The 142,247-nt window shown below is 37.4% G+C and overlaps 14 protein-coding genes across 16 annotated transcripts; 7 read left to right on the forward strand and 7 right to left on the reverse strand.

Annotated features, from left to right (window-relative positions):
• Positions 1-4,998: 4,998 nt before the first annotated feature.
• Positions 4,999-29,762, forward strand: LOC108607804 (beta-1,4-glucuronyltransferase 1). The gene is given in 8 exon segments (XM_017998847.2): positions 4,999-5,017; positions 16,514-16,573; positions 25,902-26,148; positions 26,206-26,276; positions 26,278-26,625; positions 26,684-27,112; positions 27,175-27,484; positions 27,543-29,762. Coding segments are annotated over 6 exon segments (1,596 nt in total). The 5' UTR covers positions 4,999-5,017; positions 16,514-16,573; positions 25,902-25,908; the 3' UTR covers positions 27,741-29,762.
• LOC108607805 (enolase-phosphatase E1) lies at positions 23,977-25,644 on the reverse strand. Of its 2 annotated transcripts, none has more exons than XM_017998849.2 (2): positions 25,480-25,644; positions 23,977-25,419 (listed from the first exon to the last, which is right to left on the reverse strand). In XM_017998849.2, the coding sequence occupies exon 2, from the start codon at positions 25,412-25,414 to the stop codon at positions 24,071-24,073; it is 1,344 nt and encodes a 447-aa protein (XP_017854338.1). In that variant the 5' UTR covers positions 25,415-25,419; positions 25,480-25,644; the 3' UTR covers positions 23,977-24,070. The 2 variants fall into 2 exon arrangements, with proteins under 2 accessions (XP_017854338.1, XP_017854337.1); XM_017998848.2 differs by having other exon boundaries at positions 23,977-25,423.
• Positions 29,763-31,035: 1,273 nt separating the features above from the next.
• On the forward strand, positions 31,036-35,751 carry LOC108596747 (protein obstructor-E). Of its 2 annotated transcripts, XM_017982824.1 has the most exons (3): positions 31,036-31,285; positions 34,862-34,975; positions 35,033-35,751. In XM_017982824.1, the coding sequence occupies exons 1-3, from the start codon at positions 31,231-31,233 to the stop codon at positions 35,608-35,610; spliced, it is 747 nt and encodes a 248-aa protein (XP_017838313.1). In that variant the 5' UTR covers positions 31,036-31,230; the 3' UTR covers positions 35,611-35,751. The 2 variants fall into 2 exon arrangements, with proteins under 2 accessions (XP_017838313.1, XP_017838320.1); XM_017982831.2 differs by lacking the exons at positions 34,862-34,975; positions 35,033-35,751 and adding an exon at positions 33,931-34,790 and having other exon boundaries at positions 31,051-31,285.
• A 6,237-nt stretch (positions 35,752-41,988) lies between these two features.
• On the reverse strand, positions 41,989-83,251 carry LOC108607942 (neuroguidin). The gene is made up of 4 exons (XM_017999059.2): positions 83,077-83,251; positions 42,547-43,205; positions 42,292-42,479; positions 41,989-42,229 (listed from the first exon to the last, which is right to left on the reverse strand). Exons 1-4 carry the CDS (start codon positions 83,083-83,085, stop codon positions 42,087-42,089), a joined length of 999 nt encoding a protein of 332 aa, XP_017854548.1. The 5' UTR covers positions 83,086-83,251; the 3' UTR covers positions 41,989-42,086.
• Positions 57,990-59,389, reverse strand: LOC108607940 (phospholipase B1, membrane-associated). The gene has a single exon (XM_017999057.2). The coding sequence runs from the start codon at positions 59,382-59,384 to the stop codon at positions 58,017-58,019; it is 1,368 nt and encodes a 455-aa protein (XP_017854546.1). The 5' UTR covers positions 59,385-59,389; the 3' UTR covers positions 57,990-58,016.
• Positions 66,400-73,620, forward strand: LOC108607939 (ABC transporter G family member 20). The gene is made up of 10 exons (XM_017999056.2): positions 66,400-66,605; positions 70,036-70,162; positions 70,225-70,647; positions 71,034-71,127; positions 71,185-71,531; positions 71,595-72,010; positions 72,069-72,255; positions 72,492-72,757; positions 72,818-72,904; positions 72,964-73,620. Exons 2-10 carry the CDS (start codon positions 70,059-70,061, stop codon positions 73,173-73,175), a joined length of 2,136 nt encoding a protein of 711 aa, XP_017854545.2. The 5' UTR covers positions 66,400-66,605; positions 70,036-70,058; the 3' UTR covers positions 73,176-73,620.
• Positions 79,544-81,137, forward strand: LOC108607941. Its single transcript, XM_017999058.2, has one exon. It carries the CDS (start codon positions 79,589-79,591, stop codon positions 80,900-80,902), a length of 1,314 nt encoding a protein of 437 aa, XP_017854547.1. The 5' UTR covers positions 79,544-79,588; the 3' UTR covers positions 80,903-81,137.
• Positions 83,252-83,720: 469 nt separating the features above from the next.
• Positions 83,721-86,477, forward strand: LOC108597564 (septin-interacting protein 1). Its single transcript, XM_017984177.2, is given in 7 exon segments — positions 83,721-83,877; positions 83,930-85,524; positions 85,526-85,561; positions 85,563-85,604; positions 85,606-85,632; positions 85,634-86,221; positions 86,280-86,477. Coding segments are annotated over 7 exon segments (2,529 nt in total). The 5' UTR covers positions 83,721-83,768; the 3' UTR covers positions 86,412-86,477.
• A 784-nt stretch (positions 86,478-87,261) lies between these two features.
• LOC108603487 (beta-1,4-glucuronyltransferase 1) lies at positions 87,262-89,429 on the forward strand. Its single transcript, XM_017992065.2, has 3 exons — positions 87,262-87,844; positions 88,421-89,171; positions 89,232-89,429. The coding sequence occupies exons 1-3, from the start codon at positions 87,444-87,446 to the stop codon at positions 89,427-89,429; spliced, it is 1,350 nt and encodes a 449-aa protein (XP_017847554.2). The 5' UTR covers positions 87,262-87,443.
• A 330-nt stretch (positions 89,430-89,759) lies between these two features.
• LOC108603159 (beta-1,4-glucuronyltransferase 1) lies at positions 89,760-91,333 on the reverse strand. Its single transcript, XM_017991719.2, has 3 exons — positions 91,019-91,333; positions 90,525-90,968; positions 89,760-90,283 (listed from the first exon to the last, which is right to left on the reverse strand). Exons 1-3 carry the CDS (start codon positions 91,291-91,293, stop codon positions 89,767-89,769), a joined length of 1,236 nt encoding a protein of 411 aa, XP_017847208.1. The 5' UTR covers positions 91,294-91,333; the 3' UTR covers positions 89,760-89,766.
• A 142-nt stretch (positions 91,334-91,475) lies between these two features.
• On the reverse strand, positions 91,476-92,425 carry LOC108598935. The gene is made up of 5 exons (XM_033294929.1): positions 92,351-92,425; positions 92,160-92,301; positions 92,021-92,106; positions 91,801-91,954; positions 91,476-91,738 (listed from the first exon to the last, which is right to left on the reverse strand). The coding sequence occupies exons 1-5, from the start codon at positions 92,423-92,425 to the stop codon at positions 91,476-91,478; spliced, it is 720 nt and encodes a 239-aa protein (XP_033150820.1).
• A 313-nt stretch (positions 92,426-92,738) lies between these two features.
• LOC108605911 lies at positions 92,739-94,447 on the forward strand. Its single transcript, XM_033294930.1, has 5 exons — positions 92,739-92,813; positions 92,879-93,017; positions 93,079-93,164; positions 93,848-93,941; positions 93,996-94,447. Exons 1-5 carry the CDS (start codon positions 92,739-92,741, stop codon positions 94,445-94,447), a joined length of 846 nt encoding a protein of 281 aa, XP_033150821.1.
• A 2,399-nt stretch (positions 94,448-96,846) lies between these two features.
• On the reverse strand, positions 96,847-106,501 carry LOC108599430 (cyclin-dependent kinase-like 1). The gene is given in 5 exon segments (XM_017986149.2): positions 96,847-97,160; positions 97,233-97,664; positions 97,666-98,103; positions 99,077-99,263; positions 106,422-106,501. Coding segments are annotated over 5 exon segments (1,263 nt in total). The 5' UTR covers positions 106,490-106,501; the 3' UTR covers positions 96,847-97,022.
• Positions 106,502-124,023: 17,522 nt separating this feature from the next.
• On the reverse strand, positions 124,024-126,477 carry LOC108601692 (maker441). Its single transcript, XM_017989606.2, has 3 exons — positions 125,765-126,477; positions 125,407-125,713; positions 124,024-124,685 (listed from the first exon to the last, which is right to left on the reverse strand). The coding sequence occupies exons 1-3, from the start codon at positions 126,469-126,471 to the stop codon at positions 124,467-124,469; spliced, it is 1,233 nt and encodes a 410-aa protein (XP_017845095.2). The 5' UTR covers positions 126,472-126,477; the 3' UTR covers positions 124,024-124,466.
• Positions 126,478-142,247: the final 15,770 nt, after the last annotated feature.

Here is a 142,247-nt window from a genome sequence, read left to right on the forward strand (position 1 = left end):
GGCATAAAAAATCTTATTATTCAGCGTTATTGCTCTTGACCCAACAGGCTTTGGCCATATCCTAAACAAATGACTTTGTTTGCCTTGTGCCAAGCCAAGAGCACGCCCCACTATAGAAGTCAAGTGGTAGCCTAAGCAACGCCAAGCAGTCGCTTATGTGGCACAAAGGACTTTAAGCTTAGACAGCGCAAGAGATGCCTCTCTAAGTCGGTCACAAGCTAAGGAAAAACACACGCTCATGAATGAATGAAATTGCTGCACAATTTAAAAGAGACGAAGACGAAGAAAAAAACTTCCGCATCGAGCAACAATAACAAGAGCAACTAAAATAATGTGCCCCCCTTGAGGCAACTACCAAAGCGCACAGGTTGTCATGGTATGTGGCACACACACACACACACACACACACACACGAACAAACAGACATATATATTGTATATATTGCATTGCAGCTTTTGTTGCTGCTTGTTGTGCCTTACTTGACTTTTGGTTTACGTAAAATGTTCGGCAGGATGAGTTTAGTATGCGCTTTATTTATATTGACAGGCACGGAAATTTTATAAATTTTCTGCTAAACGGAAGCTTCACAGACATGAAAAGCTAGACATTGAGAAAAATACTTGACTTGTAAATAAATAAATTGCTACAGAATTTGAAATCCAATCATAGTTGAAGGCAAGCAAATAAATATAAAAGGCTTTCCATAGAAATCTGCAGGGATTTTTATTATGAAACGCAATTCGCAGAAATCTTTTTATTGTTAGGCAAATTAATTAACGCCAGCAAAGTGTTTCTAGCATAATTAAAATATTTCTTAGAATTGTATACCTTGCCCATAAATGGGAAATTCTATGGCAAGCTCAGCAAATAAAATAGAATCTTTTAAGCTTAGCAGCTGCACTTGCTGTGGCTTGAGCTATTTGTTACTAATTGTTAGATCTTTAAAAATAAGCTTGCATTTTTGCAAATTTAATTATTTAGTGCATTGCAAAACTATGCGCACTTTCTCTCTCTATCTCTCTGGCTTTTAAATTCTTTGTTTTATTATATATGCTTGGCATCGCCTTGGGCTACTTTGCTGCAAACAGTTTGCACATGCTGCAAATATTTTTGTCTGTGTGCCTTTTGCTTCTTCTTGGGATAACTAACAACACAGCGGAGAGCTCGAGCCAGTGTGTCCTGTGGGCATCATTTATGCAGACTTCCAAGCTCTTAACGCAGCTGCAGCTGCTGCTGTTGCTTCTGCTTTGCTTTGCTCTTCTTCAGTGCCTTACGCTTCTTTTGGCGCATTAATTTTTGAATAGTGCAAATGCAGCTTAAATGTGCGCACTCTCTCAAGTTTTGCCTTAGTGCAAATTCTAAGATTCTTTGCTTTCTATTTTTTTTCTATAGCATAACGACAGGCGCCGCAGACTAAGTTACTTGACAATTGTTGACGCCGCTGCTTTTTTTATATATATATTTATATAGCTATCAAGCATGCAAAGTCAATAACAGTAAGTGAGTTTTGCTTTAGCTTATCTTATCAGCTGTTCGAACTTGCAGCTTATGTTGCAAAAAATAAGCAAAAAGACTTTGCATTTAAAGCTTATGTTTTATGTATTTTAAATTTATATGAATTTTAAAGCATATGCATTATTGATTTGCATAATATGCAGTTTAATATGCATTTAGCTATGTTAAATTGAAATTGATATATCAAATAAATATTTGTTTTGCTTTTAATTTAAACAGTTTTGCTCTAACCACATTGAAATAAAATATATAGTTACTTCTTTTTTATTTATAATGTTCAAAAGCAGGTATTGTAGTAATTAATTTCAGCGCTTTTAAGCTTTGATTTGTAGCTGTAGTTGCCTTTTATTATTTATTCTTTTGTTTATACAAATTTATTAACCTTTTGTTTTGCTTTTGCTTTGCAGCAATCAACAGACTCTAAAGGTAAGTCAATTGTATACTTTTTTCTTAGTAGTAGGCCATTCAAATATTTAATTTGCAGCGCTAATTAGCCAACGCACTATTTAATTTTTCGCAATTTTAACTTCAAAGGCATAATTGCCATGAAGCTTAAGTGCACTCACTACCAGCTTCGAGTCAAATGAAATACAAAAGCGAATGACTCATTTAGTGCTGACAATGCGAGAGGCGCTTTGATTTATGAGACGTCGCTACTGTGCGTGCGAAACATGTGGGGGGGTTAAGCTGAGTGGCCTGGGGTGGCAACAACAGTTTCGACAGGCAACATGTGGTCCTATCCCTTGTGTCAACGCTCTCTCAACAAAAAGGCAAGTCAAGCGCTTTGCCCGCTAATCAAACATGCATACAAACTTATTTACATATAACTTTGTCTGTGCGTTTGGTTTGTATTAAGTTGCTGGCAACATTGTTGCTGTCGTAATCTCGTCCAGCGCTTGATGTCCTCGTTAATCAACGCTTCAAAAACTGCGCTTGCACTTTATGTTCATACACTTTGTTTAGCTGCCAAGCGTATTGTCATTTTCATTAGCCTTAATTAGCGTGCCGCTGACATTCGTCAGCAGCAGCAGCAGCAGCAGCAAATGAATGTCGCACTGCACATAAATGCAGCTGACCAGCAGCAGTTTGTGTTTATTGCCCCAACAGCCTAACCCGCTCACACACACAGATACACACACTCGCACACACAGGCGCACACACTTGTCGTTAAAATGAGAGTGACATTTTGTGGCACACGTTTTCTTTGGCTAGCTGCAACGCTGACCAGCAGCCTGTGGCATTAACATTACCACAACTGCCACCCCAACCCCTCTCAGTCGCCGCTCTACCCACTCAGTCAGCCGCTTGACAACATGCAACTGCAAATGAGAGCTGCCGCTGCTGGTGTCAATGGCAAATGAGTTTGCAGTGCAAAATTGCAGTTGTCGTTGAGTGAAAGATACATAAGCGAAATGATTTACATTTAAGCAGACTTATTCATGCGCTATAATATTATTTTTATTTTAATGCTAATTTTTAAAGCTATGTATATATAAAAATAAGTAAATTTGCTGCTTAATTTAGGTTAAAAAACTTACAAATTCCAGCTTAGAACTGAGTTAACATTTATTTCAGCTTTTCGGCTTGTTTTGTTTTACTTTAATTTATTGATTTAGTGTTAACATAAATTACTTTATTGCTGTACTAACTGCTAATGCAAGCTATTAACTAAATTCAAGCTTTGCACGTAGAACTAAAAGTTTCCCTTTTTATTTGCTTTAATAATTTTATTTATTGCTGATATTTTTAAATTTTGGATTAGCTTAACTAGCTTTAGATCTTAGGCTAATAATTTGCTAAATTTCTCTGCTTGTTTTATACAACTTTTTATAATTTTATATATTTATTTAATGTCAAATCTTTTAGCAGCATTTGTTAAACCAACTTTTATATGTAATGCAATGCAATTCAAGTCATATTGTATTTATGTTATGTTTTTTAGTTAGCGTATTTATAAAGTCGTCTTGGCCTAACTGTTTACAGTTTGTAAAGTGTGCATAGTCCAGAGCTTGGTTGCGCTCAAGCACTTTGATATGCAAATCCAAATATGAAGTATTGCATGTCCGCACTACAACTGTTTGCGCTCTCTCCACTCTCCGCTCTCCACTCTACACTCTCCCGCTCTCTTTTGCACGCACGCATTTAAAGCGTAAGCTGCGCTTTAAGTTTTATGCGCATTAGTTGCATTACGCTTTTTGCTCTATTTGGCTGCCAATGACAGTGAGTGCAAAAAGTATGTCGACCTCTGTGTTTGCTGCCCACATGCAGCAACTAACTAACTAGTTTTCGATTCACTTGACTTTGAGCTCAATAAGTACTAATTACTTAGTACCACTGTAGCTACAGTGGTCTGCATATTGCGCAAAACTTTCACGTAGCTCATTTGTTAATGCAAAAATAAAACTTAACGTTTTTTTTGTCTGCTTGCATTCTGTCATCAAACATAAAATCTGTTGTTGTTTTTGCTGCTTCGTTCGTCTGTCACGTTTTCAGTTTGTTTTGTTTTATTTGCTTTGCTGGGCTTCCTACATTGACTGCGGTTATCGCTCCCACTCTCTCTCTATAAATATAACACGCTCGCTCGCTCGCTCGCTCTCTTTCTCACTCTCTCTCTCTCTCGCTCTCTCGCTCTGTGTGTGTGTAAACTTTTTGTTTGTCGTCCGCTTGTCAATAAAGTTCTTGACACCTTTACTTCATTTTGCTCAGATTTCTCGCTTGAACATGACTTTAGCTTTGCTTTCTTTTCAGCAGAACAGAGAATTTTTCATTTCGTTTTTGCTTTAGCATACGATATGTAAATTTTTTGATTGCCTGCAAATTTTATACACTAACCTTAGGGCATAGCAAACTTAAGTTTTTGTTTTTTCGCTTTGGCAGCGCATTGGCGATTCGTTGGTTTTTCTTTATTAAGTATACGTCATGCTGACAGCAGCCGAAAATTAAGGCTCTGCTATGTAGGCGTGAATCGTGGAGCTAACGCCCACATTTTTGCATAATATCCAGTCATTTCAAGTAGCAGCGCGCCGACCGCAATCGCCAAGATCTCTTCAGCTATTGTTTGGAACATGCGTGATAATTAAATTCATGGGCTGCTATTCTACTTAACTGACTTTTGACGTTGTTGGGGTGGCGGCTTTTATGATTATTTTTTAACGTGAAATTATTTGCCCGTAGATGTTATTATAAAGATAATGTGTGTACAAAGATGGCAGCAAGGTGGCTGCCATAGCCTTGAAAGATTAAAAGTTTCGCGACTAAGGTGAAGAGGCCAACAACCAGCCAAGCGGCAAAGCAATTAAACATTTATCAGCGATAATAATAATAATAGCAGCAAGTAAAGCAAAAGAGTTGAATCAAATCTAATCGAAAAAAAAAAACAATTATACAAAAATATGTACGAATATTAAGTTGGCATTTTGTTGGTCTAGGCATTTGGCAATTAGTTGCTAAAAATATTGACAATCGTCATGGTCTGTGCTGTCAGCAAAGCTGAAGTTTAACTGTGAGTTGTATAACAAATGTATAAATATTAAATAATGCTGTAACAACAGTTATACTGGGAAATTTAAATGCTAAGCTTTAAGCATGTGAAATTTGAAGCTGTTATAAAAATTTTAAATATTTATGCAGCAGGCCTATAAATAGAAACTTGTAGAACCTGTTGCATTAATTTAAGCTACTGTGATAACAGCTGCAACTAATCAACTTATCTTAAATAGAAATAGAAACGTGAGAGTTTTTTAGCTTTCACTTTGTTTGGTTCTGTGAGCTTAAGCAATACTTTGAATATATAGTTGTGATAATTGTATAAAAATGTTCGAAATATTTGTTTCTTGCTTAGCTGCAATAATTTAATTTAAAATAAGTGCATGTAACAAATTTAAAAATATTCTAATAGAAGGAATAAATGCTTAATATTAATAACTTGACTAAAAATTGCAACTCTTATATTAATTTCTTATTTAAATAGAAGAAGTAATTCTTTCAGTTATAGTTGCTCAACTTCTAATCATAGACATAAAAGAAAATATTAATTTGCATATCAATTCAGCTTATATCATTTTTGATAGCATTTAGTTCTTGCTGCTTTTTTTATGCAAATAAATGTTGAGCTAAAAGTAAAAGTATTTAGTTTGTCTATTGTCAAATTTCTGAACATTGAATAAATAATTAAAACAAATGTTCATTTAAATCAAATTCTTAGCTGCTGACACAAATTATAGAACATAGTAAAAGTAAAAGTATTCAAACTACAATAATGAACTCTCGCAAAACGAATTAAATAATTTAGCAAGCATTTTTGCATAGCTATAGCCTAAGTTTGTTATTGTTAAGGCATTTGCTATTCAATTTGAACAACATAAAATTCAATTTACTGTTGCTAAACTATTTGCCGCATGCCTGCAAATCGAAGACGATGCGGCTCGAAGGGCAAGCAGCTGTTGAATTGTTTGCTCTAGTAGCTACGCATAGACACTTTGGCCATGTTCATGCCTCATGACGTGCAGTTATTTGCAAAGCAAAAACTAAGGCAAATAACTGTCTAAAAATAAAGCACTGACAATATGAAAAGTCAAATGCAAAATGCAAAACGTATGTGCAGTAAATTAAATTGTTATTGTACATTAACTTTGACAGACAAATTTAAAGCGTAGAAAATGTGAATTTTGTTTATTTTGCTTGGCAGCTAATTATAGTAAATTTTTAGTTTTCATGCCAGGCCAAGCAGCAGCTAAATTGGCCAAGAACGCCCTAGCAGGCGGTACTCTCTACGCTTTTGGCCAAGCACATAAACTCGTTTCGTCGTAGACTTAAGTTGTATGTATAAACTTCAGTTGTAGCTCGTTTTTTATTGTTGTTGCTCTTGCTCTTTTGTGGGCCAACAAGCGGCGGCGGCGGCGGCGGCGGCGCCATTAATGACAGCCGCCACGCAGATTGACCCGCCAGTTGGTGCTGGGTCGCTCCCTCCAGCTCATTCAACGTGTACTTAAGGCTCTCACTACTACTATTTTTATATACTAGCCATGGCTAGCAGGCCTAATGAGCGTCCATTTGGAGCGCCATACATTTTATAAATACTTTGTGCCTATCTTTGGGTAATCGATAGTTCTTGCAACGCCTGTCACGCGCTAGAATTTTGCAGCACAGAGTGCATTTAATCTATCATCTAGCATCTAGAATTCGCTATTTTTTGTTTTCGTATCACAAGCAGCAGCAGCAGCAGCAGTAGTTGCTACATTTTTATTCTTCTTTGCCTCTAAGTGGCTTTTTGCGTGTCTCTTGGCCACAGTGCGCGCCTATCTGAACGATCTTTCATATCTCAGTAGTGTGTCTCTCTCTCTCTCTCTCTCTTGCTCTTTCTCATATGTGCCACTTGTGTCTTGTTGCTGTTGCTGCTATGTGACCCAAACTGCCTTTTTGCTGTTTGGCACACTTGACTCCTTCAGCTCCAAGCTAACATATTAACTCAAAGAGTTTATACATCACCCATTAGTTGTTTAGTTCTCATAAAATTCACTAATAAACATTTTATGCTGAAATTTATGTTTTGCAAATTCAACATAAAAATAAAACAACATATTAACTCAAAGGTTTTATACATTTTGCAAATTAAGTTGTTTAGTTAGTAGCATAAAATGTTACAATTATGTCAAAGCTTAAATAAACATTTTAAGCAATATAAAAATATAAAAAAAGTAATTTGAAGTTATTCTTAAAATTTATAAAAATATAAATACTATATTCTACTATATAATAAAGAAAAAAAGTTAATTAAAATTTATTTAAAAATCATAGTATTTTTATAGACTTATGCTTAAAAATTATAGTATTTTTATAGGACTATGCTTAAATTTAAATTTATTTAAAAATTATAGTATTTTTTATAGAACTTAGCTTAAAATAAATTACAATTCTTAGTTATTAATTTACTTATATACAAAAATAGAAAACTTAAATGAAAAATATATAGCTTTCAAAATAATTAATAATTAATTACAAATTTTAGAATTTATTCTTACAATTGAAATTTGGAACTACGCTAAAATTGTAATATTCTTATTCATATTTTGAATCTAAAACTTCTTTGCAAAGTTTTGCTTATTTATTTTCAAAGCGTATTTCTTAGTCGCCCCAATGCGCAACTTCAACAATTTTGTCTGCATATAATAGTCGTAAAAAATACTTTGCTCACTCTCTGTCGCTGTCTCGCTCTCTCTCAGAATTCCGTTACTCTGTGACAATTTCTGAATGCCTTTTTCTTTTCTCATTAAACTTTATACTCTTGTCACTTTAAGCCCATTTTGGTGCGCTTATCTTAACTTCAGCATGTTTCCTCCAAAGAACTGAGACAGACAAACGAACACACGTGGGTTAAGCCCTGAGAAGAGATTCGACTACGCAGTGCTCCTCAGCATTTGAGTGCGCCATGTGTTTAACATGATTTTGATGTCTCTTTGGCTCTTTGCATTTGCCTGCGCCTCAATAAATCAAATTGCTGATATGAGAAATAATGTTGGAAATTGTGCTTAAGTACTTCTGGGAAATGCTTTTGCCAGCAGGTGTTACAAATCGCAAGAGCTTTTGGTCTTTAAAGTGTGCGCTAAGTAGAAGATTAAGCAACTGACAGAGCAACGCGCAACTAATAGAAATTTAATGAAATTAAATTAAAGGAATGCTGGTAGCTTAGAACTTAATTGCAGTCTGCACTGCAAGCCAAAAGATTTATTTGACAGCTTTGTAAACTGTTTCCGCGTTTGTTGGCTGCCAATTGAATTGCTTGTAAATATTTGATTAGCTACGCCCATAACATTTAACAACTTTGCAATTAAGCATTAAACCCCAAAAGCATAAATCTCTGACGTAGCGAACTTCAATGTAAACCTAACTATTTATGGCGCTAACATTGCGGCCCGCAAATCGAACGTTGTTGTACTTGAAACAGCAACAGCAACAGCAACAGCAACAACAAACTGAACAACAACAACTTTTACAACAACCTTGGCTTTGCTTTTTGTCTGTGGTTATGGCTATAACTTCAGGCTCTCTTTTGACATTGCGTGCTGCGCATGCGCACATTGCGTTGTGTGTATTTTTTTTTTATTTTTTATAATTTTTCTTCATTTATTTTGTTCAGTGTCGGCGGCGGCGGCAGCGTCTGCGCCAACGGCTACTAATGTTGCCTACTTCAATTTGCCATATTTATTTTTTTTTTGCCTTTTGCGTGTACTTGTATATTGATAGCACTGACTGACTGACTGCATGACTGACTCAAAAATTGACCAACTGCTTGCCTTTGAGGCAGCTGCGCTTCTTTTTATTTGAGCTTAGTCAATAATGACAGTGGCTAACAAAAATAAGCGTAGACTAGACACAATAATTGAACAAATAATAAAACATAATAATTTATAAAAATATTATATAATAAGCAAAGCTTGAAATTAGCTTTATATATATTTAAAAATATTTTGAAATTACTATAACATTTAATTATTATTGTTTGTTTTATATTTCAATGTTTAAAATTATTTAAAATATTTTTGAATTACTGCAACAATTTTTATTTATAGCTTAACTAGCTAAATAAAAAAGCTAAATATATTGCATATAATGTAAGAACTGTTAAAATATTTTATAATATTATTTATTTATATACACTCTATACAGTTTTAAAACATTTAGTTTTGCTTATTAGCTGCTTAAGCTTTTAATTTTTACTTAAACATATTTTTAGCTTAACTTATATTTTTCGTCTGCTTTAAACTAAATTTACAGCGTATTGTGACTTCGACATTTATTATTTATGCGTGTTAATGTTTTTTTTTTTTTTTGGTAGCTTCTTCTTTCATGAAATTTATGACTTGTGCGCTCATTAGTTTTTGGGCAAATGCTTAATTTAAGTTAGTGAGCCTTGAAGGTTGCTTGGGTTAATGACAGGCCTGCCTAACTGACTTGACTGACTGACTGACTGACTGACTGAAGGAAGCCTCTGGGACGACCTTGTCATGCATGTGCTACCTTAATTGTTAATACACAATGAGAATTTTGTTTAGCAATTTGTTTTGTTGTATGCAAATCAGTCAGCCACAATTTGCTCGGCATGATGCAATTGAAAAATCATTTAAAGATATTAAGTTTGTGATGAGTAATTTGTTTATTGTCAGCCAGACAACACAATTGAGCCCAAGTGCTTGGCTTGATTGCATTCGATGCTTATAACCAGTTTGTTGGCTAATTTATGCTGCGCTGCCTTTTAATGCGGCGCGAGCATAAAACTAATTAAAAAGCCTTGACGACTGATTGTTTTAAAAATAAAAATCAGCAAAGGAAAAAACTTTGTCATTAAAAATTGATAAATTATGCCTTTGCTATATGTTGTTGTTATGGCGGCCTTTATAAGTTAAATGCAATTTGCGTTAATTAATTACTATTTATGTTGGCTATAGAAAACTCATTACAGCTTCAGAGCTTTAAAGATTTATGCGTCACTGTTTTTTAATTTCGTTAAAGTGGCGTATGAAGTGTAAGTTAACTTTAGCTGATGACGGGGCTTTTAACTGGTTTCTCTGTAGATAAAAATTAACCAGAGTTCCGAAGAATTTGCGCTGGTGACTACTTCATATTAAAATAAATATTTTTATGCAAGCTTGGACATTAGTAAATTCCTTTAATAATTTGCTCAAATTTGTGCGTCTTGGCTAAATATTCAATAAATAGAATTTTGCATTAGTTTTTATGTATCAAAAGTACGATATGAAAATATAAACTGAATAGAATTTGAATTCTTATTTATTAAGTGCGATTAATTACAAACCTACTGAGCTTAAAAATATTAAAATAAATATTAAATAAAGTATTAAAAATAGTAAATATTTTACAAATAAGGTAGAGTTTATGATGTTTTAGTTAAATATATAAAAAATAGAATTTCGATTGGATTTTCTTTATATAATAAAAGTACAAACCTGCTGAGCTTGAATTTAAATATTTAGTGTAAGCTAGTAAAATTCTTAAAAATGTTGTAAAATTGTTTATTATTAAATATAAACTAAACTAAGAATTTGAACTCTTGTTTATATATTTAAAGTACGATTAATAAAACAAAACTGCTGAGCTTAAATTTAAATATTTTGTGCACTATGAAAAATTAAAAATTCTGTAGAATTTTGTGCTGCTTTAATTTAAAAGATTAACGCATTATTTATTTATTAACAAATACTTTACAATTGCTCAAATATAAACTGAAATTAAATATGCAAGGACAAATAATAGCAACAGCTTTGAGTCTCTGCCTCTCTTGTTCACCTTCAAGTGTCAGCTTTAATTGTTATAACAATATAAATTCCAAAATATGTTTGTAGATTGTAAGCAAAGGGGTTACAACTTCAGTCCCTTCATTGCTGCTCAACTGTAAATGCTAATTTCTATAAAATGTTGCAAGCATAGACCAGCAGCTCGCTTATCAGCTTTTAGTGCTGCACCCCTGGCAGCAAACAATGGGCAGGCAAAACTGATAAACAGTGGCAACAATTGTTTGCAGACAGAGACGAACTTCGCTTGCATGTGCACTGGACTGTGGAAATGAAAGTAGCTAGATGGCTTGTGAAGTTGAGAAGTCTGCGGTTTATCATTGAATTTAATGTCAGAGCGTGACGCGCGCATCGAAATTATGTTTCTCAGCAAATTTCAAAGTATTTTCTTTTACTTGGGCGCGTATTACGTTTCCTGTTATTGTGTTGAATTTATTTGCAACAAGTTAATTGTTGTAGCTTACTTATGTAATGCGCCTAAAACAGGCAACGGGCCAATTGTCTGGCTCGCTCTCTCGCTCGCTGTTGCTTCAAGGTAAAGCCGCTGTGGCCAACTTCTCCTTGACTACAGTCTGATGCACACGCGGATTAGATGACAGATTAGTTAAATGCGCATGAAATGAGCAGCAGTCGCAGCCGCCGCCTGTGCTTCCTACTTGGCTTTATGGCCATAAAGAGAGCCTGAGGCGTTGCCATAATGTCTTCATTTAATAATCAGGCGTAGCAATTACAAGTTGGCGGCTTAAATGCTTTTTAAACTGCCATTTAAAAGGCGTTTGCAATTAACAGTTGCAAGCAGCTGATTAACGCTCAAGCAAGTGCAAGGTCAACTCAAACTAGAGGTCAGCAGCAGCAGCTGCAAACAAAGGCGAGCGCAGCAGCTGCAACTTGCCTGAGAAAATTTACTTGCCCATATTATAATTTTTAATTGGAAAAGAAAGTCGCTTTGTCTGCTTTTAGTAGACTCGTTAGTGCATGGCAGCTACGCATTTTATTATTAGACGCTTGCATTAATTAGTTGACTCAGTTCTTAGTTTTAAATTATGCGCATTATGCTAACTGAGCTCAGTACTCAGTTTTACTTTTGAGCGACACCTCTGCTAATGTTTTCTAACCAACAAAACCACAAACAACTTGTGTTAGAGATAGACAGAAATTTTGTCTGAAATTAGTTTTCAACTTATTTTATTAATGCAAAATTCCTGCATGATAGTCACACAATTTTGTGGTTGCAACTCAACTTAGTTGATGACGCTTTTTAAATTGCTACACAGCAAAAAAAATATGTGCAGAAAATGATGAGAGTACAACAAATAAATGTATACGCATCTATAGAAAAATTAATAATAAATATTAATAGAATTATTAAATGCAATCGAAGTAGCAGCTATAATATTTTAATATTAAAGTTGCTAAAGGCAACAGAGTTAAAAAAAATTAATGAACATATACAAAACATGTTCCAAAAAATGTATAATGAAATGCATGCTTAATATTAATTATAGTATTTTAATATTAAAACAAAATGCATATGACTAAATTTAAAATAGCTTAAAATAGTAAATAATTATTGCAATTGTCTGCCTAATGCTAAATGCCTAAAATAAATTAATACGGTTTTATATTAAAAGGCTTAAAATAAGCATAAAGAATGTTATTGCTTAATTTGAATATTAAGAAAAATATTGAACTGTTGCTAACTTCACATAATTTTAAGCTGCCCAAGTCAATTTCACTTATTGAAATGCAATCAACTTTTTGCTGCGTGTAAGTTAAATAAATGGCGCTGTAGAAATTCGTAATGGCTTTCCCGAGTATTTATTATAATGACTAAATCCATTATTGGTCAACATATATATAAACTACACCCACGCCTGGCCAGCAAGTTAATCGGCTGGTCAGACCTTTGGGTCAGGCAGCGCCCAAGTCCAAGTCCAAGTCCAAGTCGGCAAACGCAGCTTTTCTCTCTCTCTCTGGCAGTCATGGGAAATGTAGGAAATGTTACCTAGAGCCAACTACCGCAATAATTTTTGTAACTGATCAAGGTAGCAATTTGCTGCGCTGTTTCTAGCACGTACTAATCGTATTCTTGCCTTGTTTGTTGCAACTTGCAACGTGGAAGTGGCAACTAGAACTTTTCTTTTGTAACACAAAACGTGTTGCATTTGATGAGGCTCACGCATGAATTGACCGTTGGTATGCTGATTATTGGCAGCTCGCAGTTAATATGAACAGCAGATCAGATTTTAGTTGGACTATAAATAGATAAAGCAGTTTGAATTTGCTGTGGCATGCAAAGGAAATTCAATACTTTGATATGAAAAGAAAAAGAACATTTTTGAAAAGAAATTTTTATAGTAAAGAGTTGCCCAATAAGCATTAAATTTGTGGTTTTATTTATAATCGAGTAACAAGTTAGTGAGCAAATGATTTGAAGCATATGTAGCAGAAATTAAAGTAAGTTCTAGCAGCTAAATATAAAGCATTGTAATAATTTTGTTGCGCTTGAGCTAAGCTTTAGGACTTCAATAAGGCTGCACTATTTAACATTTTCATTTTAAATTCATTGAAACATTTAGAGCACAAATTTGTTCGTTTCAATCAAATAATCTAACAATAGCATTAACTGTCTTATGCATTGATAAATATAGAAACCAAATGCTGTCTTTAAAAGAAAATTGCGCATATTAAAGACTTGATTGTACTTAAATCAATTGAGCTGCTGTATTCAGCATAATATTTCAAATTGTAACTAGGCAATGGTAATTGAAAACTTTTCAAAGCAAACTAAATACGCCATGGGAATAGCAGAGCCTACAGAGTCATATAGATCTCTTCAGTCTTTGCATCTCTCTTTATTTTAAGTTCAGGCATAATCAATCTTAGCTACAAAGAAATATCTCTTTAGTCTCTTAGATCTCCCTAGATTTTTTCTATCTGCTTTTTCTGCATCTCTCTTTATTGTAAGTTCAGACATATCCAATTCAATTTACAAAGAAATAACTCTTCCCTAGATTTTCTATATTTGCTGCTTTTTTCTTCTATTAAGTCGGGACACATTTAATTGACTCAATATAGCAATAGACTCAGCTCACTCTCCTCCAACTGCTTCAACCCTTTAATAAACTGTCGCTGCATAAAGCGCACATTGTAGTACTCAAAGCTTATTCGGCTTACAGCTGAATATTATTTACATGCCATTGCCCACAAATATGTTGCTAGAGAGACATTTAAACAAATATTTAGATGCGTTTACATGGAAATCTTGCGGGGCACACACTATTCCACTTCATTGGTTTGTTTTTGTGGGGCAATTCTATATCTGCTGGAATCCTTGCTGATAGGATTAATAAGCGCCGAGCACATATGCTGCCAATGTTAGAGCACAAAAATAGAAATAACATAAAAAAAAAAAAGAAAAACGAATGTTAAAATACATAAAGCCGCAGCGTTTGCTTTTTGCATGCCGCATGCGGCGGCGTCGTGTGGGTGGCTTCATCGTAAAGCAGAGAAGGATGAACAATGTGCACACACACACGCACACACACACACACACAGTGGAAAATGTTCGACAAATATTGTACAATACTTGTGTTCACAAGTGTATTTGGCTTAGCATTTATTTTGGCACTCGTATTTATTTTGTTGTTTTTCCATTGATACAGATTCTCGCTCTCTCTCTCTCTCTTTCTATTATTGTTTGCTTTGCTTAGTGGTTTTTCTTTTTAAACAGTTGAAATGAATGCTATGCAATTTTAAAGTTGATTAAATATTTAATATTTTAATAATAAATTTAAAGCATGAAATGCAAGCAAAAAGTGCAAATGTTCAAGCTTTTTTCATTATTCATAATTAATGTTGAATATTTAAAACTAAAGTTGTTTAAAGCAGCGTGTGTATTATTTAGATTGAAATAAAAGTGCAACTACTCATTTAATATTATTTATTTATTTAATATCGAAATACTGCAAATTATTACAATAAATTAGTTGCAACTAACTAAGCTAAATATTTAAAATAAAATGCGAATTGCCACTAATGAAATCCAATTCAATCAAATCTGTTGTTAGCTACAAATTTTACGCTAATGTCTAAACATTTAAGCTGCCAAATGCTATTAAAAATGTTCATTTGATTTTATTAACAACATTCGGCTAATCGGGCAACCAAAACGCCTATTGAGTTGCCACAACTGCTGCTTGCCACGAAATATTCATAAGCTTTTCATTTATGCAGCGCAACTTGAAAGTAATTTAAGCTTCAATGTAAACTAGACAACGGCAATGGCAACTGTAAAATGCTGTGGCCAGAACCAACAAGTGATATTAAATGTGGCCGTTAAATGAAATGGGCCAAGTTTCATCTCCTGTTTCACAATTCACAGGCAAACAGCTGGCAAATATTTGTGGGCTTCATGTCTGTTGCAGGAAGCGGAAAAAAAAAAAACAAGAACTGAAAGCAACGAAATTTTGCGCGCATTTTGCACGTGTTGTGGCCATTTTGCCTTTTTGCATGAATAAATGAAATATTGCTGTGCTTGTGTGTGTGTGTGTGAGTGTGTAGTTGTGTTTTTGAGTGCCTGGGCTACGGTTAACTTTTAGCACTTGTCTTGTTGCCTGGCTGGCAGTCAACCCACTTTGTTAACGTCTTTTGGCCTGAGCTCTAGCTGACGACGCTTCAGCTTTTTGAGCCCATCATCAACATTGTGTTCTGGTAAACGCACTCAATTTATCTCTCATATTATATTCACATTGCGTGCGCTGCGTGTTTCGCTTCAAATTGTTTCGTGCACTTTAACAAAGTGTAAGCATAAAATGTAAGCCAACTTTTGTTTAATGTGCCGCGTGTAAGGTTCACATATATATAAATATATATTTGAGTTTGAGTTGTGTGTGCAACAAACAAATCTGTTGAGTGTGCTTAACTGTTGTTAAATATAGATTTATATTTTATTTTTAGCGCGCCATTAAAAGTAGAACATGAAGCAAGTGTAATTATTTATTTATTATTGTAGCTGTAACACAAAAAAAAACTTTTAGACATCTTAAGCAGTCAATTTTAGCTAAAAAGTATTTTGAAAAGGTAAAAGTATCAATAAAAGAATAAAATTAATTAAAAATGTGTAAACAAGCTGCAAAAATTCACTTATTCCCAAATGAATTAAAATATATTTATATAGGCTAGCAGCATAAATTTATATAAATAAAATTAATTAAAAAAAGGAACAAATTAATTTATATAAATAAAATTAATAAAAAAAAAGGAACAAGTGCGGTTCTAAAATTAAATTATCCTTAGCTTAAAACAGGGTACACTTTTATAGAAAACCTTTTTTAAGTGGAATTAGAGAAAAATATGCGGGTACGTGCCTAAAAAAATGAAATTTAATTGCTTATGTATTTTTATAACATAATATAAAAATCAATAAAAGAAATTTGTATATGAAAGTATTTTTAAAAAAATTGAAGCTCTATAGCTGAGAGATGAGATTCTAATAAAAATCTTTTAATTTGCATTTTTAATATATTTTAAAATATGCATAAATCAATGGCGTATTAAAAGGAAAAAAGCAAACAAATTTATAATTGCAAGTTTAAGTTTATATAAAGCAATTGCTAGCTGTAATTTATTTAGTCAACACTTTTATTATAAATTTAACTAACAAACTCTTTAACGTTTTTTCTTTACAGGTACGTAGCTTGACCTTGACCGAAAGCTGCTGCTGCTATTGGTAATTGCTTACTTAACATGTAAGTCGCAACATACACGCGCGACACTTTTCATTAGAGCCAGCAATGTTAGAAAGCATTGTTAGATAGACACACACACAGACACACATACACATACACAAGTGTGTGCTTGCATATTTGCATTCGCGTTTCGATTGCGTCATTTGACAAAAGGGGAGACAAAATGCTAACCAATCAATTAATGGCCAAATCACATAATGCATGTAAACGATAATGAAAATGACATTTGCAAGCGAAGAGCAACACGCAAAACAATAACAATAAAGAAACAACAACAATAAAGAGAAAAAAACAGCGATGCAGATACAATTTCCACAAGAGACAACAGCAGCAACAACAAAAAAGAAACTTAATTAATGAAATTAAGCTTGCAAATTGTATGAGCGCGCGCGCGTATGTGTGTGTGTTCGTATGTGTGTGTGTTTTATTTATATATAAAATGTCGACTATATAGTCGACGCTATCATCTGTGGGATGTTGCGTGCTTTTGTCACAAAGATAATCGATTAAATTCGCACCTGCTTTGCCACCCCCATTGAACACTGCTGAACTCATTAGGGCGCGCACAGTGTGGGGCGTGGCAAACAGCTGCTAGTGTCGCGCCCTCAACTCATTAATGTCGCGCTAGTTGCTACCCGAAAAAATGCTCAACTAAATTCGCTTTAGTTTTTAGTTTTATCTGGCGCTTATTCATCATTTTGCTTTTGCTTTTTTGCTGCCTGCGCTTGCAAAATTTATTGGCTTACAGTTTGCGTGTTACAGTAAAAAATATGAAATAAAATTAAAGCCTGTCTGCACACATGTGTGTGTGTGTGTGTGTGTGCTGGGATCTGCAAAAACTGGAAGCAAGCCAGACATGGCTCGATATGGCGTGTTTGTTTGCTTTTCGTTTTTATTTTTTGTGGTTCTTTCTTTTTGCTGCCAATGCACCCCAAGCCCCCAAGTGGAATATCAAGAATTGGTTTTGGCCAAGTCAAGTCGAGAGTCGCCTCTAATGCCGCAACGCTCCAAATGTGTGCGCTATGCCTCTATGAGGTCAAAAACAATCGATTTTCATTTCATTTTCTTTTGTTGCTCTCTTTTGCTTTTAGTACATTTGTGTTTATTTTTTTTTTTTTTGGCTCACGTGCTGCCACTAAAAATATTTATGAAACCATTGTGCATGCTTTATAAATATACAACGCGGCGTATGAGTAATGTTGCTCGACTTTGTCTTTTAAGCAAGCGCTGCTAATTAGTTGGCGCACACACACATTTTTTATAAGCTAGTGCTCAAATATTTATGACATTTTTTTAAACAATTTTCAAATGCAAAACTTGTTGTTGTTTATTTATGTGGCCAACACATAGCTGCATATTTATTTGTAATAAACTGAAGTGACGTCAAGCACTTCTTCAAAAGGCAAACTCTGTGGCTCAATTAGTGACTATATTAGAATAAAATGTGTATATGACTTGCATATATATTTAGTTTAGCTTTGAACTAAATGGACAGACTTAATTTGATATTTCCGTGACCCATGGTAATTATATTTGTTTGGACATAACAATTGTTATTGTTATTTTTTTCCTGTGTGTGTTACATGCCTAAGTATAAATAATTGCCAGACAATGAAAAGTTGCTGCGCACTGCGCATTTGTGTAAATATTTATTTATATATTTAATGACTATAATAATAATAAATAATAAAACATTAAACTATACTAATTGGCAGAAAAGCAGTGTTAAAATTAATAGATTATTTATCTTTCATTTATTCATAATAAAAGTATTTAAATTTCCAAGTTTGTATTTGCTTTTATGCTTTTATTTACTTAAATTACACAGACTGTAATAAATATTATTAAACTTTAATGCTTGGCAAACAAATGCATTAAAATAAATTGCTGCCATTTATTTGTTTCGATAATTGCTATTCAATGCTTAAAGGTCAAGCTTAAGCTATTTAAGCTAATAAAACATATTTCTTAAAATTGATTGCACTAGCAATTATTGCTCTATATAGAAACTAATTAGTTGCTAGCTGCTCAAATTAAGCGTGTTCTTGGCCATAGTTCAATACTTAAAGTTCAACCTTAGGCTATGCTATGCTTGTGTTTCGACTTTTGTTTTACCAAGTTGCGTGTTTGATTGCTGTGTGGCCCAAATTGCTACGAATTACATGCACAACATAGTTTTAGTTAGTTGGTCAGCAGTCTCGAGTCCAGTCCAGTCCACTCCAGCTGCATTATTTATAGACCAAAGACAATTCTATTGTTGCTTAGCTCTGAGTATGTCACGTACAATTAGAGTTCTCTTTATTGCTGTTTGTATTAAATATTTATGTTGTGCCAGCTCCCAGCTAATTTAGAATTTTAGAGTTTATTAGGCTGTGGCCTCAAAACCAAAAACTTGTTTCCTACTCAAAGAAATTGGGTTTTAATTTTCATGCTTAATTTTATGTCTTAGTTAATGGCTAAGCGATTTTCTACTGCTGCTGCTGAATGTTGCAGGTAAAATGTGCCTGAGCTTTGGGCCAAGTGCCGTTGTTAACCGCGTTTTAAGCAAATGGCAACCTGTGCTGTGCTGTGGCTGTGGCTGTGGCTGACTGAGAATCCACATCGAAATAAATAAAAGTTTTATGATGCGGCATAAATCTAGGGTTCGCCGACATGTCAGACCACCGTCGAGACAACAACGCCCCATTCTGTGGCAACAACCGGAGAGCGAGAGAGTCACACCCAGTTGGCCATTAAACAGTTGTAATTCATGTCGCTCTGCCATTTCCGCTCTGCCAGCCAAATGACTTCATATAAATTCAATATTTTATGAGTGCGCTCTCAGCATACAGTCAGTCATGTATATACAGGCACTAGTATATGTTTTGTGTTATTGTTTTGCAAAATAAAACAAATATTGTGCATTCATCAATTACTGCGCGTTCTTTGCTTTGCTCCAAATGTGTCGTTAATGTTGCCACAAGGTGTGCACCCAGCCCTATTAGCCACGCCAAGTCACATCATTAGGGCTCACACACACACACACACACACACATACGCGTGCAATTTGTGTCAATGTTGATATTTATTAATGTGCAATTATTGATAATTATCTGTTTGTCTAGCTATTTATTATGCTCTGCTCGTTAACTTGTTTGCCCATGTCCAATGTCCAATGTTTGTGCGTTTTTGATGTAAAAGTGTTTGCCATAAAAATAGTCAACACTCTCTGCCTTTGTTGTGGCCAGTTGTTGTTTAGCTCCAAGCCAAGTCGATTAAGATGCAGAGCATGCGGCGCAAAATTAATATGCATCAAAATTTGGGCTAAAAGAAAGTAACTTTGATTATGTTGTAATGCGCTAAAGATATGCAGAAAGGCCGCATGCGGAAATAGTCACGTGATTTACATATATTACGAAATTCGCATATACGATATTCGTCATAACGATATTGAGACTTACCATGAATTGCTGCTTACATTCTTATTTAAAATATTTGTAATAAAGTTGGCCTAGCATTAATTTTATTATTTGAATTGGAGTACATCATTTTTTATATTTCCATATACATATATTTGTATATATTTATAAGTCATTAGTATGATTAATTATTTATTTCTTTAGCTTAAAACTAAATTAACTTTATTTGTTTTTAGCTGCTTAGACAGAGAATTAGTTTAAGCATTTAATGTTGAATACAGCAGAGCAGCTCATGCTTTAATTTAGTTAGCTGCATATTTATTTATAAGCTTTTTTTATTTTTCTACTATCAGCGCTTTTAGTTTTATAAATTTGCTTAGACACATTGCTGATGTTGCAATTGTTTAATTGTTTGCGTTGCGCTCTACTATAAATCCCGCTGCCCCTCCCACCACTTTTCGCTAAGCTTATTGGCAAGCTGCTCAACTGCATTTCCATCTATTTATAGCTTTGCAAACTGCTGCACAAGTAATGCGTATTAAGAAGTTGCCAGTTGTTGCTTACATTTTAATTTAACATGTAAAGTTGGACTGTCCGCCCCATGGATTTATTTCTAAACACAAATTGCGGCAGCACCAGCAGCAGCAGCAACTTTGCCACAGTCGCTTGGCCTCTGGCTGGCAGCGTCAGTGTCGCCGTCACCAGCTGGCAGCGGCGGCTTCATCTGTGCCTCACATAGGCGGCACCACCGCCACCGCTGCATTGCCCAGTCAGCTGGCAATAGTTTCGTGGCTGACTGGCTCAGTCCCCTCGCTTTGGTTTTGGTTTCGGGGTGCAGCTCTTCTCAGCTCAGCTTCAAAGTCATTTAGCATTGTGCAAACAATTTGCTGCGTTTCATGTTACGACTTTTCCTACCATAACAACCAGTGCAGTGTACATGGATGATGATGATAATGATGATGATGACGATGGCGACGTCGACAGGCGGCTTGGCCAAGCAGCAGAAAAAAAGAAAAAAAAATATTCATCGAAGAAATGCCAAACTGCAATTGACTTGCATGACCATAAAAATTAAGTTATATACACCAAAGCAGCGATGCGCCTTGGGTAGCACAGAGAGAGGGGGGACAGAGCCAAGAGCTGGAGCTGGCAGTTCTCAGACCGGGCCGGCCGTTGCCGCTTTGGCCTGGCTAAAGCGCAAAAATAAAGTCGAGTGAAATTGCTGCTGTAATATATTTTAATAGCGTGGCCAGCACGCTGCTGGCCGGAAAAACTCTAGCGGATCGAGTTGAAGTTGAAGCGAAGCTCGCTTTGTGTTTGTTTGCTGGTTGGTCAAGCCGCAGCGCTGACTTGGTAACAAACCAAATGAGCCAGCCAGCCAGTCAGCCAGTTAACCAGACCTTTTGGCCAGCGCAAAATTTCGCCGCTTACTTCGAGTTGTTGTTGTTGCTGCCTTATTATGTCTAATTAGATTGCGCTGGTATATTGTAGCTCTTGTGGCTGCTGGAATGTTTTATTGCTACTTTTGGCTTGGCCAATTTTTTTAGTTTTTTTTTTGGGTTAAAGTTTCTTGTGCTTGAGCGAAAATTGTTACTCTGCATGGGGTTAAGCTAAGGTGGCCCAATGAGTTAATCCACAGCTTGAGCTTGCTAAGCTGCACAATGTGTTTTTGATTTAAATTTAAAAATAAGCTAACGACAAGAATTGTTTTGCCCATCAATCTTTAGCTATGTAAATTGTTTTTTAAGCAGCAAGTGCTGCTGTTTTTTTTTTAAATTTCTTAATGCCCTCAAGCAAGCAATTAACCCGTTTCGATGTAGACATTCTTTTATTTTTAAGCCATTAGCTGTCTTAATAAATATTCATAATTCAATTGGCAACTCAAGCTGGCCAAGCCCATACAAATAAATATAAGCAGCACATATAGCAATTTTCTAAATTGAATACTCATAAAATCTGTCACGTTTTGCTCCAAATTTGATCAAAAACACTTTTGTACTTTGCATGAGGCTCAGACCAAGTTTGTAGCTACAGCCATTGAACTCTCTTTATTGTTAGCGAGAAAGAAGAGAGCGCAAAACTGAAGACTTGTTGCTTAGATTTTTATCATTGCCTCAAGCCAAAGCTGAAGCTTGACGAGATGGCAACAGCGCTGATTTCTGTTTAGTTTCCTGTGCGTGCGGCAGTCATTGGTGCAGATTACCAGCGGCTAGCCGCGGGCTATGCAAATTTATCAGACTCCCATACACATGCTGCTGGCCCAGAAACACACAAAAACCGGTGGCACCACCAACTTCAGTCTACAGACTCGAAGCTTGGCTCTAAGATGAACGCGCGCCCACTTGCGCGGTCGGCGCAGGTGATCATTAGTGAGCCCTTATCGCAGACGCAAGGAGACTCAAGCACATTGAAGTGTGATGATCGACATTATTCGCAACAGACAAGCTACGAACCACTACACACGAGTACTTGCACTCCAGTCAAAGAGATCAACGTGACAGAACAGTGTGACCCAGATCATCCCGCACCCGAAGGGAACGAGAGCGCACCTGATGCGACAGGGAGCGTCGCGTAGAACTAAACTACATCACTCACACCTCAGACTAATGGTTGTGCTACAATCTATATCCAGATCCGTCAATGAAATAATGAGCCCGTACTATGATCGTGAAGAAGGCTCACTGACGTAATAATATTCTAAGAAATGTTATAAGTTAGAGAGAATTATAGAGATGAACTGTGGGCGCGAATACATTTGAGTGGAACAAATCCTGTTTATCAGCAAATATAATTACTGTATTTCTAACTCAACAATTCGGGTTGTGCCATAGGTCTCATTCTTTTGTTAATGAGACTCTAAGTGGCTCGCTACATAATTAATCTTTGGGCATCTAATTTAGATATTGTTAAAATATCATTTTTATGCTTGCAGCTTGCGATTGCTTAAGTTGTATGATCCACGCCCGAAGCACGCAAAATGGATAACGGCCATATCAGAGAGGCAGCCTATCTGGCGAATACAGTTTGGTGTGACCCCTTATACCAATAGTAGGCCTGGAGTGATTGCGTGCTATTATTTAAACTACAGATCCCAACATTGTCTGTAATTCGAGGCCCCTGGATGAGGACTTATGACATAGCAAATAACTATCTCGGTGCGCCGTAAAGTAAATATATAAACATATCAGTCTAATTAAGTAATTCTAAGATATTCTGCTGTTTCTTAGCTGCGAGGCGGCGCGACTCAGCAGACAGACACAGCGAGTAAGATAGAACACAAACACTTTAGACGCGCCGAACTCTAACGCGAGCGCAATTGAATAGTGGACCGGCAGAACTGGCCAATTTGTTATTCTTTAAAGTAAAATTCTCTCGACTCTTCATCGCGCGCAGCACAGGTGTATCAGAGTGGCACGCACAAAAACACACCCAGATTATGCGCATCTTAGAATATCCAACCATATCAGCATGTGCGGGAGACTCAGAGCTCTCCAACGCGCTGCTGGCAGAACTCTATATCTCTTATCTGCGCATACTTAGCGACGGTTATTTTGATATCACGCCTGACCGTATGATGCCATGCTATGAGAGCCCCGTACAAAGTGTCGCACCAGAAAGGTTGGCCGATCTATTGCACAGACTAGTAACAAATGCAAAACTCGTTCTTTATAGCTTATTTGACTGCATATTTGGGGGATTGTTCACATGTGAGAGAGATTTCCGTTGAAACTAACTGGGAAGTGCGCAATTGATAAACGGACAGTTGATAAGCAAAACAACAACAGGCGGACGGACGGGCGGGCGTCTATGTAAATAGCGCAGTACGCCAAACGCAAAAGCAAACCCACGCTAGTTAGTATAAGAACACTCGAGGTTGGAATTTTATGGCAGTTGAGCGACGCCTACGCGACGGTTTTGGTTGCTGCTGCTGCTGATAATGGAGCCGATAAAAAGGCAAGATTTGCTCGCAAACTAAACGTACAATAGTTTCTAAAAACAAAAATACAATTCTGTTTATTAATGAAGTGAAGTGCTTTGCTTAATCGTTAACTATAAATATAAATTTTGTGTATCTTTAACGCATCAATCAATAATCGCATCACTTTTTGGTAAAGAAACTCATAATGTTGCCTTGTTTGGTTTTGGCCGCTTCCTTTGCTGCCGGTGGCGATTTCTTTTTTGTTGCAGCTACAGTTGCTTTTGCTGTTGCTGTTGCAGTTGGTGAAGTCTTCTTCTTAGCTGGCTGCGTATTTTGCTTTTTCGACTTGATTGTTATAACGAAACCATCTTCATCCAGATATGTTTCATTTGTAGCTGACTGCTCTACCTCCATTGCTTCCAGCGGTTTCTCTTGCTGTTTGCTTTGCTCTTGCTCGTTTGTTTTCTTAGGCGGCTGCTCCTCATCATCCGAGTCCTCGATGCGACGTCGCTTACTTCTGCTAGTTTTGGCACTCGCCTCATCTGACTCATCGCCAGAGTCAATTACATTGCGACGCAGCTTGTCCATCTTCTCTTCCTCATCAGAGGAGTTATCGCTGTCCGCAAGGAAAAGCTGCACAGAAGTGTTTTTAGCAGCAGGCGATTCCTTTTTGACGTGGCTGAAGCTGCTGCTGCTGTTGCTACCCTTGAATGATTTTTTAGTGTTGCTAGCAAGCAATTCCTTTTTGTCGCTGCTGCTGCTCTCGGGTGATTTCTTAGTGTTGCTAGCCAGCGATTCCTTTTTGACGCTGGTGCTGCTGCTGCTCTCGGGTGATTTCTTAGTATTGTTAGCTGCTGGTTGCTTCTTGAAAAAGTTTTCCATGCTGCTGGGCTTAGCTGCCGCTGGCTTAGTTTCTTTCGCTGGTTCCTTTTTAGCCGCTGCAGCAGCGCCAAAGAAGTTGCTAATGCTGCCTTTTTTTGCGGCTTTGCCTTTGCCTGACTGCTCTGGCGGTGAAGCTTTTTTCTGCGCCTCGGCTGCAGGCTTTGGTGCTTCCACTTTGCTGCTGCTGTTGGGCTTAACGTCCTCTGCCTTAACTTCAGCTGGTTTATGCACACCATTGCTGACACCATTAGGCTTGGCACTAGCACGCTGCTCTACCCTTGCCAGTTTCACCTCCAGTTGCTTCATGGGCTTGAATATTGGCGCCGCACTCTTGGAACCGCCCGCCACTTCAACCGAGTACAGCTGCGATTCAGCATTTTGCAACTTGCCCAGCCATTCCTTAAGCTTCTCCTCGCCTTGCACAATTGTATACAATTCGGCATTGCTGTCGGCTTGCTTGCCATGCACAACAAAGCGCTTCTCATATTTGGTGGCACTTGCACTTTCCTGCTGCTTAATATGCGCCTCGAGCACTTCGTGCGCTTCTTTGTAAGTTAATTTGTAAGTTTCCAGCAGATCGGTGACCAGCACACGTCGATCAAAATCAATTAGGCAATCATCAAGAGCTGCTTGCAGCGACATTCTGGCTAGCTGCCAAAGTAAATATTTAATAACAAATAAATATTAAAACAAAGTAAATACAATACCGGAAAGTTTTGCACGCTGTTAGCAAAAAAAGGCGGCAAAATACTTGTCAGCGCGTGAAAACAACGTGGCACACTAGTATTTAACAACAATTTACTGTTCAAGCTTCTTTTTATGCATATTATTAATGCCTTTTTGATGTTTTTCTTTATTTTAATTTATAAGCAAGTGTGTGTTGTCTTATTCGCGGTCTTTTTAGTTTATTATGCCAATGCTGCTAACTTAACTTATTTGTGGCTAGATTTAGTATTTTTAAAGCCATAATTTAATTGGTGTTGTGTAAAACGGTAACTCGCTGTTGCTGTTATTTAACAGTATGTACATAACAGCTGTTGGGACCGTATGTTATTTAAGCGATCTGGCAGCACTGCAACTGCATAAGCGCCAATATTAAACATATGTGTTTACTTTTTTCTTATTGCAGCTACAACATGCGTTTTGAGCCGCTGGGTCAGAAAATGTTTTCACGCCGCAATTGGCTGCTGCGTTGCAGTATACTCATCAATGTGGCCGTGCTACTATACATCGGCAGTCATGTGATGATTGGCGGTGGCAATAATTTCACCAGCGGCGGTGGCTTTCTGCTGCAAGAGCAACAGCCAGCGGCTTCGGCGTTACAGGCTTCATCTATGCAACCACAACAGCAGCAGCCCACGCCCAAGAATCTGAATGTAAGTAGCATCTAAAGCAAGTCTTGATTGTTTAATATATCATACTTTCCTAAACAGGAGGCGGCTTATGTGGAGGAAAAACTTTTGCCCAGAGTGCATCCTGAGCCTGTGGCGCCGCCAGTACCTGTGGTGCAATGACAGCGGCGGCATGCCAGAGCCTGGCCAAGTAGTGGGCAACATAGGAGCTGCTGGTACTAGCACTGGCAGCAGCAGTAGCGGCACCGCTGAGGTAAACAATACACAAGCCGATGGCTACATAGTCACTGGCGACGAAAAGGAGCTGGAGGAGCGACTGCGCTCGCTGCTCAACTGCTACGAGCGTGACTACGATCAGCAGACGCTGCAACGTGGCGACTTCTGGGTGCTGCAGAACTATGTGAGAGCCGATCATGGCGAGCTCAAGTGCCATGAGTCCATAACGTACACAACGCATGCGGATTACACTTTTCTGGACAATCTAGTGCCGCTGCTGGAACGGTAAGTAGCTGCAGTTGCGTGATTTGCACAAGTCTTTATTGTTAACTCAATTCTACAGCTGGAATGCGCCCATTAGCATAGCCATGCATGCACCTGGTACAGATTTCCAACCTACGCTGGACTCCATTAAATATCTAAGGGACTGCGTGCCAGGCAATCAACTGGTGCGCGCCTTTGCCACCTTTCACGTTTACTTTGGCACCAAGCACATACCCAAGTCGGTGCCCAAGGCACATGATGCGCTCAAAACGGGCTACAACTGCTCACTGCCAGCGCCCTACTTCAACATAAGCTCCGGCCATTTGTACAAGGCGCAAAAGAAGCTGCTGTATCCAGTTAATGTAGGACGCAACATAGCACGCGATGCAGCGCTAACACATTTTATACTCGCCTCGGATATAGAGCTGTATCCGAATCCAGGACTAGTGAAGAAGTTTCTGGAGATGATAGCGCGCAATGAGCCGTACCTTCGACGCAGTGCGCCCAGGTTGGCTTACATAACATTAAAAGCTTATGCAGTTTACTAAGAAATTTATTTTGGCTTTGCAGAGTCTTTCCACTTAGCATATTTGAGGTGGACGAGAACTCACCCGTGCCGCACGACAAAACGGAGCTGCAGGAATTTCTGCGCACAGGCAAAGCCATACCCTTCCATAAGCGCGTGTGCGCCAGTTGTCATGGCGTGCCCAAGTCCAAGGAATGGATGGCAGCCAATGAAACAGACGAGCTGAGCGTCTTTCACATAGGCAAGCGCACTGGTTACTATGTGCACTGGGAGCCCATCTACATAGGCACACATGCCGATCCGCACTACGACGAGCGGCTGAGCTGGGAGGGCAAAAGCGACAAGATGACGCAGGTAAGTGCAGCATGCAATAGCAACGCTCAAATTTATAATAAACTATGCTCTGCTTTAGGGCTACTCGCTGTGTGTGCTGGACTACGAGTTCCATATACTGGACAATGCTTTTCTGGTGCACAAGCCGGGCATAAAAGTGCTGAAGAAGGACAATCGGCGTGCCATGCTGGCGGGCAAAACGAATCAGCTGATACGCAAAATAATCTATCCGGAATTGAAGATCATGTACGGCATGCGCAAAGGCTGTGCGATATAGTAACTAATGCTGCAGCGCAGTTGAGCATTGAGCATGCTATTGAAAAGACTACAAAAGGAGCGAATGAAGCAGCAGCAGCAGCAAGCGGCGGCAGCAGCAGCAGCAGCAAGAAGAAAATCAAAACACTAAAACTAATTGCTATAGAGCGAACAGAATGATTGTTAGTTAATTACTTAGCTTATGGCATTAGCTGTGCGTCTGTCTGTGTGACTGAGTTTTTGTATGCGTGCGTGTGTTTGTTAGTATTAGTTAGGTTTAGTTGTATGTGTGTAGCGCAATTGTATGATTGTTTTTTCTACTCGATATGCTTAAGAGCAGCCTTAGGAGCACGGCTTAAGTACGTTAAACGTAGTTAGTTGTTGTCATTTTTATATAAATCCTCAAATATACAAAAAAGAAAAGCCTAAAGTTTAAAGTTAGTTAGTTAGTTAGCCAGAAGCTGCCATATACAGCTGTAAAATGGGCAAACAGTTCCCATTTATAGGCTTATAGAATTCTTCTGCAGTCCATGTTTCAATTCGTTTTCTCTACATAGTCATTATGATTTATGCATAATTTAACTAAACACAACATCCATATCATATTTATATATTACTTAGTACTACTACTTGAATACTCGTATTGTTTTCCAATATTCCACCAGACACAAGCAACACTTTGTATACCAAGGCGCCAACACAGTCGTCTAACCATTTTATGTGCGCAGCTAGCCCAGCCTAGAACTTGAGACAGTGTTTGGCCCAAAGCCAGACCAAATTGTAGCTTCCCTACAGGCATCACCACCCATTGCTACCGATTTCTGGTTTAGCGCGCGAAAACTAAACTTAATACATAGACTTGAAACTAAACTTAGCAAGCTGAAAGAGTTGACATATGCATAGAGTATAGAGTTTTAGTGCAGTTAAGGCAATTGAAGCAGAAAAGTGAAAAAAGAAAAACAATTAATTGAGAAATGCATAAATGCAAAACCGTGATATTTGTACTAGTAAAGGCGTTGATGTGTTTATCAAGAGCATTAATTAAAACACACAAATTAAAAATGAAACAAATCATATGCATTCAAACAAAAGTTTTGTATATGGTTTTGTATATTTTCTATTAAGAGTTGTTTATTAAGTCGAACCTTAGTGCACATATAAATGTTGTAAACATAACGAGAAATCAAGACAAGCCCAACTGCCTGTCGATTTTGTTGTTTAGGCCTAAACTATGGTTAATGGAAAAGCATTTTAGTGGCGCTACACAAAGGCCAAAGTGCAAAAGCTAGAATTTGTTGACGTTGACAAGTAGAAAAGTAACAAAAAATATTCATCAGCCTCTAACTAGTATGTTGTTGCTAAATTAGAGTTTAATTAAATACAATATTGATGCAAGAAAATGGGGAACAACATACAATTATAAATTGCTGTTTTTGTGAGCTATTAGTATGTCTTAGTCTATATAGCATACCAATCTACTTATAATGTTTAAACTTAAGTCCAAGCAAGCTAAATACATAACGGAATTTCTCTTGATTTTAATGCGCTCAACAACAAAAACAACAACAACAACAATTGCAATTAGCCAAACAACTACTAAACTAAATGAAAAAACAAAAAGAATTGTTAAACATACAAAACATAAACTGTATGAATAAAGTATTAAAGTGCCTTAGAATGAAAACATAAACAAAAAAAAAAAAACACAATGTAAAGAGATTTCAGTTACTGCAACAGCAAATTGTTTGTCAGCCTATTTTTTATAAACAGAACAAAATCAAAAACACGTATTATATATGGCATTATGTTTAGGCCAATTTCAAGAGCATTATTTTTGTACATAAAACAAACAAGAGCAACAACATATTTATCAATTATATACATTATGTATTGCAAATTGTATTAATTATGAACTACATTTGTTTAGTTAGCAATTGATCGAAGTCATATCCTATTGATTGAGTCTTCTGATTAGCTAGCCTGCCAATTTGACTACTGTATTTACTTACTATGATTTACTTCCTATGCTTAATTGTAAACTACACAAAACATACTTACACATACTTATACATACATATATATATATTTTTGTTTAGGCCATACATTATACATACGATTCATCTATTGTATAATCTAAGCCCTGCTTGTGTTTCAATTTAACTTAATTTATATTGATATCATTTCGAGCGTCTGTGGTGGCGCAACAATTGCTGAGCAAGGACTATTAGCTGAAATAACTAAGGAAATTCACAAAACTGATTCAGAGATGTAAATCTAATTATTATGCATAAGAATTGTAAAAAATAAAGAAAAGCTATTTCAAAATGAAATTTCGTTTGTTTTTCAATGACTAATATAAACTAATGATGATTAGTAATTGATGATGCTACTAAATAGTAACTGAAGTTTAATAGTTATGATACACAGTTTATTTTAAAAATGAACTAATTCTTTAGTTAGTTTAATTTGATTATTGCACCTTAAGCTTTGTGCTATTTATCTCACATTTTTTAGTATATCTAATAACGGCGAATTAAACAATGCAGTTTTGTTCTTTGATTAAAAACAAGCTCAAAACATTTATTCGATCTGACGTAACTTTGTATCAAAAGACTTCCAGTTCTTTGAAATATGTGCATAACATTTAGTCAATTCTATATTTATAGATATACACTTGTATTAACTGATAAAATTGTTTTTTTTTTAACACGCTATCAAATTTTTCTCGAAACTTAAAGCAGACAACCAGTCTGCAGAATAAATCCGCTTCAGCTAGATATTTACGTGAAGATCATAAATAAATTAAAGATTCAGTTTGAAAATTGAATTTGTTATAGACAATGGTGTGGCCTCGCACTTGGCACTGCCTTAGGCCTTAGGCTGAGGTGCAGCCAGCCAACTGTCCTTGACTTTAAACGCTTCAGCTTTTGGCTTAGGGCTTACTGGTTTTTCGGCTTTAAATGAAAAATAAAAGTGCTAAAAATGCAAATGCTGGCATTTCAGCATTTAGTTAACATAAATTAGACAAAACAAATGAAATCTATACTAAAGCAGTTGCTAGCTAAAGCTAAACGCGTTGACTCATCTGCTGAGGCTGAGACTGAGGCTGAGCTTTGTGGCTTTAGAAGCGGCCGGTTGCCGTTGCCGTTGCCGTTGCCGTGCTTTGCTTATTTATTAACATGTTTACTTTTTATTGCAACAGCCACCACCAAAGCGAGCGGCGTCGTTATTGTTGCTGTTGCTGTCGCAGACGCACACGTAACTAAAGCAGCAGAAGATCAGCAACATACGCTATAGCTTTGGCTCATCAGCTTTTGGTGGCCGCCGCCGCCGCAGCCGCTGTCGTCGAGTTGACGTCGTCGTTTGCCATTTTACCAGTTAAGATCTGCGTTTTGTATCTATCGCAAAACAGTTGGAATTGTTCGCTTGTCGGCTGAACAACGCGCTCTCTTTGAAACGAAATTCTAGTGCGCAAGGACTATACCTACAAAAGGATAACAAATCAATATACAATGGCTAAGATCATATTTAGTGCTATAGTGTGCATCGCCATGTTTGGCTCTTTAGGTTAGTACAAACAAAAGACTTGGACAGCAAACTTGTTGTTGCTCAAATAAAACAAGTGCATGTATTTAATAAATTTGGTGCCTGGGTACAGTTAAACTTTAAGTGTTTATTCATTCATCTATTGTTAATGTGCTTATGATCGAAAATTCGAGTGCCAAAAAGTTTATTAAATTTATATATGCATAGACTTTTGAAATGTCAAGTGTTTATTGTTTTTAAAGCAGGTTAAACTAGAAATAATGCGAATTATATAATGGGCAAATAAAAAACTTGCTTTGTATAAAGTTTGCAAAAATATTTAAGCGTTGTTAATTAAGCTAATCATTGCTTTTTTTTTATATGTGTGCAGTTTACTTTCAAATGTTTTGTAGCAACAAATATTTATATAAAACTGAAAGCTCCCACGCTCTTGCAAACATTGCAACTAATTTGTAGGCGCCACAATTAAAAATTTCAAACAACGCCTAGCTGCTGTCTTAGCCCCCAAAGAAATCCCACACGGCACTCACATATTTCTTTAGCTGGCCAATTACATGACGTTAATGCAGCTGAACGCGCTGTGTCATTGTTGGCAATTAGGCAACGCTCAGAGCTCAGAGCAGCAGCAGCAGCAGCATAAATTCGGTTGCAGTTGGTTGCTCAACAATACCAGGAAATCGCATTAAAAATCTCACTTAAACTTAAATGAATTTCCGCCAATCCAACTGCACTTAATAGCTTAAAATGCTGCGCATCTCTTATAAGTATTTCAAGGTCAGTGCGCAGCTCTTTCAAAATAAATTCACACGCCGCGTGGTAAAAAATATTAGTAAGCTAAATCAATATTACATAACCGAAGCGAAGCGCTACCAACCGCGCGTCCATTGTGGTCCAACGAAACTTGTTTGCCAGCCTCAGAGCTCAGAGCAGCGACTTAAGCTCGCTCGTTGTCAATCTCAATCTCAATAACAACGCAGTCGCCGCCGCAGCTGCTTGCTGTGACCTTTGAGTGCTTTTGCATTCAGTTGCTGCTTCTTTTTTTTTGTGTCGTGGTTATTTGTTTTCGTTTCTTATTGGTTTGGCTGCTTCAAATCAATTTAAAGCAATGATGCTGTCCATTTGTGGTGCATCGAAATGAAGGGAATTGTGTGTTATACTAGCTGTGAATTGCGTTGCGTGGGAAGCTGTTGGGCATATTATTCATTAATAAGTCGCCTTTGATTAGAATTTGTACTACAACTTTCATTGTAGCAGACTGTAGCTCAACATATAACCAAATTGAACAGTAGCACGGACTTTTGTTGTTCTATTTTATGCTCGTCATAATGCTAAAGACACCTTTCGTTTTAATTTAATTTGAATATATACTTACCTTACTTACCTTATGTATCCGCCCTACTTTCCTTCGCCATATTATTCAGTTTTATAATATCGTTTGGTCTTAGCCAATTCAAATTGAGCTTTTATATTTAAAATGAATTCAGTACTTTTTTAATTGCAGTTCTTTTCAGTTTTATTATTATTTTGCTGCATAGAGCTCAATACAATATTGCATATCTTGCTCAATTCTTATCCGATTGTTCAATGCTTTACTGTTTTATGCCAAAAATAAAGTTTTTTTTATAAAGCCAAAAAGAAAGTTGCATCATTAAATTTAGGATTAAATTTGTCGATTTTTGGCAAAAATTTAAAGGGGTTACATCACGTTTTTTGCCAAAATAATTCTAAATTCCAAATTTAAATGCAGTTTCATTCTCATGCATTTTATCAGTATAATATAAAGATGCAAGAAACTTTAAACTTGGTCGCCATTTCGCTGAGTTACAACTTATCAAAGTTTGGTATTTGACAGAAATTTGTCCTGTTTGTTTAGTCTTTTGTTCATAACTTCGCCAAATAATTTTTTAAAGCAAACATGTTATGCCTATTTGAATTATGTTTACCACGCTTACATTAAATGGTATATAACAGCTTAATCAAATTTGTTTAGACGAGCTATAGCCTCTCAAAGGCGGTAATTCAACAAAAAGTAATTTTTTTATTGGCATAACTTTGCCAAATAATTTTTTTCATTGATCAAACACAACAGCAAATGTTTATGAAGATTCTTGCGAGTAAATAAAGCCTTAACACTTTTAGTTACGATTTTTTTTCGCTGAGTTGCAGCTGCTCAAAGCCTGAAACTGGCATAAACTAAAGAAGTATAAATGTTGTGTTTATATTTTTAAATACTTTAACTTCAGTTAGCTATATAAATTAAGCAGTAAATATATTTCGTGTAACAAAACATTCAAAAAACCCCCAAGCAAGCCCACGCGAGTTCAACAAACGGGGAGTGTGCCTAATTATGAAAATGTTGACGCGTCTTGCACGCAAACTCATTAAATAAATTTCAAGCGTCACAATAATTTAAAACTATGAAGCGCTGTAGCGTCTGTAACGCTAATGGAGGCGACGGTCACGCGTCTGGGGCTTTTTGCTTATTGTTTACTAAATGTATTTGTGTTGTTCAAGTTGTTCAAGTTGCTCAAGTTGTTCATTTGTTGTTTGAGGCGTGCGCGCGCAGTGTGAGGTTCGCATCATAAATCATTAGAGGTAAGCGCGTACCGTTTCCCAAAGCCCGATCCTATTAACACCCAAAACCAATTGTGCTAACTCTATTGCAGCTTCTGCCGCTGGCGGAGCCTGCCGTGAAGCGAACGGCACAGCGCCCGTGTCCGGCTCGTGCGATGCGTACATTCAGTGCCGCGATGGCGTAGCCGAGGAGATGCTCTGCCCGGACGGTCTGCTGTACAATGAGAAGTCGACGGGCTATCCTTGCGGCTATCCCATCGATGTGGAGTGCACAGAGCCCTCGGCTCGTCTGCAGTCGGCGCAGCCCACGGACGAGTGCCCACATCAGTTCGGCTACTATCGGATGGGCGATGCCAGCCACTGCGGACAGTTCATGAACTGCGCCGCCGGACGCGGCTTTGTGTTTGATTGTCCCGTCGGCTTGGCCTGGAATCCAGCAACCTACAAGTGCGACTGGCCCGATCAGGTCGAAGGCTGCGATGCTGAAGCTTTCCTGGGCTTCCGTTGCCCAGCACCAGCTCAACGTTCCGAGCTGCTCGGCGAGCAGGAGCAGGACTACACCTTCCATGCCTCGCCAGACAATTGCCAGCTGTACTTCATTTGCATTGAGGGACGCCCACGTCGCATTGGCTGCGGCGAGGATCAGGCCTTCAACCAGGAGACCAAGCAGTGCGACGATATCGAGAATGTGCCCAACTGCAGTGCGGACATAATCGAGAAGGGCGCTCAGATCAAGGCCGCGCGCCTGAATGCCGCCAAGGAGCGTCGCGTTAAGAACTAAGCCTCATTATCCAACATTTGGCCAATTGCGTTGTAGAAGTTGCAGATTTTTGTAAAGAATTGCTCGAGTTATCTAGTCTGTAGTTAAAAATGGGCGTGGCGCCATACAATTGTTGCAATGCCGTTACAATAAAATCTTTTGCTAAACTCAAAACAAGTTCGTTGTGCAAGTCTTTCGTTTAAGCTAAGCTAAGTGCGTCCATAATTTGCATTCATTAAAATTGTAATCATTTATGCTTGCAGCTCTGGCTTCACCTGATTGTCCCGTGCCCAATGGACGCTTCGCAGCTGGCGATCAGTGTGATGCCTACACAGAGTGCCTGGAGGGCGTGGCAACGCCCAAGCTTTGCCCAGATGGTAAGACAGCAATAACAACAGTTTGAAATTAAATTAAATATGCTTTTATTTTCTAAGGTCTGCTGTTCCATCAGCGCACCAAGGCCACAGGTGAGTGCACCTATGCGCCCTACTCCACTTGCAAGGAGCGCGCGCGTCTGCAGCCCGCCAACGGCACTGACGAGTGCCCACGCCAGTTTGGCTTCTATCCCAACGGCGATGCCGCCAAGTGCGGCGTCTATCGCAACTGCGCTCATGGCGTGGCCAGCATTACCAAGTGCCCAGAAGGTTTGGCCTTCAACGAGGAGACCTACCAGTGCGATTGGCCCGATCTAGTCGCCAGCTGCAATGCTGAAGCTTATTTGGGCTTCAATTGCCCCGCCCCCGAGCTGGTCGATGGCATTTCGCCCGAGGTTGATGTCAGCCCCGAGGGTGAGCTGCGCTACTATCGCCATCCACAGACCTGCAAGAAATACTTTGTCTGCGTCAATGGCCATCCACGTCTCTATAACTGCGGCAAGTATCTGGCCTTCAATGCCCAGAGCAAGCTCTGCGACTTTTACAACAAGGTGCCCGAGTGCTATGCCCTGCTCAAGGAGAAGCAAAAGCTGAAGGCTGAGCGCACTCTGCCCGTGCTGGGCCAAGCCTTGCTGTAATCCTGGGCCAGCCGTCTAGGCCAGCAGCCTGTTGGAGGCTTATAGCAGACGCTGCCAGAGATATATAACTATGTATAGTATGTGTAAATTATCAATTATTGTTTGCCTGCTTTCATTTAAATAAATATTTCCTACTACAAATAAAGTACAACAAAAAATCAAACGCAATAGTCTTTCATTTAAAAAGAACTAAGTTCAGGTTGAAGTGGCTTCGTTCGTTGGCTGATGTAGCTAAGGAAAGCATGCTGCATGAACAGGTTGAGTAGGGTAAGTATTGTCTCTTTGACAGGCAGTTGGAGTTACATCAATAGCAAAACGTAGTTACATCAATACCCAAAGTTTGAGTATTTCAAGCTTTGAGAACCTAGCTACTCAGCTAAAAAAAATCCGATTGAACTGCCTAATACCAGCTTGTGTTGGTATTGTAAATACAATTCAAATATGTGCAAGCATTTATGCTGTACAAAATTATTTCGCCAATTTATAAGCAAAATACTAAACAAACAACGCGACTTTTTGAGAAATTTCCAACTTTGATAGGCTGTAACTCAGCGAAATCGAGACCAATTTTAAAGTTTCTTGCATCTTTATATTCATAAAATGCATGAGAATGAAACTGCATTTAAATTTGGAATTTTCGATATTTTGGCAAAAAACGTGATGTAACCCCTTTAAATTTTTGTCAAAAATGATGCCCGTCTTCATTTCGTATCACTTTCTAACTTTGCGAGGCTATATCTCCAGCAAAAAAAAATCGGATTGAAGAGAGCTTTAGCCTAATTCACTCAAGAGATTGTAAATAAACATATGCTGTTAACTTTGATCAATAAAAAAATTGTTTTGACAAAATTATGGCAATAAAACCAACACAGCAGACCTACTATTTGTTTAATTTCAAGCTTTGAGAAGCTATAACTCTTCCAAAAAAAATCCGATTGAACTGTTTTACACAATTTTATGTTGGTATTGAATACAAAATTAAAATAAAAGTACACTTGTACAATATAAAAATTATTTGGCAAAAATAGTGAACAAACATGCCAAATTTCTGTGGACTATCAAGCTTTGATAAGCTGTAACTCAGCGAAATTGCTTCCGATTTTAGTATTTCATGCCTAAAATTCAAAAATAATTGATTTAATTTGTGATTTTTTAGCATCTAAACAAGCATGCAGCAGTAACGTATTAAGAATCGAACGAATTTTTGACCAGATTGTAAAAACAAATGCTGCAGAGCTCTGTATTGTTTTATTCAATTTTAACTTACAAATGATGTTTTATTTCAGCTTTGAGCTCTACTCTCGAACAACGGAATCATAAATAAAAGCAATTACAATTTAAAAAGAACTAAGTTAAACTTGCGGCTTCGGCGAAGGTAAGTGTGATGGATGCAACAGGTAAGGTAAGTAATGCTTGTTATTGTTGTTCGTATTTATCCAGACAGTCCTAGTCATGAAGATCTATAAAGAGCGTGCATTCTAACAAAAGCGGAAGATGGAGCGCATACGCAATCAACAATAAATAATCCTTTCTTCTCTCTACAAATAATGAACACATATTTATTTTGTTTTTGCTTAGTATTTTATTGAAATAAATATATGTATATACAATACAATATACAATGTATAAATTATATATATATTATATAAATTAACTAAAATAATAGTAATTATTTGGCAGTGAACAAAGTGCTTAATTATATAAAAGTAATATCAATTGTATTATAGTACAAAAATTAACGTAAAGGTAAAATAAATACAGATAAGTAAAGTTAAAGTTGCTTCAGGATCCGTTCGAAGCAGCAAAGATAATCATTGTTGTCGACTGATGTGAAGCGGTGACTTCCGTTGCAGTAAGCACTTCCATTAGTGGAGAGAAGCTGGAGAGGCGCCGCAGCTATTGTCCATGACGTTGTCCTCATGCAGCGCAAGCTGTAAATAAAATACAATAATTGTAACATGTTTTTTGATAAGAATAAAGATGTAGATGCAGATGAATGACTTACATTCTTCTAGATATAGGGTATGGCATGGATGTCATTTGCTTGACTAGCTCTAAGCCTGCATATTGTGTGCTGCCTGCATTCATATGCTTAACTAGCCTATGTATATGATATATCAGCACGTTATCACAGAATGTATATAAGAGAAACGCCGCCTCCCATTAATGGAACACAAGAGTTCATTCAATAACAAAAGTTGTTACAAATCAATTACAAAGCTTGGCGTTCTTCAAACTTTGACGAGGCTCCTTATTCAGCGAAAAAATTCCATGAACTGACTTATACCATTAATTTTAGGGCATGGATAACACAAATAAAATAGGTGTCAAAGATAACTGGCTAACAATATATTTGCGAAGTTATGAGCAAATAGTACAACAAACAAGACAAACTTTTTGTGAAAAATCCATTTTGATAAGCCGTACTCAGGCGAAATGTCGTCCGATTTCGGAGCTTTATGCCTTGTTAGGACTCGTGAGATGCATAAGAATAGAACTGCATTCAAACTTGAGTCTACGATTTTCGATATTTTGGGCAAAAAAACGTGATGTAAGCCCTGTAAATTTTTGCCAAAATGATGCCGTCTTCATTTCTTATCATTTTCTAACTTTGAGAGGCTATAATCTCAGCAAAAAAATCGCTCAGAGTGTTCTCCAAAGCTTAATTTACTCATGAGGATACAATAAACATATGTGTTGTTTCGATAGATAAAAATTGTTTATGACATAGTTATGGCCACAAAACCAATGCTGAAGAGTAACTTTTTTTTTTAATTTTACTTTTGCAGACTATAACTCGGCTGAAAAAGGTCCGATCCAATGCTTTGTACATCAAAAATGTTGGCAAGTGGAAGCACCAATCAAAAATGGAGTTGTCAGAGTGATAATATAAAATTATTTGGTCATATTATGAAGCAAAATGTAAACAAACAAGCAATTTTTGTGAAAAATCGCATTTTGATAAGCCGTAATTAGCGAAATGTCGTCCGATTTCGGAGCTTTATGCCTTGTTAGACTCGTGAGATGCATAAGAATAAACTGCATTCAAATTTGGAAAATCTAAGATTTTCGATATTTTGGAAAAACTTGATGTAACCCCTGTAAATTTTTGCCAAAAATGATGCGGTCTTCATTTCTTATCACTTTCTAACTTTGAAGAGGCTAATATCTAGCAAAAAAAAATCGCACAGACAGTGTTTCAAGCTTAATTTACCAATGAGATATTGTGGCATTTTTCTTTTATAGCTCAGAAAAATAAAATTGTTTATGACATAGTTATGGCAACAAAACCAATGCTGAAGAGTAACTTTTTGTTTAATTTCAAACTTTGCAGAGCTATAACTCGGCTAAAAAAAATCCGATCCAAATGCTTTGTACGTCAAAATGTTGGCGTGGAAAGCACAATTAAAATGAGTATACAAGTGTATGATACAAAAATTATTTGGCGAAGTTATGAACAAAATAGTGAACAAACAAGAAAAATTTTTGTGAAATATCAATTTTTCTGAGGCTGTAATTTAGCGAAATGGCCTTCGATTTCAGAGTTTCATTCCTTGTTGCACTCGTACGCTGTATCTTAACAAAACTGCATTAAAATGTAGAAGTTGTAAGATTTTCGATATTTTGGGATTGACTATCAAATACCAATGCAATTCTCATATGATCAATGCTTTGATAATAAAAGTCCCATAGACTTTGTAGTTTTTAGAGTTTAAATTTTTATTTGTTATTATATAATCCATCTTTTCATTTTTAGTTTAATAGTTAATTTATATTAGCTGCTTATTGTTATAATTATTATTTACTGATAGATTAGTTTGCGAATTATTATTAACTTTACATGCACACCAATCTTTTACCACACATTTTTGTTTTCAAACTCGACCTCAACTTGAAGCTTGAACTTTGTTTAAAACAATTTCCGTGTAGTGAAACTAAAGTTTACAAGTTGATGTATTTTCTGTGTTTTAAATAAATATTAAGCTCGAATTTTGTTGCTCAGTAAACCAATTGAAATTGTTTTCCACTTGAATTGCTTAAACTAAACGATCGTCTGATCTTTACTTTTCATTTTTGGCTATAAAAATTAAATTACATTTAAAATTCTGTTTGTTGAGCTTTCGTTTTGAACTATTTTGTTTGCATGCGTGTGTTGTTGTGTTGGTTTTCAATTGTTTAATTATAACAAATAATGCATATTTTACGTTTAAGTATTTTGTTTAGTGGCATTTAGTTAGTAGTAGGTTTTATATTTTATGGTTTTACAAATTTTCTTTTGTTTTGTGTTTTTGTTTCATTTTGTTTGTGGTGCTTGGCTAAGGCGACTTTTGTTTGGTTGATTCACTTTGTTTTGTTTACATTGTTTGCAATATACTCTTTCAACATTCTCCTGTAACTTTTGTATAGTTTTACTTCTCTTTACTGCTCTCCCTCTCTCCCTTGCTATCTGTTCCATCTGAGTTTCGACACACAATTTAATCAAAAATAATAATTTACTTTCGTTTTGGCTTTGAGAAAGGAGACTTTTGAAAATGATAATTGTAATTAAATTAATTGAGAAATCATAAGCTTGCTTTTAATTGTTACAATTTGTGCTAGAAATTCGGCTATTAAAATTATTTAAGATTCACATACGTTTTCGTTTTCTTTGCTTTGAGAAAAGTTTTACAATTTGTTTTCGTACTCCATGCGTTGCTTTATTTTAGTTTCTTTATTCTCTCGTCGTCGTCGTTTTTTTCGTTAAATATATTTTTGTTTTCAATTAACATATTCAGTCTTTCAGCTTTTCAACGTAAATAAATTAATTAAATTAATTTATTTAATTGCATTACAAAAACAAAAGTGTTCAATGTTTAATTGTTGCTCTGCCTGTAAATAATTTCGTGTTCTATTGCATTTATGTGGTAATTTTTGTTTCATCTGTTATCATCTGTCTGCCTTACTTGAGCTTACTCATTTTAAAGTTTATAGCCAAAAAACATTTGTTTGCTTGCCACCGCCACCAACATCGAGTGTGTGTGGTGCAAGTGCAAAATTTTGAAAAATTCTCAATGATTTTTATCGTAGTCAAAAGTTGGTTGTGAAAGCCAAAAGTTTGCTTGCTTGTTTAATGTACTTAACTTAATGCTAGTTCTCTTTTGTTTTTATTTTTTTCAATATATTCTTGTATTTTTTTTTTTTTTGGTTTTTTGTTTTTACATTTAATAGTAATAATATTATATTATATTTTCCTCCATTCCATATGCGCTGCTCATAAACTGCTAAGTTTTTGTTTTAATCGTTTCTCTAAATTTAAAATTTTTACTTTCACTTGGACGTACGCTAAATTTGCATCGTTTTGGTTTAGTCAAAATGGTTGCTTAAATTTAGTTTTTAATTTATATGTTGTATTGTATAGTAAATATATAAAATTTTGTGTCTAAATTCAGTTGTTTTTAGGAGTTTTTTCGCTTCAGTATTTGTTTTTAAGTTACAAACTTAAGTTACGGCCTGAAACAGAATAACTTTTAGTTTTTGTTTTTCTTTTTATACGTTTTTGTTTTGGTTTTTATCCCTTAACTTTTGGGTGGGGCTTATGTTTATCATATGCTATATAATGTTTTGACTATGCCAACATAAAAATTTGTTGTCAAATGCGATTTTTTCTTTGTTTGTTTGTGTGTGTGTGTTTAATTTTCTTAGTGTATAACCGGTCTCTGTTTGTTTTGTTTACTTTTTGTTAAGGCAACTGCTTGATTTTGTATTTCACTTTGTTTAGATTTGTACAGTTTTCTACAATTTTCGATTTTGTATTTCTGCATTTTGGTTTGTTTTTGGAATTTTGTTGCTCGAGTTTAGTTGAACAAATTAAAAGCATATCATAAGCAGCCTAAAGAGTTTTTCTTTTTATATTTTCATTCGCTTTAAACGCCAAAAGTTAATTTTTGAATTTGATTTTTGTACTCCTAAAAACAACGAAATGTATTTATATTTTTGTATTTTTGCTGTGCCTTAAATGTTACGTTTTAAATGGAATTTTGTTTATTCATACACTAGACATCATAATTTTTCGTTCTTAATAAAGTTCATTTTGGTAGTATATAATTTTGAATTTCGTTTTTAGTTTTTAGATTTTAATTTATGCATTTGCTCAAAATAATTAAGGTGCTTAATTTTGTGGCCTAAATTTTATGCAGTTTACAATGCGCAACTTTCACTTACTTCATAGCTCAACGCTCATCATCAAAACATAACAAAATGTGTAAATAAAACAAAACGTTAGTTAAAGCATAAAAAACTTTAATACAAATTAAAGAGTTGAGTGTGTAAACAAAACTGAATTAAAGCTAAATGCAATAAAAAAAACTTAATATTAAATGGTAAACACAATGATTGAAATTTGAAAAAAACAATTGGAAGTTAATTGAAAAATCAAAGTAGAAAATGTTGGCCACTAAATGGAATCAGCTGCTGCTGCTGCTGGTGCTGCTTGGGCATTAATGGAACTTTCGCTTTTTGCCGCCACGTTTCTTGCCCTTGCCGCCGCGTGTTTTGGCCAACTTGCGTTTTTTGCTAGCGCCATCGCCACGCAGCGCCGATTCGCGGCTAATCTCGCCTAGAATTTCATCACCAAGAGTGCCTGGCAAATAAAAATAAAAATTAATTAAATATGCTAATCAAATGTGTGCGCGCAAGGCGTACCCAATGTAGTGAGCTTGCGTTGACGATGCTTCTCCGCTTTGGTTACGGGCAGACGCATCAAGTAGGTCTCCTCGTATTCCTGTTTCTCTTTTGCCGTTTGCGACAGCAGCTGCTGAGCACGCGAGCCCGACGACAGCTCAGTGGGCACATCCAAATACTCTTCCTTCAAGTCCTGCAGCATGGATGTACTACAAAATAAAAAGCAAAGCAGCATAAAAACCAAAGCTCAAGTCAAGTGCATTTTGTGGGGCTTACGTTATGGCGCGCTTCTTGGCACGCTCCATGGCCTTCTTCTCCTTGTCTGCATCACGCTCATCGCCATCATAGTAAACTGGCTTAATGCGTGGCGGCACATAGACGCCTGTGTTGCCAGCTGTAGCTGCTTTGCGTGGCTTTTTCGCAGCGCCAGCAGCTTCATCCTCATCCTCATCATCATCGTGTTCATCGCTATCATCGTCATCTTGCTCTGCATGCTCTGCGCCTGCAGCGCTTAGCATATCCTCCGGATTGGGCTTATACAAAATGGGATCTGTGCTGCTGGAGACGCCAGTGGTGGCCGTCTTAACAAGCTTATCGATCTGATAGCGCAGCTTGTAGTCTATGGGCCGTATCTTCTCCAGCACAGTGCGTATTTCAATCAAGCGCTCAATCGACGGATCACCCTCAATGGTTTCGCCCGAGCATTTGCGCAGCACCACATACGTCAGATTAATAAGATAATCGAGCAGCATGTGATACTTCACTTCGAGAAAGCTTAGCCCATACTCTGTGGTCAGCTCGCCGCGCTTCACGCGCTGCAGCATGCCCTCAACCAAATCCGTCACCTGCTTCACATTGCTGTTCATCTCGCCCAGCAGCTGTATGGCCTGCGGTATATCCTGCTGACCCTGCACCTCGCAATCATAGTCCAGCGCCTGCAAGACGAAAGCAAAGCATTAATTTATATTTTATTACATTTGTAGCTTAAGTTCTAAGTTCATGTCTAATACTTTTGCCTACCAGCACCATTTGTTGCAACAGTTTGTGGTCAACTGCAGCGCACAATTCATTATTTGTTTAAAATTCATATGCCAGCGTCGACTTTGTATATAAATTTATGTACAGCTGCAACTAATTATGCTCGGGTCTGCAATAATCACAAATGTTTATACACAATATACAGTTTGTTAGCCAATCAGCGTCAAAAGCTGGCGCCAGCTCTCGCTCGCACATTATTTTTAAAAAGCTGATTTTATTTTTCGTGCTAGAGGAAATTAAATTTGTTACGCAAATATGCGAATAAGTTGTTTAGTATATGAAATGACACACACACACACACACACACAGAGCCTGCTCGCTATATTCTATATCCCCTATGTGTGTCTGTCTGTCTGTCTGCCTGTCCATTTTGTGTGTGTTTGCGACACCGCACAACTCATTTGCATATTTTATTGGTTGCCATTTAATTATTTGCATTTTACAGCATTTTTGGCCACGGCCTGTGTGTGTGTGCCACTCCCCCCCCCGCGCGCCCGCTCTGCTACGCTGACTGCCTTTTGACCGCCGCAGCTTATGCTGCATTTATTTTCAATTAATATTTATAATGTCGTGTGGGCGTGGCCTCTGCGCCTGCCTGCATCGCATATTTTAGAGATTAATTGCAAAATGTTTGCATTATATATTGTATTTTTTTTTATTTGGCTTGTTTGGTTTTGTTGCTGCGGTGACAGCTGCAAATTTTAGCCAATTTTTGTTACAATGCAATTTACAAAATAATCATTTTGATAACCATGCTTGTGGTTAGTTAACTCGCTCGATTTTATGCCCAACAATTTGCATTTTCATTATTTTATTTTTTAATTGCATTGCAGCGACAAACAGACAAATGCGCTTAACTCATGGCTAAATTAAGTGCGGGGGAGGGGGATGGATTTCTATTGTCTATGAAAATGTTAGTTGCGCATATAAAAACAAAGTTGATTTTCAAAAATTCAAATTCAAATTGTATGTGCGCTTTAATTAGAAATTATAAGCCTAATACAGCCTAATACTTTAGCTAAGCCATAGCCAACTTTAATGTTCAGATGTGGATTCCATAGTTCAAGTAGCTTAAAGAACTTAGAAATAATATTAGGTAAAGCATATGCAAATTTGAAGAGAGCCACAATTATAAATGAAAACTATTCTTTAGAAAATTTGTATTTAGATATACTTTAGTTATAATATAATACAATAGAATGTATGTGAATATGTTAGCAGTTATTTGTTATTTAAATATAATTATACATTTTTATATAGCCAAGGAAATAGCTAGCTATGAGCCGATCTGCTGCTTAAACATCTTTTATTTGCCTTAGATAATAAATGTTGAAGTAAAAATTCTTGGCAATTATAATAACAACAAAGGCCTTTGCTAAAGCTCAAACATATTAATAAGCAATCAATATATTAATATGTTATAAAAATGTCTTAAAGTCACATGCGGACTGTTAGTGTTAAGTAAATAATTTGCTTTACTCTTATGCTTAGCTTATACTTTAGCTACTGTTATTAAACTCTTGATCGCTTTGCAGTAACTTTAATGCTCTTTGGCTAAGCTACATGACATTTTGGCAGCACAAAAGTCAAACGCATATTATTTTTATATGTGCTATATGCGCATTATAAAGCCATGCGCAAAATCAAGTTGGATCCTAAATGTTATTGTCGCGTTATAAGCTCTCGCTCTGCCATGTGCGTTTCACAATTAAGCCGCTGACACGCACTCGAACTAGAGAGAGAGTGAGACAGTTGCGTTGAATAAAATCCGCCAGGCAACAGCAATAAACAGCAGTAACAACAATAACATCAATAGCTGGTCGCTTATATACATATGCATGTAACAAACATATGATGGCAACTAGCCCAAAGCAAACCGCAGCCCCCCAACAACACATCAGGCGTAACTAACGAGAACCTATTATAATGCTGCAAGAGCAACAGCAACAGCAACATAAACAACAACAACAACAACAACAGCGCGCGCACTAATATAAAGCTGCCAATGGCAATTACAACAAGCCAAAACACTCGAACGCAAGCCCAAACAGCGCCACCCACTTGGCCACAGTCTATTAGCTTTTGTGCCAAATGATTTAAAATTCGTTGCACTTTTTGTTTAATTTGCAAATGCAACGAGACTGGCAACAACAGCAACAGCAACAACAACAACAACAAATATGCATGTTGAAATATTTTGTTGTTGCTTATCGCATTGCCTGTTGTCGCGTTTGCATTTGCATTAACCGTTATTTTCGGCAAATGCATTTTATGTGTGCGGCAGCGTTCGCTTCATACTCCTGACCCTACCCCCAAATAAGTAGGCAACGAAATTCGAATTCAATTCAATATGCAACTGCTTTATGTATGCATGTGTGTGTGTGTGTGTTTGTGTCTGTCTATTGCTGTCTCGCTTTTCAACTATTTTTAGCTTGCGCTTGGTTCAAGTTTGCTATAAATTTTCATTATAATCCTTTAATTTATTAATTTAATTTATTTTGCATACTCTACTCAATTTTCAAACGCACACACGGCACATCACTTAGTCATGAGTGCTCATAATTTATGCAACGAACAAAATTCGAAATGCATTTCATTTTCAGAGCCAGAGACAGCGCCAGGTTATGAAAATTTCCATCCCAGCCCGTTGCACTTTTACCCCCCCATACAAACAATTTCAGCGAATTTTAATGACAACATTTGCTGCTCCCCCTCCCCTCCTCGTCTGTGGCTTGCATTTGCATTTTCAGCAAATTTGCGCAGTTGCAATTATCATCAACATGCATTTCTACAATTATATGAAAATGTTCGCTGTTATTTTTTTTTTGTGATTTTGGTTGATTTTTGTTTTTTCGGGAATTAACAACATAAATAAATACGCGCGCTGCGTTGTGATAATTGCACATGCATTGTATTGTTTATTTATAGGCCTATACATGTGTGTGTGTGCGTGTGTGTGTGTTATGTGCACAACTTGTTCAGAGGTGGCAACAGCCATTGGTATTGGCCAATGAGAGAACTGCTCACCTTAAGCGCCGAAATTGTTATTGCAGTATATAGCAACAATTATGTTTTTATTGTTGCTAACATTATTTGTATAAATAATAAAGCAATTTACATTTTGTATTAACATAATTAAAGCAATATGCATAAATTAGCAATCAATGGCTAAATAAATGTAAAAATTGTGAAGAATAAAATAAACTTTTGGCATTAATTAAAACAAAATTTAGACAATTTTACTTAGCATTTTAAGAGTGTAAAGTAAAGTAAGTGTCTAAATAAATAAATAAATAAGTGTACAAGATTTATAAAAAATATATATAATATATATATATATATATAATGTTGTATTTCCATTTTATTTAACTACAAGTTTTGGGCTTCTATAAATTTCGCGGCTGATCAACAACATATGTATATACGCTATAGCTTTCTTTTTGTCACTGAGCTGTCTAAAGCGACTTTCACTTGTCTGCTAACAGATCAAAGTAAAAGTTAACAGTGCACTGTCGCTCAGGCTGCGACTTCAAACTGGCAGCACGGGCAAAGCCCCAAGAGGCAGCACTTGTTTCAATTATAAAACTGCAAATTGAGCGCCAAAGCGGACAGCAACCCGAACTATGAGTGGGGTGTGGCTGGGGGTGGGGATTGGGCGTTGGTTTTGCGCGTCGGCCATTAGAAATCGATTGACATAACTCAAAAATTGTGCAAATTAACGTAAAACCAGCGAGGCAACGTCAATATGGGCGTGGCAAACGCAGAGGCTGCAATGATGATGATGATGGGTTAGCAGTTAGCTGTGGGTGGTGGGTGGTGGCTGTTGGGTGGTGGCTGTTGAGTGGTAAATAACCAAACTCTGGTCTACACTAACACATGTAACTATGCAAGCGCCGTTATGTGTTTGTGTCTGTGTAGTTGGAGCTGCAAGTGTTGGTTGGGCGCAATGTTTGGCGGCCGCAGCGCTGCACGGCTGATGAAGAAATACGCGACTGTTAACCGCAGCATGCAGCAGCTACGAAAAACGGCCCGCACTCGCCCAGCCTTAACTCCAACTCCAGCTTGACTCGGAAATTTATGCAGCGTTGCGTGTAACATCTCCTCGTTGTTGTTGCTCTTGTTGCTGTTTGGCTTGTTATAGCCGCATAGCCAATAACCGAAATATTGATTAGTGTTTATAGGCAGAGGCGCAGGCCAGCAGCACAGCAACATCATGGGCACTAACCGTATATAATGAAGCCACAGCTCTAAAGCTGCCAGAGTTGTAACTCTAGCTTAAAAAGCTCCAAGTTTTTTGTATTAGAAACTTTAAGTTGTTATTCGAGTAAGCACAAATGTTGCGCCTAAGCGTAGGCAACAATAAAATTTACAGAGACTTAATTGAAATCGAGAGTGGGAACTAATAAGTATTTTAAAAGAAACTCATTTATATATTCTGTAAACAAAAAAAATTACAAATTATTTATTTTAACATAAACTTAAGGTTAAATGTTTCTGTAAAAACAATTTATTGACCAAAGCATGAAAACTGACTTGAGAACTTTTTTAAAACAAATAAATTACTTTAGTGGCTGCAAAAATGAATGCCAAAGCATAAAATTAAGCTGCGTTAATAGAAATACTTTTTATATTAAATCCTTTTCTTTATCCCACAGCCTGCTATGCCCCATTTTGTTGCGCATTTGCAGCGAATTAGCTTTGCGGAACTTGTCACAGACGCCGCCCCTAATTATAAATTCACATTTGCCTGAGCTGGCGGCTAACGAAAATATTGTTGACATTTGGCGCTGTTTATGTCATTTTATTTGTTGGCCTGGTGCAAGTGTGGGAGTGGGGTGGGTGGCTTAGGGTTTTGCTGTTAGGTGCGCGCATTGAACGGAAATGAAACTTTTGTGGTCGCGCAATATGCAAATGCAACAAACATTTTACTGTCTATATAGACATATGCATATGCTATATACTTTTATCTGTATATATACTATATGTACTTATATAATTGCATATTTCATGCAACATTGCATTGCAGCTAGAGAGAGAGAGAGAGAGAGAGCGCGCCCGAGCGCTTCAATTGGCATTTTTGGCAATTTTCAATTTGGTGCTGCACTGTGTACAATTATTTATTTAAATAATTGGCTTGCCCATAGCAAACAAAAAAACACAAATAATTATAAAATACACGCAGACAAAAGAGCATGCGATATATAAATGCTGCATAGGCAAGCGAGTGCAGCTGGGCGGGCTGGGGGGCTGTGGGCGTGGAAACTGCGCAGTTTTGTTTTTAAATGAATAACGTATGCCCCGCATGCATAGAGCGAGATTAGAGCCGCTGTTCTATACAAATGGCAGCTAAAAATAAAAAAATAAATATAATCTCCGCTTGTATTTGACGTCGACGTGGAGCGAGCAGCTTACAATTGTTTGATGTACATTTTATATATAGCGAGAAAAAATGCGAAAAAATACTTTAAAAGAACTTAAACGTATTTGCTGCAGTTGTTAAATATTTTGTTATATACTCATGTTAGCAACAATTGAAATAAAATGCGCAATGAGTTGAGATTAAAGTTTAGAGATTATAGTAATTTATTATTTCATTGGTTAATTTTTTTACATTTAATTTATCAAGCAATTTCGATTAGTTTTATACAAAACAAATGCAACATTTATAAATGAAAGCACAAAAAGCCACAAATAATTTTTATATAATTTTATAGCCTTTGGTTTAACTTTAATTATTTGAATATCATTTAATTTGCCATGTTTGTAATTCAAATTAAAATTCCACACTGAACTTAATTTATAGCTAAAAATCATTTACTCAACGTAGCGCGTACCGCTTTAAAAGAAATGTATCCCCAGTCTAAACTTAAGCTTTATAATTGAAACACATGCTGCAACACACTGTTGAATAAACAAGTAAACAAAGGCGACATGTGTGGCGACAACAACAGAAAACAGAAAACGGGAAAAAAAACGCAGCACAAGACGCAAACGTTGAGTTGACAGCTGCTCAAAGTCCTGAGCACACACACGCGCCGCCTCGAATTGGTGTCTCAGACAAAGGTTTGAGTTCAGCGTTGCGCATACGCGGCGTTGCCAACGGCGCAAACAAATTTTCAATTTTTTTTCGCACGTTTTTTTTTGCGCAATTTCATTTTCATTTTAGTCGCTTCAAAGCAACTCACAACAACAACAACAAAGTGTCAAAGCAACGCACATATTTGTAGGCGTCAATGGGCGTTTGCTTTTGTAAAAGCAATTTTCATTAACAAAAGGGGCGCGGTCAAGTGTGCTGTAACCTGCGAGGGGTTGAAGGACATGTGAATACAAATGAAAAGCGCAAGCAGTCAACAGATAAAAAAACTGGCGGCTATTAAATGGATTTGTCCAACGTACTTAGCCAGCGGCTGTTTTTTTTTTTAAGTAATAAATCGAATTAAATAAGTGCGCAAATTGTTAATGGATTTTTTTTTAGAAAGTAAGTTGATTAACTTGATTAAATGTGAAATTATTGGCTAAATATATTTTAAACTAATTGTTAAGGCGTTGACAAAAAATAAAGCAAGTAGCTTAACTATTTATATATTGCTTAAATATATTTAATGGAATTTTTGGATAGAAAAAAAGGAAGTTGAACTTGATTAAATGCGAAATAATTGGCTAAATAAATTTTAAACTAATTGTTGTGTTAAAGTGGATTACTATATATAAAAATAAAAGCATAGCTACATTATTTATATTTTAATAGCGAAATAAAGATTAATTATATTATATAGTCTAAGCTTTTTCATTGAGAATTATTATTTTGTATTCAAATAAATATTTCAAGTTTTGCATAGTTAGTTTCAATTGTAAATAGAAGACAAATTGCATACAAATAATTTTCTTATTTGCATAAGCTTTTAATTTAAATAAATATAAATGCATAGAATTTTAGCTGCTGCATTTTTTTCTAGCGTACGCTCTGCTCTTTGCATATGTCACAGTTTGCTAATATTTAAAAATGCAAACAAACAGACAAACGAAACGAAACGTATAGTAAAAAATCAAATACACAAGCCAAAAGAAAAAAAACTGAACAGCATTTACTATATAGCGAGCAAGCGAGAACGCCAATGCGCTGGCTGGAAAAAAAGGAACGCAGTTGCTATGAAATATTGCCAATCAGAAATGAAACCGAAAATAAATCGATTGTTTCAACAAACGCACAACAGCAGCAACGAAATATAAAACACACATGCAGTTAAAAAAAAAAAAGAGCAAAGGGACAGAGTTGCAGGCAAAATAACAGCAAGCGAGGCTAACGAGGACATGGAGCATTGCTGGCTGCGATGTGGAGTGAAAGAGCAAGCTGCTGAACAGAGGGGGGGGCGGGGGGAATGGGTTTGGGCAACGATTCGGCTCAGTTCGCCAAAAATGTTGCGTTACGCGAAAAATAGCAAACGATGCGGGTTCAGCGGGAAAATGGGGGGCAGCATAATCGAAGGGGGCTGGGAGGCTGAGCCTGGCTCGTTGCACGTTGAGTGATTGCAACGTCTGTGTGGCACATACATGTGTGGGTGCAAATTGAAACAGCATGCAGCGGAGCAGAGCAGAGCGAGCTGCCTGGCCGAGAGTTTGGGGCTCCGAGTTTTGTGTTCGGCCTCAGCGTGTCGCACTGTCGCCCCTGGACAGGCTCGCGGGCAATACAAGGCGCGCTGAATCGTTGCCAGGGGCACGAATGAGCGACAGAGAGAGTGTGTGTGTGAGCGAGAGCGAACAACACACACGTTGCATTTGCATGTGCGGGGCATAATTGGACAGCGTCCAGTCCCAGTCCAGTCCCAGTTCAGTGTGTGAGTCTCTCTGACTCTGCCGACTCGCTGTCTCTCTGTTGCTGTTGCTGGGCAGCAGCAGCTTCAGCTTCAGCTCTGAATGGCAGCTACAATTCCTTCTGCTTTTTAATTTTTGTTGTTGCCTTTTTTTGCACTGCGCCCAGGCCTATGCATATTGATGACGCTGGGCTATGATGATGCTGCTCCGTTCTCTTTCTGCTCTTTGGCTCAGCAGTTGAGCCTGTGCCTCAGTCAAAGGTGCTATGCGAATTTCGCATAAAATACTCTACTTGGCTTTAAAAATGGAACTGGGACACAGACAATGGAGCTTGGCAGCCGGACAAGCAAAATTTATTAGAAATCAATAGCAGCAGCATTATGAAGAGCAAACAAGAGAGAGTGACATGACAATAAATAAACAAATAATCAAACTATTAAATCAAACAAGTCCAAGGACGCAAGTTGAAAAGTTTGTCAAGTTTCACTTAAGTTGAGCTGCGCTTTAATTGCATAGAAAATAAGTCTATGGCCTTAATAAGCTCAACAGCTTTTGCTTTATTAACAGCGTTTGTTTTATGATTACGCATACGCTATGTTGGTTAAATGAACTCTAAATTTTGTGCACATATTAAGCATGTAATAGTCTCAGCTACAATATTAAACTTTATGTCAATTATTTATCGATTTGGCTAAGATTCAAAAGAGCTCCAAGTTGCTTTTGCCTAGTCTTGGCTTGTTTTGAAAATCTTTATACTACTATATACTAAAATCTAACAAACAATAGCAATAATTATTTGCATATGCCACAATTTAGAGCAAATATTTATATTGCAACCCCCACTTGCCTGTATTCTATTATTTAAATTTCACACAATTGCATTTGCTTGCATTTTTTTATATTTTTTTTATAGCTACTCATATTTCATAATCCCAATGAAGTGCTTGTCATATTCAGTGCCAATCACACATATATATATATATATATAGATGTAGTTAACCCGCACCCAAGTTGCGATTGTATCCAACCCCCAGCTCAAACTGTCTAAATGTCTGCTATATATTGCATATATATATAATGGCTGGCCAACCCGCAGTTTTCAGTTATAGCCTGCGTATGTTTGTTGCAAATAACAAAAAATATTATTTATAAAAAATATACACAGCGCGAGAGCAAACAAATATACAATTGTGTATTGCAATAAATGCTGAAAGGAAACTCCCCGCAATAACAACAAATGGCTATAGGTATAAAAACAACAACAACAACAATAGCTACACATAAATTTACGTGCCAATAAAATAAACAAGCTTTGGAGTGGAGTTTTTGGTGACTCGCCAGTTGAAATGCCAAACAAAACAGCGAGCCCCATACCCCATACACATAGCTGTGGTGAGAGTAGCGCCAGTAGCTAGTGCAAAGGTAGCTGGGTGGTAGACAGACACACACACACATGCACACATACGAAAGCACTTCATGCATGCATAAATCGCGCGAATTTTTCACGTTAGCCGCGTTGATTGTATGGTAAAAATAACGGTGTATATATGGATGGTGGCTGTTTGTTATTTCAACGCGGGTGGAGCATGTCTATGTATGTGTGTGTGTGTGGGTGTAACCACTCGCTTAGCATGTGAAGCAGTCTGGTTAGAAAACACACAGACATTGTCACAGCTAAAAAACACAAAATGCGACGCGCATTTTATATAAATTTTAAATACAATTTGCTATTGAGTGGGCAGCAACAAAGAGAAAGAGAGAGAGAGACACCCCCACTTAGACATTTAGATAAACATTGAAGTTTGTTGAGTAATTGGAAATTGTATTTGCTACTTTAATTTCTATTTAGCAAACCAATAAAAAATTATTTCATAGGCATATTTATTTCATAACCATAAGCACTCCACAGCATTTTACAAGCGTTTAACCCTTTTCACAGCATCAATCAGCAACAGTCTGCTAAGCTCGCTTTATGAACTCACAGGACTCTCTACGGCTCAGCTTAATCTATTAAAAACCCAAATGAGTAAAATTAACCAAAAACGGGACAAGAGCAGCAGCAACCAGGCAACCGTTCTCATTGTTTTGAGTGATGAATGCATTCGGCCTCGATGCGAGACGCAGATAAATTTCATAAATTAAATAGACGGTAAGTCTCTTGCTCATATTAGCGTAAAATTGCAGACAAACCCTTTGGCTGAGTGAAAATCTCATTACAATTTCAACGCGATCAGAGCGAACAAAAGCAGCTGCTGCTGCTGCTGCTGAGCGGAAACCCCGCTGATGAAATGGATTTCATGTTTCCTTTTCTGCTTTTTTTTTCATATTCCAAAACAGGACACGGCAGCGCATAGAGAATTATGACAAAAACCCACACACACACACACACACACACACAAAGCAGAGTGAAAAAAAAGTGAAAAGAAAAATCACAACATCAGCACAAAATGGTAGAAGCCATGATGATGGTCGCTTCATTCCACTTTGCTTATAAAGCGGGCGCGTAAAAAATGCAAATCCCAAGTCAAAGCTTAGCGCCGCCGCCATGGCAACCAACCCAGCCCACCCACCTAATATATGAGAGAGAGAGAGAGAGCGAGAGTGAGCAAAGAAAGCAGAAAAATTCTACGCAGGAATGGAATTTAAAAACGTATGTTCCAGCATAATGCAACGAGAGCCAGCAAACTCAGTTGGCCCGGCCCAACTCGGCCCGAGCCTTGGTCAGTTGTTGGCTAAAGGCAAATTCAATAAAAGCCTCAACCAAGCAAGCAATGCGAGTTAGAGCGCAACACACACATGCATGTGTGTATGTGCGTTGAAAAAAATGCTGCTACGAGTTTCTGTGCATTGCATAGCGCCAACGGATCAATGACGAAAGTGCGTTGAAGTGTAGTGCAAACAATGGCAAAAAGGCACAAGCAAATGGTTTTCTACATGCATACAAACATTTCATTCCATTTATTCAAAGTGTACATACACAGAGAGAAAAAAGAAAAACACAAAGCAAACAACGCTCAAGTTGCTTAATTTCTAGCTAAATAAATATAAAGCGAATGCCAAACATATTTAAAGCAAAGCTAATAAATAATCACATATTAAGTTCTTAACACAACTTAAGTCAGTTAAGTTTAATAGTTTAGGCGCTTAAGTTATTATGAATTATTGCATATATATGCGAAGAAAGCCAAACTATCAATGAATGACAAGCAAAATAAATGGAAATGGAAACATATGTTAAGTTAAAATGTAAATATGCAAATAAGTAGCATAAGTCACCCAACACTAGTTAAGTCCTCACATTCCTAGCCGTAGCCCCAGTAGCTAAGACTGCTTCCCCCTGAAGCTTAAGTTTTAACTTTAAGCCAACAGTTATATAAATAAAAAAAATAATACAAATATTCGAAGTGAGTTTATATTACATTTGTTAAGGCATGAAACAATGTGAAGAATTGAATTGTATTCTAAGATTATTTGCTATAGCAACAATGGCTATAAAATAAATAAAAGATTCTGCAACATTTGCTTGTAGCTAATTATTGCTTTTATACTTTTATTGAAAATAATAATAGGATAAAATATGAATAATATTCTAAGAATATTTAACAATGCCTATAAAATAAATAAAAGATTCTGCATAAGCTAACAGCAACATTTGCTTGTAGCAAATTATTGCTTAACTAACAATTTTACATAAAATACTTTTAGTGAAAATTATGTAAATACTTTATAAATATTAAAGAATTTTAGTTAGTTGCTATTTGCTAAAAATAAGTCGAACCAGCGCATTGTTTTAACTAAAGTTAAATTTATTTTCATTTATTAGTTGCTGCCATAAATTTGAAGAATTAAATAAATGCAATGTAGATATTCAAAATTTAGTTTTAGATGCATTAGCTACACTTTTACTATTTTAGTCTATAGTTTATTTATGTACAAACTGCCAAAATGTTAAGTAAGGCGATATAGCTTTAATCCTTGCCAGATCAGCTACACTTCTGCGCTGATTAGCTTGTTACCTTGAGCCTGTCCTGTCAGTTTTCATTGTCCATTAGTGTGGTTGATTAAAAGCGAACGCCTACGCTGGCCTGGCATTGTGGTCAGCAAGACTCTGAAGTGCCGCTCACCCCCCCTGCCCAGAAACTAAGCAGCCGTCAAAATCATGCACAAATGGCAAACAATGAAAAGACGACACCAGCGTTGAGAGAGTTGCCCATGCTCCTCCTGCTGCTGCTGCTGTCCAGTGGCGGTCAACTGTCCGCCTTAACCCGTCAACCACATGTCCACTTGTGCTGAGGCTGAGCGTAGCTGAGTGCTGTGCGCTTAAAAAAAAGAGAAATCCCAGCTCCAACTTCAGCTGCTGCTGCTGTCGCTAGAGCTCAAGTAGCTTGCGTGCCACTTTGCTTTTATTTTTGCGCCGTTTACTGTTTTTTTTGCGTTGTAACTTTGCTCTATTTCCGCCATTGTCGTTAGCCAGCGAGCAACAAGAGCAACAGCAACATCAGCAGCAACAACAACAGAAGCAGCATCATCGTCGTCTGGTCTGATGTTTTAGCGCTTCGTTAGCGGTGGACGCTGAAGCAGACGCAAATCCAACAATTGGGCTGGTGTGCGTTGGGTGGGTGGTTGGCTGGTTGGTTGAGTGGGTTTGGGTGGTTGCGATTGCGTTTGTCAGTTGCCTTTATGCCACAACGATTCGCGACATCCTGTGCGCGTCGCCCTTTGTCCTGGGACATTTTCGCATGCAAAGCGAAAATGTTGTCGCTGTTTAATGTCAAACGTGCACTGATATTTTTTCTTTTTTGCTCCAGCCGCTTCCAGCTGACTACTTGCCATGCTGGCTGCACTGGAGCTGAACCCGCTGGCATCGCATTGCACTGCAGACATTTTTATGCCCATTGACGATGACGCTGCTGTGTCTTGATGGATTTGTCTGGCCAAGTGTCCGGTGGCATGAACTTAGGACAAAGCGTTGTGGGATTTCAAGGGGCTTAGCTTGCTTCAATTTCAACGCCAAGTGCAATTGAGTGGAAGTTTCAATTTATTTTTTTCAATTAGCAAACGATACAAATCAAAGGCAGTTTCAATTTATTTTTTTAAATTAGCAAATGATAAAAATCAAAAAGAAGCATAAGAGTTAAAGCTGTTTGGCATTTTTGCTTAGATCAAATTAAATTGAAAAAGCATTTACATTAATTTAAGCATATGAAACTCAATTTGTAGCTATTTTAAAATTAATAGTAATATTTTATAAAGCGAGTTAATAGTTTTTTAAACATTTACGTTCGATTCGTTTGATAAAACTCATTGCATTTATTTTTAAATATTTTTTTATGTATATAACTCAAGCTGTAATTAAAATATTAATAGTAGTTTTTAAAATATACTAAAGAAACTGTCTAATTTATTAAACATTTTTGCTTGCCACAAAGTTTTTAAAGTATTTTTATATATGTTTAGGTTTTGTTTAATATTTAGTATTTCTTGCAAATTTTATTTATTTTCGCATATATTTTCTTGCTGTTATCAGAGCATGACAGCTGACCAGATTACACATTGAGTACACGTCTGAGCAAACAAAACCATAGCAAATATACTTTTCATATATATTTAACATACCAGGGCTAGGGCTGGGATAGTGGGTGGTGAGGTGGCCGCGAGCAGCGCTCAAAATAAAAAAAAATTGCTCGCTGCTACAAATGACAAGCTCAAATGGCTCAAATGTTTTTGTTTGCAATCATATTATATTTATGCAGTGTTTGCCTCCCACTACGCCCACACACACATACATATGTGTGTTTGTGTGTGTGGTTTTTTTGGGGGGTTCGTGCTCGTTTGGCCAAATTTTCTGTGACCGCTCTAATGCTCGTTTGGGTTAATCAAGACTCGAGATTTTAAATTTTATTTATCATTTGGGGTTTTCATTATTTTTATTCCTTTTGTTGTTTGCTGCGCTGCTGTTTGTGATTCCATTTCGGTTTTATTTACTTTGGATCTGAGCTCAGCTCTCAGCAAAAATTGCATATTTTGCAACGGGACACTTTTTTTTTTTTGTATTTTTGTACGCTTGTAAATGTTTAAATATGTAATATACTATATATATGTAGGAAAGAGAGGTGTATATATCAACGCCAGCAACAGAGTCCAGGCCCAGAGTCTTCAACTTTATTATTACATTCATTTTTTTTGAGAGGGCTGGGGCTGGCTACGTGTGTGTGTGTGTGTGTAACGCCCTTTTTTCGGACAGTGCATTTTTAATATAATTTTTTAACAGCCCCCACCCCTTTGCGCTGCTGCCGCAGTTTGCCGCTTCAGCTGACGCGGCCGCAATTTTTTTTTTTTGGCCAGATTTTATTTTATTTTTTTATTTTGGCCAACTCAACCCACAAGCTTGTTTGCAGTGGGCGTATGTACACACACACACACACACAAGCAAGTGTATATATTTTTTTCATTTGTATATATGTCTGGGTAAAAAATGTTTGGGGGTTGGTTGCCGCCCATTGGCAACTGTCCGGTTTGCAGGTGGCCTCGGCTGCATATGTGGAAATGCTGGCAACGCTTTTTTATTACAAATGGGTGGTTGGGCGTTTGGCTAAGTGGGCTTAAGAGCGAGAGAGAGAGAGAGGGCATAATAAGCAGGCGCTGGCGTTGTCACGCGTACAGAGTTAAAACTGCAAAAAATTAAAAGTGTTGGGTGTGGTGCATGCAAAAAAAAATAAAATTCTTATTCTTTTTTTTGTTTTTGCTTATATGGCAAAAAGTATTTTTTAATGAATTTTTATGCCAGCGCAAAAGGGTTTGAGTTGCATTGTGTTTTTTAGTGTTTTATAATTAATTAAAAATGAAATAATTTAATTGAAATGGTAAGCAAAACAACAATATTTATTTTAATTTAATCACACGGCCGCACTAGGACGCACTAGAAAGTAAGGACGCTGCGCGCTGGGACACTCGAAGTGCTCGAAGGGATCATCGGGCATGTGCTGCGGCTGCGGCTTGCGCTCATCTGGGAGCCACATGCTGTTCCACAGCAGATTGGCGAACACTGCGTGCGCGCGCTGACTAAAGTGAAAGCAATCGTGCCCAAAGGGGCGCCAGTCCATGTCGCCATTGGGCAGCAGCGGCGTGCTCATGTTGGCAATCATAGGATGCGCCACAATAGCAAAATCCTTGCGCTGAAATTCAGGCGAACGCGCCACTTGCAAATCAATTTGCTGCCATTGCAGCAGCAACTGCTGACGCTGCTGCAGCTGCTGCCGACTCAGCTGATCGCTCATCAGACAATTGCAGGCAATGCGATGCACCATGTAGCACTGCCAGGGCACCTGATGCAGTCCACTGAGGACGCGCACTATATTCGGCACTACAATTAGATTTATGAGCAGGCGCGGCACATTGTCGCGCAGCAAGCGAAAAGCTTGTCGCAAATCTTTGGCATGTTGCGCCAGCAGCGCTGCGCTGTTCGTCCAGTGGCACATGTCGGAGCAAATGTCATTGTTGCCCACATAGATGGTGAGCAACTTCCAGTGGCGTTGCATGTCCACATGCGCATCACGTTGCAGCAGATCTATAAACACACGCGCCTGATAAGGCAAATCGTGCGACATGATCATGGGCTCGGCTATGCTCAGACGCGAAGTTCTGTGATTCACCACCAGATCATTGGCGATGGCATAACCATAGAGCTGCGGATTAAACACTTTCAGTATATTGGGCAGCGTTAGGTAGCGTCGCCAGTCGGCCATGCCGCCACCAGAGAAAGTCATGCCACGCCATTCGTTCACCATATCCAAAGCATTGTGCGATATGATGCCATTGCCAGCGGATACAGAATCGCCAAAGGCTGCAATCACATCGATATCACCTGGACGCAGTCGCTCCACTGATGTGGGTCTGCTGCTGCTGCGCGTATTGTTCAGTGCACAAGCAAAGGGCTGACTCTTTGGTATAATTGGCTGCATTTTGCCTTCTCTTCGATTGCGTGCAATCAACTCGTTTTCGCTTCGCAGCGCCCAGTTGAGCGACAAGCGACGCGTGCTCAGCAACAACTGGCGATAGTCGCGATCTATATCCGTGTACTGGGGCAGCGTATTTCTGTAGAGTTTGCGTGAGTTGTAATGCTCTGGGCGCACTCCTATGCTGGCCAGCAGCTGCTGTGAGCGATTACGTCGCTGCAGCTTCGTTTGCGCTCTTACGTTTACACTCAACTGCAATAAAATTAAGAGCAAGCTGCAGCAGCGTACTTTTAACATTGTGGAACGCATGTGGATGCTATGTGGATTGTATTATTTATGCATATAATATACTAATTTCGCTTTTTTAAGCTTTATTTATTAGTTTTGCAGCATTACAGCTTGTGGATTGTATGTGGATGCTATGTGGATTGTTTTATATTTGCATATAATATGCTAATTTCACTTTGTTTATTATTTTTGCAGCATTACAGCTTGTGGATTACATGTGGAACGTAAGTTTTTTTTTTGCTTTAAGCAATTATATGTATGCACTTTATACTTTCTTTGGTTTATTATATGTGCTTAGCGTCATTTCATTTACAATCTACTTTTAACGTTTTGTTCAATTTAACGCGCACACTTAACGACTTCTTAACGCGTTCTCGTCTCGCTAGCAAATGTGTCCAGCATTTTAAATATATTTTGCTATGAACGGAACCTCAAGCAACATCAAAATTGTTGTCTGAGCCCACAGCGAGCGCTTGAAACAGCTCACCAAGCACTTTAAACACTCGTTCCTTACATTGAGACAGCAAAATAACACAAAACAAAATAAATTTACAGATCACACACACGGGGCACTAGGCTACAGAACTTGACTTGGCCGAGACATTAACATTAATAATTATGATAAAACTCAGCCAGACAGCTAGGCCCAAACATTAAGTGCGTTGAGTTCAAAGATTTATGAATTAAAAAACAACAGCAAGCCAAAACAAAAATAATTACCTTGTGACATGACAGACAACAAAAAAAAAAATATTAAAAAAAAAGCATAAAGTTTATAAATAAATTGGAGCTACAACAATTACAGTTGCGTAGTTAATTCAGTTTAAAAGGGTTCAGTTTAAATTACTGCGCACTACCAAAGCCTAAAGACATTAAGTTGACCCCCCCAGCTCTAAGCCACTGCTATTTGTGGAAGCTATTTCCGTCCAAGTCGGATTTGAAATAAAATCTTCAAATATTTGCACACATTAAGCTTAAGTTTTTGTTAGAGTTGCTTTAGTTGTTGCTCAGCCACTTAAGCTGCTCAAAAGTTAATTGTTTGTTTACTATTGTTGCTTTTTTTGCAATAGAGAATTGAAATCTTGAGAGCTGAGTACACAGTGTACTTATCTAGCTGTTTTTAGGATTAATTTATTTCTGTCGTACTTGATGCCGGTTAATGCACTTGACAAAAAAATATACACAAACCTTTTTTAAAATAAAATATAAAGCACAGTAAACTATAAATAAAGCAGACAGTTGATTCATGAGGGTGTGTCCCGCTCTCAGCCTCTCAGCGAAGGCTGCAACCAATGCGTGCTGGCATTTCGAGAGGCTTAAAAGCGCTTCCGCTTTTAACTGATTATCAGTAAAGGTCGTTGGCGCGCTGTGAACAAAGCAAAAGTTGCGGAGACATTTCAGGCAAAGAAGAAATGCTTATCAAACGATCATGGCAGAGACAGGCACTTTGTTAAAGAAATTTAGTAACAAATTGATCATTGAAGAGTTAAAACAAATGGGAATGCTCTTAAGATTAGTTAAACGCCATTAATTGGGCAGTAGAGTGTTCCAAGTAAAAATGAGCTCAAGTCTGTTTAAGTCTAAGCAAAAAGCGCCAAAGTGCAGTCCGTTTAAATAGTAACAAATTTACATATATTTTCATATTGATAAATAAATATAAAAGAAGTTGAGTTATATCAGTAATAATTAAAAAATAACCATAAAAAATTGGTATTGCTAACTCGCTCCAAACTGAGGACTTAAATAGCAGGCCCAATCCCATCGCTAGCATCCAAAGCTGCCCTTAACTTAACTAAGTTTGTTGCAAAAGTAATTAGACATTCTAACTTTACTTATATGTAATAAACAAGTTATTAACATTTTTTTATAAAAGGCGCGACAATTACTTTATTTAAAAAGTGCTTAAGGCTTATTGTTATTTAACTAAAGCAATGCTTAAGTATAATTAGCAAATAATAACGCGTATTAAAAAGTTGCCCAATGAATAATGCAAGTGCCAAGCGATTAGCTAAACCCACCCAACTAGTTAAACACTAGCTAAATGTTTACTTATTGAAATGTAAGCGCTACAAAGGTTAAAAGAATTATTCTATTTAATGCAAGCAACAAAAGCAAACGAGTTTATGATTATAAATTATCGCTAGTTCTTAGAAAGGGTTTGGCTGGATTGGGGCATTCGAAATAGGCAAAGGGCTGCCTGAAGGCTTCAGCTGTGCGCTCATTCAGTGGAGCCAACATGCTGTTCCATAGCACATTGGCGAGTGCTGCATGGCCCAGTTGACTGTAGTGTATGCAATCATTGGCAAAGTACGTGCGATCCACTGCACCATTTGGTGTGGACCACAAGCTCAGATTGCGCAAATAGCCATGGGAAACAATAGCAAAGTCATCGCGTCTAAACTCCGGCAATTGAGCTACGTCCAGCAGCAACTGCCGAAATTGTTTAGCAGCTTGCAGCACTTGCGGCAGCTTAAGCTTCTTCCAACAATTGCAAAACAGCGGCAATCGACCTGCGCAATCTGCTGGTGCGCTATCAATTAATTGCTGCAGCGCTTCAATGGGCTGCACCACTATAAAGTTGATAAGCAAACGCGGCACTTGATCGCGCAAAATACGAAAAGTTTGCAGCAGCTGACGCTGGTCCATGCGCAGAAATCCCTGCAAGCTATGCCAGTTGCATAGCTCGGAGCACAAGTCATTGGTGCCCACCTGTATGTTGAGCAGCTTCCAATGCTGCTGCATGTTTACTTTAGGATCGCGTCGCAGTCGCTCAATCAGCACATGCGCCTGATACGGCATATCCTGTATATATAGCATGGCCTCGGCTAAATTAAAGCGCGATACTTGCACATCGGCGGCCATGCTATGACCCACTGCATAGCCATGCAGCTTGGGATTGTAGAGCTTCAGTATGTTGGGCAGGGTGAGCGCAGTGCGCCAAGTTTCGACGCCGCCGCCAGCGTAGCTATAGCCACGATATTCCACATAGGCATCCAGCTCGCCAGTGCCCATAATGCCAGTGCCAGCATTCGAAGAATCCCCCAGCGTTGCCACAATATCAATGTCACCAGCTCTAAGCTGGCTCACCAGCTGCGGCGGCTGCTTGGAGCGCGCATCGCTTAAATCGCATGGAAATGCCTGCGCTTGTGGCACGCGCCGTTGCATGCGTCCAGCTGCCATGTTACGAGCTCTGATCCAATCGAACTGATTCAGCGCCAGCTGCTGCGTCAAGTTGCGCAGCCCCAGCAGCGTATCGCGCAGTTGACTGTCCAGCTGCGTAAAGTAAAGTCCTTCCTCTCGATTGTGTGTGCCAAAGCGCAGCTCCTTGGCGCCCACACGCCTAAGCAGCTGCGTCGATTCATTTATGACTGCAGGACTTGTCCTCACGCTTAGCATGAGCCAGTGCAGCATTAACAAGTGTAGCAACATTTTAAGCGACGCGCGATCACAACTGCCCAATGGCAGTTTAACTAACTGATTAATGTAGCTTAACATTCGTTGGAATTTGGTACCTTAGGTTTTCAACAAATTCTTGCAGGGGTCGTGCAATGTTCTTTAGGTTAAGCTATAAGTAAAATGCTGCTTAAAGTTAAAAGTCACTACAACGATCAAGCTGAGCTGTATAAGAGAGACAGAGCTAGCAATAGCAATGCTAATTGTTTGCTTTATAATATATTTAAATTTTTTTTATAGCTACTTTACATTTTTATTGTAATTTTGCATTCAATTTAAATGCTTTACTCATAGATCTGCTGCACAGTCTTTACCAAATATATTTGTTCTAAAATAAAAAATGATTTAATGCTTTATTAGTTTATGTTTAAATGCAAAATTCGCATCTATTGGAAACTTTTACTGCTCTGTCATGTAAATTTTAATATTTATGCACAAAAATGTTGCATAAGTTTAGCTATAGCTCAATTGGCAACTTATTGCATAGCAAATAGCAATTTATTGCGCTGTCTACTTAACTATAAAATACATTATTTATAACGTATATTTTTAAATGCTTAAGAAAGGCAAATTGCAAAATTAACTTGTTCTACAATTAGCATTAATAGCTAATTTTAAATATTTATGCAGAGCGGCAACTTAGCAAGTTGCATACACTACAAAATATATTTAATCTAAATTTTGAATTCTGCGCTCTCTTTGCTGCTTAATTTATGCAAAGCAATAGCATAATTGTAGGCTTATTGTTTATAGCCTAAAGCGTATGCTATAGTCGTTATGTTTATACTAAACTAAGTAAGTTGTAATACAAGTTAGAAGAATTTATTTGCGCTGTGCTAAAGTCATGGGCGGTCAAGTTGCTTTTACCCTTTTTATATTTTTTTCTACACATTCCGTAGCGATTTGCTACTCTAAATGGAACTCAATTAAATAAACGCTTTGTGGTTTTGAAGTTGTGTCTATCAAAATGCCGCAGCTTCATTTCATTTAAACTAATTGAGGCTCATTAAATTGCCCAGTTGTTGTTGTTGTTGCTTGTCAACAATGTTGCTACATTGTTTAGCGCAACATGCTGCACAACAAAAGCAGCAGCAACAACAACTCGAAGTTTTAGGCAATTTGTAGACTTAAGAGCGCGACAAGCTTTGAAGAGAGCGTTGGAGCTTTGAGCGTAGAGTTGCCAGCTCAGCCAAAGTCAGTTGTATTATAATATTTTATTACTATAAATTAGCGCTTTAAATATAGACAAATGGCATAATTAATAATAATTTGCAGCTACTTTAAATGACTTGAAGGGTGTTGCTTATTTTGCAGCAATGCTAACTTATTTTTTTAAACTTTAACAAGTGCGCAAATGTCAACTCACATTATGCTCTATTTTGTTTTGTTTTTTGTGGCCTTATGTTAACTTTGTCTGCACATTAGTTCAAAATAATTGTTTTATTTAATTGCTTAGAGCCTTGAACTAGTAAAGATCACAAAAACGTACGCAAATTAAAATCTAAAACGTAGCGCTTGTTAAAATTTAGCAATACAGTTATAATTGCTATTTAATTATTGTCATAGCATCAACAATTGCTAAACAAGTGCAGAACCCATGTAAAGGAAATGAGATTAAGCGATTGCAATATAATGTTACAAGCTTTAAATGAATTTAATTTGTTATTAATTTTACTTTTGGACATACATATTGCAGTAAAATTGAAAGACAGCGGCACAATAAACTTATAAAATATTACAACATTATAATAACCTCGCTGCAATTGCCTCAAAGCGGCAGAAAGAGAGAGCGAGCGAGCTGCAAGAGCGAGACAGCAAGCTGAGAGCATAAGAGTGAGAGCGAGCATTGTTGAGTTCATTTTAAAGAGCAGTCAACGCAGTTGCATTGTGTGATGTGTTCATATTTTTGTTTATGTTTCAATTTCAGCAATTAAACGAAAGCTGAGCTAAGCTCGAATAGCAAATACACTAAGCTAAAAGTCAAAAACTAAATAACATATATTTAAATTAGTTTATTATAGCAAGAATTAATTATTGCACATTTTTAAATAATTTAGTAAGCATTTATTTGAATTGTTGCTTCAAGATTTGGATTAAAACGAAGCAGTTAAAATTTATTTCTTTGTAAATTTAATTTTTAAGCCAACTAAACTGTGATTAATGCCTGTTGGCCAAGCTCACATTGTAGTGTAGAGAGTCTATAGACGGGTTAAGCATTGCACAAGCGCAAACATTTAAACAACAAAATAATAATAATAAAAATACTTTGCGACATTTTCTGTTTTTGGCGCTGAAACACAAAAAACTAAAGTAGCTATCAAAACTACAAACTAAATGTTGCCATTTGCAATCAATAAGCAATTGCCAAAGGGTCGACAGCAAGAGCGAGAGCGAGAGCGAGAGAGTGAGCAAGAGAGAGGTTAATAGCCAAGCAAGCGCGTTCAACAGACTCTAAGTGGGTTAATTTGAATTGTGTGTGTGAGTTGAGCTCTCTGATAACAGCAGCGTGCAAACTTCAGAGCCAACAAGCTGCCCGTTGCCGCTGGCGCTTGCGCAGTCAAAGCAGCAGCAACAACAAACAAGCAACGACCACAGTCATCGTCAAGGTCGACTATTGTAAAAGAAAGCGCCAACGCTGGCCTTGAACACGAAAATATGTCGAAGCAGCAGCTAAAAGTAAACTGAAGATGCTGCTACACATGTGTGGAGTGAAAAATAAAAAATAAAAGAAATAAATGCAGCAGACTATGTTGAACTTTTTTTGGAATTGCTTTGCATAGAAATTAAGTTTAGGCCATAACGCAATGTCATAAAGTTTATGCTTGAGTAAGACAAAAGCAACAAATCTTTTGAACCAAATACATTTTGGCAAACTTGTGCAACAAAAGCCTAAAAAATATATAAAACATAAGACGTCCAATTGGGGTTAAATAGTTTAAATGGGTTAAGCAGGAAATAAATTTGGTTTAAAGTTTAGGCCCAAAGTTCTCACAACTGTCTGACTTTTGCTCCCGAATTTTTTTAATGCTTCCCACATGTTTTTCATAAATTAAAAGCAGCCAAATTACAATTGCGTGACAATAGAAACTTGAGCAAATTAATCAGTTATTATGTTTAATATTCTAGTTTGTTTGCATAGCGTGTTTATATCTGTAGCTTGTGACAATTCTATGCCATATAAATGTCGCTTAAGCGTTTTCAAAAACCAACAATGAGACCTTATATAAACGCTTAAATGCGCACTTAAAGTTGCCAATCGAAGAAATCTACTACTCACCATAGAATAACAATTGATATCAAAAGCATTTACATACCTGTAAAGAAATAGTTTAGAGCAAGCGGGAAAAAAGGTTAGTCAGTTAATATTATGCGCATAACAAATAGAAATTGAAATATTGAAATAAATACAAGTTTCTTATTATTATAGACGATCTATCTTAATCTCGCAGCAAAAAATTCGCATTTCAATTACTTTTTTGTATCTTGGCAGCAAAAGCTGCAATCGTCGCTCTGTGGCTCAAAGCTGAGCTTGAGCTTGCGAGCGCGCCAGCGTCGAGTTGTGCGCTCAGTCGTTAAACGGAGCTTGGCCGCGACACTTGAGTTAAGCGCAAGCGATACAGCAAAATCCAAAACAAAAACCGTCGACGGCCAACAAAAAATAAATTTGTAGTCAAGTCGGCGAAAAGACACAAAAGCCAATAAGAAAAAAAAAATTGCAACATCGAAAACGCGCGCGTGTGTGTGTTTCGCTCAAGGAGAAGTTGCTTAGAAGCGAGAGCGTTTTGAAGGGTACGAAAGCGTAGAAAATAAACTTTCAAAATCAAAAACTCAACGTTTTTAAATTGCTGACCAAATAAAACGAAAGACTTAAGACACAAACTAGCGCGGGTCGACGCGTGTGCGCAAATTGCATGAAACTGTAGTGAAGTGCGCCCAAGTGTAGCTGTGTGTGTGTGTGTGTGTGTTTTATTTACGAAAACCAAATGCAAAGCAAATAAATAATAAAAAGAAGTTAGCCACGAGGCCAAGGCACAGACAAAAGAAGAAATCATTTCATTTTTAGTTTGTTGCCTGTTCACAACGAAAATACAAAAAGTTGCAATAAAAAGCGCAAAACATGAGCGCAAATGTTTTGCTTGCTACCGTTTTGTTGTTCAACAGATTTTCGTGGCTATGGGGAAATGTTGGAGGCACAAGCTGGCCGGGATTGGGCAATGCAAAAATCATTGCAACAGACCCAATGACAGACTCAAAGCTTTGCAGCACTTGAGGAAAAGCCAATGGAAATTTTCTAGCAGTCATTAGACCAGCAGCTGTTTTCTTGCTTTGTTGCATTACATGACACAGAAAAAAAAAAACAAAGAGAATAGCCACATAAAAGGAAATGCAAGAAAATTACATTACCTTTTGTTCAACCATTTTGTTAAAAACTTTATTTTGCATTTGACAAGCGCCACTTGCGTTTGAAAACTTTGCATTACACCAAAGTGTAAATGATGTAAACAGAGCTCGAAGCTCAGACAGCTGTTGTGTTGATGTTGCAGTGGCGGCGGCGGCGGCCGAAATGATTGTTGCTGAATTATATTATATAACAAGTGGCCATGCCACAAAAGCTGTAACAGCAGAGCAAGAGCGTAAGACACACAGACAGACAGACAGACAGACCAAGACATGTGCGAAGGCAACACTGGCTGAGTGCCTGACTGGCTGGCAAGAGAAGGAAGCAACTCGCTTTGGTAGAGCAAGTCAGCGTTGCAACATTTAAAGCCTTTGCTGCCACACGTTGCACGTACCACATACCCACTAACACCGCTGGTCAGTTAAATAAGCCGTTAAACTGCCTAAGAGCGCTGCATTTGCATTTGCCGCGCTCTCGTGCTCTTTGGTGCTCGTGGGTGTTGCGAACTTTTAGTTGCCAAAGATTTGCAAATGTGCAAATTATATTAAAACTGCATACACATCGTATAAAGCTATAGCGCATATAACAAACAAATTGCTGCTTTTTTCTCTGCTGCTGCTGTTTTTTTTTTTGGGAACAGCAATTGAGTTTTGACTGCAAGCACTAACTGCTAACCAGTTGGCAACCTTGGCGTTGTTTTGCTGTTGGCGCTGCGCTTATAATTTTTTTTTTTCATTTTGTGTTGCTTGTTTATTTTTTGGGTTTTTTTTTCGTATTTTCTTAATTTTAATTTTGTTGCTGGCTTATAATTAAATGTGGGGTATAAGCAAATGCGTTGTGCGCTGTTATGCAAAGTTGGAAAAAAATTTTATTTAGCTAAAATATTTGTTAATTGCAATTGAAAAGTAATTGCTTTAAATTTATTCATATTAATTTGCTATATAGCAAGATTTTATATTTATAATAGCAGCTTAAGTTGCCTGCATTTTATTTATATGTTGTTACTATTTTAATAGTAAAAAAAATATATTAAAAAATAATATAGCTGCTTTAAATTTTGTTGCTAAATTTGAAATAAATATTTAATACAGCATATATTTAAAATTGCAATTTAACTAAAATATATGCATGTTTTTATATTAATAGTAAAAAAAAATATATTAAAAATGAATATAGCTGCTTTAAATTTGTTTGCTATATTAATTTGCTAAATTTTAAATAAATATTTAATACAAATTTAAGTTAAATAAATGCATGTTTTTTTATTAATTCAAACATTAATTAATTAAATTTTCTTTAATGCATGCAGTATACTTAAATCTTCGGCTTAGTTTTTTTTCTTCTTTTTCTTTGTGCATACAACAAATGACAAATGTTTTTTTCTTGTTGTTGATCTACCTACTTATGTGACGCACTGTATTTGCTTAAGATTTAGTCACAAGCTGATTTTTATTTCTTTTTTGATTTTGCATTTCGCGCCTCTCTTTTGGAGCTTTAAAATTTAAATCAGGTTGAAATTGTTGTCCTTTGCGTCATCGACTGGCGGCATTGTTAACAAGCAAACAACAACAACAACAATAAAATCAATTTATAGCCACGAATTTGTGTTACTAACCTTACTCAACTGTGTGTGTGTGTGTGTGTGCGTTGGATTTTTTGTATATTTTGTTGCTATTTTATGTTTAACTTGTGCGCGTTTTATGGTCATTTATGTGAGTAATTGTTGTTATTAGCCGGCGCATTTGAGTTTCGTTGCTTCAAGATGCAAAGATATGTTAAGTAAAGTGGGTCAAAGTCTAACAGCGCAAGGCTGTGGGCAGGAATTGTCAAAAGAAAAAATAAATAGGGAGAGAACAAAGTGTAAGTAATATATGCATAACATATAAGCCACATGTGGCGTATGAGTAATGCATTGTTGCTTGTACTAGTCAAAAACAATTTCGAAAATTGCACTAAGCAATTATTTATTTAGCTGTTCAGCTGCTAATTAAAGTCACAAGTTCCACACTTTTTGCTTTCTTTAGTGCAGTTTACATTTACATTTGTCGTTATTTGCTTATTCTGAGTGCATTTTCGAGACATTGATTTATAAGCTTTCAAACACACACACACACACACACACACATACACAGAACGCTTGTTATTCAAGACGAATTTGTCTTCTCATGCGCGCATTGTTAATTTTAATTTCAGAAAACTTTTTTCCGTGTTGTCATTGAACGAGAACTGTTTTTTGTAATTTGCATAAACGACGGCGCGGCACACAATGTAAAGTGAAGTTCGAGTTAATTTCACTTATACAACAAGCGATTTAACTTTGCATTGTTTACACGTCAATATTTGAAATTGAAGTTTGTGTACTACTTTTTGGGGTTTACTTAAAATTGCAATGAACTGCAGCCAACTGAAGGTTCTTGCGGCTTTGAGCTTAGCCTTGAGCAAAATATATATATGTATTATATGAATAGCAGCGTTAAAGCATTAAAAGAATTTGCTGCTATTAAAACTATGCATAAATCAAAGTTTAATGAATAACTTGTAACTATGTTTTAGCATTTGTTAGTTTGGCCCGTGTTGGGTTCACTGAACTCACAAAATTAACGCGTTGCTGTTAAACTAGAATTTTCACTTTCGGGCAGCATTAAGCTTTGGTTACTAAGCAAAGTGCTTAGAGCATTACTATTATTATTATTATTACTTTATGTGCTGCGGCACGTGTGCGTGCGTCAATCAATAAAATACATAACCGTATAAAGATTTATTGACGCAAGTGATAACTTGAAAATATATAAATACATATTCTCTTCTCTCTATGCACAGAGTGTGACTGAGACGGCAACAAAATGGCGGCAGTGGAAGTACACAACGGCTATAAGTACTATGGCTCCAAAAAAAATCCCAAGATTGTGCTCAATCAGCTAAACATGAACGTCATGCGTGGCTCCATGTGAGTGGCATACATAATTGGCTTTCAGCTTCAATTAATTAATTCCATTAATTTTGCTTTAGCTATGGCCTGCTGGGCGCCTCGGGCTGTGGCAAAACCACTTTGCTCAGCTGCATTGTGGGCCAGCGTCGTCTCAATGGCGGCGAGGTCAGCGTGCTGGGCGTCAAGCCGGGCGAACCAGGCAGCGGTGTGCCGGGCTCCAGAGTGGGCTTTATGCCCCAGGAGATAGCTTTAGTGGAGGAGATGACTGTCAAGGAGACAGTGTTCTATTTTGGTCGCATCTATGGCCTCACAGATGAAAAGATACGCGAGAAGTTCAAGCTGCTCAAGGAGCTGCTGCAGCTGCCGCCGGCCAGGCAAATGGTGAAGCAGTGCAGCGGCGGTCAGCAGCGACGCTTGAGCTTTGCCTGCGCCATGATACACGATCCCGAGCTGCTCATACTGGATGAGCCCACCGTGGGCTTGGATCCGATGCTGCGTGAAAAGTAAGCGAAGCGTAGACAAAATATTTATCAAAGTGTATACCAAAGTATAACACAAATTTTTTGAAGAATTTATTTTATGCACTTTGACATTTAAAGAAATTCAATATACGAGGCTTAAAGTCTTTATGATTGAAGATTCAGTTCAGCTTCATTGTGTAGATCAGCAAAACAAATTGAATTAAGCTGTCAAAGTGTATAACAAAGTCAGTCACACATGTTGCCAATTTACTTTAATTTTGCTTTATGCACTTTGCTATATCAAAAAATTGTTATAGCAGATTCTTAATGCTCGAAAGTTTCTGCTAGACAAAAGAAAATGTTAAACAAAGTGCATGAACAAAGTTAGTTACTGCCAACATTTTGCCTAACATATGCTTTCTTTTTAGAATCTGGGACTTTTTGGTGGAAACTACTAGAAATAGCAAATTGGCTGTGATTATAACTACACATTATATTGAAGAGGCCAACCAAGCAAATTGCGTAAGTTTCTCCCAATTAAAAAATAAAAACTTGAATTAATCAAATTTTGAATTGCAGATTGGTCTTATGCGCAATGGCGTGCTACTGGCTGAGGACACGCCCACAAATATTATGATTAAATTTGGCACACAATCCATTGAGGATGCATTTCTTTTGCTCAGCCAGCGCCAGGGCAACGAGGATGAGCTGCAACAGATATTGGATCATAGTAAGACTCAAGCATTGCCTGCAGCAATTTTGCCGCCCGAAGTGATCGATGTGCATGAGCCGACGAATGATGAAAAGCCGCCCATACCCTATGAGGAGCCAGCGACAGAGAATCGCAAAAAAGTTTTCTTCACCACCAAGGGTCGCATCAAGGCGCTGATGACAAAGAATTTTGTGCAATTGTTTAGACAACCCTCGTAGGTTATACCCACAACAATTAGTAAAGCAATTACTAATTTCTGCTCTTCTTCTTCTCACAGTGGCATTATATTCATGCTGCTATTTCCTATTATACAACTTTCCTGCTTTTATCTGGCCATAGGCAAAACGCCTAAGAATCTGGAGTTGGGTATTTACTCCGGCGAGATTGGCAACTATAGCGAGTGCTTCGATCCCAGTCTGCGCACCACTGAATATTATTTTGACAACGATACGTGCATCTTTAATAAGCTCAGCTGTCGCTATATACAGGAGCTGGGCGACGACATAGCCATACGCAAATACTATGCAAGTGAGGCGGCTGCTTTCGAGGAGGCCAAGCGAGCGACCACAGTGGGTTACATTTACTTTTCGCAAAACTTTAGCAGCTCACTGCACGCTCTAATGGACGATGGTCGTTATGCCAGCGATGGTGCTGTGGAGAATGCCGAACTCACTATACACATCGATATGACGGGTGAGTTGTGGTAGTTTAATCTTCGTCCGCGCGGTGTCTCTTCAATTCTCATTTGCAGATCAACAAGTTGCGTACTTTATGCAGCGTAAATTGCGTGACAAGTTTGCCGATTTTATGGATGGCGTCGTTAAGGATTGCAATCTATCGTCGGCTTTCGTTAAGTTGCCCGTACAGTTTCAGGATCCGATTTATGGCTCGGCGGATATCGAATTTCAGCAATATTGTGCGCCGGGTGTGGTAATGACGTGAGTATGGCTTAAATCGATAGCGCGTAATCGATTTGTTGCTGCATATCTTGTCTTCAGCCTCTCTCTATAGTCTCTACAGCTGCTTATCGATAAATTACTATTGACAGTTAATCGATAAATGCAACGCTTTCAGCGCCTGGAATTGCTCATAAACGACTTTTCACTATTTCTGCTTCATCTAAAGTCTATCGATTGTTTCGTGCAAACTAATTAACTCTTTTCGATAACCTTAGCATGGTCTTCTTTTTGGCCACCCTAATGACTGCCGCTGTGTTCATATCGGAGCGCATGGATGGCATTTGGGATCGCACCTTGTTGGCGGGTGTTTCGGCCAACGAAATGCTTTGGGCTCATCTGCTGACGCAATTGATTATTATGGCTCTGCAATCGTTTGAGGTCATCATGTACATTGGCATTGTATTCGATACGTATAACAAAGGCGATACAACGACGTTGATAGGTCTGCTGACGCTTACAGCATTTTGTGGCATGTTGTTTGGTAAGCGTACTACAAAAAAAATAAAATGAGCAATAACTTGATTTTTCAATTGATCTACAGGTCTGTTCATCTCTGTTTTCTGCAAATCGCATACAGAGGCGAATTTTGTAGCCACTGGTGCATTTTATCCCATGATTATACTCTGCGGTAGGTGTTACCAAAATTATAAATTATAATTATAAAATTAAAAACTTTTGGCTTTCTAGGCTTGCTGTGGCCGCTGGAGAGCATGCCGAGATTTTTACAGGACGTGGTAATGGTGCTGCCGTTTACTATACCTTCGATATCGGCGCGTAATGTTATCGAGAAGGGCTGGAGCATTACCAACGAAAAGGTCTATAACGGTTTTCTGGTTATGGCCGGCTGGACGATTATTTTCTTTGTGCTATGTCTCATTGGCATTAGACGCAAAGCGTAGTGGGCAAACAACTTATTGCACAAACTATATATACATTACTTCGGGGGTTTCTTTCTTTTAGTAGTCGTAGCATATTAGGCGATTTTATTGTTATAGTATCTATATAATTTAATTATTATCGAAAGCATATCACTCGCACGTTGTAGACTCGCTCATCATAAGATAAAAACTCATCGTTAGCCAAACTGCATTGGGTGCTTTAGTAACTAAACTAAAGTGGCTTATACTAACTGTAACCAATGCTAGCTATGTGCTCAACACAACAGTATAAGGTCTAAAGGGTGTTCCACATAAAATATTTATAATACCAAACAGCACACACACACAACATTTGTAATCATTAAACAAAACTATCCATGTAAATAGCCCATGACAACAATAAGAAATGTGAATTATATTTTAGAAAAAAAAAAACAAAGGAATTTCTTATAACGAAAATTTTAAATGCAACCAAATAAAATTTAAATTTAAATCAAGCCAAGATTATTTACTGCTTAGCTCTTGAGCTGTTAAAAATTTAAATAACTGTCAACAAGTTTTTCAATGTGGCGCCATTTTATATATAAAATGCAAACAAGCGCAAAACTAAAGCGAAAGTTCTATAAAACTCACCAATACCAACAGCAGGAATAAAATGTGTGTCTGCCTGTGTGTGGGGGCCAAGGACAAGGACACGATGACGACGACGACGCTGGCTATGAGAAGCAAGTCGAGAGGACGTGGCAAAGTTGCTGACACACTTTGGGCTTGCAAAATTTGCTAGACAGTATGTCTGCTATATGCCACCCCCCACCCCCATGAGACCTCCCTACTTGGCTGGCTGGCTGTCTGCCTGCCTAGAAGAGATTGTCTGCCGGTGTCTGCCAGCAGACATTTTTATTACAAAACTTTATCTTTGCCAAATACGAAAACGACGACGACGACGACGATGAAGAGAAAAATACCAAAAAGGCCAACCCGTTCGCTCGACTCTTAGGGGGCGTCGTTGTGGGCGTGAGCCAAGCCAAGCGTAGCAAAGTGTCGTTTTAGCCATTTTATATAAGTTGCATATAAAATGTATAAAACTACAGACTACAGAGATAGTGGGTGGCAAAGAGAATGAATTAAACCTTTCGCAATGAAATTTGTGTGCGTAAAAAGCTTTGAATAAAACCTGTTGAATGCGAAGAAGTAAAGTGGAAAATATAGAGTTTAAAATAAATTGTGAGCAGCATTTAACATTACTTAAGTAACTGGTAAAGAATATTTGTTAATATACTTAATTACTTGCTAGCTATTTGGCTCTAAAAAAGGGTCAATAAAATTTGCTTATAAAGCATTTGGCTCAATTTATTATTTATTTTAATACCAAAATGTTACCTTTTTTGATTTATTTAGCTTCAGTTTAGGGCGTACATATAAATTAAATTAAATTCCACTATTTTTTTAAATATTAATATTTCATTTAAATTGCATAAATGTTAGGAAAAATATTTATTGATCTTTTTCAACGTGAATTAATTTATTTAAATTTATTAATTATGTTGCAATTGGTTATATTTTGCTCATATTTTGTTATACTTATTTATATTTCATTTGATTATAAATAGCATATGAAACACTTATTGCCATTAATATCTCCCAGATAATTTGCAAAAATATTTGCGCATTCGAACTAAATTTACTTTTGACTTGCATACTTACTTAGAGACAAATGCTCTTGAAGCATACGTCTAGTATGCAAACACAATCGACAAACATCAACAATGCAAACCCAATGCTTCTTGAAGCAACAAATAAATTTGCACAAATTCCTGTTGTCTGCACTAAAGTGTGTAGGTCAAGTAGCCTTTGTATGCTTGTGTGTGTGTGGCTAACGAAAGTTTTGTTGAGTGTCGACAATAAAAACAAATTTCAACAACAGATTTTCTAGTCTGCTGCAGCCCAAACCAACCCAAAACACAAACTGCAACACATCATCTCTGTAGACAAAGTTTTGTTACAACTTTTGCTCCATTTAATATATACATAGAGTACTTATATATAAAATGTGTTTGTTGTGTTTTGGGCTTGTGGGTGATGATGACCTTCAAAAAATATAAGTGAAAAAAACTCGAATACACAGAGCAATGAAAATTTAGAGAAAGTAGAATATTTATACGCAAATTTAATGAAGGTAAAATTTGCTTGTGTTTACATTTAGTCTTTACTTTGTGGTCAGCTGTGTGCATGTGTGTGTGTGTGTGTGTGTGTGTGTGCAGTGTTTAGAGTGCAGCAATGCCCATATCTTGACTGCTCGGCTTGTGTTTACATTGAATGGCAGGCAATGTGTCTGGTTATTGGGCAGCTTTAAGCCAAACACTGAGGTTGGCTTTTTATGTGGCAAACAAGACAAAAGGTTGGCCAAGCAAGCAACTAGAACAATGTAACTAGGCATATTTATTTGCACAGTTGAGCGCACACAATACTTCAGTTCAATAGAGAAATTAAAGCAAGTTTGAGAGTTGGAAGCAAAGCATAAGCAAAATATTTGAAATAGGCGTGATTTATTTTTATTTAGTAGCTTTACATTTCAATAGAAAAGCCGCTTGAGTTGCCAATGCCTTGGCTCAAACTAAAAGGCAATAGTATATTTTTGGCTAAAAGCAAAAACTGCTATTCAACGTATATCAAATAAATGTATTTCCAAAGAAGCGCAGCACATTTCTAAGCAAACAGCAGCAGCAAATGAAGGACGCACACATATGTTTGTTTGCCCAAGTGTGTGTAGCCTTTGCATTTCATTGACCCTTTAAATGGCAAAGATGAACACATGTATACACCTATGTATATATGTTTGTATATATATATAGGAGCAGCAGCAGCAGTTGCTAGCGCTGCTGTCATGTTGTAGCAAAAGTGGTGAAAAATTTGATTTGGGAGTTTATTCAATTTGTTGTATGTGTGTGTCGCTTGGGGTAGCATCAAGTCCAAGCATTTAAGTCCACATAGCACACACACACTCATCTCTCTCTCCTTCCAATATTATACAATCAACGTTGGACTCGAGAGTTCGAGTCGAGAGTCGATGCGCATTCAATGCGTTTGCGTTTGAGGTGAAAACTGCAGAGGAACAAACAGCAGCAGCAGCAGCAACAACAACAATTAGAGTAGCAGCAGCTACCGTTGCGTAGGCTCACACACACTCGCATCGAGAGCTGACCACACACACACATATATGCGCTCTGCTCTGCTCATATGCACTACACTCTTTATATATAGGCTCGTCCATTTACTCACTCACTCTCTCGCTCTTTCGCTCACGCTCTTTCTCTCTCTCTGCTATTAGTTACTCTCTGCTCTGCGCCTATGTACGCTGCTGCTGCTGCTGCGTCTGGTGGGTGACAGTTTGGCGTAGGGAGAGCTCACACACGCACACACACATGCAAACATTTGGTCTTTTGCCTGGCACATATAACAGGCGGCCGGCGGTTGCCGCAATTGCGACTGCGACTGCAGCGACTGCGTCGCGTTTTGTACACTTTTTGGACTGATTGGATGGCCACAGTGGTGCAATTATCATTTGTACATACCTGAAAATGAAAGAGAAAAATATATTAGTATTTGTATTTATGTATTCAATGCGTATTAATGTTAATTCAATAATTTAACAAGACAACAAAAATAAAAATAAATTAAATTAAATGAAAAAATGCGTTTTTATTTTATTGCGCATACATTTAAAATTGTAGAGCTTTAACTTTGACTTGAGCTCAAGTGTTTAACTCTTTAATTGCATTTCATAATGATTATGTTCATTAAAAAAATTGTATTTGAATTTATTATTAATATTATTATTTAAACACATTTTTTTTTAATTTGCAATATATTTTTTATACTTTAATTTTAATTTAACTGAATTTTTTTTGCAACATCAATATTTTGTTTTGTTCTCATTTACAGCAGCTAAAAAATTACAGAAGTTTTTGAGAATTGAAAAAATTTAGCTTTCATTCATTTCATTAACTGCTAATTAAATACTAATATAAAAAAAATTAATTGTTACTATTAGGACAGCTTAAATCAATTTGATTCTAGTTTAATTGCTTTTTACATTTTTCTATATATTTTATTGAAATTAGCTTTATATATTTGGCCACACTGTGCACAAATGCAATGTTTGAATTGAGCCTCCGCAGCAACAACAATAACTGACAACAGGAGTGGGCATGGGTCACTTGCTCAGCGGCAGCGCCGTTTGGCAGAGTCGCGCGCTGTTGGCCGCCGCCGACGTCGACGACGACGACGATGGAAAAAAGCCGTGCCTAGGCAACGAGCGGGAAGGGAGTGGGGCAGCGACAACATGTGACCCCACACGACACGCACGCTGGGCGAACAAAACGCACAATATGCGAATATATGGAGAGGCAAAAAAAAAAAAGCAAAATACATATATAACGATAGAAAGAGCAAAAGAGAGAAGCGAGGGGCAGTTGCGTTTGGAATGGGCGCAGAGCACAGCCCCAAAAACAATGGACAGGCACTAAAATGCAGCCAGAATGAAATACACACACACACACATACATACGCACACACAATTACCGTTGCAGGCATTCCGGCTATATACGAGAGCCCATGTATTGCCATTGAGCAGACCCCTCAGCTCAGCTCAGCTCACTCTCTGGCAATGGCTGCTCCACTATCTATCACTTGCATGTAGTCCTGGCTCTATCGCTCCTCTGCTGCGCCCAGCCTGCTTGCACTTGTATGCAAAAAGCGGCTCGCTGGACGCCTCGCTTGTTTACCAATTTATTTTTGCGCACACAAAACGAAACGAAGCCCCCCCTACGAAAAATGAAAAAAAAAAAAAATGAGCGTGGCGTGGCACAAAACGCAAAAGCAAAGCCAGAACCAGAGCCAGAGCAACAGCAGCAAGAAGAAATGTTGAAATTGTTGCTCAAATTTCAGTTCGATTTTTGGTTCATAACGATGAAAGCCTCTGCTCAGCCTCCCATTTTGGCCATTTGCCTATTGTGCATCTCTTTCTAGACTTTTCCGCAGCCAGCAGCAGCAGCAGCAACAGCAGCAACTGTTGTTTGTGTTTTTCTTTGCTTACTTTCAAGTTTGCCACTTTGTGCGTAGATTTCGCTTTAGCTTGCTTTTTCTTTTCTTTTCTTTCCTTTTTTTTTTTTTGTGTGACAGCCTGACCGAGCACAAGAGTTTTTTATGTTTGCAGTGCAGGACACTCGTAGACGAGCACGAAATTGAATGAACGGCCATAGATGGGGGCAAGCGCGTAGTAGTTACTATACTACGTGTATACATTGTTAGCTCGTATTTCGCGTACTATGCGGTTGAAAAAAAAAACAAGCAGAAAAAAGCGTAAAAAAGTACAGCAAATGTCGCCTAGGAAACGAAGTAAAAATGTAGCACAAAGGACAAGCTAGATTGCCTATAAGCTAAAAAAATGGAAACTATAAAAGCGCAGGAGAAAGTCAAACAGTGTGACGAAAGCACAATTAAGTAGCTTTAAATATTTTAAAAAATGCTGCATTTATATTTATTTATATATAGTTGAAAAATAAATATGCACTGCAGTTTTATTTTTATTTTTTAGGCACACTGTGCAAGCTTACGCCTAAAAAGCGACTACAAAATGCAAAACGAAATGCACTTGGGCTGGGCACAAAAGAGAAAGAGAAAGGCAGCCTAAGCTAAAAGCAAAACCAACATCAATCGATGTGTGTGTGTGTGTGTGTGTAGCCAAAGCAAGGATGAAACATGTTTGTTGGTCATAAACTAATCAGGTTTTTTTTTTCTTTTAGAGAGAGCAATAAGAGTGCCTAAGACAACAATGAAAGTATAAGGCACTAAGTTGAATCTGCTAGGGCTATGTAGCTGCATATGCTAAACATTTATTAAAAGTCTATTAACTTATGCAAGGCTTTAAAGTAGAACTAGCAATGTATTTATAAAATTAAAATATCAGATAATTCATTTTTGTATTCAGTGCTGCTACAGAAATCTATGGAGACATTTTTTTAATTAGAAAGATTTTCTTGTTTGGCATTTTTAGTTACTTTAAATGTTACTCTTGCTTATGTGAAAGAAATTTATGTGCAGCTCAAAGTTATCTTATTAACTAAGCAGCTTTTATGCTTTTTTAATTTAAATATTTGTCTAATTGGAAGATATTGTATTTAAAACAATGAGTCTAATAATAAAGACAAATACATATTAAAATTTTTTTTATTTTTTTTGATCGCAAATATTATAAATAATATTTTTTAAGATATTTTAGCTACATTAAAATTACTAACCAAAGCAGCTTTTCTATTTACATCAAGCAGAGCATTTTGTAAAATCTTGCTGCGTATATATTTTTAGTTTTATAATGGTAACATCAGAAAATAGAACTAATATATTTAATAAATTTGATTGCTATATTTTTGGCTATGTACCCATTGCTATTGCTGCTTTTGGTTCATTGGGGCACCGCTCTGCCTGTGGATCATGCCAACGAACGTTTGATATCCTATTTGCGAGTAAATGAATCCCACATCGAAGGCGCGCTGACCAGACTGCAGCGTTTTTATGGCCAGAATCGTGTGCATATCTATTGCAGACGCGATGAGCCGCTGGAGCTGCGCAACATATTCCAAAGCAATCGCCTGAGATTGTTAATGATGCAGCCGAATGCGGAGTTTAAACAATATAGAGCGGCTACAGCTCAGGGCGTTTATCGTGCCCATGAGCAAGGACGCGAATGCCACGAGGGCAAATTGCTGGCGGCGGCTACAAAGCGGATGCACTACATCTCGCTGCCGGCGCATGCTCATGCCTGCTATGGCATCTACACCCAGCAGGCTTTCAATCTAACGCTGCTGCAGCTGCAGTTGGATGAGGAGCGCGTGGCGCAGTTCGTTCTAGGACTTGTGCTTTGGTTTGCAGCCCCTCTGTGCGGCCAGTACTTGATGTGCTGCTACTGCGTTGCCGTTGTGCTGGGCGTGCATTTGGCCAGTCTGGTGGTCGTCTTCATGGCCGTGCTCTGCGCTGGCGAGCTGCGCCTCAATAGTCTGCGGCCAATGGGCGGCAATTTGAAGCTCGTGCTGGAGCGGCAGCCCTCGCTGGTGGCGCTAACTTTAGTCGCCGGCGCTTTGCTGCTGCTGCGTCTCTGCGAGCGTCACTGCCGCTTGTGGCGTCACGAGCGTGTGCGTCGTGCTCATTGCCGGCTGCTGCGCTTTTTCTCCTATGCCTTGATCTATGGCGCCTCGGATCATGCGCGCTTTGGCTACTTTTGCATTGCCATGCTGTTGCCTTGGCCTGAGCTTTGGTGGCTGCTCCGCTGGCTGCGGCTGCAGGGCAAGTGGCTGCAGCGTAGAGTGCTGCCGCCCCAAACGCGTCGCCTGCTCAGTGCGGTTGAGTTTCACAACCAAGTGGGCTATGAAACGCAATGCGCGCTGCTTGATCTGCGCCAGCGTCTGCGCAATGAACCGCCCAGCTGGGAGCAGATGGCTCAAATGCAGCAGCCACGTGAGTTTGCGCAGTTTCTCAATGGCGCCAATCATGTGCCACAGTCGGAGCCACCAGCGCCAGCGCCAGCTGAGGCGACTCACTACAGCAGCTCTACTCTCTCTAGCTCCAGCTCCAGTCTACTGGAGGACTCTACACCCTCGGCTGATTTAATATTTCGCAATTTCAACTATATGGACTCCGCACGCAGCTTGCGACGACGCCCCACCCCATCACCACCCTCAAGTCGAAACTAGCAATGAGAGTCACAGCAAGAGTGGAAATTGGACTGGCACAAATCGTAGTTACAACTTGCCTGACAGCTGCTTGATTAGAGACTAACTAAAGTGAAGCCAGTGCCATCAACTTTGATTACAGTGATGCTCAACTCTAAAGAATTGAGCGTAGCAAGCTCTGATTAGTTTAGTTGCTTTGCCTTTTTTTAGTTTAAATCATTATTTTAAGCATTTTATGTTATTTGACAATTTAAAAATAAATTATAACAAGTTAAAATTAATTAATTTAGAATTGGCTGAGAGATATTTACATATTTCACTCAGAGATAATTTTGAAAGTTTTTAAATTAAATTATAAAAATTTAAATTAATTATTTTAATATTTTGTGGTTTTGATTATGAAAGATAGTTGATATGTCGTATATTTTCTGAATTAAATTTAATTAAATAACATTTTGAGCTTTTTCAATTAAACTTAGTTGTTGCCATCAATTAATTTAAATAAAAATATTTTCTAGTCTATATCTAGTTGCTGCTGAAGTAAAATTTATTAAAAAAAAAAAAAGAGAAGTAGTAGTAGAAGTAGTAGTAGTAGAAGCACTTAGCTGCTGCTGAGCTCTACTTGCAGCAGTTGGCACAAGGCAGAGTCTATGAATGGTAGTAAGCATATCATAATTTCAAATTTAATCGAAATCTCTTGGCCACACAGGCGGCCGTAGAGATACTTTGGAACTGCGTGGCTGCCTCAATAAGTTTGCAACAGTGTCACGTTGGCCAGCCAGGAAGCTTTGGTTAAAAGTGCGTGAATGGCGTTACAAATAAGAACTTGCAACACACACACACACACACGCACACAAAGATAGTGAGGCCTATTAGCTGCAGCATAAAGTCGAAACTCATGCACACACACCCACGCACTAGGGTCGCCATTAGCAACAGCCAGCCCAGCAATAACAGCAAAGTTTCCGTTCAAATATGAGGCTACATATTACCCTCGGACTGCTGCCCCCCAACTGCATCACCCTAAAGCTTGTGACAAAGTCTGGGCAAAATGCAAATGGCTAAAATGCGCTTTGACATAACTGCTTGACTGCTTGCCTCTGCGTATGTGTGTGTGTGTGTGTGGACGTTAGTGTGTGTGTGTTTGTCACAAAACGCATTTCAAATCGAAATGTGGAACTTCAATCATTCGACTAGGTAGCAAGGCCTAAACGTAGCGCTTTGCATTTTTTTTTGCTAAATACTCTGCTAACTGATAGTTCAGGTATATTCGTTTTAAAAGAAAATATATTTTGTATTTTCAGATTATATTTTTAGACAATTTTCAAAGCATGAAAGCTACTTTATTTATTTTTTTTGTCTAATACAAATATTTACAATTTATATAACACATAAATATTTTTATTTATCTAATGCAATTATATACATATTTATTATTTAAGCATTAAATCAAAATAAGTAAATATTATTTATTGCACTGAATGTTAATTTTTATTTTTAATTTAAATTGAGCGTCATTAAATAGTATTTTGTAAACTAAGCTGCTACATTTTTTAAGTTTTTAATATTTCTAGAGCTCAACTTGTTCGTCTATCCCTAGTCAGTTATCTAGCTTTCCGTTTTTACGTCTTATACGTTCTGCTGCTGCGTTGACGGTGGTTGGAAAATTGACTAAATGCAACGATTCGAGTTCATTACGGGTGCGGTGTGTGGGCTAGGGGGGCTGGGAGGGTTGTGTGGTGCAACCAAATGGGCCAATTTTCCCAGTTTCTGTATGTGTGTGTGTTTTTGGTGCTCTGACCGTGTCCTATGTGCAGAGCAGGCCTAACGAGTCCAATTGGGTTTTCTATGCGCACATATTTCGATCTTAGTGGTTGTTGTTCCCGTTTTGGGACACGCGGAGCAAAAGTGCAGGGGGTGGTTTGCCTAACCGTCAATAGTTGCTGTTTTTAATGTGCCGCCGTGCAAGGATTTTTATTTTTGTGTGGGGTTGTCCTATTGTTGTTGCTTGCACAAAGTTACGTCAAAGGTCAGGACACGGACCGACCGAGGGGGGTTGTTAAAATAAAAGTGAAAAGTTTTTCAAGTTCTGCTTTTTGACTTTAAGCAGATTTTAGGCAATTTGAAAAAAATCCCTTTCAGCTTAGATATTAAAAATCAAGTATATCTTTCAATTTGTTTATAATTACACTCACCTGAACCATTTTGTATTTGTGTGTGTGTGTGTTGGTTTTTGTTGTATTAAATCCCACAGGCAATTGTAGCGGCAACTCGCAGCTGACGCCGGTGTCGCAGATAATAATAAACACAAGAAAGTAAAAGCAACTACAACAAGCACATGCACTTAAGACCAACAACAATTTAAAGCACGTGTTGTATTTGTTTGAAATTCTTTATGTTTTAAGCATTTAATTATTTACACGAATTTAAAGTTGCAATTTACACGAGAAAGCAATTAAAACCAAACATTAAAACCCGGCCAGGCGCTCGCTGCGCAATTGTACTGTTGTCTTATTAGTATGCTTCGCTTTAATGTTGTGCGTTTCGCACTTGGTATGTGTTTAATTTTCGCGATTTATTAATTTTAGCACGGAGCACACGCGCTTTTATTCTTCGGCGTCACAAAAACAATTGCGGTAATAACATATGACTGTGATGTAGCCGCACGTGTATTTTCGAACCTGAGTGAGTGAAAGATCCGATGTGTGAGTAATTGTGCAAGCGGGAGGCTCGATGTTCGACTCAAGTATGTGACATTCGGTGTCATCCAGTATACGCGAATATAAAAATCGTTACTGTGACTAAGCGTTTCACAACACTGGCTTGCTTTTACTAATAATTAAACGTTTTGTTTATTGAATTTGAAACTGTTTGGAGTTTGTGTAACATGTCTGACCAGGAGTATGAGCGCTTCGAGATTACAGACTATGACTTGGACAACGAGTTCAACATAAACAGACCACGCCGACGTCAGACGAAGCAACAACAAATCTATGGTAAGCCATATCAGAGAATCCACATTTAATACTAATTGTTCTTTGCTTGCAGGTATATGGGCTGACGATAGCGACAACGACAGCGAGGGTGAGCCAAGTGGACGCCGTGGACGTCGCGGACTGGGTGGCGGTGGTGCCAAGAAACCCAAAGATTATACGGCGCCGGTGAGTTTTGTAGCCGGTGGCATACAACAAGCCGGCAAGAAGAAAAAAAAGGAGGGCGAGCAGGCAGGCAGCGATGCTGAAAACAGCGAAAGTGATGATGATGGCAGGCCAGCTTTTGGCAAGCAAGCTGCATTGCAGGATCGTAGCGATGACAACAGCTCAGACAGCGAAGCGGAGCAAGCGCGCCAGACGTCAAGGTCTATGCAGGCGACAGCTGGACTGCGACACAAATCACACATAGCGAGCAATCGCAATGTAGGCGCCTGGGAGCAGCACACACGCGGCATAGGCGCCAAGCTACTGCTGCAGATGGGTTATGAGCCAGGCAAGGGATTGGGCAAGGATTTGCAAGGCATCTCGCAGCCTGTGCAAGCGCATGTGCGCAAAGGACGCGGTGCCATTGGCGCATATGGACCAGAGACGGCGGCGAGTGTAGGCGGCCAACCAAAAGCTGTTAAAGTAGATGAAGATGTGCGTGAAGCCAAAGAGTTCAAGGAGCAGCTAAACAAATGGAAAAAGGGTGAAGTGCGTGAGCGGCACACCAAGCGTTATTACTACAAATCCGTAGAGGAAGTTATAGCCAAGGGCAAAAAGTCGGATCACTTGCTATCGGAGCAGCTGAGCAAGCGTTTAGGCAATGTGCCAGTCATCGATATGACTGGACCAGAAAAACGCGTTTTGAGCGGTTACCATGCGCTGGCGCAGACTAAAATAACACCAGAGGAAACACTGTACGATGCGAAGTCAGGAGCGGAGCCTGCGCCTGTAAGCGTCTTTAGCATGCCGGAGCTGACGCACAATTTGGAGCTGCTGGTGTCGCAGTGTGAGCAGGAGATTATAGCCATAGACAAGACCGAACGCGAATGCTCCGATCGTGAGGCAGCGCTGCTGCATGAGCAGCGTCAGCTGGAGGATCTGGTTCAGCTGGAGCGCAATCATATGCAAACACTGGAGCAGGTGCTGTGCCGCATGGAGCAGCTGAGCGAGCAGCCCGAATTGACGCTAGCGCAGGCAGAGAAACTGTTCCTGGAGCTGCAACATGACTATGCCTCAGAGTATTTAGAATTTGCCTTGGCGGATCTGGCAGCGGGCGTTATAGCGCCGCTGCTGAAGCGTGAGCTTAACGACTGGCAGCCGTTAGTGCAGCCCACGCAGCCGCTGCAGCTCATCAAACGCTGGCGCGGCATACTCCAGCGTGATGAGCAGCAGCTGAACAATAAAGCGGATCAGTCAGCACGTAATGTATTCGATCCGTACAGCTCGCTCATCTGGGTGGGCTTGATACCCTCGTTTAGAATCTGCGCTGCCAACTGGGAGCCCAAGGAGCATGCCACCATGGCTGCGCTGCTGGATGCTTGGGCGCCGCTGTTGCCCAGCTGGGTGTTGGATTCAGTGCTGGAGCAGCTGGTGCTGCCACGCTTGACCGCCGGCGTGCTCGACTGGGATCCACTGACAGATACAGTGCCCATACACAGCTGGATCCTTGCCCTGGCATGCCATACTGGGCAGCAAGCTGGAAGGAAACCATTTACCCGCAGATACGCAGCAAGCTGGGCGTTGCCCTTACAGTCCTGGTCACCACAAGATCGCTTCGGCATGCGCTATGTTGACACCCTGGCAGTCAGCCTTTCCGCCCGAGCAGCTGCAGCTGCTGCTCCAACGCAGCATTATACCCAAACTGCAAGCAGTGCTCTCAGAGTTCATCATCAATCCGCTGCAGCAGAATCTGGAGCTGTGGCAACAGGTTTGGGAGTGGCATGAGCTTATACCTGCACCTCATATGGCCCAACTGCTGGACAAACATTTCTTTCCACGCTGGATGCAGGTGCTGGTGCTTTGGCTGAACCAAGCGCCGGACTTTGCGGAAATCTCACGTTGGTATGCCGGCTGGAAGAGCATGTTGAGTGAGGCGGTGTTGTCCCAGCCGTGCATCAAGGAGCATCTGCGTCGTGCCTTGGATATGCTGCATCGTGCCACGGATGTGGTGCTGCAACCCACTACAGCGATACCGCCGCCTCCCATGCCACCGCCACCCGCTCCCCTGCTGATTACTCCCATGATGCTGGTGGATGTAGCACCGCCTGCTCAGCTGGAGTTCAAGGAGTTGGTCTCGCAAAAATGCGCCGAACTTGGCATCATCTTTGCTCCACTGCCAGGCAGACGTGAGCTGGGCAAACAGGTTGGTTAACACTCAATGCTTTAACAGTATACTTAACTAATCCCTATTCTATTTACAGATCTATCGCGTGGGCAAACTCTTTTGCTTTATCGATCGCAATGTCTGCATGATCAGCGACAGCAGCTTGACCAACTGGCAGCCATGTGGAGTCAATCAGCTGCTGGAGCGCTCACAGACTGGACTCATCTAGTACTTTACGCTATAAACTGTGTCAACTAGTCCTAGTGTTAATATTAAGACAACATTTAATTTAATTATAAACTTAGTAATTCAAAGAATTCTTAATCTTTTGCTAAACATAGCTATTAATAAAAATTCTGCTGACTGAAAATTGAAATTGCTTACTACAACGAATTTTTCAATAAATTTTTACGCTAAGCTTAACACTTTTGTCATATATAAAACAATTAAATTAATTAGATAATATAATAAATAATATTAGCACTGCAACTAACTAATATAAACAAAGTCTAAGCATATTAATTCAAACAGGTGAGCGCATGATAACTGATTAGCTTAAGCTTGTAAACAAATAACTTACGCTTATCAAAATTAGGCAAAAGTGTTAAATTTCTTATCTGTTTACTGACCAATCCACTCTTCAGCTCTTTAAATATTTCATTGAGCGTTGTTTTTTTTTTGGCTATTAATAAAACTATAAAAATGTCTGTATTTTCCATAGACTCATAGCTCCATGTACTTTATTATTATATTCCTATTCCATATCTGCATTATCACAGTTAGTTAAAGCTTATCAGCAGGCCATTAAGAACTAAACGAGCTGTAGGCATTGGAGGTTTAGTTGAGATGCATCCACCGTTAGCTACAGTTGTACTAACTTAAGTCTCGATAGTATATATTTATAAAAAAAAAAGTGAATGAAAACATTGTGCGAAAGTAAATTAAATTGATTTTGTATTAATGAAAATATAGTGTCAGTAACAAAAAATCAAACATCATCTAAAGTTGTTAAACGTTATTAAAAAAAGCACTAAATTTAGTAATTCAACATTATCTAAAACTTGTTAATATATGAGCAACTGACTTATCGTGCAACATACCCGAATTATAGTTATGAACACAAAAATGTTTGGCAATTGCTTTTGCTAGTTTCAATTGCTCTGAGCACGTGATCGGATTAGTTTTGCAGCAAACCATGTAAGAGGAAACCTCCAAAGCTTTCCAAGCTAATGCAAAAAGTGTGCCAAAGCTATAAAAGACTATGCAAAGTCAAATTAAAATTAATTTAATTCATAAACTCATGGCCATGCAGCCGAGCAGAAGAAATTGTCGATTTTATTTGCTGCTTGCACTGCTTGCCACAGTTTCCGTGTTGCTGTTGCACTATCAGCAACAAGTGCGTTACTTGCAACTGCAGCCGCAATTAAATAAATTAGCATTAATTGAAACAAGTGCAAGTCCACGCACTAGAGACTTGCAGCAGTTGCTAAAGTGTCGCAATCGTCGCTTGGAACTGCAGAAGTTGCAACATGGCGATTTCTGGGTGATTGAGAATCTGATAGCAGGTGAAGTTAGTCGCCACATGGCCTGTGCTGAATCAATTACGTATACTACCAATGGAGATTATACGTTTTTTGATAATCTGGAAACGATAGCAGAGCGGTGAGTTTTAAATAATATGAATTATAGTAAAGTAAGCTGTAAAAGTTAGTAGCTAATTACGATTTGGGTTATAATGCACTAAAATTTGATTTGTTAATTTGGATTATGACAAAATAATTAAAGCAATAAGTTTGCAATATCTTTTTGAAGTATTTTAATCGCAATAAATAAATTCATTAGGCCATAATCTTAATTCTTATTTGCCGTATTCGAATTGTAAATGTTTCTTTCTTTAATAAATAAACTCGACAACTCAAGTCGTTACGCCTGCAACTTAATTGTTAAAATTATTATTTACTAATACTGTGACTTTTTTTTTATAAGAACAATATGCAGTTAAGCTGAACAACTTCAGATGTTACACTTTATATCTATGACAAATGCATACTTATCTTAGGTTTATACTTATTTTTAGTATTTATCTCTAAGCAGCAATTTTAACAAAATAATTTTTTGAATGCTGTGTAATTTATTACAAAATTTATGCCATGCCTGGCGCAAGTTTTAGATAAGCAAAGTGCAGTTTTTAACATTTATTTTTCAATTTAATGCTAGCTAAATATTTATTTTTCACAGTTGGCGTGGCCCCATCAGCTTTGCCGTGCATACGCCGGGCTTTGACCTGAGCACCACTTTGGATGCCATACAGTATGTGCGCAACTGTTTGCCGGGCAGCGCAGCGATCAGAGACTACGTCAGTTTTCATGTTTACTTTGGTCAGCAGCATATGCCGCCAGTTGTGCCCTTGAGCGAAGCGGAAGCGCTGCGTTGGCCCATTAACTGCGCTGAAGCAACAGAAATGCCGCCACCTAAAATTACAATGTACAAAACGCTGGCCAATCTCACTTATCCCATTAATGTGGGACGCAATATAGCGCGCCAGGCAGCCAATACGCATTTTATATTCGCCTGCGATATTGAACTGTATCCCAGTTTGGGTTTTGTGCAGCAGTTTTTGGATTTAGTGCATCGCAATCATAGCGTGTTGGCTCTGGAGCAGCAAAAGCCCAGAGTCTTTCCATTGCCTGTGTTTGAGATCAATGCGAATGAGAGTTTGCCTGCTAATAAGCCTGAATTGATGGCTTTGTTGCAAGCTGGGCGCGCTCAGCTGTTTCATGCCCAGATCTGCACTGTTTGCCATCGAGTGCCTGGCTACAAGAGCTGGATAAATCAAACACTTAAGCACGATGCGCAACTCAAGGTGCTTGATGTGGGTCAGCGCGTGGGCAGCTATCGCTACTGGGAGCCCTTCTACGTCAGCGACAATAGCGAGCCTTTCTTTGATGAGCGCGTCACTTGGGAGGGGCAGTCCAACAAGCGCATACAGGCAAGCAAACTCTAGCTGCAGCTAAAGAATAAAATTAATCATATATAACTTATTTTCCAGGGCTACGCCATGTGTCTGCTGGACTACGAGTACCATGTGCTGCATCCTGCTTTTCTAGTTCACACGCCTGGCATTAAACAGTTTGATGCCAAATCGAAACGTTTGAATTATGTCAAGGCTATGAACAGATTAATAAACTATAAAATAAAGCCAGAGTATGCTGTGCTTTATGGCACGAATAATAATTGCACTACATAAGCCAAAGATAGTTGGCTAAAATTAGCGCTTAAGCATATAAGTGTAAAATAAATGTGAGAAGACTTTTATTTCAAAGCTTTAAACCCTAAGTTCCATATTAAGCATTATATAATGATTCTTGCTTTTTTAAGCCTGATTGGGTAAAAATAAATAATTTATGTTTATAATATTTTATGTAATAAATATATTTATGTTTATTCTGTAGTTATAGTTTTAGCTGAGCTATTGTTTTGAAATTTATAATAAGCTTGTCAACAAAAAGAGCGTAAATTATTTCTTTCAACTTTGATTTACAATTACAGCTTTGTTTTATTTTTAATATTTAAGCACATATTTTCTAATCTTTTTTTGCCATATTTATAAGCCACTCCAAATTATTGTTAACGCCTGGCAGCGACACCAAATTGTTGTACAATTTCTTTAATTTATTTAATCTATGCAGCCTCGCAAAGCGCAAAGTTTTATTATAGCGAATTGACTGCCAGCTATCCTCAGTGCGACGTATAAGAAAAACATTATCCATTATAATAAACGAGTAGCCGAGATGCGAAAGCAGCAGGCACTGCAAATTATTGTTTGCCTGGTAGATGGATTCCATTTCATATTGCTCATCGTAGAGCGGCTCCAGCTCATTGATGCTGATGTAGCCCACGCAAATGCCGTGTGTGGCACGATCATAGATATACAGATGCTCTTGATCTTTTACAGATGATAGCCAATTCCTTTGCCACAAATAATTGTTGTTGTAAATTGGCTTGGTTATGTTGTAATCTCTTAAAACTTTAACCAATTGCTGCTTGTTGTAGGCCAGCGGCGCTTGGGGCGTGTGTGGAAAGGTGGGCAAGCAGTAGATACTATAGATGAAATTTAATAAAAATATTATAAGCTATAATAAATAGTGAAATTTATGTAAAATTGTTAAGCAGAAATTTACAATTCAAATGAATTTTATAAAGCTCGAAACTTATTTGAAGCTAAAAAGAAATATTTAAGCAACTAAATTTAAATTAAAAGCTCAAGCTCATAGCTCAAATTTTAAATATAATAATATAATTAAATAATAGTTATTAAACGTTAATAAAAATTTCTACGCACCTGGCAAACGGCTTGGCTATGTCCGGATGATTCCAGTAGCGCACCCAGGCGAAATGTATAAACTTTTTGGCGAAATTGCTTGGGGGCAGCAGCTGCATGTCCAGCGCCATGATGTAGTAAGTGTAGGCATTGAGGCGTGCCACATTACGCAGCAGATTCACCGGATACTTGAGCTTATGCAGATGCCAATAGGTGACATCCTGACGCGCTTTCGCATAAGGTGCGGGTTGATGGCATTTAAGACTTGCTGGCGGCGCGCGGCTAAGATCGAAGAGATGCAAACCCGGCGGATAATGTTGCCTATGCCAGACCAAATGGATGCTAACAAAGTGACGCAGAAGCCGACGCATTTGCAGACAGTCGTGTATGTACCAAAAGGATTCGATGGCCTTGTAAAAGTCCGAGCCGCTGGCATAGATAGTGAGGCTAATGGGCGCTTGCCATCTGCAAAGCAAATGTGAGCAGAAGCTTTTACTTAAATGAGTTTGACACACCTGCTCAGCATTGTGGGCAACAGTCCCAGGTCCATGTAGGTGGCATGTGTGGTCAGTGTCAAGCTCTGGTTGCTTTCATAGATTTGCTCAGCTCGCAAATACTCATGCCACACCATATAGTCGCCATGCTGTCTAACATAGCCGCGCTGCGGTCGCTGCTTGGGCTGCTGCCACTCAGCTTGCAACGTTTGAATGTCGCCCATGATGTGGAAAAACAGCAAAACGCAGCTGAGCCCAAAGATGAGCAAAATTAGCTTTGCTAGAAATGGTGACATTATTAATTATTTTGAAAATATAATAGCAAGTTGTGAAAGTCAAAAGCCAGCTGTGTTCAGTTTGAACTTAAACAGCGTTGCCAGATCAAGCAATAAAAGCTTTAAAGCTGCAACACTGGATGGCGCTAGCTGTCAAGTTACAAATTATTATTAAACGCATTTACATTTATTTGCAAATTCAATTAAGCAATCAATATAGCTTTACGCAAAGCATTACGCAACATTATGTCATTCATTAGCTCTGCTGGCTGAAAGTACTTTGCATATTCAGTTAGTTTCTCGGAATTGTGCTGCGGTAACGAGCATTTTAGCTTTGCTTGTTGTGTTCTCAGTAAACATGGCTTAAAGGGATTCGTTCCATAGAATTGTTGATAGCGTTTGCTGCTGACCAATGTTACAATTTGCACAAATGCCAATAAAGCAAACAAATCGTAAAATACAAGTACTGCGAAATGGATGCAAAAATGACTACAATTCAATATTATTTCTATATGCATGATAACTTACTTGCATAGGCAGTGGCTATAAGTGTAACTAAGATTAAGCTGCTCAGATTTAAAAAATGTCTGCTGATGCGCAGAAATAATATGACCATGGCTACTATTTGCAGCAGGTAAGTGAACTCAAAGCAGGCAAGCGGCAAGACAAACAGTTTCTTAAGCTGCAAGCCAAACACACACAAGTTAAGCAGTTAAGAGTTAAGCGTTAGTACAAAGTCGTTACTTACTTTGTAAGCGCCATAGGCAGCTGCTAAACAAGATACTATGTGACTTATGCTATAGACTTGCAGTAGAACAGTTGCTACTTTGGGATCTGTAATTAAAAGATACAGACAACAACAACAAACAGCTAAGCAGCCCACTTACCTTGCTCCATCCAGTCTATAGTATCCTTAACCATAAAATAACTTTCTCTGTACGCAGACTCTGTGTCAAATTTGTCAATCATCATGGGCAAAAAGTCAATGCCATGCGTTAGGATAATATACATAACAACAATGCTTTTGGCCTAAACAAAATGCTTAAAATAAATGCATTTCAAATAGCAATCTACTTACCATAGCAAATATGCTGATAATTATAACGCCCAAGCGCACGGATGCGCAAAAGAAATAGGACTGCATGAACAGCATGTTGCTGAGCTGGAACTAAATCCTGACGTTGTCCTGTCGTACGTACGTCTAGTCTAATGAATAATTGCTGCGCTGACTGCAGCGGCGCAGCTAGCACTTTTTACAGTGGGCTGCTGCTCAGCGCCCCCTTGCAAACGACGCCACTGCGCACAAATCACATATGCAGATAGACATCTGTTATACAAGCTTTTGCCATTAAGCCTTAACCATTTTTTTATGGCCTTTTAGTCGTTTGGTCATTTATTTGTCACTCGCTTTTGTTCTCAGTCGCTTGCCCGCATTTGTTTATTAATGTTGAACAATTTAAATTAATATGTTATTTATGGAAAGCTACTTGTGCTATTGCTCAGTGCGCTTGGGCGTTATGATAGTCGCCGTTTTGGCCATGGTAAGTGCCTCCGCAGCAGCAAGAAACTTTACTTTATTTACTTTGCATTTGCTTGGCGCTTGCAGCTGCAGAACCTAACTCTGAGCATTTTCTTGTTTGTGCAAGGCGTACATATATTTGATTATTTAATCGATTTGATGGAGCAGGATGCGCAATATAGATCGAGCAGCTTGGTTAGAAAGTTCATTGATTGGGTGCACGATGGTGAAGTGGAAACTTTTCATTTTTTATTGCATATAAACTTCAAATCCCATTTGATTTGCAGCTCCCGACAATGTCTTGATATTTCTACAGGTCTGCTGCTATCTTCATATACTGACGGCCATTTTGGGCATCGTGGGTGCAATCAGAGTGTGTTTGAGTAAAAATTATTGGTTATATATTTTTATGTTATCTATGGTTTGAGTTAATTGCCATTCATTCCTTTCAGTTCCTTCCAGTTAGATTTTTCATATGCTTGCTTCAATATTTTAAATAATATGTTAAATTTTCTACAAGTGATTTTAATTTTATTTATTTACACTTAATTAATTATTTTATTTATACTGCATACAGAGTACTTACAATTTATTTGCTTTATTCAATTATTGCACTTTTAATTGTTAGCTAATTGCTTTGTATTCATTTAATTAGTTTCATTTTATTTATTTACACAGAATATAAAATGAGTTACTTACATTCTTTGTTATTAATCAATTATGTTACCTTTGTTATTAAGCTTATTGCCTTATATGTGTATATTTAATTGTAGTCAGAGCTATTTATTTATATTCATTTTAGAAATAATTATTATTTGAAATAAAAAGCTATTTGCTTTAGATAAAGTATTTCTTACTATAGCTTTTATATTGATATTTATTTTAGATGTCACTGAAATAATTATATTAAATAACAACAAATGCCATTCAAGTGTATCTCAAATTTCAGTTGTGTTTTTTTTTTTATAAGTATATACATTTCCTTAAGCTAAACAAATGGCTATTTGCTTACCCTTGGCCTTTGTTGGATGCTTTTGACCTTCTTGATGCTACTTAATTCTGCACTCTATACGCATGATTGTGCTACAAGAAAGAAAAACAACTTTGGGCTTGCTGATTGTGGCTAAACTCGTGGGCAGCTTCTGGTGTCGTAAGTCTTGTCAATTAAAACTATAAAATTTTGTTTATAAAATTTTGTTTATAGTTTTTGTTGGCTATAATGCCGTTACCTGCATTGCCATGTATCAGATCATAACATTGGTTAGAAGCTCCAGATATCGTCAGCTGTATGGCGAGGATCCGTTTCATCCGCTTGCAATGCAGCGCATCTCTGCTGGCAAGGACTCGGTGCAACAGCTGCGCATGCTGCAAACTCCGGAGGAAACGGACATTGATGAGCAGAAGCGCTTGGCCAAGTTGGCGCAGTGGCCTAAGCGCAGACCGCAGATAATTTCAGTTATACCCGTGCAGGCGCCAGCGCCGCAGCTCAAATGGTGGCAGCTACAAGCGCTGGACAAGGAGGCGAGGCTGGATGATTCGCGCGTCTATCGCAATTGGCAGCGCGACGAGCTGCTGCGTGGCGTGGGCGGCGAGCTGGAGCGCAAGAACGCGCTCAATCGACGCTATGCTGAGGATCAGCAATTTCGCTGGCATTAGCTGCAATTTGCTTGCACTCACTGTAGTGCCATAAAGCTGTAGTCAAGCATTACTTTATCAATTTATTCAATAAAACTTCGCTTTCGATTGAGCGAGCTTAACAATTGCAAACACCTCTTAACAATTTTCAATGCGCTTGGACTTATATTTTGTGTTTTTTTTTTTCTGCTTCTGGTAAGCACTTTGCATAAACGACAGTACAGATTATGCAACTGTCTGGGATTGTCAAGCGCCGAGTCGACAACACGCTCAGCACACTTTGCATATCCTGGGCAAAGGATATATACATACAAAGATACTGCTACGTGGCAGCAGCAGCAGCAAAACTTACAAATGCTTTTTGCCGTTCAACATTTGCAGTCAAATGCACAGCGCTCAGATAAAATGCAAAAGCCGAAAGTGAGAGAGAGAGAGAGAGCGAGAGCGAGTGGGAAAGTGAATGGAGAAAGTTGCTGGACTATTGTGATGGCAAACGAAAAATCAAAGTGTCTAACAATTGTGCCCAGCACTTGCCCCAAACGCTGCAGCAATGAAGCAAAAGTCTGCAGCCGGCAACAGAGTTGGGCGATACAGTCAATTTCAATGTCTGTCCAGCTCACACACACACACACACAGACATACAAAACGTTGCTCCCTGGCGTATTTAGCGCCATGTTGACAGTTGCATTTACAGTTATTTCGTACAGTGTTGCAGTGCTGCCAACTTGTGCACTAATTTAATTAAAACTTTCAGTACGGCCAACAAAAATATCTAAAACAAAAGTCAATCAGACAGTCAAGCTAGCAGTGAAGTCAAGTCAGTCACTTGGCCAGCCAGCCAGCCAGCCAGCCAGCTAAATGTCCTTGGAGATTTGCAAAGTGCAAAGTGACATTGACTATGTTGCAACCAAACAGCAACAGCACAAGTTTGTAATTAAATATTTGCAGTAATATGAAATTTATTATTATAAAAATTATAATGAAACTAAGAAGTTTACTTAGTCTGTAGTCTGAGCAGAATAAAGAAAGTATCAACAATACAGTTAATTACTCTAGTTAATGTAGTCGCTGCTTCTTTTGCTTTCAAATGGCAGCGCTTCAAATTTATATAATTTAATGTTAAAATAATCTGCCAAACACTCAACTCAGATAATGACAGCAATCAGCAAAGCATCGCCACTTAGTAAGCGATATACACACACACAGAGACACACACACATATACTCTACTCTCTTAACTCTCTTTTTGCCAGTGCATGCGAAATAAAACTCACGTAAAATGCTACGTGTCGTTGATTATCTGTCGTGTGCTTAGCAGCGGATTAGCTTGCCAAAAAAGAAGAGAATGAAATAAAATAAAGAAAAATACAACTCAGGCAAAAATTCGAAAATTCCCTGTCCTGAGCCTTGGCAACAGCGCCAAACATTCGCATCCGCGTCCGCATTGGCACGTGGCGAAGTGTGACGCTTACTTTTGGGGTTTTCTCTTACTCTCTCTCTCTCTATCTCTCTTGCGCTTTGGGCCAACAAGTGGATGGATAGCTGGCTCAGGCGGCAGTGGCTGTGGCTGTGAGTAGCTGTTGGCAAGTTTACGACAGCTGCAAGTGGGTTAAGGTAGATTTCACAGTTAACTTGCCAACTTACTGCCAGGATTTTAATTCAATGTGCGTGTGTGTGTGGGTGCCTTAAGCTGCCAACAGATAAAATAATATATATGTATATATATTAGTTCTTAAGCACTTAAGCTGAGCTAAGTTTTTAATTTTAAGCGTTTCAAGCTGCTGCAAGCAATTTATAATATATTTGATAACCAAGCAAATTCAAATATGTTATTTAATAACAAATAAATAGAAAAGTAACTCATAGACGCAAATAAAATGTGTTATAGTAAATGTGCTAAAGCCAACAAATGTAACAAGTTTCCAACAAAGAAACCTCACAGAATATTTTGCCTTCACACCAGTTGCTGTCACTCAATAAAATTCAAAATATTTTACTGTCGCAAATGAAATAAAGGAATTGCATATTTTGCTTAAGCTAATACGAATTTAATAACAAATAAGTAAGTTGCTTTAAGTTTGCTTTTAAGTATGGCAATTTTAAACTGTAAACTATAATTGCATTAAGTATTTTAGCAAGAAAATAATAATTGCTACATTAATATGGTTAATTTCCTATTTTGAATAATTTTAAATAAATATGATAAAGCTTACAAAATTTCAATAAAATTATAAATAAATACAATTCAATAAATTATAAATAAATATTGTAATGTTAATTAAAACATAAGTCCTGCAACTCAATTTCGCCTCAACAGCAGTTGATGAACAAATGTATTGCCTATTTATTGGGGCATTTTTATTAAATCTGCACTAACATTTCAATTTCCTTTCATTTGAGTATTAACATTACTTCCCTATTTAGCAAAGATTTATTTTTATTTTTTGTACACTTTACATTTATTGCTAATGTAAACTTTTCGTTGTACATCCCATGAGCATTAGCGTTAAATTATGAAAAAACTATGATTACGCTTACAGAACAATAACCAAGACCCAAGAATCTCAATTATACATTAAAAATATTACAAGCTGGCCTTAGATGGTTGGCAAGTGATGCTCGGTGCGATGCAGCATGGCCGCATTCTTGTTCAGCGGCTGCAGTTTCATATAATCCTGATGGGTCTGATGATGATGTTGAGTGCTTGGCAGCAGCGGCAACGAGGTGTTTGAAGTCTAGAGCGGTGGGGGGTGGAACACATGATTAATGTGTGTGTAATTATTTATATTAAACTGACTGTCTCTCACCTTTGATTTATCACGCGAGGCAGCAATGGCGGCCGCCTGCGCTGCGCCCGTTTGCAGCTGCTGCGCCGTTGACAGCATAAATTGCTGGGAGGCGAGTTGCTGCTGGCGCAGCGTGGCCACCTCCAGGCTGCTAATGTGCTCCAGCTCGCGCTGTTTGGCTATGTAGTCGTCGAAGTAGGAATGCTTGGTGAGTTTCTCGCAGCTCCAGCGCTTGGCCGGATCCTTGTCCAGGCACTTCTTGAGCACATCTATGGTGAGCGGATTCTGCAGCGCCTTGCCCGGCATTTTATCCTCCAGCGGCTCCAGCTGCGGCGGCACCGGCAGCGTTATGCCCTTGAAGTATTCGTTCTGCCCAAAGATTTGTATATGCCGCGGCAGCAAATCCCCCAGCGTCTTCCTTATCAAGTACAGCTGATCCACATCGCTGCGTCCACGGCCACAGCGCCTCGCCACGCACCAGCTCCGCAAACAAGCAGCCAATGGCCCACACATCCACCGGCGTTCCATACTGCGTATCGCCCACCAGCAGCTCTGGCGCCCGATACCAGCGCGTGGCCACATAGTCTGTGTAGTTCTCGCCCGGACTCAGCATGCGCGCGAATCCAAAGTCACAAAGCTTCACCTGCCCCTGCGCCGTCAGCAGTATGTTCTCCGGCTTGATATCGCGATGCAGACAGCCCTGCTTGTGGCAATAGGCAACGCCCAGCAGCGTCTGATAGCAAATCTGTTTGGTCAGTGGCTCCGGGCAGCCCTGCGGATGCCGCTCCAGCTCATGCAGCACCGTCAGCTCACAGAACTCAAATACCAAGTGCAGGCGACGCTTGCGTCGAAACACTTCCAGCAGGGATATCAGATTGGGATGCTTCAGGTTCTGCAATCAAACACAAAATGCATAGAAATTAAAGCAAATATTTAAACAGCAAATAAATGAATAAATAAATAAAAATAAATACACAGTTTAAATTCAAGTCTCTTTTGAATGTTAAATGCATGTATAAAATAAATACTATATATTGTCTATATCAGTTATCAATATTTGTGAGCAATCAAAAATTAAATTACAGCATTTTCATTAATTTATAGACTAACTTGATCAAAGCAACGCATATTGGAATTATTTCAAATTATTATGCTGGCAGCTCGTCCTTCACTGTTTGTTTACTCGCCAACAGTCCACGCACAACTGACCGTCCTCACTTGCCAGCCTCCCACACTAAGCTGCGAGCGCAAGTCGCTCAAGGAGCGTGAGCGACAGCAATGGCTATGAGCCTTTCTTGCTAGCGAGAGCAGCGTTGCTCGTCTCTTTAGATCGCTTTGCTGTGACTTAACTAAAACGTCGCTCTCTAATGTTAAGCGAGCGCTCAATTTGCAACGTAAACTTGTGTGTGGAATTGAGGGTTAGATTGTCTTCGTGCTCACGTTTTTATTGAATATTGAATTTGAATAATTAAATAGAAATTTTCTTTTTGAAGCACAACTTAAATGCAGAATTGTAGAATATTTTTATAAAAGTTAAAAGAGTACCCCTAATATATTATATGATAGCTGTTTGATAGCTAAAAAATAAATCTTAATCTTAATCTTAATCTTATTAATCAAAATCATTAGCAATTAGATTATTTTTGTTTGAAGGCTGCATTAATGATAAATCTACAAATTATATATTTAGTATTGCTCTGAGCTATTATTTGTATACAATGAATGCATGAATAAAATAAACTAGACACAAAAATAAACATATAAAACAAATTAAATAAACAAAGACAGCCTAATATTAATAAATTCTGAGCTAAAATAATAAAACAAATAAGTTTCTGTTTCACTCAGCTATTTGTTTCACTCACCTTGAGCAGCCTTATTTCTCGCAGCGCTATTTTGCGTATAGCAGGATCATCCTCAGACTCCACAAATCTTTTGACAGCAACCAGTGCGCCCGTTTCACGATCTCGACATTTGTAGACCACACCATAGGAGCCCTCGCCAATGCGACTAAGCTTCTCATAACGATCCATTTTGCTGCTACCTTGTGGTCTGCAATCGAATCAAAATAAATCAAATAAGCAAGCGCTATTAATTAATTGCAATCACATGTAGCATAAGCTGCCAGTTAAGTTAAGTTTTACCTTAGACTCAAACATTGACCACGTTTGATGTTTGCACGGCGCATGACTTTGCATTGAGCACATAAAATGTTTAAGATGTTTTGCGCTTGACACGAACACATATGAGATATGCGAGTTGACAATCACATATGTATGTGTGTTTGTATAAGCAATGAACTATGTACAGATTACAGATTTGACAGATTTTGTTGTTGTTTGTCCAAAGATCGAATCGAATTAGTAGTTGTGTTAGTTGGGGATGAGATTATCTTTGTTTTCGGTTTTGGTAACGAAACACAAATGAGACGAAAAGAAAATTTGAGTTTGATGAGTAATAATTTGTAAATGACGGTTAATAATTTGTGCTGAGTTTATAAATAAAATTAAGCCAGCTAAAAATCAATAAATTTGTTTAGCAAGCAACTCCAATCGATTTGATAGACGTGTCCTTTTCAGTCAGCGTCAGTTGTTGATGTGTCCTGACTGATAAGCACAGTGCGCTCATTGCGCTGGCGTTTCAATGTCAGTGCGCAGGGTAACTGAACTTTCAATGGAGTTGAAGCACCAGCAACTACTTGCAACAATTTCTGTGTGTGTGTGTGTGTGGGTGCGCGTGTGTGTAATTAAATATGCATGTGGTCCAAGTGCAAATGGTTTGAGTGCAGAAAGTTTCAGCAAACAATTGTCCAACCGAGCACTTACCTATGCGGTATCCATCTGGCTATAATCTGACGTATTTGCCACTAATGTGTGTGAAATGCGTTAAGGGGGAGTTTGGTTGGTTAGGAGTCGCTACTACTGGGAACTTATTTAAATACACACCATGCGCTGCTTACAAATAAATATTTGTATTTCGATCAATATGAAATTGAAGTAAGGTCGCTTTCGGCTTGGCGTGCAACTAGTTTTGCTTGCTTGACTGACAACCAACGACTAAACTGACTTTATGTGGACTTATGGCCAAGCTTGAAAAGTCCCCCCTTGTTGGCTTACAAATGAGAGCGAGAGAGAGAGCGCGCGCGCGCCCGAGAGCCAATGTCATAGCAATGCGACCAAAGTTGGCAAAAGCCAAAACCACAACAAACAGCAAAGCTCTGAACTTCCTTTTTTCTTCCTTTTTTTTCTGTTTTTTTTTTTTTGGTGTGTATGTTCAAGAAGTTTCATGTTTCAGGTAGAAGCTTTCATTGCCTCGCCTTGCGCTCCCCCCTTGGCGCTTGGCAGCGTTGTTTGTTTTTTCTATTAGGCTATGAGCAACGGGCGCTGGCGTCGGCCCTAAGCAGTTGCCTTTGCTATTGCTGCTGCTGCTGCTGTTGCTGCTTCTTATGTCTTTTGAGGTTAACTGTTAGCTTCTAGGGGCGTCTCTTAAACTGTGCTACAAAAGAATTTCTCGAGTTTGTAAGTGCAGGAAGCGCTTGTTACACACACACACAAATATAACTTATGCCAAACTAGGCAAGATAGTTTAACTGGTGCAGCAGTGCAATCGCAATTGGCGTAAACTTCAACATAGCAACGGGCCCCCCCCACCAAAGTATGAGTTATTAATGTGTGGCACTTAAGGTGTGTAATTAGTTGCAATTGCTATAATAAGCTAAGGCTTCTGCTATTGAATTAGAGTTTCAGCTGAGCTCTGCTTAAGTTGGTTAAGTCATGCCAAGACTTGTGCTTGATTGGCTGCAATTATGTTTTTGATGAGCTTTTAATATTTATGAGCGCTTCAATTAATTGAAATAATAATTAATTAGTGTAGAATGCTGTGTATTTCTATAAATTGAAATTTATGATCTATAAATATTTTGTGCTTATTAATTGGAACCAAATTGATTTGAGAAAGAATAAACGCTTATGTAAATTATTTTATATATTTACATATTTACCTAATATAAAAAAAACAATTGCAATGATAAATAATATTTTTAATAGATATTTAAAGTAAATTAATACAAACTGAAGCATATTTAATTATACTATATAAAATAATTTACGAATATTCGCACAGCATAATTTTAATCTTATTTAAATATTAATAATAACAAAAAGAGTTATATAAATTTTTATTATATATGTAAATAATTGCACAGCATAATTTTAATACAATTTAAATTTTAAGTAGAGTTATATAAATTATTAAAGAAATTAAATTCCTTTTAAATTTTTTTTAAATCTTAAATATTTACTTGGGTTATCTATTAAATTTTGGGATTTTTTGAATTAAATAAATATTTAAATTATTATAAAAATTAAAATTTTGTTTGTATATTTCTATTTTTAGTTTTATTATTCTGCATTAGATATTTTTGCTTTAGATTTTAATTGACTTAAAATTTTTAAATTAACAACTTAATTATGGGCTTCTGGTAAATAAAAATGTACAAAAATATATTTAATATTAAGAAGCTTTAATATGTAAGCAAATGATTAAAAGCTGCGCTTATTACATTTTCTTATATTATTATAAAATGTGCCGCTAAATCAATTTCTAACTATTATATTTCTATGAAATTTCGAACCCTGTTAGCATTGTATAACTCTTACCTGCGCAGCGAGAATAACTTGGATATCTCAAACAGTTTCATGATGAATGGCTGTTGTATATTATTTTTTATTGCCTTTTACCACCTTTTGCAAGTTTGATAATAATGCTAATAAAAAAAACAAAAGACAACAGTTAACGACAAGAGCGTCGCCAGCAGCGACACAACAGTAACAACAACAAGAGCAGAGCAAAACAAACAAATATTAGAGCCACGAGACGATGTCGCAACGCCAACAGCCGGCAAACAACTGAACTGAACTTTAGGTGAGCTTGGCCAGGCTACGGCAACACCAACGAAATGGCCAACAAGCTAAATATGCCAGGCACAGAGTCAGAGTCACGTAAACAAGTTGCGCAGTGAACAAAATGGCCGCCTAGCTTAGACGAGCCTGCAGTTTGCCAGTTGCGGACATTGCACATACGCCGCATTGGACATTGGACGACGCTTCCGCTTTGGCTCGGTTCTACTGTTGGTTGGTTGGCTTGCGTGTGTGCGGCATTAAGTATGCATTGAGTATGCTCAGAAATGCATTAAAAATCTCAGTCTCAGGCATTGATTAACTAGCCATGATCACGCATACGCAGCGTGTGCTCAATCGAACTGGAAAAACAATTTCCAACACCTTAGCAGACGGCGTTTGACCTTTTCGCTTGCCTATTTGTGGACTTCGAGCGCCATTCAATTTGCATAATATCATATACTACACACCCTCGTCCTTTGGCCATTGTGCAAAACTATTTTTATTTTTACCCGCCTTTGTTCTCTGGCCGCACTCAAATGGCGTAAGGCACTTGCTTTGCTGTTTTTCTGTTTTGTTTTTCTGCTTGTAATTGCTCGTTTTTATGCATGTTAATTACATTGCTGGCTGGCTGGCTGACTGCTTTACATAACTTTACCGATTGTAGTGTTATTTATGGTCTTCTGCACACTTGCGAACAAACAACTTTAGCTCGAGTTCGATAGCTGTGAGCTCAGCTGACCAGCGGCTATTCAACTTTCGCTCAAGTGTAAGCGACCAACAGTTCCGGGAATTTCAAAGCTATTGTGCGTTTATTGATTGCGCTGTTGTTATTGCTCAGCTTTTCTTTTTTTTAAGGGGTGTAAGAGGGTGCAAGTGCCCTCTTTAAATTATAGAAAATGTGTGGTGTAGCTTGACTGCTCAGCAAATAAAAAGCAAACATTTGTAAAAATATATTTATTGTGCGAGCTAATGAAAGGCGTAGCTCAGTTATGAGCAGCTTCCGCCATTAGATGTTACCAAGTTTATGTTTTAAAATGCAAAGAATCCCAGACGTTTCTGATTAATTTTAATTCAATACACTGCAGCTAAGGCAATTAATTATATTTGTGAAAGACAAATTCCAGCTTTTTGGAGTGAATCGCTCGATCAACACTCACTGCCAACTATTTTCTTTTGACTGATTGATAGTATAATTTACTTTATCAAAATAATTTCTGCTTTACAAAAATACAGAAAACATTTTGTGGTGTTAAATTCAAAAAATTATATACCAAATTCAAAGCTAATAAATAAAAATAATATAAACTATAAACTTGTTTGTGTGCATTTATACACTATAAATATAATATTATAAATATATCACTCACTTTGCTATATAGATAATAGTTTTAACAGCTCACAGCAGTATATATCTTAGCGACATCAAGTTTGCTTATACGGTTGAGAGCCCTTGCATTATATATAAACCCCCACGCGTTTTCAATTAAAGTCAACTGTGCTGCTTTGCTTTATAAATAATTCTTAGACTTGAAATGCACGTTAAAAATAATTTGATAACTTAAGCATGCACTTTTTAAATATATTTTGGTTACAGCAACTTGGGCTGACCTTTTCACTTGAGAGTTGAGCATAGTTAGCTTTGAGTTTGAAAATAATGCGCGCTCTATAGAACTTTTGACAAGTTTTTGTTATGGAATTAAACGTTAAGTGCAGCAGCAGCGGCGCAGCGCCGCCTGAAGTGCGGCAACAGTGCGTTAAACGCGGCATGCGGCATGTGTGGCAAGTGTGGCATGTGGCATATGGCACAAAGTACAGTTTAGGGTAGGCATTTGGTCTTTGGTGTGGTCTCTCTAGTGCTGACATGGCCTTGTGTGTGAGTTTATGGGCAAACAAAGGCCAACCCGCCAACCGACAAGTGCAATAAATAACAAGCTATTAATGCCAAATGTGCAACGAATACACGCACAGTCTTAGGTGTGTGGGGTGTGGGCTGGTTGTTGGCTGGTTGCGTATGCCAAAGGCCAAGGTTGTGGCAAAAGGCAGTAAATGTCATTGGGCGTGAAAGTTTTTTGCAAACAGTTTTTCACTTTCAGCTGCTTCCAGCTGTTCGAGCTGGCACAAAAGTTAACCGTTGCTAATTAAGCCTTGCCACAAAATGGCAAAAGTTTTATAACAACAACAAGAATGAACAAACAGTGGGTACAATACCTGTGCGGCCGGTGCCAGCCATCTACAGTGGGCTCCTGGCACACCTGCATCTTTTGTATCAAACGATAGAGAAACGAATCGTGAAACGTTTGTGATAAATAATAATTCTGAAACATTTCGACAGCGACACGACGTTGCGACCTGCTGCAGTTCAAAAAGTCAACTGCATATATTTTGCAAAGTAAATTTTATCGATACTTGCCACACACACACAGACAGTTGTGCATATGCTTTAAAATGCATTGAGCATGTTGCATATTTAATGCACAACTTGCAATTGTTACCTCAATAGCGACCCCACCGCTCACCCCTTGGGGGTTACTGCAACTGACAATGCAGCGCTTTGATTCTGACGTGTTACGTGCTGGCAACGTCGCCATTTCTCTTTTTTAGCAACCTGCATGATTTCCTTGCCTTTCTTTTGGGGTCAGCAAACAGCTGCTAGCTGAGGCGCAGCAACATGCAAATGAAGCGAGCGCACAAAAGATGCAACTAAAGCATGCCACACGGCAAAATGAAGTCCAGATAGTGAAATGAGGTGACGCCGTTGCATGTGCAGAAGTCAAAATTGCCTTTCGCTTGCATATTAAATGCCAAGCAGTGTGAATTGCCTGCATTTGAATTAATTTATTTATATTTTGCCACAATTTTATTTAATTAATTAAAGCTGCACTTGTTTGCTTAGCTTTGCTTTGCAGCTAATTCATAAGCTCATCAAACTGAACGATTGACAATAAAATGAGCCACATGAAAACTCTTCTATCTATCAACAGACCCTATCAATTCCCTGGCATTGTCACAGCGCTAGGCAGAGTGTGGGGGCAAAACCCAGCGAAGCACTGCAATCAAATTGAAATTCAATCAAAAGGAATATGTGCAGGATAACAAAAAGAAAAAAAAGAAACGTACACAGACATCAAATTGCATTGATATGCGTCCTGTCGCTTTGTTTGACTTTTTTGTTTGGTTTCGTAGCCGCTCCTGCGCTGCTCTAGGCAAACTTGAATCCATATCCTGGTCTGTCTGACAGCCCAGACAAGCAGCTCAAAAAGAATATTGCATACTTATTGGCAGCGGCAGCGGCAACGACAGCGGCAGCGGATGATTTAGCGGTTTTTAATGCTTCTCTTCCTTTTAGCAGAGCAACCAAACCAGCCAAACAGACGAAAACCTTTCGCGCACATGTCAACGTCATTTGTGCGCCTGGCAAAACTGCAGGCGACAATATGAGCAGACGGAAAAAAATAAAATACATGCAAAAACTTCCGTTCTCTTATTGCAATTGTGTGGTGGATGCTACAGTTTCATTTTTTTTTCTACTCGCGTTAAAGATTGAAATGATTTTAAGCGCGTCGCTCAACGAGCGATCAAATGTCTGCGACATTGAGGGAGGGGAGCAGATGCAAGCGTCAGCAGCAACAAAATTTATTTATGTTGTTGAACTCGTTAGCAGAGCCCTAAACTTGACATAGCCTGCATATTACAATAGAAATTCTATTCAATGCAAAGTTTACTTAGCCTAGTTAGTAATAACATTAAGGCGCTAAGCGATTAAATTTAATCTATGAACTCTATTATGCAACTATGTTAGTTTTTTTACAATTAAATCTAAGCTACGTCTTTTGATGTTTTAATTGAATCAAATAAATCTAATACAAATATTAATAAACAATTTCAAATTTGAATAGATGCAGCGCTCGCTTGCATTCAATTTATTTTTAATATCAAAATTAAATCACTTCAATTTCAGTATTATGAGAATATAAATATCACAACGAAAAGTCTACACACTGTTCTATAAACTCTATTTGAATATTTACAAAAATTATAGTTAGCTTTGACTAATAGTTAGACTTTAAATTTGTGTACGAATGCAGCACACGTAAAATTCTTAACCTTAAGCTAAACAAATATTATTTTGCATAAGGTCAACCCATGGCAGTTACAATGTCAAGCTTGTTGCTACAAAATGCGCCAGCTTAAGGTTAAAGCCAAACAACTCTTAAGGCCAAATGCCTTAGCGCTTGGCAATTATCTGCGTGCCAATCTGTAGCAAGGTTGGCACAACCTCAATAGTTTTTCAAAAATATTGTCTGCTTACCTTCTGGGCAGAAGTGGAAGATGATTACCAAACAGCCATAGACGCTTCTCTCCAAACCATTTGTCCATAGACCCACAGAAAAGCGCGCACTTTTTATTGTTTACTATTTGTTTCGTTCAATTGTTTACTTGCAATTTACCGCACATTTCGAAACGCAGCGAACTCGAAGTATTGAAATTTATTTTTTTGTTTATCGAGCAAATTGCGCGGCAAAAATTTACGCGTCCGTGCACAGAGAAATGTTAATAAAGTTTGTTTATTGTACGCCGGAGTTGTAAATTCATAGCCGTATATTTCTGCATTTTTGTTATATTCTTGTGCTGCGGCAGCGGCGCGGCATTGAAAATGCCGACAACCCGACAATCTACTGGACTGAGGTTTGTTGGGGTGTTAGCCCGACGGTTGACATTGGCAACGCTGCGAAGGGTTGTTGTGGTTTCTGTTTAGTTGGTGATATTTAGATAAAAATTGAATAGTTGTGAGTATACCCACAAATTGTTGTATGTGTTTTGCTTTGGTATCCGTGGTTTTCTGAAATAGTGTAGATGCAATAAACGCTCTGTTCGTGATCTCATTTGTTGCATAAACAGACACAAGAATCCACGATTTCCATATAAGACTTAAACATAATGATCTCATGTACAAGACGCAATGACTGAGTTCCGTTCAGTCCTCGGTCCACACAGTAGTCGTGAGTAGCGACGTTGCATGCGACATAAGATGTTCTACTAAAGATTCTGCAAAAATTCCGCAAATATTCATGGCTATAACAAACTATCTGAGATGCAAAGTGTATTAACTTCATGCGTGCATACTTTCTATTGCGAACCGTCATATATAGTCCGCTCCAAGCTGCTCAATATGCCATAAATGGGTATTAGTCTCGCCATGATGATGATTTATAGTGATATTAACAGATGTGGTAGTAAGATTAGCTGCCAAATGCGTGTTGGCATGATAGTGAGGTGAGAGCCGTGTGGGTGTAGAATGTTGTATTAAATATATGCAGTTGATGTGTGGGTTGAGAGTGGGTTGAGATTGCAGGGGGTCGAAGTGCTGACAGGCGACAGTGGTAAAGTGGTGGTGTGAAAGCGAAGTCCAGAACTATTTGTGTTGCAGTCACAGAGCATTTAGATAAGCTGGCTTAATTATAGTCCTGGTTGAGCTTTGAGCTTTCATCTCTTGAATAGCAGCAAATAATAGTAATGTGTAAAATACGAAAAGCACTTCAGAGATTAATGTTAATAATATTCTGATATATAATTTAATATATTTGTATGTGCTATATGTATAGTTAATGTTTGTAGGTTACAATCCGTCCTCAGAGAGTATTTATTAGCTAGAATGGTCAACCTCAAAATGTTGTATGTAATTGCATACAATAGATACCAATTTATTCTAACAAATCTTTAACTATTCCCATAATGTCTCTACATGGAATTATAGATAGTGCAGCTCCCAAATAACATAGATTAAATTTATTATCAATTGTATACAACGAGTTTCTTATTATTAATTTATTCAAAGTTAGTTAGTTAAGAAGCAAATGTTAATCTATTACAAAAACTTCTACTTGCTTGTGAACTCAGAATGAAATTTAAATACACGAACACGTGTCAAACAGCATCGTTGCTAGTAACACTGCTATCACCGCTCTCAGTATCTATAATTAGATGCTAAGTCCCCACACGCACGCCCACGCATTAGCTTAACATATTCGTATTAATATAGTAGCAGTGCGTCCACTCTCTTAATCTGTTTTAATTGCATATTGTCAACCTAACTGAGTATTGCCTCCTGTTATTTCTACGTACTTCAAACTAATGGCAATAAGCGTACTACCAGCCTAGATTCCTTGCTTATTTTACATGAAATTATAATATCAGTTGCACTGCTTACGCAAATAAGCCTGTGAAGAAAGGTTACCATCACTCTTGCGTTTTCATTTATAGTGAAGCGCGTAACACTTTATCGAATTGCTATGCTGGCTAATATTGCTCTTGTCAGTGCGTGTATATATAGCCTAAAGATGTTAATGCCGGACGATCACCGTATTTAGAGCGTAGATGAGTATACTAACCATAGACACTATGCAAACGCATAAAACAATACAGGCTACGTAATAAATCTATCTAGCACACCTAACTATATTGGCTCCATCGACATAAGCCACCCATTCAGAATAAACCGCCAGCGGGTGATCAAGAAGTATATGCAAAACCAGTCAGCGCACTCTCGCAACAAAAGGCTTATGATAGACCAGGTCAACAGTACAATATTGCCGGTCTCATATAAGACCAATCAGTGAGAATCATACATAAACTCTACAACAACAGCACTGACATTTTACTTCAGACTTCAGCGATTAGCTCTTATTTCTTTATCGCGCGTTTTTTTGTTGTTGTAACGCCAACGTGTTTTGGCTTTGCATTTTACGCTTTTTGCTGCTTTTCTGCCAACCGAAAGTGCAGCTCAAAAGAAATGGCCCAAGCGAGATAACCTTTAAAAGCTGCTCGTATGCTAAAACTAAATAATGACAGCTAAAAGTAGCGTCATATGCATTTGTATTGCTGTGTGTGTGTGTGTAAGTTGTTTGGACAATAGCAACAATAATAATAACAGCTGCTATCTCGCTCTGCTCCGATGCTAAAGCCAGCAGGTTGCCATGGGCAACTGACAAAACGACAAAGCAGCAACAACTGGTAACCAAAACAAATGCAAATTCGGTCTTACTTCTCTCATTTACCACCTGCTCGCCCACCTCGTCTCTCTCTTTATTACGCTCTGGAAATGTTTTTCAGAAGCAACAAATACTTAAAGTCTGTGGGGCAGTTCTTAGTTTTGTTTTCTCCGTTGAATTCAACAAATTGAAACAGATTTTTGCTTTAAATTAATTATTATTAAAATATGCTTCAATATTTTTACAACTAACATAAGCTTACAATACAATACTTTTTATTATAAATAAAAGCTGTCATTAAATATTAACGCAATTAAACATAATTTATAATTGCTTCAAAGACTCAGCTTTTTGCTTTAAATTAATTCTTATTTAATATTTATGTATATTTAAAATTTTGTTACACACATTTTCTATTTATAAAATTAAGCTGCCATTAAATATTAATTTAATGAAAATTATTTATGCGTTTGAGCGACTTGCTCAATTTATTTAAATAATTTTAGTTCGTTTATTTGTTTGACAAAAATTGAATTCAGCGCTTGTAGTAAAATAAAATTAAAAACTAATTAAAGTGCATCATTTATTAACTGCAATAGTTTATGTGACGCACTAAGATGGCGCACTAAAGAATTAAATAAAAAGCTTCTTAAGGATTTTCCTTGGTATAATTTGGTAATGCAGACATAGTAGATTGTGCTCTCGAAAAACAAGAATATTCCTTCATCCGAGTTCTCTGTGCTGAGGCCTTCACTACGAGAAGGACCAATATACATAGCCTTAAGATACTTTATTGTGTTCCGGTCACTGTGGTATCGGAATCTATGTAGTTGTGCGTCGTACAAACTAGCTTACTCTTGTTGCTTTCTACCCCCCTCTAACTGTTCAAGATCCTTTCCTATTAATGATATCTTGATTATTTTATTATGAGCGCTCACACGGATGTAATGCAACACTCTGTGCTCTGAGTATTCTTGATAAAGTGTAAATTTATAGTGTGTAGAGTTTGTATGGCGTGCTGCTGTGTGACAATAGGCCCAATTTATCTTAAGCTACAAATTTATGTTATAAAACAAATATGTGTCTAATCCGTGTAAAGGTCCTGGTGTCATTTGTTAATTATGTAATTAACAAGTGTTGGTTTATAAAGTGCCGATACGTACGCCATAATGTGCGTTTTATGTTCATCACTTCTCAATGCGACTAATTAGCGTATTTAATAGAAGTAATTGGTGTGGATGTTAAATTGTGCAGCCAACTTGTAGTTGGTTCAGTGGTGTACTGATGTGTACTTAGGTATGTACTATAGTAGTGCTTCTATTTTCTCTTTTGCGATTTCATATAATGCAAATTGTGGTAATTAATTAATTTTTTATTATTTACTTCCCAAAGCAAATGGCGAACGAACCCCAAAATTATTTTGGAAAATGTATTCATTTATAGAAACTTGCACAGCTGTCTTAAAATATTTTTGTATTTAATGCCGTCACAACTTAATGACTGATATAAAAAGGTGTAAGACCGGTGCACCTCGTCGAATGCAATCTATTCTCGTTGCATTTCATATATGTCTCATTTTATTAATGATCTGAATAAATGTTATGATCTCTTCCTTAAAATAGGTATACACACCTCAGCTGCCTCAATATGTAGTGTGGTAAGGACTTAGAATTATATATAACGAGGTATCGCTCTCTAGTTTAGCTGGCTCTTGAGAACCGCAACCATATATAATATAGTCTTATGATAGAGTAGTCATGTGCAAGCGTTAGTTTTTTGAATGAAATGTAAGAAGCTTATACCGTAGTTTAACTATCGTCTGTGCAGCGTGTTTGTTGGCTAAAGATTCGGTGTGCCCACAAACGACCTGCAGAGTAGCTAAGTAAAATAAGTGACTAAGTCTTAATATGCTATCTATTTCAGACGCAAAGTCAGAGAGACTCAATCCGAACTCCATACTCTAAAAATTAACATTGTGTCGTGATGCTCCCAGCTCATGATGTTCTGCTATATAAGTTAATATTGAGCATTACAAATCTAAGATTTAAAGTTACTATTAGTAAACAGTAAACTTATTTATGAAAATAAGCGTAATTTTAATACTAAATATTCTAAATGCAGCTGAACCTAAATCAAAGTTGTGTGAGATTATAGAAAATAATTTAATATAAAGCTAAGATTATTTATTGGATTATTTTCAAATATTTTGGTTCGTTCGCATTTGCTTTGAAGGAAAATAATAAAAAGTTATATTAATTTACCACATATGTTGCACTTATATGAAATTAAAAAAAATTGAAGATAATTATTAATTAAAATTATGCTGAGCAATTATTTTGGCTTGCCAACAATTAAATTCCTAAACAATTGTAATTTAATACTTTATTCACATTCAAAATATATATAAACTACGTAGTAATGTTTACAAGAGGTTATTATAATTTAAGCCATGACCTACACCTGATTAAACAAATGTTTTTTATAAGTAATTTAGCTTCAGATACATTGTCACTTTACAGACACTCAAGCTATTTTTAAATAATTTCTTAGCAGTGCAGCTTTCACTTTATAATTAAATCTTTGTAGTTTGCCCTAATTGCAGCATTTCAGACACACACCACCACAGTCGGAAGTAAACTTGTTAAGACTAAGACCACGAGATAGATACCTCTAGCCACTATAAATGTGGTATGACTTTCTACTCAAGCAACCAAACTCTTAGTAGCTCGTTACCATAGATAATGTTACAATCATACTAAAAGATAAACCGTCTTTGTGCGCTTCTAATATGTCTATCGTCTCTCTTCTGTGAGTCTCTTCTATAATATAGATTCAGCAATATATGAACCTCCTTGTCTTTTAGTGTTGGACACCAAGGAATGTAGGGTAAACAATATCCTATTTACAAAGTGTTAACTTGTGTCCCTTTATATCAATAATGATACCGGCAGCAGGTTGCATTTGTGACATTTGTCAAATATTTTTACTACTATTGTCAATATGGTATATTTTATTATTGATTTTACCCCAATTCGAGATACTCGCTCAAAGGTGATGCTGATTTAGGCTGTATGTGATAATATAAAATACGTTACAATACGAGCAGTTCGTGTTAAAGGCTGTCAGACGCATGAAGCAAATAGACACAAACACACACACACACGTAGGGCCCTGAGAGCCAACCACAAAAAGAGACACCATACGGAAACCGGAAGTGGAGCGCAAATTTTGTGAATGCACTTCCGCTTAGTGGGTCTGCCAGCTGCGGTTACTGCGGCGCACAATGCATCCCCATAGGGGGTAGAGCTACGCTCATGACTACTATAAGCAGCGCTCGCTTTGTTGTTGCTCAAAATGCCAAAATGCCAACTAACGCAACGCAGTGAGCAATTTTTGGAAACACTTAAAATATGCTAACACATAGCAAAGAAAAAAGACTAGAGAAATTATATATATAGATAAATATAAAGCAATAGACGATGCGCTTGTATCAATACGAGTTGAGCTGTAATAGTGACTTAGATTCGGCTTGGGCCTACTGCTTAGTTTAGTTCTGATGCTTCTTACAGCTGATAGCATATAAAGTTTCTTGTCTCGTTTAAGTCTTAAAGTATACTGTCATACAATCTGCACTCGAACCATCATGTAGTATTAAATATAGTCCTCAATATTGCGTTACATAACTTTTGCTTGTTTTGCGCACTTGGCTTGTTGTGTGTGTTTTCAATTATCCTTGTTGATAATGGCATTGATAGCGCAGTAAATATTGTATATAATTTATGGCTATATGTTTGACTTGCCACCTTCAACTTTCACTAACTTACAGCACACACAAATTATCGAGGTGATTTGACATTCAAAGTTGAGCATGTGCACACTGGTCGGGAAAGCTTGACTCGAACTTTTTGTTGGCAATGCGAAACAGCAAAGCTCGAGCTCTTAACAAGGCTAAGCTTAAAGCTATGCGCTGCTGAGCTTTGCTGTTAACAAAATCGAAGCTTTTATGCTAACAAATTAAAGAAAAGAAAGCTGAACAGTGAATTAATTGATTGGATACTTGAGTTTTTATTTTTAATTGAGGATTAAACCATTAAGAAAATATTTTCGTTTTAAATTTGATGTCTGTCTGTTCTTTATTAGTTTAATTCTATACTTCAGAGCTTATAAGTGTTAAGTTCTTTTTTTTATTTCATTTTCATATCCAAGTTATAATTTTGTTAGTTGAAGCGCTTAAGCTTTGCTGATTAGCAAACAATAATAAATAATAAACATTGAGCACTAAGCCTTCGCTTTTAAAGCTTTGCTGTTTATAAAAGTAAAATGTATATGTAAATTTATGTTATTATTAAAAGATTAATTAGCAGATAAAATTGCTCAATTCGAAGTTCAAAAATTTATACGATTAGCAAATAAATATATTCTATTATTTGGCAGCTATCAAATTTAAAATTGACTTAAGTTAATTATTTATGTTGCTCATAGTATTTAAGCTCACCAAATTTATTCTGATCAACAAATAAATCTTTTCTATTATACGGCAGCTATCAAATTAAAAATTGACTTAAGTTAATTGTTTATGATGTTAATATTTTAGCTCACCAAATGTATTCTGATTAGCAAATCAATTATAAATAAGTTAATTATTTCTGTTGTTAATATTTTAGCTCTCCAATGTATTTCTTAACATTTGTTTACACCGATCGCAGCACTGTGCACCGCAATTTTCATAAGCATTTCAACTTAGCATATTTCACAAAATATTTTCCACTTATGTGGACAGCTTAAACATTTATAGCATTACCTCTATAGTATATAACTGCAACAATGTGTGCTCAGCATTCAAACAATGCTCTATGCTGTGTACTATATGCTCATAAAAGTCATGGCACGCACTTGACTTTGGCTACTGTCTGTGGCTGTGGCGTGCATTCCAAGCGAGGCAATTAATGCAAAATGCTTCATACGCCCTGTGGGCTCAGGCCAACGCCCCAACATAGCCCAAAACAGCTGCAGCAAACATGAGCATGATTTTTCCACTCTCTCTCTCTCTATGTGTATGTGTGTGTGTTGGTGGTGTTGAAGTTGTTGAGCATGCACATTGACCGCAGTCAGATTTGCATAGGCTTCAGTTTGAAGCGTAGAGCTGTGGCCTTGGGGTTAGGTTCAACAGCAGTCAACGGGCGCTTATGTTTTGATAGCCGTGTAATTTCCGTACATAAACAAAGACGGGCGGGCGTCAATGTTAGGGCACAGTAAGTTGGTTAGCCAGAGGTTTGAGCTTAATGAGCAAAGCGAATTTAAGCTTTTGCTCTAATTGTTTAAATAGCTTAGAGTTCGAGTTATGCGTAAGTTATTGGATTTATTTTTAATGCTTGACTTGACTTGTGGCCCAAGCTCTGTGCTCAAAATGTAATTAAATTTCATCATTTTGCTATTCAATCTCAATTAAGTTGTGTGTGCAAACTGTTTACAGCCCCCTATGCGCAGCTTATTACATTTCGAGCAAATAATTTGACGCACACACATGTGTGTGTGTGTGTGTGTGTGTGTGTGATTTGAGTGCGCTTGTATTTGCACAAAAGTTTCAACAGCCTGCTAGCAAGCGAATGCCTAAAAACCTAAACTGTGTGTGTGCTACGCTTTTTAGTTTTGCACCCAAATTGCTTAATGCTGCACCTTGGCTGAAACAGAAAGAGACTCGCTGCCTCTCGCTCTTGCAGCTCATGCTTCAAATGATTGTGCGCCAAACTACTTTTGATTACTGCCATAACAACAATGCAACTAGCGGCAACTATAGCGTAACTACACTCCAGCAGCAGCAGCAGTTAGAGCAGCGTGGCAGGCACTGAGGCATAACTTTTACTTTATTGACTGCAGTCCTTTCTGCTTCAGCTCCTTGCAGCTCCAGCTCAATTGGTTTCAGCTATACCAAAAAGTTTGCTATCGTCGTAGCCTGCGCTTATGCTATGCATTGATTAAATTTGACTTAAATTGCATTAAGCGTGTGTGTGTGCATGTGTGTGTGTGTGTGTGTGTTAGGCAATTCTTATTGTTTGAAATTGCTAACCTAAACCCCAAAGACTTGTTGACTCGCTCACAATGGCCAAAGCAAACTGTGGGCAAAATTGATTGTCAAAGCGTTTTACTGATTCATCGCTTTAATTAAAAGCACAGCTCTATGGCTGGCTTGTGTGTGTGTTGATTAATTGCTAGCACACATATGCACTACACTTAGTTAGCTCAACTAAGCTGGGGCAACAAATTTTGAAAATCTTTCATCGTTGCTATGTCTTTGCTGCAGTTATGTGGCAACGTTTTGACTTATAGCTGCAGCATCAGGGTCTTAATTGCTTGCTTGTTAGTTATGAAATTAAAGCTAATGATATAGGCTACAATTTGTCTGCAAATAGTTTAGAGTTTGCATCAACAAAGAGACAGCAAAATTTTTAGAAATATTTTCTGTGGCTTTCTTTAGCAAATTCACATAGGACAGCTTAACGCAGTTTATTAAGTTTAATATACATTTAATATTTTTATTTAATATTTTTAATAAAAAGTTTAAATACTTGGCTTCAAAATGAGAATTAAGTAGCTCAGACTTATCCTAGTGCGAAAATATAAATCAAAGCGTCGAAGCATTTGATGCAACACCATAATAAATATATTTTTAAATTTATATTTATGTTTAGTAGGCTTTTATTTATGCACAGTATTTAGTTCTAGTTTTATTCTGCTCTTATTTCTTTTTATTGCGTGTCAAAGCTTTTAAAAATTTAAGGCCAGCTGTCATAAAAATTCAATTTCTTTATTATTAAGCTTGCTGGCACTTAAAGTTTCTGCAACATCATCATTAAAAAACTTAGCTTTTGGCCTGAGTGCATATGGCCTGGTCGTAACTGCATTATGAATATGTCCTCCCAAAAAACACAAACTTTTGTTTTCTGTGTTGCCAAGATATAGCTGTCTTGCTTCTTCTACTATGTTTATTGCTGTTTTTGCTGCTGCTGTTGTTGCTGTTGCTGTTGTTGCTGTTGAGGTTTTGTTGCCATAATATGCCATATACATTAGGAAATGTTAAAATGACATAAAAACAGCGACAACAATGTGACACCTGTTTTTGCTAGACTCCGCCATTTTGTACGCCATAGTTGATAGTAGTGGCCGCTGTTCGTGCATCTCTGCGTGTGTGTGTGTGTGTGTTGCCGGCACATTTAGTGACATTTATGTGCAGCGTGGCGTTTTATTTGCAGCTCAATGCACAGTAGAAATTGCTTACGAACTGTAGCATGAGTTGCACTTGTTGTTTGGCTTTTTATATGCACTCAAAGCACTGCAAGAAATTTAAGTTTGTGCTTAATTTAAATAAATTATAGCTCAATAATGAATTAACTTAACAGCAAGTAAATAAAGTAAAAGACCAAGTCAAGTTCAGCAAAGAGAAAAGCGTTAATGATGAAGCTAAGCAAGAGAGAAGAAAAGTGAGAGTATAGCATCACAAATATAGAATAGAATGAATATAGAAAGAATATGGAGTAAATATAGTAATAAAATTTAAAGTATATGCATTCAAAATAATAAGGAAAAGAATGAATATAATAGAAACTAGAGAACATTGACTTTTGCTTAGTTTGCATATATGTATGTATGCCATATTTTTTTGACCGTCATTTTATATAGTTCTTAATCTTTCAATAAATTTTTATAGATTTATAAAATATATTTTGGAATAAGGTACATGATGTGTAGGTATTATTTTGAATTATCTTTCAATTAGATAGAAGCTACCAATAGTATGTTATAAAAGAACGTGGAATATTTCCTAGCTCTCTTTTTGTAGATGCTGAAAGTTTAAGCAATATTTAAGCTTAAATTTTCTATATAGAGACTATACAAAAAAGATCTTGAGGTTGACAGCGCATGACATCTGTCAGAATATTCAAGTATATCAGCCGACTAAACTTTCACATTATTGCAGCTTACAGAAACCTAATATTAAAGAAGTAAGCAAAAGTTAATTATTAACTTACAGCATATAAATTTCATAATATTTTCATTCTAATGCAATTATTTCTAGCCGTGCACAAAAGCGCGCCTTGCACTTGGCAACTCCAGCTCTAAGTTTATATAGCAGACCATAGCAAGCTGGCATATGAATTCTCTTACTAGTTTTTGTGTGTGCTAGCTACAATTTTAATGCGAGAGCTCTCGCAGTGCTCTCAATGCTCTTGCGCTATGATGTGGCATAAAATTTTACAGGTTTTTATTAAAATGTGTCATGGCTGTGTAGCAAGTGCGAGTGGCTTATGAAGTTGCACGTTGGGCTAACTATTACTTGCAGTTTTGCTTGCCGAGTGCTTTGAAGTTTTTCGCATTTACTTACATATTTTCTTTTGTAGCTGGCGCTGGCATGAAAAATGCATAGAAAACTTTTGCACATTGCGCGTTTAATGAAACATAATCATTATGCAATAATTAGCACGCACTAAGCCACAAGTACGCCAAGTTGCAAGCTGTTTTCCCCTTGAGCTGGTGTGAAAACTACAGCAATTCGTTGGGGGTTGTTGGGCTCTCCGTAGTCCGGCAAAATCTCAGTCGGGCAAGCGTAAAAGCAGCTAATAATGTAAACAACAATGGGGGCGGGGGGGAGAGGCGTGTGCTGTGGGTGTGGAGCTTAAGGGCGCGTGGCTTGTTAAGCACACTTATTCCTTATGCTTGTTGTTGTTTATTCGTTTTATTTTTTTGTAGCTCGTTGCTCATTCGCAGCTGCTCGGGCGTATGATTATGACAATTGATGTAATATTGGTGCGCCTCGTTGAATCTAATGGAAACATGTTTAATACTTAACTTTGGGCAATTTATGCGTTTTTAGAATTGAAACTATTATTGCAGACGGCGTATGCTAACAGCATTTGTCGCAACTGCTGCCATCAAAGGAATTTAGCTAATTTAGCCGACGTTGATTAACTTTAAAATCAATGGCACAAACTTCCAATCTTAAGCCTACACCATTTACTTTAATTTTTTAATATATTTAAAGGCATGCAAATTTTTTAGCTGGCTGGCAAAAGTTTTTAAGCAGCGCTGCTGTTTGTTAAATGTTTGTTTTTGTTAGCTGTTTTTGGTGTTGTTTATATGCGGTCAACATGCTAGCGCTGGTCTATATGTATATATTGAATCAATGTAAATAGCGCAGCAGAGTTAGTCCTTTGTCTGGACTCCAGACTCTGCAAATTTTTCAAAACAACAATTTAGACAATTTCCTTAAGCAGATAAATTGCGCGTAATATTTTATTCCAAATATGTAGTAAATGAGATCTATGAGAGAAACAAAAATAAGCTTGTCAAAGCGAATAAAATAAATTAGAAAGGTAAATAAGAAAGTAAATAAAAAATGTATCCAAATGACATGGTAATGACACTACACATGGATCCAATTGCCCTCTCACAATTATCGGAGTTAATGACCTGGGTATTTTCTCCTTGATTAGTAAGTCTGATAGTTGACAAACATGTTTCTAACTGTCAAGTAGTCCATTCAAGTTCTGGCTTTCTAAACGAGGGCTAAAGAATTTGATACCGCTTACACTAACAAACTACTTTTATATTATCTTTTTCGATACCGATTCTGGAATATGGACTGTATTGTCTCCACAATACTCGAACCATCAATTAGTATTGATATCGTTCAAAAAAATTTGTAATTTATTTGTTAACGTGCTTAACTGGGTTCCAGTGTCTACCATCTAACTCTAGTAATCTACTTTTAATTTAATCTTCCATCTTTAAACTAAATCGATCAATCATGCTTGTGTCAATGTCATGATTAAATTAATTAAAGGGGAAATTGATTCTTCATATTTGTTTGGTCAACTTAATTTCTCAGTTCCTGTTAGGTATACTCGAAATTTTGTTCCCTAACTCTTACTTTTGCCAACTAACTATTACTGCTGAGCCTCTTCGATTCTCTGTGCGATTATAAATTCAAACTTTATTCTGTTATCAACACAGACACCTCAAGTTATTATGATACGGTGTATTGCTTTAACTTACTTAAATATTATCAATTAAACTTTAATCAGATCTGATTGGTTTTCCTGGTTTCCCCCAATCCTCTCAACACAATGTTGGGTCTGTTAACACTCCAATATTTAATCGGTTTTAAAAAAAAAATAAAAAAAAAAAAAAAAAAAAAAAAAAAACATAAAAAAAAAAAAAAAAAGAAAAAAAAAAAAAAAAATAAAAAAACGAAATAATAAAACTTATTGTTGTTTATTGCTGTTTTGTATAAAATACTTATAGTTAGTTTTTCATTCTTTTGCTGTCGACTGCACTTCGTTTGCCATTAAATAAATAAATAAAATAAATAGCTGAACAATATAAAATATATTTTTGTATTTTTGTGCTTGAAATTTGCAATTTTTTGCTAGATAAATCTTAAGCTTATTAACTTATTTAAACTGCATACTACGCATTAATAAATAATTCATTTAAAATACATATTTCATATTTTGCATTATCTATCGAGTGTCTGGCAATATATATGCTGGCAACTTTTAGTCATCTTATTTTTTTGTTGTATGTTGCCAAAACAAATTTCCGCTGCTGCTTGCCAAGATTCTTTTTTGCCACTCGAACTCTTTTCAATAATTTGAAGCGGCGCTGCAAAAGAAATAAATAAATAAAATGCCAAGACGCCGCACAATACACAATAAAATATGTGGGGGAATGGGGGGTAGGGGGTTGTGCTCTCTGCTTGCGGCTGCTTGACACATTTTAATGCGAGGCGCCTTTGCTTGGATTGGGGTTTGGTTTGATGACAAGGCAGCTTTTGGATTTGCATTTAGTAATTGAATTTTGTTTTGCAATTTATTTGCAGCTCAGCGCTTGCCAAAAGCAAAACATATATGTGGTATATATGTTAAATATAAATATGTCCGCCTAAGTGTATAAACAATTGAAAAGACGGTCAAGTGTGTGCGCTAAGTGAAGCGTAAGCATGTCAAATGTTATTTTCAATAATTTAAATAAATATGTTACAATATGTAATTTTATGCGAAAGTCAAATACTTTTAGCCGCAAGCGAGCCATAAAAAGTAAATAGCCTCATACGCCCTCCGTTGCCCTTATCTATAAGATACACACTTGAGTTGAATATATTGGGAGTACAATAGTGTAGGAGTTACAGTATTTGTCTTACGGTTAGTATAACAGTAGTATAATAGTTTTAAATAAACAATTTATCATCTGCAGTAAATAAAATTCCTCGAAAATCTGTCGGAAATGTATTTAATTAATGAAAACAAAAAGCTTAAAAGTAAAGAAATTTTATTATATTTAATTTATTTATGCAGAGAAACTCTTATTCTAGCATTGAATGAAAGCATTTAAGATAAAAGATTTATTCCTTCAATTTAAAGCAACGTTCTTAGTTTGAAGACTGGATATATATAATAGTTCATAGTTTTTGCACTTTGACGTATTGAAAATCTCCAAAGTTCAAACATCATATTTATCAAAAAAATATTAGTAGTAGTTATAGATATTGTTGGCTGAGTAGATTCCCCCGCGAGAGGAATGTCTGGTCAAGTTTTGTATAGAAAGAGAATCGCACCGATCTATACTTAACGACATGAATAAACACGACTGCTTGTGACTGTTAATCTACATTTAACATAAGTAGCTTAACAGGAACATATGATTATACATGTGTGCATTATATGTTATCCTAACAGATTTCCAATATATATTAGTATTAATTCAATTTAGTAATCTTTTTCTTTCACCTAAGCTTAAATGCAGAATATTAAGACAATTCTAAATCAATTAATTAATTTTTTACATAATTAAAAAGCAAGCTGCTGCTTACAGACTAAACAGTTCTAAGTTCTTATATTATTTTAAAAATTGCGAGGTGACTTTCTTTTGTTACTAACACATATATTAGTATTAATAAGTGTTACTAATAGTTTAGTTTTAATAAATACAACTTTTTCGGCTAAGCTTAAATGCAGAATGAATTAAAATAACAAATTTTAAAAAGAAACTGAACACTTCTAAGTTCCGAGTTAACTTTCTTGCTTTTGGAACGTGCCGATGGAACGCCCCACTGTGCAGACATACACTGCTTATATCATATTGAAAGTTGAAGTTGATTTTTACGATAATGTGTGCTAAACTTGACATGGGTCAACTAAAATGTTAGCCATGCTCGTTAAACAAGCGCAAGAGCTGGGCGTGTTCCATTGACTACTTTAAACTCCATTAGGTCATATTTACGGCACAAGTTGCAGCAGCAGCAGCGAAAAGTGTTAAAGTTAACCAAGAGCATTGTGTGAGTGTGTGTGTGTGTGTGATGTGCACTGCAAGTAAAGATAATAAAAAGTTGCCGCAGCTCATGATAATAAAACGTACAGTGCTCGCGGCACGTGCTGCATGAAATGGACACGCAGCTTGGACACGCAACGAACGAACTCAACTCAACTCAACTCAACTCCTCATGGCCGCCGTGCTGACATTCCTTACCCATTGCCTTATCCTTATCCAAGTGCCAGTGCGTCACTCTTTTGCACTTTTTGTGTCTCCTAAATAGATTTCCAAGCAGTCCCAGCGACTTGTATGTGAGCAATGGCAAACGCCCGCAGCAATTTGTTGCTGAATGATGTGTGAAGGACATAAAAATGCTCAGCATGCAGCCCAGAGAGCGAGCGACGACGACGAGTGTGTGTGGCCAGAGGGGCGCCACATGCTGTTAAAAGTGCTATAGTGGGTGGGAGGGTGAGGTTAGCAAATTGTCAACGGCGCCTTTGGTAAACGTGTTGATAGATAATAAGCAGACATTGACGTTGACAGCTTGAAGCTGATTGCGGCATAAAGTCAACAATGGCAACAGCAGTTCAACGAATGTAAATTTTTAAAGTGAAATATGAAATAAAAAAGTCACAGAAAATTCCAAACATTTTAAATCAGATTTTGACAGCTAAGTTATGTGAGATAAGCTATCGTTGCAAATCAGATCTTGGGCATATTTTCAAAATATAAACAAATTAATTGCTTTAATGCGCGTAACTGTCGCCAATGCACAGAATTTAAAAAGCGTTAGGCTGTACTTATTAAAATTTGTTCATTGATTTAATTTTAAAGTACATTTGTGAGCACACAATGCAATTACTTTATAGCAAAATTGTGCTGCCACATTATATTTTTAAATTTATTGTATTTATTAGAATCAGTTTTTATTTAAAAAAAATAATGAACTCAATATGTTGATTAAAGGTCATTTGTGTTAGATGTTCCAAACTATGTTTTCAATACATATATATAGTAAAAATACTGACAAGATTTATATATCCATTTATATAAGCTTCACGTATTTGATTAGCATTTATTAATCATTTGTTAAAAAATTGCTTTTAATTTCTGTTATTTTCGTAACTAATTTATAAAGCAAGTCAAACACAATTGAACAAATCCACATTGATTTCCATTTTGTTTCTTGTGCTTTCTTGTTATTTTAATAGTTTAAAACACAACTCTTGCCATAGATGTTCGGATATCCTTGAAGCTCTGCAGCTGAAGCTGAGCATAAATTAGCAATTTGATTTTCAATTATTTGTTGACACTTTCGCAAAACAAAAGTTAATTTTATTACGCAAGGCAATTGCATATTTGTTTCCATGCACTTTCGCATTTGCTCGGCTTGGTTAACTTTATGCAACTGCACGCCCTTTGGCTGCGCAGTGGGTGGGTGGGCTGGGTTGGTGTAAAAACTTTGCGCCTTGTTTGTTACGTTGTCTTCGTCTTCGTCTGAGCCGGGGCGGCAACTGCGGCGTTGTCATGCATCTTTGCACTTTGCGGGCAGACAAGGCGTATGAATAATTAAATATACGCACTGGCACACACAGACATACACACGTTGGTTATGCTTAAGGCAGCACTTTGTTGTTTTTTTTTCTGTTTTTAAGTTCAACTACTTTTTGTTTTGCTTGCCTTGCTGGCTGTGTGGGCTTTGGGTTTGGTATTGGTAGGAGGCGTTTTCATTATTTTATCATTTGCATTTCTCATTTACTCAGCACTCACACTCAGAGTGAGAGCTGCTGCTGCTGCATGTCAACATAAGTATTTGATGCTTTAAGTAAATGCACATATTTGGCCTTTAACATAAAGTTCACGCACTACTATAACAATGGCGTTTGAAATTGCTTTCACCTTTGCCATCTAATTGTTTGCATTGGCATTCATATTTATTTTCGAATCCTTTTGTTGACTTGACGCTTTGTATGCCAAACGCAAAACAATTGTGGGCGTCGCTTATATTGAAGAGTTCATGCAAATGAACCGCTCAGCTTTGCGGCTCACGAAAAAAATAAAATAAAAAGCAACCGCCTAACAAGATTTAGCTCTTGCTCTCTCTCGGTCTGTTAACAAAGCGAAAGGGCAAGCGCTACGTGTTTGGCGTCAAAATGGCCAAAACAACAAGAAAAGAAATATAAGAGCAGAAAATTAAGGCAAAATGCGTCGCTCAGCGTTAATATTAACTTTTCTGCTCAGTTTCCTTTTCGCTGTAAACTTTTGCCAAAGTTACGCGTCGACCATTTTTTATGCTTTGGAATAACAACAACAACAAAGGAGACAATGCGCTTATGAATGTGCAAATGTTTTTTCATTTTGCTGTTAACAATTTTGTGTGTTTATTTTGCAGGTCATGCATAAAATATTAAATTATTAGTTGTAAAGCGCTGCGAGTGCCGCTGACTTTGTCTACTTGGCTCTTTTTTTCATAGACTTCATTTTGTTGTTGAAACAAATTTACTTGCGTATGCCAACCGCAAATAAATAAATGGAATTTTGTGGTATTTTCTATGTGTGTGTGTGTGTGTGTGTAAGTGGATTATTAAAGAGCTGCCGCATTAAATTTGCATTTAAGTCTGGAATTTATTTGAAATTGACACTGTCAGAACAGAGCTTAAGTTTCATTTCGTTTCAGTGCACAAATAATTAAAAATCCAAACATACAATCCAAGCAATATTTTGTGTGTGAGGGCGACTTAAACTAGTTACGTGCTGCTGATTTGAAATGCAGCCCACTGCTTATCTCGCTCATTCTATCTCGATGCCAACATAAATGAAAAATGACATCGCATAAAGACTAAAATTCTGCGCCACTAATGGCATTAAAAAGAAGAAGAAGAAGCAGCGTAGCAGGCAGCAATATAAAAATGCAATGCCAAAAAAAAAGCAGAGAGAACGGCGTGAAGCAGCCACACCAGACAATTTGATTAAGTGCCATGCAATAGAGTCCAAGTCCAAGTCTGAGTGCGAGTGCGAGTCCGAGTCCGAATCCAAGTTGCTGCCACACTTTATTGCGCTCAATAAAGATAGCCCAATGCCAGCTTATTCAATTTGATTAGTTCGTTTATGTGGTCGACGCGCTGGAACGCCAACTGCGGCGGCAGCGCTGCGTCTTTGTATAGCAATGAGCTGAAGTCGCCTGCTGGATGACTGGCTAGCCAACTTGGCTGACGCCGTATGAGAAAGGTGCCATCCAAGACAATGAAATCAAAGCCAAGGCCAGACAAAATTTGCAGCTGCAATAGAGAAAAATTATTAGCAAGCTACGCTTAAGATACTTTAATTTTAAAGTATATGTAATTTATTTATTTGAGCAGTTAAGCTAACAATTATTTTATGTATTAATATTAGCTATTAATTAAATAAAGTTTATTCAATATAGAGAGTAAAAGGGAATTATTTTTTATACCCAAAGCGTTTCTATACCCAAAGCGTTTCTTATATTTTTAATAATTGTTGATGGCTTTGTTTAAAATATTTGAACACTTATATAAGCTTATTACTAATTACTTTTCATCTTTCACTTCACTTCTCTAATAACTTCTAACAACTTCAAGTCGATGAGTCAAATTATTATTAATTAATTAAAATATAATTATTATATAACTAATTATATAATTTAATACAAAGTTTGAACATTAAAGTGTTTTAATTTATAATGCTGAACTTTCAAGTGTTTTAATTTAGAAAGTATCAAAAAGTGTTTTATCATCTTTCATCATTCACTACATTATCAATGTGAGACTTTTTCTCTATATTTTCTAAGCTAAGAGAGTTAGAGCCTTTATACAATTTAATCTTTTTTAAATCTATACAGCTAATCGTTTCTAAATTTATAATTGCTTTTATTCTGCAGCTCAAATATAAATAATTTTGTAATTCTTATTTCTAAATTAAACATAAGTTTATAAATATTTGTTTAAACACTTATTGTAATTAATTTTAAGCTGCACTCACCTGCGCTGCATTCACCTGCTGAAAACTTTTGCCCCAGTGCTGATCGTAGAGCGGCTCAAATGCATTGCTGCTGACATAGGCAGCGCAGTTGCTGTAATCCGCTGAGATCTCATAGACGCCCAAGTCGTTCTCCAGCTCGCCACGCTTGAGCAGCCAATGCGCAACATCAGCTAAATATTTAGTTTCCATAGCCGTCAGATTAAGACTGTAGTTGAGATATGGCAGCAGTTGCTGGCGCAGTTGAGATTTGTACTTGGGCAGCTGCTGATCCTGCGCAACTTGTGGAAAGCTGCGCACGCAGTAAACGCTGCAAGCGGCAAGTAATGAAAGTAAGTAACGAACTAGTAACGAAACATACCTTTGGTTAGGCTTGTGTGGCTTGAAATGCAGCGCAAATTGCAAAAAATGTTGCACAAAATGCAGCGTGGGCAACATGCGCAGCTCCAGAGCAAAGATGAAATGAGTGCGTGCATTTAGGCGCGCAACATTCATAAGCAGCTGCCTGGGATAGTTGCGTATGCGTTGAGAACTGCTGCTGCTCGAGTCATTGAATTGACAGCGCAGATTGGGTGGCCTGGAGCGCAAGGGACTGCGCAAATCTGCGGGCAGCTGTCCATCCGCAAAGACCAACTGCACGGAGAGCAAGCTGGACCAGCTGTTGGCCAAGGCGCTGCAGTACTGCAGCTGATAGAGCGTCTGCAACGTTGCCTCGTACTCATCACGCCGCACATAGAGGGCCAGCGAGATGGGCGCGCTCCAGCGCACCAGCAGCCACTGCAGATAGCGCAGCTCCCGATAGTTGCCATGTGTGGTTAGCGTTATGCTGCTGTTGCCAACAAGCGGCGCAGCTTGGGCACGCATAAACTCATTGTAGATCCAGTAGTTGCCATTCTGTTGCAAGCGAAATTGTGGGCGGCGTGGTGCTGGCAGCTGCTGTTGCTGCTGCTTGTTGTGTTGCCGCTGCTTTGGCAGCAGCATGAACCAAGCATAGCCAGAGACAATTGCCAATGTGGCAAGCAGCAGCAGCTTGGTGCAGCACACACGACGCCAAGTGGCAAGCAGCATCTTCTATTGAAGTTGAAGTTGAAGTGTTACTTTTGAGTTTCAAAATTGCTTTGATATTAAAAGCTAAGGCTAGCAATTTGAGTCTGGAGTGCGCACATAAATTCACAGAAAAATTTATAATTTCACACCTAGGCCAACTATTTGCTACGTGCCCCAAAAAAATGACAAATGTGCGCCAGACAGGCAGCCGCTAAATTCTCGCTGCCACAAAGGACTCAGCTAACAAACTAAGCGAGGTCGAGCGCGAGGACGAGGGCGAGGGCGGCTAATGACAGCGAGCTTTGCATGTTTGCCCAGTGTTAATCATCATCAAAGAAGAAGCAGCATGAACGTTGCTTGAAATTTATGTGCACAGCTTTTGGCATATATATTGGTCAAATTAAAGAGATGCCAATGTCAATGTAAATAGCATAAGCTCCAAGCATAGCTGTCAGCCAAATATATTAAAAAATAGTTGCTGCTACTAAGCAGCGTCTTGGCTTAGGGCCGTGATTATGTGCACTTTGATTTATAGCTGCAGGCATTAAAGCAAATATTATTAAATTGCAACGTGAGTGCAATAAATAAGAACAAAGCAAAAGCGTGCAAATAATTTTTTATTTTACTTTTATATTGAATTTAGTTGTAGTCTAAGAAAGCAAACTGGAGTTAATAAACAGCAACATAATTAATTTTACACAGAAATCATAAATAATGTTTATGAGTTTGAAACTATATGAATGAATGAATAAAGTGCTTGATAGTATCAAACCTTGATATTAGTTGGAAAATAATTGTTTTATTTTATTTTTATGCTAAATTCCCAAACAGCAAAATACTTTTATTTAAGATTTCATTATAAATGCAATACGCTTTTTTTATGTACATTTAATATTATAACTTATATTGGTGGAGTTATTCAAACAATTTTTTTAAGTTAATTTATTAATTTGTATAATAAATTGTCTTTGAGTAGCAGTTCAACATATATCGGCATATTTAATAGACTAGATACAAATAGTTTTCCGTTTTGGGAATAAAATTGCTTAGTATTAATAAAAGTCGCAGCAATTTGCTTCATAGCTAAACTAGTTAAAGCTTAAAATGCAACTAAAATTATGGTTTATTTATAAAAACGGAGTGAGCAAACTAATTGTGCGAAATTCGCACATTGCATTTAATTATACTAAAATGCTGGCATTTATTGACAGCCATGAACATTAGTTAGCTGCACTAATTAATTAGCAGACTAAATGGTTTTTATGCAAATAAATGAGACTGCGAGTTTAAATAAACGCTATTATATTTATAAGATACTGTGATTATAAATCAAAATATTTCTATTGCTAGCAATTTATGTTGAGCCGCGACTTAATCATGCCATTGAAATTGAAATACAGCAATTAAATATTTGGCCAAAAAGCAATTGAAAACAATTACTTAGGCCAAGCGCTGCTCAAGTTTAAAAAGCAAGTCAGAAGGCTGCTGGACACTTTTGTAACCGCAACAACACAATTAGCCATAACAATAATTAGACTGCGGCTACAAAGAGAAATGTAAAAGCCTAAGATAATTGCCATGTTGGCTGTCCGAGCGAGAAACTTTCACCTGGCAAGCGACACGTAGACGGCGATCTGCAGGCACAGGCTTAATTAATTAATGTTCATTAACAACTGTAACTGTTACTGCTGGCAACACGCTCTCGCTTCACACAAATCAAATGCGTCTGTCTGTCTGTCTGATTGTCCAACAGGAAACGGCCTAAGCAGCGAAGAAACTTTTGCCAGTTAAATCTTTTGCAAACTCATTAGGTAACTGCCTGCTGGGAGCTCTACGAAATCAGACATTGTTAATAATGGTTAATTACGTGTTTAATTATGCATAAGCAGAGAGCCCACTAGCAACCCACCCTCACACAACTCTTGTCCGTTGAGTTTTTCCCCCAAGCGAGTGTTTTTGCTTCAGCGGAAGTTGACGCTCAAACTCTCGTTAATAAATTATGTAAATTTGTAGGCGCAACAAAACTCAAATGGCACAAATGAAAATTTATGCCAGCAGCAGGACAACTACTTGGCGGAGTGGGCGTGGCTTGTTAATAGCTTGGCAAGTGTCTTAAGCTCGGAAGTCAAGTTAACGCAAATATGACAGACTGCTAGTTTTTATTTAATTAAATGCAAATTAACATTCATTATTTAGATTGCCCGCTGGGCTGGGCGACGTTTGAAGCTTAAATCAAGTCAAGTGCTCATCACATTTTTTTTCTTACAGCAATATGTTAATAATAGCTTTTGAATTAATTTGCTGACATTTTAAATTAAAAGCAAAATGCAATTGTTTGTTGACTGCTCGACCTTTTGCCAACTTGCCACATTTTACTTTCGACTGCTGCTGTTTGGCTATTTGACCTTCAAGTTTGTCACCCACTTAAAGTTTTTTGCTTGACTTTCTTACACTTTAGTTTGGCACTCGACAGTTTTGAATATGAAAAACTGTAGCTATGGTAGGTAAAAAGTATGAGCAGAACAAATGCAAATAATAATCAAAAACTTTCAGTGTAAACCAAGTCTCTATTAAATTTTTAATTAGAAAAGTTTTCAACTTGAATTCAAATTGTGTATGCGGCGCAATGTTGTTTTACTTTAATATATAAGAAAATGTTGGTCAAAGGTTAAGCAGCAAATTGACTTAAGTTGCCAACGGCTGCTGGCCACAGAGGCGAGGCGAGTTCAGTCTCTCTCTCTCTCACTCTCTCGTTGAAAGTGCGACCACTTGCATCAACACCTCGTTATTGTCAGTGGCAGAGTGCTGCTGGTTTATGGCAAACAAGCCAGTTGACAGTAAAATTGCGAGTGAACTGCGCCAGCGATAACCGGCAATTGCCTGGCAAATTGGAACGTCCGCCTTTTGTCTCTGACGACGACGGCACCAAATCAAATAACAAATGATTGTTGGCCGCTCTGGCGCTACTGTGATTCGACTGATGACTGCCAGCCACGCAAGCAAATCGCTTGAGAAATGACTTTCTCTCACTCTCTCTTGCTTTTTGTTTGTGCAGCATTTCCATTTAGAACACTTGGCATTTGCATTTTTTATAGAATATATAGTGCTTGTAATTAAAACTGCGCTTTGATTAAAACAGCTTTTAATAAATGCAATGTGTACGTCGCGATAAAGCGACTTAAAAAAATATTACAATTTTTAAGCTTAGGCAAACAAAGCACTTGGAAAAACGCACAACAATAGCGCGAGCTATGAATAGCGTAAAAATGTGTAATAAAATGAAAGCGTTGGATAGCAAACGCTTGCGGGTTACAAATGTTGCCGCTGTGTATTGTAATCACTCAGTTGACTTTGCAACTTCGCTTTGCATGCGCTGCGAATTTATCTAAAGTGTTGCCTCCTGCCCACACAGACTGCGGCTAAGCGAAATGGAAAGCCTTTCTATATATACCTAATACAGCTGCAAAAGAAAGCTGCGGCTTTAATAAATATTAAAAGCAGATTTTGAAGTAATTTAAAGCTCAAAAGGTAACTTTAATTCAAATTTAAATAAAAGAAAGTGAAAATGAATAAAACAAATAATTATAATAAGGAAATAAAATCTGAAAAATATGATGGTTTATTTCTTTATTACTAAAGAGTTTTGCGTCATAACTTTGTCAACAGTTCTTTGATAATTCCAATTGTATTTGTGCCCATTATATTTGAATAAAATATTAAGTAAACGTATAAGTCATAAATTTAATTCAATGTTGTGTGTTCAAGAAACAAACAAGATGTTTTATCGGATAAATAGAGCGTAGAGAATATCTTTAAAAATATATAATGTATAATCTTATGATTTTCTTGATACTAGTTTATACTAAGAATGTTTGGATTACAAATGTAAAATAATATACTAAAGCTTATGCAGTGTAGATTTCCATATAAAATATTCTAGGGCTTAGCGCTCTTAACTTGGTTCTTAAGAACTATTTTAACTTATACGCAGCTTTCACTTAGAACACAACTTTAACTTTTCTCTGCAGCATTTTTGCTTCAACTGCTTGCACTACACTTCTCTAAACTTCGATAAAAATAATTATCGAAAATCTTAATCCCACATGTTTATTAAAATGCATAATTTATTAAACACTTTAAGCAAAAAGCATTTATAGCTTAACTTACTTAAAAACAAACTGGAGAATAAACTGCATAAAGTACTTGTTTTGCTTAACTAAACAAATATTTGCGCATTCATTTCATTTTGCAATAAAATTTTACTAAGTCCCTTGAAACATTCGACAGCAGAGCAAGAGCAAGCGAAAGAGAAAGAGAGCGAGCTAACTGGTTTAATTTTCGAACGAGGCAGCTAACTAAAGCTAAAGCTCGCAGCTTCAGCTGCAGCTAACGAGTACGTAGTAGTATTTTCACATTCAGTGCATAGCGCAGCGTGCTCGGAGCTTGTAGCTCCAGTGACATGCACTGCGTACTCTCTAATTTAATTAAAATCAACTTGAAGCCAGGAGGCAGCGAATGCCAGCGCAGCTTGTAGCTTCGCCCTTTTAGCCGCCATCCGCTGCATTGACATTGGCAATTTGTTACGCTTTTAATTTGTTAATTCATTTGCCGGCAGAGCGAGCAGCGCGAATGGCAGACTAGCCAACATTTTGTGGCAGCGCGACTGCAACAAGTGCAACACACATGCAACGCATTTGATTTCGTTTGCTTAACTGCTTTCACTTTTCTATTTACGCTGTTGTTTTATTTTTTTTAGCGAGCGTTGTTTATTTGTTCAACTAATAGCTGCCACACACACACACACACAGACGCAACTGTAAGCGCTTTTAAATTTAACATTGCCTACATTCCGGCGCAATGTTTGTTAAGCTCATGAATTGTTTTATTTGAATGCTGCTGCTGCTGCTGCTTTTTTATGCTGCCTCATAAATTTCATATTTATTTTTTGATAGTCGCACACATTTTGATATATTAAGCGTGCAAAACTGGCAAGCGCACATAATCAACGGCAACTAACTGAATTTGCAAACCGAGCCAACGAATACTTTAGTTAAATTGTTTATCAAGTAAATGACTGCAAGTTATGTTAGAGCATTCGATGTTCGTTTTTTTAAGCAGCTGACGTATGAAATTTAGTTTCATTCCGACACCATGTGGCATGCAACATAATTTTTTATTTGCAGCAGCGCACAGTAAGTCACAGCAGGTGTATTAGCTGCTGCTGCTGCTGCTTCGCTTGCTGTCTGTTTAATAAGTAAAGACTTTGCAACTTTAAACAGAATGTCTGTCTGTGTGTGTGTATTCTTAGCTAATGAATATATTGTCTTAGCCCAGCATAGGGTTGTGGCCATGACAGGGCAAGACAGCCGCAAGCAATTGATTCGTTGCACACAATTTCTTGAACTGCCAGCGCTTGTATTTTTTGCTTTTGCTGTATCGCTTTACAGTTTAATGCACTACTTGTGGCCAAGTTTAAATGTTGCAAGTATATAAATTTGATGGCCACACATTAAAAATAGAACGCTTACTTGCGAATTCGCTTAAGCCGCTTAGCAAAATTGACTTGTTTACCAGGCATTGGCACAAAAACCAATACAAATGATTAATGTCTGCTGTGTCAGCCCCATAATAATATATATGTGTGCCATATGGGCACTATGGGCATATAAGTTAGTCTGAACTTATGCTGATTATAGTCAACATGGCCCGCAAGTTATTATCAAATGTCTCCCTGGAGTAATATATATCTAAAAAGCTCTACAAAACATTTCAAATCTGCTGGCCGACACGAGCGCACTACTCTACTCTATGTCTATGTTTATCCCTGCGGCAAAGGCGTTTCGCCGCTTAACACAATCATCGAATTTTCATATGCTATAGTTGTGTGTGTTCTTTAAGCCTTTGTACGCCTACTTTTGGGGCTTTGCAGGGCTTTGCTGTTGACCACAAGTGCCGTTAAATGAGCTTGTTAATCATGCTCGTGCGCATGTTGTTGCTTGTCGTCTGCTTGATTTATGTTTATTTATATTTTATTAACTGCATGTAGACGGCCGTATGGGTTGTGGGCTGGCTTTGCTTTGTGGCCATAGCCAAAGCTGTAAATATGAAGCAGCATATTTGTTTATTTAATTTGAAGTTAAGCAAAGCGCACAGTAGTATGCTACACTTTTTTTAATTGCAAATAACGCAAAGTACTGTTAGTTTAATTACACATAAGCGTATAATAATAATTATTATTAATTATATTATTGTATTTTATAATGTGCAGCATGTTGAACAGCTGCGCGCTTAAATGTATGCTATGATTTTTCAAATTTGAATTGATTTACTGACTTAAGTGCATATTTGTAAATATCAAACGTCTTATTGCATAGCTCTAACTAATTTCTACACTCTAAATATTAAGTTGCTTATTTTCTTGTCTATAATCCACTTAAGCCACTAAATCCAATTTATAAACCTTAATCAACTGTCACATTAGTCTTAGTTGCTATTGTCTAGCTAAGTCATTGAAACACACGCATACATATACCTAGAGCAATTAAGCTGGCTGGCTGCTTTGCTTTGTGCGCTGTGTGTGGCGACGACAAGTGCATGATTTCTGACCGATTGAGCGCACACGAACTCAATCAACAGTCAGCAGCAGTTAGTTTAAAGCTTGCACTTAATAAACGCAATTAATCCAATTAAAATGTCATGTCTCATTAATGCGCATTAAACGCAAATGCTGTGCAATTAAATAAATGCACTTAAATCGACATATCAATGCCATGTAAGGCGCAAGACAGAGAGAGAGAGTGGGGGCGGGGCCACGGCCAGGCAGACAAATTAACATGCAGGCTTTAAACACAGCCAATGAATATTAAAATTGTCAGCAGTCAACGATCTGCACAGGCGAATTCTTATGCTAATTAACATAATCGTCTGTGTCAACAGGCTGACATTTTCCCTTTGGCAATGGCTAATTAAATGCTGCCATAATGCGCAGCTCAAAGTGTTTGCGCTTATGTCAGAATCAACTACAGGTAAATATAAATGCAAATATGTTTAATTAATGTAAGCCTTAACAGTTCAACAGTTAATTAAGCCAGCGGCTCAATAAATTAAATGCAATTTATTGTAAACTAAGCATTGTTTTTTTTTTATATGAACAAATGAGCAATTCAAATTATGCAACTTGTCACCTCACAAATTTACACCCGCTCTTACCTTTAGCTCTGTCTCTGTTGCACGCGCTGCTTGGTGTTTGCCATGACTTTGCAGCTTTTTGTTGCAGCCGCAAGTTTTTTAATTAGCTGCCGCACATTTTCAAATGCTGCTGCTGCTGCTGCTGCTGCCTTTGTCGTCAGAGTCATCATCGTCGTCGTCGTCGTCAGCCCTCGTCGCTGGCAGCTCGCCTGCTGTTTCGAGTGCTAATTGCATTTTGTGCTTTGTTTTTTGGCTACTGATTTTGAACTTTGAGGTTTTATGCCATAAATGCAATTAGCAAAAACTTTTGCTCATGAAAATGTTAATGGGTTTTAGTTGTTATTGCAGCAGCCACTCCCCCCCACCCAGCGTTCGACCCCATGATATTTTTAAAGCAAACAGTGCGAAATCTCTTAATTGAATTACATTTATACCCATGACCAGCAGTTTTTGTTGCCACACGGCACAAGCCAGACAAAATAAATATTGAATGTAACTAACTCCCACACACACACACACGCACACAGCCATATATATCTTTACAGTTATGTGCAAATGTTTGCGTAGCGTGTTCATCATGCTTGTTGACAAGGCCGTTTACAAAATAAATTCACTAAACAAAATGTTTTCATTGGATTAAATTTGTTTACATGATACACAAGGTCAAAAGTGAAAATTCGCAACAGTTTTGTATACAAATGGGTTTCGCTGAAATATCAACAGTCATGCTGACCCACTGAAAAATACAAAGGAATACCGAATCGAATAAATTTAATTAAAATAATTGATGTGAAATTTGTAAGGCTTACACGCTAGACTAGTCTACTATATAGTGCTAATTAATTTATAATTCTAATTTGCAAACACAGGTTGGCATTATAAATAAATTATTTATTTATTCGCATGTTGAAAATAACAGCAATAATAATAACAAATTAGGTTGCTAAAATTTAATAAATAAGATAAATATATTAAGGATTAGCTTACATTACAATTAGCTTAGTCTACAATTGAGTCATAGATCATTGTTTATAGCTTAAGCTTTAAGCCTTGAATAATTTAGTTAGTCCGTTTATTAAGTCATTACTGATGCTTTTATTTAAATAAATTTGAGCATGTACATAAATAAAAAGCAGTTAAACAAATTACTAGCTATAGCTCTAATTTTAAAAGAATGAAATATAATATTATGTTGATTAGTTAGATTGAAGTCTACAGTCTACACATAATATAAATAATACGCTATATAAACATTTTAAAATTATTTTTTACTAAGCTTTGCTAATCAATTCGCTAAGCTCTGCCACTTTGACTGCCAGTTTACTTGCCTAAGTCAATTAGTCATTGTTAGCTAAGCGCAACAGTCAATGCAACAGACTGAAATTCCATTAAACCTTTGCCACCTTAAGTGGCAGCGGCAATGTCTATTTGCTCATTCAGCTCAATCACAGATCAAATAGCCAAGCAATGAGAAAAAAAAAGTGGAAAGTAAGCTGAAACTGTTGCTGGGGCTAACACCTGGCAAACAATTTGAACTGCGCTCAACCTTTAAACTGCTCAGAGCGCAAACAAAAGCCAGACAATTGCCAAGAAGTTGCTGTGTGGAAAATACTTTGGCTGGCTTTTTTTTCTACTTATTCTACAAACAATTTGATAGATCAACGCTTGCAGTCAGAGCAAATTGCAGTTTGAGAAAGAGAAATTGCATATGCATAACTTTCGGCTTTGCGGAGCAGCAACAAACAGCAGCAGCAATCCAATTGCCGCACGTGGCAAGCATAAGTGGCAAGCTAAGCAGCCAGAAGTCGGAGCTTAGATAAAAGCATAGGTAATGCAATTTTACTGTGAGCCTTTGATTTCCCAATTGGTTTTCGAGCACATAATGCAAAAGCTTTTAGACTAAAGCGTTTTATATAAAAAAACAATAAAATACGAAAATTAAATTTAGCAACATTAACCAAACTAAATACGAATGGAGAACTACACAGCGCAGCGCTGGCTTTGATTTCAGGCAATCAATTTGCCCACATTGATGGGCCTGCAGATGATTTAAGCAACTGTCAAACTGTCAAATCGTAGCAACAAAAGCGACAACTAACATGTGCCGAACGCGAGGCGAGACATGCATAAATTACTAAATAAATAACATAAATTGTTGTTTATATTTTTAGTTTGTTGACGCGCCGTTGCCTGGCACGCCGACAGCTGAATTTTTTTCAAGGTGTCTATCAATAAATGTGGCACACTATAATAAATCGGAAACTTTTGACTTGAAGCTTCGAATGTGATTTTGAAATGAAGATTACTTTTAGTTTGGCCAAGCAAAGTTAGTTATGATCGAGCGTCTATTGCTCAATTAAAGGCGTACGCTTCGTTTGAAAGTCATTATATGATAATGGCAGCATTAATGAAGCAGCTATAGCCATCTATTTATATGTCCTCATATATGAGCGATAAAGTCCTTCAGCAGCTTTATGATTTTCAAATGAAGCTAACAGCCAGTTCAAGCAAGTTAAGGTAATCATAACTCAACTTTATTTTCTTTATTAAAGTCTTGTGCGTTTTTTAAAACTAATTTTAGTTAAATCGTTAGATTGGCTTATCAGTTAGAGCTGTCTACATATTTTATTTATCAGTCAATCAGTTTAATATTTGCTTAGTAATATAATAAACAGCTTAGTTTGCCTAAGTTTAAAGTTTTAATTTACCTGCTTAGAGTAAAAATAAAACAATTTGGAAAAATTGTTTGTGAAACAAAAAATTTTATTGGAATCATTTATTTGCAAAAATGAAATTATAACTTAGAGACCTGTTAAAAGCTAAACGCTAATTCAAAGTTTAAGCGCCAAACTAACTCACACATACACATGCATGCATGTCTGTGTGTTATTACTATAAAATACTATTAATTTAGCTTGCTGCGCTATACAAATTCAACCAACTGCTGCTAAAAAGTAATAACTATAGTTGAGCTAGCAATTAGTTAAATTAATTACAGTCTAATGTCGATACAACAGTTTCGTTATAAAAATTTGTACAATGCGCTTTGTGCACAGCAACGAAATTTATTGAAAATTATGCGACAAAATATCTGTGCCATGTCAACAACGTTTCAATAGAGACAACAGCCAAGTTATTTATGGCCAATGCAGCAGCAGCAAAAGCAGCAAAGGCAAAGGAAACTCAGAGGCATTTGTCATGTTGTTGTGGTCGAGCTTATTAAACGGCTTTTAAACGGCAACGAATACGTTGAGAGCGAGTTCGCTCACAATGGGGTAAGGCCAAAAGAGCTTTAGATTTATGCTTGGGCCAAGTTGCTGCTGCTGCGGCTACAAATAGGTTGCAACTGCATAGTGACTGTTGCCAAATTATGCGGTATTTGTTATCTATGCAGCAAAGTAAAATACAATATTACGTATACGTAATAGTTGTAAGCCCAAACACACAAAACAGCAACAAATTAAGTTTATACGTATTGAAAGCCACCTACAACTAACCTCAAAGTAAAACTTGCAATTTATGTGACAGTTTTCCCACTAACTTGGTCAAGACAACAACAACAACAACAAGCAGAAGAAGAAGAGGAGTAGCAAGCTGTTTATGTGCTTGCCACGTGTTCGCCTCTAACACACGCATGTTTGTTTTCTATATCTGAGACTCTGTATCTGACTCTGCGTAGCAAAACAAATTAAGTTGTTGCCTATGCTAAATTGTCAGCCTGTTGTGTTCGAGATATAAAGCAAAAGGTACAAGTGTGACTGAAAAATTATGCAAGCAGCCGTAGGGCTCACTTGGCTTAAGCTCTGAGCGCTGCCCTGCCCTGCCCCAGGGCGATAACAAACAGTAATTAGAGCAGTTGACATAAAAAATATGCATGGCATACATATATTCTATGCATAATTAAACAAAGCAATTAAATTGTATCTAGTGAGAGCAGCAAACACATAGCCTGCAGCTATGAAGTAAAGTGTAAGCCAAATGCTATGTGGGGCTTAAATAAATGAACACACATGAATAATTAGCTTAGCAAATATTTAAATTTAAATTTATTGCCAGTAGAACATAATTGTAATAACAATAAAGATGATAATAATGTTTAAAATAAATGAAATAAACTGAATAATACAAAATCATAAAAGATAATAGTATAATAATCAATTGGCAATTGTTATTTTTTTATCTGTGAACTAAGCAATTAGAGTAATTAAAGTAATTAAGTAATTTCAATTGAATTTCCCATAACAGCTTTGCATTTTATTCAAAATATCAAAAGATTATGAAGTATATTTTATCATAAGTATAATAAGCTGAATAATAGAAAATTTCTGATAATAGAAAAATAATCAAATGGCAATTGTAATTTCTTTATCTGTGGATTAAGCAATTATTTTCATTAAAGTAATATTAATTTGTCATATATTCAAAATATCAAAAGATTATAAATTCTTTTTTGTAAATTTTTTAGTGTCGAATGGAAATAAATTCCTCCGCCTACCCAACTTCTGGTAGAAGTTAACCTAAAAAATATATAAAAAAAATGTAATAAAATAGACACAAACAGCCTAAAGACCTCAGTTGCTTTGGCTACATTTTTCTACTATAGAATTAATTCTGGGCTACAATTAAAAAAAGTAAATAAAAGTATTTTTATAAGTGTTGTATATTTAGCATGTCGCCAATTCAGTTCGCTAGGCATTGAACGGCTCGAAGTCTTCAACATTTCCACACTTAAAATTAGTAACTTTTGTTCTACCAATTAGACTTGGGAATCAATTCCAAATGTTGCCACAAACATTTGTTAAGCCTGTCAGCAAAGCCTTCAACTTGTCATTACAGATTCCAAGCAGAATAAATTTACCTTTAGTTGCGCTTAATTACTAAAAATATAGTTTATTATAAGCATTCAAAAAATGCTTAACTTTTAAAAATAAAGCTACAAAATATAAGCATTAAATTATTAAAAAAATTTATAGCAAACTGCAAATTACGCATATCAACATTTTAACTTAAAGTGCGTGCCCTATTTGTTGTTCTATAAAAAGGACACACACACACACATAGTTTACAATATTAATAACAACCAAATGCTTACAAGTGTGTGTAAATTAATGAGTTGTCATGTTGATAGCAACTCGTGTAATGAGTATAACCTTTGGCTTAGGGGTTAGAACGAAATCAGTGGTAATGAGTAAAGTGCTTAAATAACTTGATAAGGGGCGCCCATTCAATTGCTCATTATTATCTGTGTGTGTGTGTGTGTGTGGGCGCTAAGCAGCTTGACTGAGTGCGTATGTCAGTCAGTCAATGGCACTTTACACACACACACACGCGTAGTTAAGCACTTGACTGCAGTATTAAGACAGCTGATGACCCATTATGTCTCACATAGCGAGCTGATTGTGGTAAGTTGGGCGGGGTAGGCGGGGTCAATCGCACACAATGAGGCCTCAGGTGTTTGGTTTGGCTTTTGATGCCGTCAAGTGCCTGCACACACACACACACACACACACACATGTTTGTGTTTGTATTTGCGCACACTGATTGAGAGCGTGTTAAGCCTGAGTGCCACCGATAAGAGCGCAACAGTTTATAACTGCAAAGTGCGAGAAAGAGAAAGCGAGAAGTAGAGAGAGCAAACAGCGAGCAGTGTCTGCGCTTTAAATTCAAGTGTTCAATGGGCTTTGAGTATGGCAAATTTATTTTTATTAAAATTTATATTATATATATACATATTTTTTAACAATAGTTTAAATGCCTTTAACTTAGAGAGACAGCGGCAAAGAGAGAAAGCGGCAAACATTGATTAAAATTGCAATTAAAATTTGAGTGCTCAATAGGCTTTACAAATTTCAAATATAACGCTCAATTTATATTGTATTTATACTTATATTTATTTTTGTAAATATTTTTATGAGAGCAAGAGGGAGAGAGAGAGAGAGAGCAATAAAGCAAGTCATACACTTAAAAATTTAAGTGCTAGGCTTTCAAAATTGCAAATCTAATGCTGCATTTTTAATAAATATATATTATATTTATTTTTACGTATTACATTTATTTTTTTTTAATTATTAAATAGCTTAATCTTACTGAGAAAGTGAGAGGAAGAGGGCAAACAATTAATGAGCTTTATATTAAGAGTTTAATTGTAAAATTTAATGCCGGAATATTATTAATATGTTTATATTACATATAATATATACTTATTAAAATTATTTTTTTTATATATTTAAATGGCTTTATCTTATGAAGAAAGCGGGAGAAAGCAAGCAAAATGTATGCGCTTTTCAATTTAAATGCCCAATAGGCCTTAAGTATTGCAAATTATATATATTAAAAATTATATATATATATTAAATTTATTTATGTTTTATAAGCAATTTTTAAAATGCCTTTATCTTGTCTTAATTTATTGAATTACGCTTTTAGTGCCATTGCAACAGATTCTGCCGCACACAATGAATTTCCAGCTGAACGCCCACTTGGCCACCCACCGTATTATAATCATGGCAATTAGCAATTATGGCCGCCACGCCTGCCTGCCTGGCTGGGCTCATTAATGCGCTGCTTTTAAGTTCACACCTGTCTGGGCGCCAACAGATTCTGCTCTTATCCCTTTTAATTAGATGCCGCCAAAAGGCAAATTCCAAGCTTACTGCTCGCCAATCTGTCGCGCTCCTTCTCTTTTACACACATTCGCGCGCTCTTTCGCTCTTTCGTTGGCTGCAGCTACAGCTACAGCTGTTACTCCCTTTTTTTTGCACATTTCTAATTTTCATTTTAATTATTACAAGCATACTTCGAATAATCAAGCAGGCGCAAACTTTCGGGAATTCCTTTGGCTCGAGCTGCGGGCTTTGGGGTTCGGGGTCTAAAGACAATGGCAGCTGTTGCAAGCTTTGTTGCTGCCACCTGTCTGTGCAGCAAGCTGTTTGCTCTGCGCTTTGTTATCATATTTCACGCCTATTAGCATTGCTCATTTAATTAACATTTATGGCGACAATTTGCACGCTTTGCACCGCTTGCAATTGAAAATTCAGTTCTATTGAATTTAAAGCATTTGCTTTAACTAGAGCTAACTGCACTATCATTACAACTTCCTTGCAAGTCTATTCGCATTTGATATTTGTAACTGACTACGGAAATAATTTCACGTAACTATTTGCCAGACAGTCAGTCAGTCTGCTAGTCTTCTAGCAGCTAACACGCCCACTTTGCAAGATTTATGTGCGGCCCCTTAGTCGGCCAAACATGTGCCTGGCAATTTAAGCTGGAAATTACATCCGCTCGGACTGGCCAAATGTTAAACTGCGCAAGGTGCTGCAGGTCAAAGGGCAAAGCCTGAAAAAATGCACAATGTTGGCATAAATAGTAAAAATACTAAGACAGTAAGCCTTAAATATTTTTACATAATTATTTATAAAACTTATTAGCATATTAAATTGATAAAAAAAATAGTAAAAGCAACATAAGCTTATTATTTTGTTTAAAATATTTTTTATTTAGCTTTTAACATATTTATTTATGCTTGAAATTTATTGCTTATATTTAAGAAAACAGCAGCAAATATATAAATAAATTGTTAATAAAATTATTTATGTTTTCAATACATCAAAAATAATATGGAAAGTTAATTCAAATTAATTAAATGTGTTGCTTCAATTGTGCATTATATTTTTAAATAAACTAAGCTTAAAATATTTTTTAATTACATTTTGTTCTTATTTTTATCTTATTTATTTATAATAAAGCAAATTAATTTAGAATTAATTGAGCGCTTATCTTCAACTGTTCAAATGAAACTTTAACATATTATTAATTAGTCTTTAAAAATTCATTTAGGCTTGAAATTCATGGTACAATTTTAAAGGTTTGAAATTCATGGTTTTTTTTTTGAAATAAACGAAATTTTAGCTGTGAAAATATTTTTATTAAATTGCTATGCTCGAAAATTTGGAAAAAATTTGAGTAAATAGAAACGAAACGAATTATTTTAAGCTTCGATTAAATATTTGTCTACAACTGTTGAGCTGAATTTAGCTTGTGAATGTTTATTGATTTTCCACATTTATTTGTTTGCTTTAATGAAATATATTAAATGTTGCTACATGTTTAAAGATTCTATCAAAAAGTTCTGCAAGCTTAAATAGTTTTCTATTTGTTTGCTGTTTGCCTGCTGCGGGGTAAGGGGAGGAACATTGGGGATGGCTTTTTGTTTGGTACTGCTAGCATTTATTCTTTTATGTTGTGTACCAAGTACAAAGGCACAGAAAGCAAATGAAGAGGCTGAGACGACGATGGCAACGGCAACGGCAACGGCGACTAAGCTGATGAGGCAGGCAGCGGCCTTGCAACTCTTAGGGGCGGCATTTTCTCTCTCTCTCTCTCTGTGTGTGTGATGCAAAAACTTGTTTGGTACATTTCTTTTTGTAGCTCCAACTGCAGGCAAGCATGAGAATTTAATGAGCAGCCATTGGGGCTTGGGAAAATTGAATGCAGTTTTAAGTTGAATGTATCTAATTTATTTGCTAAATAGCATAGATAAATTTTGGCAGCCAGCAAGCGAAATAAAAGTATGCGAAATATTTTGCATTTATATTTGCGGTTATTGT

This window comes from Drosophila busckii, chromosome 2L, assembly GCF_011750605.1.
Source record: "Drosophila busckii strain San Diego stock center, stock number 13000-0081.31 chromosome 2L, ASM1175060v1, whole genome shotgun sequence".
NCBI lineage: Eukaryota > Metazoa > Arthropoda > Insecta > Diptera > Drosophilidae > Drosophila > Drosophila busckii.

Coding starts and splice junctions, on each gene's coding strand:
- LOC108607942 (XM_017999059.2), bottom strand. Junction 42,480..42,546: donor GCCAAGAAGCGCGCCATAAC/GTAAGCCCCACA, acceptor TTTATTTTGTAG/TACATCCATGCTGCAGGACT. Junction 42,230..42,291: donor ACGCAAGCTCACTACATTGG/GTACGCCTTGCG, acceptor TTTATTTGCCAG/GCACTCTTGGTGATGAAATT.
- LOC108596747 (XM_017982824.1), top strand. CDS start 31,231: ATGGCTAAGATCATATTTAGTGCTATAGTGTGCATCGCCATGTTTGGC. Junction 31,286..34,861: donor CGCCATGTTTGGCTCTTTAG/GTTAGTACAAAC, acceptor TTATGCTTGCAG/CTCTGGCTTCACCTGATTGT. Junction 34,976..35,032: donor GCCCAAGCTTTGCCCAGATG/GTAAGACAGCAA, acceptor TTATTTTCTAAG/GTCTGCTGTTCCATCAGCGC.
- LOC108601692 (XM_017989606.2), bottom strand. CDS start 126,471: ATGCTGCTTGCCACTTGGCGTCGTGTGTGCTGCACCAAGCTGCTGCTG. Junction 125,714..125,764: donor CCACACAAGCCTAACCAAAG/GTATGTTTCGTT, acceptor TGCCGCTTGCAG/CGTTTACTGCGTGCGCAGCT. Junction 124,686..125,406: donor AGCAGGTGAATGCAGCGCAG/GTGAGTGCAGCT, acceptor TCTCTATTGCAG/CTGCAAATTTTGTCTGGCCT.
- LOC108607940 (XM_017999057.2), bottom strand. CDS start 59,384: ATGCGTTCCACAATGTTAAAAGTACGCTGCTGCAGCTTGCTCTTAATT.
- LOC108607939 (XM_017999056.2), top strand. CDS start 70,059: ATGGCGGCAGTGGAAGTACACAACGGCTATAAGTACTATGGCTCCAAA. Junction 72,011..72,068: donor TATACACATCGATATGACGG/GTGAGTTGTGGT, acceptor TCTCATTTGCAG/ATCAACAAGTTGCGTACTTT. Junction 72,758..72,817: donor ATTTTGTGGCATGTTGTTTG/GTAAGCGTACTA, acceptor ATTGATCTACAG/GTCTGTTCATCTCTGTTTTC.
- LOC108603487 (XM_017992065.2), top strand. CDS start 87,444: ATGCAAAGTCAAATTAAAATTAATTTAATTCATAAACTCATGGCCATG. Junction 87,845..88,420: donor CTGGAAACGATAGCAGAGCG/GTGAGTTTTAAA, acceptor TATTTTTCACAG/TTGGCGTGGCCCCATCAGCT. Junction 89,172..89,231: donor AGTCCAACAAGCGCATACAG/GCAAGCAAACTC, acceptor CTTATTTTCCAG/GGCTACGCCATGTGTCTGCT.
- LOC108605911 (XM_033294930.1), top strand. CDS start 92,739: ATGTTATTTATGGAAAGCTACTTGTGCTATTGCTCAGTGCGCTTGGGC. Junction 92,814..92,878: donor TAGTCGCCGTTTTGGCCATG/GTAAGTGCCTCC, acceptor TGGCGCTTGCAG/CTGCAGAACCTAACTCTGAG. Junction 93,942..93,995: donor CGTGGGCAGCTTCTGGTGTC/GTAAGTCTTGTC, acceptor TTTTGTTTATAG/TTTTTGTTGGCTATAATGCC.
- LOC108607805 (XM_017998849.2), bottom strand. CDS start 25,414: ATGTCGCTGCAAGCAGCTCTTGATGATTGCCTAATTGATTTTGATCGA.
- LOC108598935 (XM_033294929.1), bottom strand. CDS start 92,425: ATGCTGTTCATGCAGTCCTATTTCTTTTGCGCATCCGTGCGCTTGGGC. Junction 92,302..92,350: donor TTATCAGCATATTTGCTATG/GTAAGTAGATTG, acceptor CATTTTGTTTAG/GCCAAAAGCATTGTTGTTAT. Junction 91,955..92,020: donor CTGCCTATGGCGCTTACAAA/GTAAGTAACGAC, acceptor TTTGGCTTGCAG/CTTAAGAAACTGTTTGTCTT.
- LOC108607941 (XM_017999058.2), top strand. CDS start 79,589: ATGTACCCATTGCTATTGCTGCTTTTGGTTCATTGGGGCACCGCTCTG.
- LOC108603159 (XM_017991719.2), bottom strand. CDS start 91,293: ATGTCACCATTTCTAGCAAAGCTAATTTTGCTCATCTTTGGGCTCAGC. Junction 90,969..91,018: donor TTGCCCACAATGCTGAGCAG/GTGTGTCAAACT, acceptor TTTGCTTTGCAG/ATGGCAAGCGCCCATTAGCC. Junction 90,284..90,524: donor ATAGCCAAGCCGTTTGCCAG/GTGCGTAGAAAT, acceptor TTTCATCTATAG/TATCTACTGCTTGCCCACCT.